At 33.4% G+C, this 144,179-nt stretch overlaps 3 protein-coding genes across 3 annotated transcripts; all 3 read right to left on the bottom strand.

The window, feature by feature from the left end:
• Positions 1-48,264: 48,264 nt before the first annotated feature.
• On the bottom strand, positions 48,265-111,429 carry LOC115441970 (trace amine-associated receptor 1). Its single transcript, XM_030166907.2, is given in 10 exon segments — positions 48,265-48,759; positions 49,117-49,242; positions 49,538-49,666; positions 51,371-51,542; positions 52,344-52,483; positions 53,611-53,727; positions 59,120-59,245; positions 59,476-59,537; positions 59,540-59,867; positions 111,221-111,429. Coding segments are annotated over 9 exon segments (1,503 nt in total). The 5' UTR covers positions 59,694-59,867; positions 111,221-111,429; the 3' UTR covers positions 48,265-48,282.
• Positions 111,430-125,961: 14,532 nt separating this feature from the next.
• Positions 125,962-130,505, bottom strand: LOC115441959 (circadian clock-controlled protein daywake). The gene is made up of 5 exons (XM_030166895.2): positions 130,346-130,505; positions 128,390-128,609; positions 127,518-127,648; positions 126,924-127,079; positions 125,962-126,179 (listed from the first exon to the last, which is right to left on the bottom strand). The coding sequence occupies exons 1-5, from the start codon at positions 130,404-130,406 to the stop codon at positions 126,028-126,030; spliced, it is 720 nt and encodes a 239-aa protein (XP_030022755.2). The 5' UTR covers positions 130,407-130,505; the 3' UTR covers positions 125,962-126,027.
• A 5,614-nt stretch (positions 130,506-136,119) lies between these two features.
• LOC115441966 (circadian clock-controlled protein daywake) lies at positions 136,120-142,865 on the bottom strand. Its single transcript, XM_030166901.2, has 5 exons — positions 142,728-142,865; positions 138,797-139,016; positions 138,417-138,547; positions 137,725-137,880; positions 136,120-137,086 (listed from the first exon to the last, which is right to left on the bottom strand). The coding sequence occupies exons 1-5, from the start codon at positions 142,786-142,788 to the stop codon at positions 136,935-136,937; spliced, it is 720 nt and encodes a 239-aa protein (XP_030022761.2). The 5' UTR covers positions 142,789-142,865; the 3' UTR covers positions 136,120-136,934.
• Positions 142,866-144,179: the final 1,314 nt, after the last annotated feature.

The raw sequence follows: 144,179 nt of genomic DNA, 5'->3' as shown, positions 1-144,179 counted from the left end.
TGCCAACTAAATTCATGCCAAATCATAATCTACCACGATGTTAATGATCCTTAATCACATACAGTGGGAGCAACCTCATTCTTTCATTGGAAACGTCCACTGCTGGACATAGGCCTCCCCCATTGAGCGCCATAGGGACCGGGTCTGGGCCGCCCTCATCTATCGGACTCTGGCGACCCACACCAGGTTGTCGGTCCATCTCGTGGGGGCCTGCCTACGCAGCGTCTCCCGGTTCGTGGTCGCCACTCCAGAAATTTTCCGCCCCAACGGCCATCAGTTCTACGAGCTATGTGTCCTGCCCACTGCCACTTGAGTTTCGCAACTCAAAGGGCTATGTCGGTTACTTTATTGCAATATATTTCAAAATATTAAGAATCATCATACCAGACATAAAGGAAAGGCCACAAAATAAGTTCCTTCAATAAAATCAATTCGATAAACCTCTTCAGCCAAACGTCAAACAATACAACATATTTCCGCGTTACGTAACTACACGACGGAAAGTTAAAAGATAAACTAGTAACAGAACTGTCGCAAAGTACTGACAGTTTTAAAGGAAGCATCTAAGTAGGGAGGCACGTACGTGGAAACTGAGTTGAAAACAAAATGTGCTCGATCACTGAGATTAGGCAAGGCTTTATAACGCGGGTGGCGTAAAACACGGTAAAAAGAAATTTCGTGTCCCAAGTCACGTCAGGCGACATTTAAAGCGTCGCCTCTAAACCAATTGTTGGTTTATGTTGATCTGTAAAATACGCACTTTGCTTTCTAAATAGAAGCGGATTTTTGGATTAAGATCATTAATTAATTCGGTCGTGGCACTTAAGTTTTTAATTTACGTTTTACCTACTTTTCAAATGTTATAGTTTTCTGACACTACTTTTTAGTTATTATGTAATATAATTTCTGATAATATTAAGGATGGATTAATTGTATACATAAACTAATAATAACCTAATTTTATAGACGTCTCTGTTTTTTGTAACGTCATCAATCCTGTATAATCCTTTCTAAAAAAATCTAGAAATTTACTTGTTTGGACTATTATTATAAATTCATACGAAAGGCATGTCGAACCTAAACCTTTATAGGCGCCTTTATATGCAGTCGAGCCAAAGGAAACGTTTCTTAATGCTATGAATAAGGAAACAAATTAAGTTTCATAATAAAATATATGACGGGCTATATATGATATTCACATGGGAAACGCGAACCGACGTATGTACAGAGATTGATGAATGCGCAGAAAAATAATACAATATATAAAACAGGGAAAAATGTTACCCTACCGTACATCGTGCAGAAATTTGAAACCAATTGAGCTTAATATGAGTTTACTTTGTTACGATATTCTGCATTTGGTGCTGTAATCCAGTGCAAATATATTTTCGTCTTTATTGGAATTTGGATGGATGGAGGAACATAACACAGAGTTATTTTTTTATTACCATGTTGTTGGTAAAATAATGACATTCGAAGTAAAAACGACAGCATCATCAATTTGAATGAACACCAAGGTCAAAAAAAGTCTTCCTGAATTTAATTGATAGTAACCGTAAATAATTGACAATCTTAGACAAAAAAATTCTAGTTAATAGTGTCGAAAATTCGTTCAGAGTTTAGTTGGTCGTAGTTAACGCCTCTAGGTGCTTGACCTATTCTCTTGTCATCAGGCAATATAGGCAAAGGCGAGTCAGGAACAGTATTTATAGATAGCATCGCTTTGATCATGGAAAGCATCCTTAATATAATTAATCGGGACAATTTTAGTTAACGTAATGCTGTGACATCTCAAGCCAAGTCACATTCCTAAGCAGCATCCATTACTCCGTACGACAAATGACCCCTGCCACATTCGTTCGCTAATGGTTTCCGAGGCGCCATCTTGAATCTCCGTCAAAATGTCTTGATACAAATGAGAATATTATTGCACCAAATTGATATGAATTGGGTACATAGTTATTTTCCTACGTCCCAGAGGTCCCGGCAGCCTTGATGCCATGGTCACGTATAAGGAATATGACGCAAGTTTAATAATAACTTACTTCAATACTGAACCATTCGATTTCCCGCCGTAATTTTAGACGAAGATTTTCAATGATGAAGACTAAGAACGAATTCAAACAAAAAAGTTAAAGATAAGGAAAATATAATTAACGAAAAGAAGAAGTAATCATGCTTTCTGTTGCAAATTATAGTTTAAGGATAAGGTATAAACTATCAGGTGTAGCACGAATAGACGTAGTTAATTTATAAAGCCTCAAATGACTCAACATTATGATAATGCGAAGCATAAAGGTAACCTTACGGGATAATAATTAAAATGCCGTCCCGACATATTTAGAACCCTCGGCCCCATTTGCGAAATGGGCACATAATAATTATAAATTTGTAATATGAGGTAATCTCGTGACTTTCAATGGGTTCAAAATTTAATAAAATATATTATGTTTGAACACGATTTACCTAGAACTGAATCTCCAGGAGAAATCGAAAACAGACCGACGGTGAATTATAAAAACTAAACCAAATAGTTTATGATAAATTAATTTCGTCTCAACCGAACATCGGAGCGCGAAAATCAGAATGCAAGAAGAACAAAATAGAATATTACAAACTCATTAAAGACTGGCCAAAATAAAAAAAAAAAACTTTAATAGTTTCTTTTTAGTCATAACGATCGTAGTGGTTCTGGGGAAGCAGAAACAGTGGGGTTTGGTATATTACAGCATTTTCTACTCATATACCTAATATGCTAAAATATTTGGATTTCTGCTTTTTAAATACATGTAATTTATTTCCTTTCTCACTGTTACATTTGAAATCAAATAAATTAAGTCACGAAAAGCAATAAATATAAAATGTTATCTATGCAAATAATATAATTTTAATACTCTATTATACTTAAATTATTTTAAATAAAATTAGGATAAATAAATTAAGAAGTGTGTCTTCGTATTTAGGCGCTGGATAAATTATTTTTTATAATACAGACAAAAGGAATCCCAACCACGAGGAATGACAGCAAGCTTTATTTTTTTTCGTCCCACACAAACCCCTTCCATGCTCAATATTATATATTGTGTAAATATGTACAACTGTGTAATAAAAGGCGTCTGTATAATAAACATAGGACAATTCTTCGTTACTGATCTAAAAATTAAGAACTTTTTGTATCCTATTCTAGTAAAAATAATTACAGAGTAGTAGTAAAGTAGAAGAATTAAGTGGAAAAAATATTTTTTTTGGCGTTCACATCTTATTTGACACATTGTAATCGATTTCAAGTCGCTCTTGTATCTTGGAAGTAATTCTGCCAATATTGTATACGACTGGACTTATTATAATTTATATTATTTGAAATCTTATCTTATATATAAATACAATTAATATTACTGGACATTTTCTGATTATATAATTCTATTGTTTTTGATATGTAACTATATATTACAATAAATTTATTTTGAATTGTAAGTGAATATTAAAAAAATAAAATGTACGCCATAAAGGCCAAACATGACTGATAATTTTACATATTATATTATATTGAACAAGTTGCAAGTTTTACGTGTATACTCAAGTTTGACAAATAAAGAATCTTGAAACTATAATTAGCAAATTATTACTAAAAGACCCGAAGGCGTAGTTTAGCTACAACTATAACGAAGGATTATATCCTCTTTGGTTTAAAATGACCAGCTCGCGCGGACCATTGCGTCGTCGATATATTTTTTTGTTGCCTGTCATTAATTGTTGGATCGGACGAACGTTCACAATCTTTTCCCTAGCTATTTTTGTGTTCTTGATTATTTGTTAATTTGATTCAAATTATTCTCTTTTGTAAATTAGTACAGTTTTTATTATAAGTAATAATTACTATTTTAGTTTTATGTTAATTTTTCTAATAAATAAATGTAAAAACCCTAAATCTATATATTAGTTTTGATATTGTCTATAATATTCTCGTGTCGATATCGCGGTTGGAACTATCTAGACGAACCCTCGCATACGAACATTCTGCCGAATAACTAACACCCATATACAACAATACTGAGGTCGCACAGTGCGCCCGAACGCGTAGTGTCGGCAGTTTTATGGATTTCTTAGATCGTGTTCGTGTTTATCTATCTCATTAACTGAAAATTTGTATCTCAATATTGATGACAATGACTCTCTCTATTTTTTGCCTGAGATTATAAAGAGATGTGCCGACAGTACTGACGAACAGACTTTTTATCACAGTATTACTTTATCCCAGTTCATGCTGGGAGTATCAGACTTATAAGTCTCCTTAGACTGATAAGTCTCCATGATTTTCTCGTATTTTTAAGTCTCGAGAATATTACTTCGTCTCAATAAAACACGACGTTTCAAGACTCTTGAAACTTAAGTTAAATAATCACAATTATTCAATAATCTACTAAATCACTAGTATTTTTCGATCAATAACTCAGTCCGCCACGTGACCATGAAGGTTGCAGTCTTCAAAACATCGGGAGTAAAAATTCAACAAATTAATCACACAAAATCGCTTAAGGCGATACCTCAAGGTCCATTTTCATACATTTTGTTTCACCTTTAATCTGGGTAACTAAACAAGAATTGGCAAGTAAAGAATTTAAATTCACGTCTAGTTAGTGATTAGTTCTCGCAGTTGAAAGAAAAACGTAAAAATAATTAATAATCATGGATATTTCGGCCTTTAAAATTTAATATGACGAAATTTTTGTCTGTTTTATTCAGTGTGAAACATATTTTTGCAATATTCTTGAAAGTCTTGTTATATCCGGCAATTTCATTTTTTTTTCCAGAACAAAATACAACGATAACGTAATTTCAACCTTACTCACTACTAATCTAAGTAACTTTAGTGAATTAGGGCCCAAGAAATTTCCAAGTTACCCGGTATCTAAATGTTAGATATTTATAACAAAGATCTTCACGTCGGACGCTAAAACATGTTTCAGGAAGCCTGTCCTTGATGAATATTAATTACGAATTTATTATTTCAAACATGTTTTAACGTCTTTCGGATCGCATTAGAGAATTTTTTTGCGTTTACATCATTCCTATGTAAAATTATATTGAGTTTATGATGCGTTTCTAGAATTTGTAAGAATAATTCGTATATTCTATAGACACGAACGTCCATAATATAAACTATTTATTCAAAGTCTGAACTAAAATGGCAACCAAAACGTCACTGTTATAACATATTTACATATTCACTTGAACAACAAATAATTTTACTTATTTGACTAATATTTTTCATTCACATCCAGGTTTGCACTTAGACTCAAGTTCTTATATTATGACCGCCACTCCATACACACGCTGTCAATGTTGCAATCATACAAATATCAGGTGTACGGATTCCAGTACAGTTGAGTCGAACATAATCAGTATACCGATCTAATATGTAGTCCGTATATATCGATGTTCGTAGGGATCTTAGATAATATATAAAGGAGACGATTTTTATGATCTCACGATGCCAAAAATATAAGACCAATAATTAATGATATTATAAATAATTAAACACGTTTATAGAATCTTAATAGTGTGTGCTAAACGGAGGTGTGTTGAAAATTTATTTATGTGTGCGTTCAAATCAACACAATACATACACACAGTTTGGCTATGCGTATTGTACTATTAATTTACTGACGGATTTTTTTTATGTGCATTAAAAGGCACATGGCCGCGTCCATTCTAGATAGTCTAAGATAGGAGTTTATGAAGGCCATTTTATTTGCATCATAACAGATAATCAAGGTTCTATGGCATAAAACATTACAAATAACGTTGACTAAGTAGCTAATTTTGCTCCTTAAATGACCCCAAGTATTTTCTATCTTTAGTATAATGAATTATTCAGATATCGACAAAAATACAGACACCGGTAAAAACTCGCGCTACCAATATTACAATTTGAGTTTGGACGTAATTTAATGCGCTTTTCAATTATTCTATTAGTCTCAATGTCCTAATTATTAAAATAGCGAAAAATAAAATTTTACATTATACTCTCAGGGTGTAATTAAATGTGTTTTGCGAAATATTGTTATGTAAACCATATTAATGTTCTCTTTGTCTTTGATTAGGTTTGTTTAATTACCAGCAGGTGGAATAAGTAAGTTTGATAATTACGCCTAGTGTAGTATTTAAAATGATTAGATTAATAATTATTATTTTTAGTCTTTCATGTTATGCCTTTGAAGTTCCTTTTGCCGATTTTTTTTTTGTATAATATAGTCCTCGTTTCCAAAGTTAGAATATGCCTACATAAAATATTGGTCGTTGGTGTATCTATAGTACAACCTATGAAGATATCCACGCCATCTATCGACCAACGGGTAGTATTAACCAATTAGAATTTCTATAAAAAAATATGACTTATATTTCGATATAAGTGATAATTTTTTATTTATGTCGTTAATCTTGGAGCAGTATCGAGAAAAAATTATAAACTACATTTCAAAACGTATCTAATTATTAAATTTAACTTACTTATCAGCAGCTCTGTGTTATATACTTTCTCACTGTTGGGCATGATCCACTACTAGTGAAAGTCTTGGGGCCTAGTCGAAACTGATCTACTCTGGATTAGCTTTATACAGAGTCATTTTAAGGTTCTAAAATCATCCACCAACAACGAATATTTTCACTAAAAAAATTCAGCTTAGTTTTCTTATTTTTTGAGTGCTTTGTAGCATGCAAATATTATGCTGTGTGCATTCATGTATTTCTCACTGAAAGAGTGATGATGTCACTCTGAATTATTATCTTAGAGTAAGTAGTAGTAGCATTACAGCGTGTAAAATAACTTTTTACTAATATTTATTTTATAATAATAATAATATCAGCCCTGTATTATATACTTGCCCACTGCTGAGCACGGGCCTCCCCTACTACTGAGAGGGATTAGGCCTTAGTCCACCACGCTGGCCTAGTGCGGGTTGGTAGACTTCACACACCTTCGAAATTCCTATAGAGAACATCTCAGATGTGCAGGTTTCCTCACGATGTTTTCCTTCACCGTTAAAGCGAACGATAAATTCACAAAGAACACATGTTTTTTTAGAAAAGTCAGAGGTGTGTGCCCTTGGGATTTGAACCTGCGGACATTCGTCTCGGCAGTCCGTTCCACACCCAACTAGGCTATCGCCGCTAATATTTATTTTATTTAAAAAAAATCTAAACCTCGAATAATTAACTTTTTGTAAAGTAGTCGTTTCGCGAAGACAAGTACGTGGTTTAATTTAGTACCTAACGCAGTATCAAAATTACCCTGTAAGCAAAGGCAAATTCCAAAGCTCACATACTCCGTAGCCCGATTGAAATTGTAGTCGCAAACAAGTAGCCAATTGTTTAGCGTGTTGTTCATCGAATTTTTCACCAGCACATTTTTCAGCAGCAACATGACAGTTGACAAATGATGATGTTCCACAGATGACGCGGTACAGCAAAAGGTTTTGAATGCTCGCGACCTATTTCTATTTCATCTCGCGGGACTTTTTATGTTTCTCACTCGTTTTGCGCAGTTATATTCGGCTTTGAGGTTTAAAAACTGCTTAGCGTTGCATATAGTTATAATTTAGAGGTTTTCTATGGCGGTAAATAAGTGTGAAATCTCGGTTTAAATTAAATGGAATTAAGTGCAGTGGAACAGGAAGTGTTAGTAGTCATTTACATGGATGTAAAATGGTACCTATCAATGGAGGGATTATTAAGTGTTTCTCAAATAAATGTACGTTACGAAATAGTTTTCATGAAATATTATTACGTTTTTTCTGACTAATCTGTTTTTTTGTTTGTCTTAATATATTCATACTGTATTTTATTTGCCAGAACAAATGTATTAAGACAACAAAAAACGACAGATGGGACAGAAAAAACGAGTAAATATTTTATAAAAACTATTTCGTAACGTGCATTTATTTTGAATATATACGCTATTAAGGAAATAGTTTAAGAACAAGACAATGTAATTTTGTGTTTTTTTTTACTTTTAATCTCTTTTTTATATACACAGCTTTGTAATTTCATTAAAATATTATGTAAATAACTAAATTACGTGAACTCATGTCCATAAAAAATGCCGAATAGCAATTAATTTCTACTTAATAGCACCCTCACTCATATCCTTTTTAAGTTATACTTAGAATAATTTATAGCTCCCCAAGCCCGAATAACCGAAAACGTTTTACTAAACCGCCTTTTTACCTCCATTCATTCAGTCCTTAGGCATTATTCGCTTTAACTCAACTTTGATTCACAGTTTATCCAGATATTTTTTAAAGATACTTTTATTACAGAAGTGAAATAGGCTGAGTCTTTAATATTTTTGTATGGCTGATGCGAAATACGAAATGAGAATGAAATAAGAAGAATCTTATTAAGTAAAAGCATGTCGTCATCAAGTCTACGCGATTATAATAATTTTCATAAAAACTACCAAAACTAAGAAAAAAGTTTAGAGGTCTATTTTTTTTAAATTGGCAATCGTTTTTAACTAAAACAATTTTATGCTACCATTCCTCTTATTTACATGTGAGATAACTTAAATTAAGTTGCATAGAGGTTGATATTAATATAGTGAAAAATATTTTTCTTAATCTTCGAAATCCCGATTTTATTACTATTCTAGACTAGAAAAATTGGTGTCAGGTATAGTAGAATTTGTAAACTAAAAATCTTTCTACAAATACAAACAGACATATTACCTGTCTTAGTGGAATCGTTTCCACCTTTCAGGTCCACTTTATAATCTAAACGCCTTTAAATCGGTACCAGTTGTCATGTCGTGACCCGTAGTAACTTAGTGCTCTACAACTTATAACAAGCAAACACTTAACTTTTAGCAAGTAGTCAAGTGGCATTTGCACTTAAAACAAAAGTTTTAATTAAATACAAGTGCTTTACGGGTTGTCTGTTTTGGCAATGATGGAGTATTTAAAAATATAAATATTTGTTTTTGTTTTTGATGATTTTTTATGTCTTTGTTAGAAATCGAAATAAAACTAGTTTACGAATTTTATTGTATAAGTACTATAATTTTCTCCTGACATTTCGAAGACTTTGCGGCCGTCGTGGTTACTGAGTATACTGAGGTGTTGGTTGTCTGAAGGTCAAAGTTACAATCTTCCTATATTTTATAATTGTAGAAATAAAAAATAAATAATTGTAATAATTGTAGGTAGATTTTGTAACTTTGTTTATTCGCATACTTCAGTCCGCCTCATTACCACTAATAGGAAGCTACATTAATCCTGAGTGTTATAGGCTACTTATTATCCAGAGAAAATATTTATTGCGAAAAATAATCACGCGGGCGGTGCCGCGAGCTAAACCTAGTCAGTAAATATAAATATAACTTTACCTGGTTACACTGACTTCTTATAATACTAATAATATTGAATTATGTAGGACGACTTCTTTGTACGTAATACGTCCATGGGTGTTATGAAAATCCTTCCGTTAAATCCGATACCGGATGCTTTTTATTCCGTCCGTTTTTGGCTCACGTGTATCCATAAGTCCTTAATATATACATTTTTAATGATCATGTTAAAAGGATTCTTAATACAAGATTTTCCTATAAATAAAACGAAATGATGTTGTAAATGGTTATGATTTTTTCACAGCTAAAAGAGAACTGATAAGCTCTAGGAGTTCCTGAGAAAAAAGTATCGAGATAGACGGGTAAACAGACAACCTCAAAGTAATTCTATAACGGCTCCTTTCGAGATACTAAAATCTAACCCCTTTATTCATAGACGTTATTTATCTAAGGACGAAGCATTGCTGTGATAACAAGTCTAAAAGTGTACATCCACAAATATGTAGTGTAAATGAAAACGTCAAAATAAAAATGTACGTAATTAAAATATTTTTTACGATTTATTGTTGTGATTTTTCCCTCATCTATATTTTTTTATTTGTCGTAATACATTCGTACAATTAAGTAAAACGTTAAATTCATGTATTAGGATAAAAAAAAAGTAGATAAGACGGAAAAAATCTTAATGACATTCTTAAAAACTATTTCATTACATACTTTTATTTTGAGTAATTCTCATAAAGCCACTCTTACTTTATTTTTGTAAAAAATAAATATAATTTCCACGTACGCAAAGCTATTTACCCATAACTTCTGGCGAAATTGTTTACTAACACAACTTATTTAGGAAGCATGATAGCAAACTTGTTAAAGTAACTTTTTTATGAAAAAACCAGTGAAGGAAACGCAATAACATGTTACTCGCAAGTACTGTGGCGGAATGAATTAGGAGGGAACAAAAACTTATTTGTCTCAGCCTCTGGATCTCAATATAAGGTGATGTGTTACATTACAAGGATACAGGGAATGAAGTTATTTCATTATTCATTAACCAGAATTCGCACCTATAGAATAAAATGCCGATTTTAAATAAGGATAATTTATATCCCTTTTTTTAGTAATAAAATGTATCGTTAGTTGTGGAACAATAATAATTATAATATCAGCCCCGTATTGTATACCGCCCCACTGTCGCGCACAGGCCTCTTCTACTACTGAGAGGGCTTAGAACTCAGTTCACCACGCTGGCCTAGTGCGGGTTGGTAGACTTCAAATACCTTTGAAATTATTATGGCGAATTTCTCAGGTATGCAGGTTTCCTCGAGATGTTTTCCTTCACCGTTAAAACAAGCGATAATTCATAAATAATAAACATATAAAAAGTTTTAAAAAAAGTCAGTGCAGCCTTAGGGTTTTGAACCTGCGGCCATTTGTTGAGGAACAAAACTTATCACTTTACTACACAATTTTCAAATAATATACGCTTTATTCTTAATCGCTTTATTGGGAAACTAAACATAATCCAATTGAAACACAGTGTGTAAAGTACGTGCCGCCAATTTTCTATTCCAAATATCGCACGGAGTTTCATAGTAACCCGTTTAAGTTTCCATTCGAGAATCGTTAGAAGTGGGTACCTTCGCGTCGGAAGTAAGTGACCTAATTGGGTTGGCGACCCACACTTTCAAATCCTTAAAACGGATCGATAAACAGAAATCGACTTTATCAAGGTTATATTAAAGTTGAATTTGTTACATAGATGGCAAAGCAGGAAATTGAAGATTTCATCTTCTCTAACCAATATATCGTAACTCTAAGTAACAAATGAAGTAACGCTGATGTCTTGGATGTTAATCTAATAAAGGAAGGCAATTCCATTCCCCCTATCCTCCAGCGCAGATGTCATTATGGTCCTCTTTTAGGAACTGCTTTTATTAAAATTGAAAGTATAATTTTTACTCTAAAATTCGCATGCTATATTTAATATATATAATTCTGTCACGTTTGCCTTAGGAGGCCAATGCTAGAATAAAACATGAGTTTATAATGTTTTTTCAATGATTTACTTATTTATTGTCATTAGTTTGTCATTATTAACAACACATATATTTATATATATATACATATATCAACATAACTGTAACTGCACTAATGCGCCTATATAATAATATTGATAAAGTAAGTAGGTACATGTTTCAGGTAGCCAAATAAAAATATAGAATGAAAGAAAATTCAACTCTGTCATAATTTTAAATAGACTCAAACAAAATTAGTATATTATTAATTATTATAGTATAGTACTTACTCTAAATAAAAATTACGTAAAATTCAGCAAAGGTAAATAGGTAAATATAACTGTTATATTAAAATTATCGAATAATTGGAGGTAGGTCTCTCGCAGGCGCTGAGACGTCTGGGTTTTACCACCGCAATGTCTATTTCTATTGCGGCAGTGTACATGCACTATATCATGTTCCGATTTGAGGGGCATTATAGTCAACGTAATTACTGAGCATTATAAGATTTATGATACGACGAGCGCAGTAGTGCCATCTAGTTTTTTCTTATTCAAATTATATAGTCAATTTAAAACAAACACCGTCGTCAGAAAAAAGTACTTTCAATTGAGATCAAAATATATTATTTTAGCCTTTCCCTACTTCCCCAATAGACTATGTGTTTTATTCACTTGAATTCAATTGTAAGCCAGCCCGGGCACCGCATGTGAATAACTATTCACTTGGGTTAATAATGACTTGAATGGTCGACAAAAGTCGAATACCCAGCGAATGTTAATCGTCCCGGCGAGTGCTGATCGCGAATATTTTCCGCTTTGGTGCAGTTTCCACTGCAGACCGTACATTTTTAGTGGCTTTTTAATATTACTAATGTAATTGTGTTTGAATGTTTGTCTGTCGAATTTACTGATAACGATGCTATTAATATGAGTTTTTGTTTGTAATTATAATTTTAGCTTGTTTTACAGTATTCATAATAATACGACTTTTTTAATACCTTTAATAGCAGACGAAACTGAATGAGCGTTAATGTGAATTGAAAGGTCTAATAAAGTGCTAAAGTAACTGTACGATTCGACCACGAATTCGACTATTATCGACTTGGGTCTCTGCTAAAATATTTGATTACCTTTACACTCTAGAAAATGTTATAACATTTAAAATATATTTCCTTCTAATTGCAGCAGCCCGATGTTTATCCTGAATAACCTTATTTGATTTTATTCGTGTTAAGCGTACTCCATAAATATGTACCGCTTAATGTTATAGAGGATAAATGTTTTCTTGGCAATGTTGTAGACGTTAATTTGTTTTAAGTTGAGTATAAAATTATCTAAGAAATTCTGCAGCATAAAGATGTTATCTTTATATTTTATTTGTTACTTTGGATTACTTTAGTCGTTATAATAAACGAGAGTCTACCATGTTCCATGTACTAGTTAATTGGACTAGTATATAGGAAAATCCTTTAGCCCCCGAAGAAGAAGCTTTATTTTTTGTTTTTATACGTGCACTGCAGCTGATTATAAGTTGAATATGGTCTAAGAGAATGTTGACGCACGAGAGATGATCACCCCTCGGCAGTTGACACAATTATGCCGGCCTGTTGGAATCGGACATATACAGGCTGATCCCGAAACGCGACACACTTACGTGGGCCACTGTGGCGGGTATTAAAACCTTGTGTACGGTGGTCGCTGTCCGGGCGAATATAAGATATATCCTACCACCAGCTAAAGCAGCGTAAGGGCTATGCTGAAGTTTCTGACAAACTAACCCTTAAAGTTCTTAAGGACGACCATCAGATTGTTATTCTGGGTTGGATCTAGCTCAAAACCTATCTAATTTTTAGGAAAATGGTTTTTATAGTAAACTTCTTAATCAGTAAATCTTGGATTTCAAATATATGTGTGGAAAAGAATACCCTTCGTGTGCGCCGTTGCCCTTCACATTCAATGACAAGACGAAGTCATTAAAAGATTCCAGTTACATTAACAAGATAAATTTGGAATAGTCCATGATAGCTCACCATTATTCCATATTTTGTGAGAAATATTCTTTCGACTATCATTTTTACGCTCGAACAGAAAGCCGACGTCGGAGATTTCAATTTTCTAAGTCGCGTTACTGCACAATTTTAACTCTATTCATAAAAATGTTCACAGACATTTTTGTCTGCGAGGGTCGTGTACTTATTGAATTTCATAATTCGTTAGAATTTCGAAGCATTTACAACGTATCTTTGCGATATTTCGTACAATTATCTTGAAAGGAATTACGTAGTTATATTATTTAGTCCGTCGTTTCTTTCTACACGTACATCTTTATTCTAAAAAAGTCTAATTATGTCATTTCTAAGTTTTTTTTATTTATGTTACTTTTACTGTTTATCTCATAAACAATAATGGGGATGACATTATAACTTTGACTATAAATAAAAAGAAAAAAGAATTATTATTAATAATAATAATAATAATATCAGCCCTGTATAATAAACTTGCCCACTGCTGAGCACGGGCCTCCTCTACTACTGAGAGGGATTAGGCTTTAGTCCACCACGCTGGCCTAGTGCGGATTGGTAGACTTCACACACCTTCGAAATTCCTACAGAGGAACTTCTCAGATGTGCAGGTTTCCTCACGATGTTTTCTTTCACCGTTAAAGCGAACGATAAATTCACAAAGAATACACATTTTAGAAAAGTCAGAGGTGTGTGCCCTTGGGATTTGAACCTGCGGACATTCGTCTCGGCAGACCGTTCCATACCCAACTAGGCTATCGTCGCTTATTATAAATACGAAAATTTGAGTTGGATGTTTGGAGGTTTGGATGTTTGCTAGAAGTGAACGCTGAACGAATTTGAATGAAATTTGACCCACAAATAGACCATATTCAGGATTAACGTGAGAAATTATGGATTTTGTTAATCAGATCAATAAAAAGTGCCCTGGCGTCTTAGAAATAGCGCTATGGGTCACTTTAGTGTTTGAGAAACATTTGTGTCGGGAAAGGCTTTTCACGCGCGCGAAGTCGGGAGCATCACCTAGTTTTCATTATACAAAACACAAAAAAAAAGTTACTTTGGTTCCGATATTACATGGTTCGTCAAAAAATTGAAGGTGTTCCTTTTCTATGGGTTTTTCTGATGTTTGAATTATGGCAACAATCATAATCAATTGAGGAAATCAAGCTTACTTTATTTCAAAATGATCAACCAGTGCGTCTCTGAGTTGAATGGTTAATAGGAGCTACAATATGACAAAAAATATATCGAAATTCTATCTATATCTAAAATTATAATCAATAGGTATTTTATCTAATTACTAACTAAAAGGAAGCCGGATCGTCTTATATGAGTCATTCACCACTGGTATGTAATGTTCGGTTCAAATCTTAGAAATTAATTTTCAAAGCAGTTATCCTTAACCGCTTGAGCTGAAATTTTGCTTACATATTTAATTTGATGACAATGCATGATTAACTAAGAGATGACATTCCGGACGGACCTTAAATCATGGACTTGTTTTTTTATTTTTTTATATTATTACATTTACTAATTCATATTGGTGAGATCATATTAAAATTTATTAGATTATTAAAGATATGCCGATATACGAACTTGTATGCGAGCTGTTACATGAACATAGACGATAATTAATTTCAAAGAAATCTCCACTTTAAGTGATTATTCTAATTCCCTATAGCGTGAATATAATTGTAAAATTGTGCCAAGCTCATTTTTTAATTAATTAAAATGGATGGCTAATCAATCTTGTTGACACAGATTCCGGACCGACCCTGTAACGGCTGTTATAAAGCCATTATTAGATTCATTGCCCAGTAAAGTTAAGGCATTGATAACTAACGATGACATGTTAAAAATAAAACCGTTTTTAAAACTTAAATAATAAAGCACTCTTTGGAATTTTTATAGCATATTTCTTTATTGTGTGAAATCGCTATTAATGTTACGTTTTTTTTTTGTGATGAGCAAAAAAGCAAGCACTTTAATAAGAGATTAGAGCCGTATTAATAAACCAATCTCACTTTTGAGTAAGATAGTAAGCATATAATATTTAAGGTATTAAATTATTCAATAAACAATACAAGAGCTGTTAATTGAGTGCCTGTAATTCTGAGGCCTGTAAGGTGGGTTAGCGTTATATAATAAACAAAACTTAACTGTCAAAATCGGTCATTATCTGTGACTTAAGATAACATTTAAGATGTCGCTAGCTATTTAACAAATAGTAACGACTTAAGATACTGACCAACATAACAGAATTCCAGTTGACATGGCATTTCAGAGGACAATTTTGTTGCATCTATTTGTACAAGCCTCAGATGCGAATTGTCTTATTGTTTATACCGATTTCGTATTGAAACATTTGCGCTTGTATCTTGCTACATATACCTAGCCAAAAGTACACTCGCGTACGCGGGACCTATGACCCTTGCTGGTAGGATATATTTTATATCCGCTCAGATAGCGACCACCAACCACAAGGTGTTAAAACCCGCCGTAGTGGCCTACGTAAGTTTGCCGTTCCAGGATCAGCCTGTGTATATCCGGTTCCAACAGGCCGGCATAATAGTGCCGACTGCCGAGGGGTAATCATCTCTCGTCAGTCGACATTCTATTGGAGCCAACTTCACTTACCATTAGATGTAGTGGGGCCACTTTGCCGCGCACGTTAAGAAAGCCCTACCATTATATACCATGTATATTGTATCTATAAGGTACTAGATCTATTTGCCTTCTTAGATACTCTATGTCTTATATAATAAATGGCATAAGATTTTCACCACACAATATCGTTAAGCTGATTTCACGCGACATAATCGGCTTTGAAATAGACGCTGGCAATTAAAATTGGCTTATACTCGTTTTTCCGTTAAAATTGGAAGCGCTATTAAAAGTTGGCCCAACAATTTTCGTGCACTCAACCAAGAGAGTTGTTAACTATCTCATCAAAATTATTCTTCCGCTATTACATCAAGCTATTAACTATCTATTACCGTGATACTTAAAGTTCAAAGTCATAGATTAGGTTTCAAGAAGTTTTGGTAGAAAACTGTCTAGATGCAGTTTTCACACTTTTATTAACCGACTTAAAAAAAAGGAGGAGGTTATCAATTCGACGTGAATTTTTTTTTATATCTTTGTTATCTCAGAACTCGCTCATTTATGAACCGATTTGGATAATTCTTTTTTTATTCGAAAGAATAGTCGTACTGTGTGTGAAACATATCAGTTGTGTCTTTGCGTTGGGTTTAGTTGACTCTACTTCTTACATACATATATACATCATCACATTTTTTCCCCTTTTCAGTGGTACTCAGAGGTGTATCTCCTCAGCGCGATAGTCGTATCTTGAGCGAAACACAACTATGCCATTGAGACGGTCTATTTTTTCCTAACACAAAAAAGCAAAAAATTAAAATAATTTTAACAAAAAAAAATTTTTTATGGGAATCTATTGATCATAATTATTGTAAAGACGAAAATGTTTTATTATCATACAATAAACAATATTTATACATCCATCATCACGCCTTTAAACCTGAAGGGGTTGGCAGAGGCAGAGGTGCAACGAAGACACCCACGTATGTTCTATCCCATTATGTGATAGGGGTGAGCCTATCATCATATCGGGCACAAATTCTGACTCATGACAAATTTAGAGGACAAACCCAATATCACTACCCAGCTGGGATCGAAAATATTTATAGTTAGTGTAAAGTAATATAATTTGTTTGTTCATCACAATTATTTTTAGTCGTCAATATTTTTCATCTAACTGGCACATCAGATAGTCGAAAAATATTTTTAACTGCTTACTTTTGTTAGAATCACTATAGCTTTATCGAAATATTCATTTAAAGGTCCGGAATCCTTTATTTAATTTACTTAGTACAAAATAGTCAAAGAATCTTGTAATATTTTGATGCTATTGATATCAAACAATATTGAATATAGAGATTTTCTCGCCCTCATACTCACCACTTCAACTTCTGTAAGCCAAGATCCGCAGGAGCACACACTCTTTGACACCGAGCGGTGATGCTTATCTAGTTTCAGGAAACACTAATTTACCTTAAAACAATAAAATATAAATAAACAGTAATGTATATAGATACTAACACATCTAAAACACTATGGTTTATTACATTTAGTGTCAAAAGTTATTCAATTATGAACCTATTATTCCCTAACGACCCAACTGTAATTAGCCGAAATATAAGCAGATATATTATAATACAGTAGAACAACGGAGTGTTTCATAAGTGGTACAAAAAGCCGCGTTTGAGGCGACGTTGACCGATCGTGTGGACATTACCAAGCACTGCCATTAGAAATTATTCGCACTACGACGGGAAAGACGCGAGCGGTTAAAGAAATGTAAAAATATATATATATCAACTGCCTTAGTGGCGTAGTTGTACTGCATGCGCGGTACGATAGCGCTCTGAGGTCCTAGGTTCGAATCCAGGGTTGGGCAAAGTGATATTTGGGTTTTTCTGCTCAGTATCAGCCCGGAGTCTGAAATTTGTGCCCGATATGGCGAAGGGTCGCCCCGATCACATCATGGGACGGAACATACTTGGCGAAAAGTGGATGCCCTGGTTGCGCCTCTGCATACCCTTCGGAGATAAATGCGTGATGTTGTATGTGTGTATATCAACTGCAAGATATTGGCTGCAATAAATGCGTAAAGAAAATTTTTCATCGTAAGTAGAATATAAATTTTTTATAATAAATAGTTTACATATTATTTAACCCACATAATGATTTTGGAGAATAGTATTAAGTATTTTTAACTAGACGAAAAGGATTCTTGTAATTGTACAAAAATAATATAATAATAAATTACTACTATAGAGGAAAGGTAATTAATGGTTATGTGGTTTATTAAATATTTAATAAACCTTGCGCGTTTTAATAACGCTAGTGCGACGTTGTATCGCAATGCTTTGGTTGCTCTATAAGAACATTAATATTAATGGTCTTAACCAAATCATTAATTTCCTTGCATTACGAATTCGAAACATAGAAGAATACTACATTTAATTTTCTGCTAATCTGTCGAGAGTTTATGAATATTACTCATTAGTGTACTAAACTGAATATCATGATGACAATAAGTTTTCTTCTCTATGAATTTGTACCCTTGCACATAATGTAAAGGATTTTTGGGTGTTGTCCGCAACGCTCTAAATTACTGTAGAGTGCGGGTCGCTTTTTTGTAGAGCGAATGTTTTTGTCACTACTTCCCAGCCTTGAATGTCTGATTGTTTTAGGCTCACCAGTTTGAAAACCAAACTTTAAGCCGAAGTAAAATCTGAAGAGATGGAATATCCTAATTGAAGGAATTGTACGTAGTTAAATAAGAAAACAGTTATATATAAACGTATATTGGAAAATTACACGCTAACAGTCACACATCACAGTGAGTAGAGGAGGGAAGAGTGAGCGGCGCTCCCTGTTGCAAAAATAAACATTATATTAGGCTGCATTCAATTAACACTAACACTAATCCATAAGTGGTATAAGCACGTAATACAAAATACAGTCATGTCAAACATAACCGCGGTGAAATTCTTCTAGGCATTAAGGACAGCTCCGAAATCTCTGGTGTTGTGTTTCCTTTCTTCTATAACGACTTTGCACGGTGAAGGGTAATGGATCGTCTTTATGTGTAGCCTTAAGTCCCGTCTGAATCAAATGTCTTCCTAGGTATTTATTGCAATACGACACCAGCAACCTATAACACTGATAATTGAAATAAAACTACTATGCGATTTTTTTCGCGATTTTATGTTAAAAAAAACCGCAAAATATTTTTATTTCAATATCTAACATTCGTGTAGACATAAGAAATCATTATACTGATGCCATATTAATTGTTAGTCACAATACACCTGATGGTATATTGTTTAAAATTTATAATTACACCTATTGCGGAGTTTATTGCCTTGTGAAATAGGGGTTTGAAAAAAAGGGTGGGGATTTGTTGGAGTTTTGGCTATGTCGTAGATCACAACATACATATCCGCGAACCTGCTACGACTGTCGAGCCGTCCACGTTTTTATGACTATCAAACAACCAACGTACTATTGCGATGCTAAGAACTTAAAACTGAGGTATAGATATACGATAATAATTACTAGTTAAAAACTAATAATTGGCAATCCACACACAATTAATTGAATAACAATTTCAGTTTATTACAACGGTGCGACGCGAAACCACTCCACAAATTTTGTGTTATTGTGTAACCAAACACGATCAGTCAAAGCCTCTCAGATTCACTTTGACAGTGTAAACACGCTCTTACGGCCTATTTACGAACCGACGAAGCATCCGATAGCAAGCACTAACGATGTGGGTGTGAGCCATTGACAATACTGCTATAATTGATTGCTGTTTGATGTCTGAAAATTATAGTTGATATGAAATGGATTCAGTGGAACTTCATAATTTCCTGTTAACGGTTGATTGTTGCACCCATTTACCTACGTGTGTATATGCTGTATCATGATATTGTGATAGCGGGTGAGCTTATTGCCATATCGGGCACAAACTCCAGACTCCAGGCTAATACTGAGTAAAAATTTCCAAATATCACTGCCCGACTCGGTGATCGAACCCAAAAACTCAGCGCTGCAGTCGTACTGTAATAGAACTACGCCGCCGAGGCAGTAGGTGACAAAAAATATTTGATTGTAAAATAATGTTTTCTTTTACTTGAATTTTCAAACCTCGTTTCATACTAGTTTAGGTAAAAGATATACATGTCTAAGATATGACCTAGTATATTGTAACGTATATTGTTTGGATTCGGTCCAAGACATGCTCAAATAATAGCTAGTCTTAAGATGTGTGGTGCAGCCGGTACAGTTTATAGCCTTTGCTGGTTATTACACTGAATTATTAAAAAGCATAGATCAGTTGCTAGAGCATGAATACTAATTCGATATTTATATTGCAAACAAGCATGACCTATTTACCGTGAAATGAAATGTATTTTCGCTCTAACATGCTGTAATTCTGCTAGAACTCGAAATTTTGTAATTTTGCTATAATTTTACAATGCAGGCGTATTCTAGATGTATGGTTTATTCTAAATTAATGTATTAATAACACACAATAGCCGTTTGCGATTACCCCAGTTTCTATTATTTTAATATATTAGTATTATACATAGAAGAGTGCAGAAAAATAATATTGATATATAATATATTAAGGTCGATGACTTTCGCCCACTTGATTACCATTAGTTCTAATGAAATGTTATAAACCGTTTTTCAAATAAATAATATTATGTAATATACCAAAACTTGTTTATTTTTATGTATACCTAAAACTTTTAGCTTCTATGCTTTCGAAAAATATTATATAAAAATAATCAAAGAATTGGTATATTTAATTCTTTATTGTTTTACGAGCCATGTTATTATAAAAAAAGTTTGCATTGAAAATCAATCAGGCGAAACGTCATTTTTTATTATAATGTTCTATAATGCCCTAAATGTAGTATACTTTTATAGATTAGGCCAAGAAGCGAGTAGCTAGTTTAAATTTGTTTAAAAAGACATTTTGTATACCTCTTCGGAGATAAAGAGCGGAAGTTTGTGTGTACTTAAAAAATCGAAGGGCGATATCAGGATAAAGCATCAACTTTTGTTCCATTCTTATATTAAGGAATGTTTCGCACAAAAAAAATAATTAAATTGGTTGTTCTTAATCATTTAAGAACAACCAATTTAATTATTTTTTTGTCCCTATGTTCATCATAGGGAAGCGAAGAAAGCACTAAATAATACTGGCAGCGCATAAACGTTATTTAGGACTTACTACAATTTATAGATCTAAAAATGTTTCCGATAATACTTAGTAACAATTTGTCTTGTTTTGATCGTTATGTACATAATAATAGAACAAAAGACATTGTTTATAATGTCAGTAATATAGTTATTTGTAGTTATTAGTGTTTTATAAACAGCCCTGCATAAACCTTTCAGTGAATTACCACTATACTTTGACCCTAGTTAGCAAAGTTTTACCATATTTCCTTCCATACAAACTCGCACCCGTTCCTACAAGAGTGGGCCATATTAACCTTTTAATTAGTGTAATTTTATTCAAAGTTCCCGCGTGTCCGTAATGTAAGGAACCCCACTTTTCATCTTAGTTTTTATGAATTAAATTATTCATTTTCAACCGACTTCTAAAAGAAGGAAATAACTCAATTCTTTTTGTGTTTGTTCAGCTTTAATTTTTAATCATGTTGCATTATTTAAATGACTATCTTATCCCATTTAACGAGCGGTTTGATGTGACATGACGAAATAAAATATAATAAACGAATATTTGAAATAATTAAAATTATAGTATTTTTTGAATCTATACTAACTTTACTAATATATAAAGCTGAGGAATTTGTTTGCTTCAACTTGCTAATATCAGGAACTACTGGTTTGAAGAAAAAAACTCTTTTAGAGTTGAATAGCATTTTCCTAGAGGACGGCTATAAGCTACATAATGTCACGCTATAACCAATAGCAACATCAATAAAAAATGTTGCAAAAACTAAGAAAATGTATGCCTATCAAGAGCTTCCGTTGCCTGCTGTGTACTGTGTAAACGGTTAAAGTTATGTAACAATAATGAGTGATGAAATTTTTCTTTTAAAAAGTTCTAAAAAATATGTTATAAAACATACAACTATGTTTCATACCTGTCTGAATGCGATATACTCAAAAACCGCTATAAAGATTTCGATGAAATTTGGTAGGGGGATAGTTTAAGACCCTGGAAAGGATATAAACTACTTTTTATCACGGGAAAATATAGCAGGACTTTTATCCCGGAAAACTTAATCACGCGGGCGAAGCCGCGAGCAAAGGCTAGTATTAGTATAAAATTTGTACTTTGCCACCATTTTGGAAATATACCTGCAAAAATGGCGCAAACGACTAATGAATAAATATTACAGTTAACAGTTAAAAAAATGTATGTTAGTAAAATATTGAAATAATTTATGGTCACTCCTTTATTCATCTTTCGGGATTATTGGAAATTCTCAATGTAACTTAGAATCATATGATATATAATTCAATTCTCACACCAAATGTAACATAGAACCTTATAATAAGTGTCCCACGATATCTCTTAATATTTATTATTAGAAATAAAACACTACGATTCACGTATAATTTTTACAGCAAATGTAAAATAGAACATTGCAATAGTATCGTGCGATATCCCTATATGTTTATTATTACATATAAAACACTACGATTCACGTATAATAAAAATGTCCCGCATATTGTTTCTATTACGAAACATCCCGTGTAGTGACGTCACTGTTCGTGACAATGACGTGACCGCAATGCCCTTATCCTCTGCGAAATGTGGAAATAGTGTAATTTTCACTCAAACACTCGCGTTTTGTGGCTCTTGTATTATGAAACTTTGAAGTTTATTACACTACAAGTGTCAAATAGAAGCTAGAAAATACTCAAGATGCTTTCTAATGTATCTTTTATGACAACGCCTTTGTATTACATTATACTTATTCTTATTTATGAATATATGTAAAAACACAATATTTTGACTCTTATAAACCATTTAAGATACATAAATACATAAATCAATACAGTTTATAATCATAGAAATGTTGTATTCCATAAATATTACTTCGAAAATTAAATATGTAAGTCATTTGTGTTAAGTACCTAAAAGAATAAAGTTTTAAAAAAGGACATATTTTCTGTGCCGCTTTGTTTTATTCAAACGTTCGCTTGACAGAATTAAAAACATTGCTTTTTGCCAGTACATTAAGTCACTTGAAAGCGATTACTTCAAGTCTTTTAGAAGGCTGCACAGTAGTCTGCAATTTATGAAAAACTTATTATTTACAGACTTCTTTGTTAGAAACAGTAAGTTAAAATATTGTTTAATGTTTTTGACAGCTGCTAGTTATTATAATAAGAAAATAACTCATAATAAATACTTTAATATATTATCCATAATGACATTAAAATTAAACTATTTTTCAAATTTTATCGCGGATTTAATGTTTTAGTTTCTTCCGACGATTCGAAAACTTTGCAGCCTTCGTGGTCACGGGGTGGACTGAGTCGTTGTTCATCCGCAAAGTCAAAGTTACAATATCTACACACAATACCACTTTTTAAATTTTAGCTGTTGATGGTCCGATCTACGCAGAATGAGCTCAGAGTGTCTTGAAGTCTGGCAGCGTCGCCGTCGGGACAAAACTGATACATTAAAACCGCGATAAAATCCGAAAAAAAGGTTAATTTTAATGTCTTAATTCGCGTAAACATAAGATATCATTGTCCACAATGACTTCAAAAATATTGTCATGAACGATAAACTATGCCATTTCACGTTAAGTGCTAACAAGTAATATTTTGCAAGCTTATGCCAGATTAGTACTATACTGATTATGTTTAAGAAATTGAACTAATTATAGAATATTGAGTTTAGAACTAATAACTTTGTAATTAGGATTATTATTAATATGGTCTCTTTGTAACATTCTGTATAAAAATATACACTTTGTCCCAGAAAGTAGTATTAAGCGGAGGTCCAGAGATAGAGCACCCCTTGAGGTATCCGAATCACCCCCATGTTCCGCGATTTTTCGTAGCTTTCGAGTTATGAATATTTTTGTGATTTTTTTGAGATTTTTCGATTTGAACGATTAAATGTTTTCTTTTTAAAAAGTAGAAAGTTATTCGAGATTTTTTTGTTGCAGCTACATTTCCATTAGTTTTACTTATTTGATAAAAACCAGCTTCGTAAGTTAAATGCAAGTTATGAAAATAGTGGTGTAAAGTTAAAAACTTACGTTTTATGATTTATGACTTGACTATAATTTTCTTCTTTAAATTAAAAATCTAAATAGGTGATTGCGTAGTTCTAAGATAAATTAAAAACTTCTCCAGACTCTCAACTTACATATTCCTTAAAAAACATAGTCCTGCATAGGGGCTATTTTGGCTAAAATCAGCCTTAAAACACAGTAAGGTGGCAAATTCTTAAAATTTGCCATCAGATTATAATAATTGTTAGTGACGTCTCATCGTTCCTAAGGTTAATTAGTTTGTTAACTAACCAAAAATGACTGCAAGAAAGCTATGAGTTAAGCATTTGGCATATTCTTATGTTTAGGTTCAATTGTGATACGTTCTCGTGGTTTAATGGTTGTAAAAGTGGGTGCAACTCTTTTACCTGTAAATACAATGGGCCGAGGGGATAAGAGACTGGATTATTGCTATCTCTCTCACTTTAAATAAAAGTATGAAAACTGAAAAATCGCGGAACATACATGGGGGTGATTCGAATATCCTAAGGGTGTTCTGTCTCTGGACCTCCGCTGGACACTACTTTCTGGGACACCCTGTATAAATTATATGAATTTACATATTATGGTCTTAATTAAGTGTCCACACCAACTGTTGTGTGGTTACCGAATTGAAGTGACTAGCGATCCGTAAAATTAACCAGCGATTATGCTGCATTAACTCAACTGTATTTCTAATTTCAATACAGATTTAGCATTCGACTTTGTTTCGAATTAATCATAGTAATATTAATGTAGTATCAGAATTTTCATTTTTATGAAAGGCTTGATGTTTTTAGATGATGGATGGACTGTGACCTTTTAGTACTGTACGTGAGAATTCTGAAGCCAAGTTTGTTTTTTATTGCTTTGAATGAGGAGACGAGCTTACCGTTCACCTGATGGTCAGCGATACAACAGCCCATAAACAGTAGAAATACTATCCAACACCTTGAATTACTACAAAGCGGTTGAACTTTATATATTATAGTTAACAATTGTTCAAGTTAATAATTTAAACAGTTCTTGCTAGAGACTTCTTCCGCTTGAAAATATTTTCATGGAATAGTTTGTGTAAAATATTTTAGAAATAGCTCCAAAATTATTTCCTAAAACAAATAAACAAACTTTACATCTTTAAACTTTCGAAACCCTTTGATTATTACGTATGCAAAATGCAAACAAACAATTAAATGGTTGTAATATAACATCTATAAAACAATGAACTAGAAAAAATTTAAACTGATGTTTGTTTGCAAACTGCGTCGTTATTGTGTGAAGATTTACGCGGATTTTGTATTCACAAACGTTTTTGGTCTATTTTGTTGTAGGTTTTTCTATAGTATCAACATTTAATCTTCAATTGATCCATGAATATGAGTCTAACTTAAACCACATGATATAAAATAGTATAGTATGCACCCAGGGAGAAAAGTAAGACATTCTCACCCGTGGATTATTGTCAACCGAGCGGAAGACGAGGACTGAGGTGTTGGTCATCCTAAAATCCGAAAGTTACAATATCTTCATTTTGTCATTATTTTATTATTTTTCTTATTTTTTAACGTGCACGCCGTGACCACGAAGGCTGCAAAATCTTTGAAACGTCGTGAGAAAATTATTATATAAAAACCGCGATACAAACCGCAAAATAGTTTCATTTTAATGCCTAAAATTCGCGTAAACATAAGAAATTATGCTTTTGAATAACTTCCCAAAAACTATTTAGCTAACATTGTTGTCGCCTTTAACTGTTTAATCTACGGCGCGCATCAAGAAATTAACGAAAAGTAGTATTGGAAAACTTGTTTTTTTTTTTTAACTTTAACTTATACAGAAAACAGTTTACAAGGCGCATCATGTATATAAGTTAGACAAAATCTGAGAGAATAAGTTTAAGCCCGTATATTCTGTAGCTTATATAAAAATTAGTAAACAATAGAATGGCGTAATCTGTTATTTTACTGGTTTCAGTGCCGCTATTAAATAATGGAATAAAGTATAAAGAGATTAACTAGAGGCTACGAGATCAAAGAGCGATAAATACCATTTCTCCCACTACCACGCCCTAAGCAAAAAAAACCGCTAATACTGGCATTATTTTCAATAAAAAAACATAGATGAAACAACTTATTCAAACCCGTCAAATCATCTCAAGCGCTGTTCAGTCACAATACAGTGCATCGGATCAAGCAGCTTCAAATTCAATCGATGGTAACGTTATGGCTCACTTTCTACAGTTGCTGGAGTGCTTCTCCAATTAATTAGCCATCGGGCGGGAGTGGCGTTAAGTACTCTCTGTGGTAGGAGACAATTGCAATAGTCGGTGTGTATGTCCAATACGGGTGAGAAAAGATGTCTATGCTAGATAATAGCCTGACTTTGAGTATAATGGTGCTCTAAAATAAAAAGAGTTCCTTTATGTTCAAAAATCTTTTGATAAAATTCAAGAACTGCAACTGTAAGGTCTGGTTTAATAAATAAAATGTATTATAATTGTCAAATTGACATAATATATTAGATGTATAATAATGGAGTGTTTATTTTGATATTTGATAATTAAGTATATCGATAAACAATTTACAAAAGTGAGCCGTTTAAAAAGAAGTAAAAATTTTATTCAATGAACGCAAACAAATACGAAACAAAGTACTTTCGATGCGAAGTCAAATCTTCTCGCTTCACAACTCGTAAAAGAAACAAAATAAAAACACTTTAACAAACAATTCGCATCGAAATCAGTGTGATGGGATACGATATCTGAATATAAAGCAAACAAATGAAACAAGCAAAATTTATTTCACCGCGAATCAACGTGGGCTTAAATTAATATCGGATCCTGCACCACAACTTTGAACACGTGAATATTCTTGTTTATATTTAAATTTCAGAGCTTACGGGCTTACTCACTAATAAGAAAATATCGGGTCAGTTCATAATCCAATACTAGTGGATTATGAAATGGATTTCTATTATAGTATACTTTTTGTGCTTACATTTGTCAAAAATATCAGACTTACTTGTTTACTAGTTTACTTATGCAAATTCATTCATTTTTTTATTATGTGTTGTAATTTGAGAAAACTACTATAGAAGATATTTTTTAAGTAAACACTTCTGTAGCAACTATTGTAAAACTTGAAAGTATCTATTTTAATTTTACATTCAACTATAAAACCACATTATCGCTTGCTTTAGGAAAGCGCGCAAACCTTGGTATGCACTCAGCGGTCCTTCGACCCCTTTTAGTCACCTTTTTCAAAGAGGGGACACATTCGACGAGTAAAGATATACAGACAAGAAATTTACACTACCTATGCAACGAAAATCGTTGAAGTGCTTTATCCTTTGATAATAATAAAGGTGAAAACCAAAATTCCCAGAATAACCTACTACACTTTTAAGTTAATTTCAATTCTTATCTTTCACATGCGTTCATAAAAATAACAATTATACACAAAAGTGTGTAGGCGATAATTGCCCATAAGTGTCATGATGTTATTTCGTTTTAATTTGGCACAGGGTGTATCTAAACTGAGCCAAAAGTCACGAATTGGAAAAATAAGATGTTTCGTGTCAATAAACACCGACTTGGCAATGTCTATTTGAGATTCGGTGTAGTCATAGCTCAGCCCAAAGATTTTTCGAGATTTTTTAAGAGACTCCCGTTTACGGTCGCAATAAATACTAAATTCGTTTAGCAAATTACCGCCTTAACAGTCGTGATGGGTTATTGCTATGAGCATTAATAATTGCTTATATTCTTTTAACCCAACGTTACTCAATATCCATAATTATCATCCAATGTGACTATATTTCCATCTTGTATTTACAGAACATACCACATTAGCGACTACTGTGTACATTCTTTCAATTTATCAGGACAATGCTTTGTAAGTTAATGTATTGATAATTTCCTGAAGTTTAACAGCAACTACATGTAATTTATAATAACAATAGTTGCGTCGTCCGAGTGTATTGACCGAATGTGTCAAGCTGTTTGGATTGTTTATTATTTGAGTAATCCAAAAAACTTATGGAAGTTGTTTCGAATAAAAACTAAAAGAGGAAATGATCATTCATCATTAGATGCTCAATTAAGTGTGTTGCGTTCTAGGATCAGCCTGTGTATATCCGGTTCCCACAGACCGGCACAATTGTGTCGACTGCCGAGAGGAAATCATCTCTCGTCATGACATTCTATTGGACCCCACTAAACTTACCATCAGGAGCAGTGACGTCAGTTCCCGAGCCCGTATGAAAACAAAAAACAGAATATTATTTTAAACAGACCAATCCCGATACGCTAATTAATTAGGCAACCGACTTACTAAATTGCTTTTGTAATGGGCCAACATTGAATGAATTATTATAAACAGAACTTATCCAACCAGATTTAGATAAAATCGGTGTATACTTAGCAACTAAGTCTACTAATAATCCAACTTTACTAATTACTGATACTATCATCACGCTAGGCGCAATGTCAACTAGCACCCGAGACGAACAAACAAAGGAACAATGGGTAACTTTGTTCATTTCAATTAGTGAACAAGTCCCGGACGCGGCGTCCGTTGTCACGTTTAACTATAGTCCAATTAAGTTGATGATATTTGACAGTAATTTCAAAAGAGGTTTTGCGTATTTCGATATATAATATTAACTTATACCTTAAGAATGGATGTATTCTATTAAGGAATTGACTGGTTTCAAGTTTTGACCACCATTTATGACGTGCTGTTTGAGAATATAACACTTTATTACTTGAAACAGTTTGTGATTTATATAGGTATTACTTCATATTATTTGGTACTTAAATTTTTTTTTCAATTAATTGTCGATAATTATCTTGAGCAGTTTTCACGAAGATTCCTTTATTTATATTTTCGACAATTTAATTTTAAGTGAATAAAAAGTTTTTACTTTAAGCACACAGTGTCATATCAGAAAAAATAACAAGTTAGGTACTTGTTTATTGAACTTTAACGAAAGAATATATTTGCAGCAAAAAATGTCAGCCCGTCCGATATCATAGCAATTTATTTCGAAAACCAAGATTTGGATTTGACATTTAAATCTTAAGATCGAAATTACAAATATTTGCATTTACACACATTCAATTTCGTTGAAATTTTAAACTATATTATTAAAGTTTTTTATGGTACATTTTTTTTGCGTCTGATATAACAAATATTTATTATTATGATATGTCAACAGCTAATTACGTAACAATGTGATATAGAATAAACTTTTCCAGCATCTAAAAACATATTAAAATTTAGGGGGTATACGTAGTACATAAGTGTTTATACTATGGCGTACCATGGGAGAGCCTTATGTCCAGCAGTGGACTGCAACGGGCTGATGATAATGATGATGACAATGAAGTACATATGAAGGAATGTTCCTATAAAATAATTTTTAGCACCAAAAGTACTCAAATTACTAGCTTTCGAGAAAATAGCAAAAAACAGTTTGACACTGTAACAACGTAAACTAACAAGTTAATTCGTTGACTATTAAATGTCATACCTATCTCTTCGCTCTCAATTCTCAAACCTACAGCGTCACACAAATCAATTTAAAGTTGTTCCTTCGTTCGAGTTCGCATATTAGCATGCCGTTTAGACTTCAGGGTTGTCCTATTTAAAAATTTTATGATTTATCACTTGATCCTAATTTCACATCTGTTGATGACAGCTAGAGTACGCACGCTTTAGCTATCGAAAATCGAGAAATTTATAGAATGTTAGCAAATCACGATTTAGGTTGAGTCGAATAAGTTTTTAATAAAACTGTCACCTTCTTTTAAATTAATATATGTCATCCGTAACCCCAATATAAATATAAAATCTTTAATAAAACGATAAAGAATTTAAAAAACTAAGTATTCATAATAATACACTATTTGCACTTCATATAAAAGGTGGAGTAATAAAGTTCATAATTGTTTCCATCTGAAATCACACTCGGAATTTGTGGAGTCTTTTATATAACCAAGTTAAGTATTGAAAACTATCCTTTTCGAAACTTCAAACTAGTATTTTTATCGTTCGCGTGCCTGCAATGCTTTTATCTTGAGATCTTGATAGCCTCGACTGTCGGCACACGTTTCGTCGGCTTAGAACGTGACCATCTGATTTATTGCTTAATGAATAATTTTGAATATTGCTAAGTTCTTTTTTCGGAGTAATTTATCTATTTATCTATTTACATTAATATATCATCTTTATTGTGTCTTAGATATATTATTTTATAACGTACTAACTGAACGTAGACTCACTGCATTTAAAAAGTAAATTGACAAACACTGAGATGTGAATTATATTGGTTGGGAGTTCTATATTAGCATACCAATATATGAAACCTAAGTGTTGACTTAAATTATACTAAGAACTAACATAAGTAATCACTATGACTTGCACTATGTATAGAAGATATTAATAAGTAATGATTTTTATAACTAACGCTTCTAGAGTCTATGTTTATAGATTAACCATATCTACACCACTGCTCTTCACGGTGTCGTATGTAAATCGTTCAATGTGCTAAAAGTTTTAACTCCGAGCAACTGCAAATTCACTGAAAACTTATCCCACACAGTTATAAACTACATATAATTTAAGGAGCACTTACATCACCAATGTATAAAAGCAGCAGGTAAATAGGAAGTTTCAAAGTTATTTTTAAAAGGAATTTTTACATTGTCTCTTACTTGTTAAGAATTACAAGAGGTCACAAAAATACTGAGCTTTAAAAATTCATTCATTTCAAATTATTCAATAAACGTACGGGAATGACATATCTAATCGATCAGCTGATCACTAAGATATGCAACCCCCCCCCCCCTCCCTCCCCCCTGGAGGCAATTCTTGTGCGCTCAGTCTCCACACCGTATACATGTCCATGCACAGGAGGACATTTGTCACGGCACTAGGCATCCAGTTTTCAGTATGCATACCTTATTATTTTCGATTCACATTGAGACCTATGAGAGCTTGCGAACATTCCTGTTCTTCTCCCCTCCTCCAATCCTAAGAGAGTTCCCTCTCCTACCTCCACACTTCGTTTCCCAAAAGTTGAAAAAGGATTTTCAACTTTCCTGCAGTGGAGGAAAGTTGAAAATCCTTTTTCAACTTTCCTCCACTGCAGTCGCTAAGCCGGAGATTTCCAGATTCCCATTCGCAAGTTCTTCCTAGAGTAGATTTCGGGGTCTGATAAAAAAAAAAACAATTAGCGATTGTAGAAAAGCATCTTAGTTAGTAGGCCCAGGTTTATCATACCGCGACAAATTAATGGAATGAATTAATGAACGAATACATTTGCAGCTAATCGATTCTCCCTAGCTACTAATTTTCTTTTATGGTGTAATAAAATGTTATTATAACTTTATTCGTGTTTACTAGCCCAAAACATTTTGGATAGTGTAATCATACAATAGTTGCGATATTCCCAATGTAAAACACATTGAAAATACATACAAATACAAACTTCATCGCATGATTGCGAAATTCTCACAATTTGAAATAGGGAAAATACTCTGCGGCCAAATACAGAGTATCTATTTGTTTACTACCATTACAATATGCAAACGTTAATTTAGATATAAGTAATGAATATCAATAAATAAACAAACATTAGTAATTAATTAAAAATACTAATTGTCGTTCTTTTTTATTTTTACTCGCTTCATTAATAGAGGAAGACACCGAATGTAAAATTTCATATTGTCTTTGTAATAAAAAAAATAAATTCAGCAAAGAGATTAAATTAATAATTAAAATTAGAAAATTTATAAACGCATTAGATGCTAAAGCGTGCTGCTTAACAAGGAAATATTATCCCTATGTTTCGTTTACCTTGGTAGCGATATTATCTATCTATGGCCATCTAGCCAAACATAAAATGAATCGTATATTCCCACAAAAGCAAGAAATTCTCAATTTCATACGTCATTTTTTTAATGGTTCGATGGTACGGAACAACAAAATTGCACCTAAACAGTTCTATTTCAGGATCCAAACCTCATAACCATATTTCTTTCCGTCTGGCATTAACCTGCCAAGTACTATTTAGATACTTCCAATTAAGATGTTGAACCAAGTATTTCGTGCCCACAAGTATTCTTCGTCCATTTTAATCCAGCTAATTGTAACCTACGTAAACCTCCGGTTTCTTCACTGTCCCTAATATTTCTTGGTATTCACGCGTTGCAAGTTGCAACCAACCTGCATACATAAAAACCATCGTCTAAATTATAAAAATGTATGCACGTGTGATTATCACGATATGATTTTTTCCAAGTTGATATCCAGGTCATTTGAATCAACGGAGTTATCTGGCAAAAAAATAAATTTTCATTTTCAAACGTTGGAACAAGTGATATTTTTTTCGTACGGCGTAACGAGTGGGTAGGTTTTATCGTTTCTGTAGTCGATACAGGGCCGTATTTACGTGTTTATAATATTTAAATAATGATAAATGAATAATATAATCGGTCGAATAATATAAATAATAATATCAGCCCTGTATTATAATACTTGCCCACTGCTGAGGACGGGCCTCCTCTACTACTGAGAGGGATTAGGCCTTAGTCCACCACGCTGGCCTAGTGCGGATTGGTAGACTTCACACACCTTCGAAATTCCTATAGAGAACTTCTCGGATGTGCAGGTTTCCTCACGATGTTTTCCTTCACCGTTAAAACGAACGATAAATTCACAAAGAATACACACGTGATTTTTTAGAAGTCAGAAGTGTGTGCCCTTGGTATTTGAACCTGCGGACATTCGTCTTGGCAGACCGTTCCACACCCAACTAGGCTATCGCCTAATCGGTCTACCTGATCACAAATGGAAACATTCATATTCAGTAAATCGGAACTTAGATGGATTATAAAGTCTACATTTGCAATCCGGTTTAGATCCGTTTACTTCAACCAAATTAATATTTCATTCTTACGATTATGTCCTCAATAATATTATGACGTGGAAGTACATAGTTGCTTATATGATTTCATTCGATTTCGAACACTATTAAGTTATAACCAAAATACAGACCTCGAAATGTAAACTTACTTGTATAAATGCAAGGGGGTCCCCGCCCCCTTCGGATGCCTTGTCACCGTATCTGAAAGTTACTAATGGTGACGTACGGTGTCGCTGACACTTGACACTCATTAGGCGTCGGTTAGGGTAGGCAGTATGCGTAAACAATGATGTTTTATCCAGTATTCACTAAAAATAAAATGTTTATTTCACTAAGAGCATAGCGCCTTTTCGCTAGAATATTTTACTAACATAAACTAGTACAACGTAAAGTCGGTAAGTGGAGTTTGTCGTTTGTTTCTGTAGCCTTTAAGTTTTCTGAGATAAGTGTCAATTTCGTGTATTTTCTAAAGTACAAAATTTTATTACGAATCTGAGACATTTAGGATGTATAATTAGATGTGAACTTTAAAACTATCAGCATATTCATATTCTATAGGTTCATAGGAGTGAAAATTAAATGCTTAAATAAATTATAACAAAACATAGACTTTGGTTTTAGTTCCAACTATCACAATAGCTGCTCATAAGAGCATGTTTAAGCCACACTGGCTGCGGAATACTAAATTAGAAATGATGATTCCTGCATTCAAAAGCACAGCATTTAGAACGGACAATATTAAAACGATAATTCAATGTCCAGTCCATGGCGAAAACGTAAGAATTAAATGGAAATTTTGATGCCATCGAAAAGATAATATTTATTATTATGAACATTTTGTGGTGTTTATAAGATACTTGTAGTATTTAGATCTATTTAAAATCGTATTTATAGTTGATAAATCATGGATTCCAACCCAAAATTACAATCATAACTTATTATTTACTTTCTTGCTAGTGTTATCTTACTTCTTACTACTATTATAAATGCAAAAAAAAAAATAGAAAATATATAGTCGTTTTAATATTTGTATGTTCTTTAGAAGTAAATTCAGAAACGTCTAAAAGGATTTCGATGAAATTTGCCACACGGATAGACCATATCCTAGATTAAATCATACGCTATTTAACCCGATAATTTACTCCCAGCGGAAATAATGGAATGTGAACTGATGGTAAGCCGAATGGGATTCTAATAGAGCGTCGACTGACGAGAAGTGATTCGCCAATCGACACAGTCATGCCGGCCTGTGTAAACCGGATAGACACAGGCTAATCCCAGAACGCGACACATGTCAGCCACTATGACAGGTTTTAACACCTTGCGTACGATGGTCACTATCGGAGCGGTACAAAATACATCCTACCACCAATAAAACATAAATCACAATATAGCTATAGCATTCCATACCCTTATCGTTATTACCGTTAGTTATTCATTCAACCATTCTATCAGTTAAACAGAGCCTATTGTTGCCAAGTGTCGTTATGCTGCCCAAAACGTTATTGCGTTGGCAGCTAGCCATATGACTCGGTGACTCCAGACGGCTAATGGCGTCTTGGTGACTTGTAGGACGTTGTTAACGCCTGCATAAGGCTGTAAATGTTTATAGGTGACACGCGTTGCTTTCCTGTGTAGTAATCTTATTAATAATTTCAGAATGTGTATGTTTGGTAGTTTGTTTTGGGTTATAATTATGTCATGATTGTAACCTGTTTTGTATTTAATAGGATATAAATAAATAAAAAAAGCATAAGCAGCTGGATAAAGATACACAAGATGTTTTATTCTGGAAATTGAATACGTTAAACACAAAGACAGAACTGCGAATTAAATCTATACTATTATATAAAGCTGAAGAGTTTGTTTGTTTGTTTGTTTGTTTGTTTGAACGCGCTAATCTCAGGAACTACAAGTCCAAACCGAAAAATTCTTTTTACGTTGGATAGCCCTTTGTTCGTGGAGTGCTATAGGCTATATATCATCACGCTATACCCAATAGGAGCGGGGCAGCAATGGCTAATCTCAAGAACTACCGGTCCAAACTGAAAAATTCTTTTTGCGTTGGATAGCCCTTTGTTCGTGGAGTGCTATAGGCTATATATCATCACGCTATATTCAGTAGGAGCGGAGCAGTAATGGCTAATCTCAGGAACTACCGATTCGAACTGAAAAAATATTTTTGTGTTGAATAGTCCTTTGTTTGTGGAGTGCTCAAAGTTATATATCATCACGCTATGACCAATAGGAGCGGAGCAGTAATGGCTAATCTCAGGAACTACCAGTTTGAACTAAAAAATCGTTTTGTGTTGGATAGCCCTTTATTTGTGGGGTGCTATAGACTGTATATCATCACGCTATATACCAATAGGAGCGGAGCAGTAATGAAACATGTTGCAAATACGGGGACAATTTATTAGTTTTGAGAGATTCCGTTGCGTGCGCTGCGTAAACGGTTAAAGTTATGCAACAATGATGTATGACGGGATTGTTCCTCTTAAAAAGTTATACAAAAATTTATTATAAAACAAAAGTCCCCTGCTACATCTGTCTGCCTGAACGTCTTAAACTCAAAAACTACCCAACGTATTAAGATGAACTTTGGTATGGAGACAGTTTGAAACCCTGGGAAGAACATAGGCTCCCGGGAAACTACTACTTTTATAATGGAAAACTTTAGCCTGAAAAACTTTATAACGCGGGCGGAGCCGCGGGCAAAAGCTAGTGTATTATAAACTGTCATGATTATATTTACTGGTAATAATAACTGCAAATATAAGTAGTCACTTTAGTGCCAGTATAATTGTGAACCTTTTACGTGCAAAATAAACATAGTTCACCTTGAAATGGTGTTCATAATGAGTCCGTTTTATTCATAACTTTTAATTGCTTAAGTTTGAAAGTCAATTTCATCCAAAACTGGCGGGTAATTTTCGTTCTATTTTTACGTTACACTGAAATCATCACTCTGAATTTAAAAGACCAATTCATTAACTTTATACATTATAATATTGGTATATATATTTTTAAATATATTATAATATGATAATTGCTTAATTTGTTACAGAAATTCAATGCAAAAAATTTTATGTCCAATTAAATAAAATAATTTTTAGGAGGAAGTCCTCCTTTCGCAGCTCATTAAAAGAGGACTCTTAAAGAAATAATGTTCAACAATTCCTGATGATCTTCCACTAACCGGGAAACCAAATTAAGAAAAATAAATCTATATATCTTAATTCGAATGTAATAGGACTAAAAAACGAAAAAAAAATATGTCGACCGACTACGAAAGTTGATGAAAAACAAACCTTATTTATGAAATATAGACAAATAGTATCTGTTAATGATCCAATCACACCTCAGCACATTATAAAAAAATATTAATATTGATAGCAATATTTCTTGCGACTCTATAGACCATAATGCTGGTAGTGCAATTAAAATATGGTAGGCGCTCTATAATGGACAAAAATTTCATCTCAGAGTGAACATGAAGATATTTAACATCAACATAATTTCCCTTAGGATATCCAATGTTAAATATATGTAGCTTCCCAAAAGATTTTTAAATCGAAGTTTTAGAAGCAGCCTTCAATCAGTGCCATCTTGAAACTCATTAGATCGTCTATCCACTTTGTACATTGTAATGCTGCACTTACAGTGCGTAACCTCTATTCAAGATCCTTTTAACAATCACAATCATTGAATTTTCATAGGTATCAGTCACTTTCGTTGTGTTTATACATATATATCTTTATATCGAAATACACGCTGTAAGCCACTCTGATAGTTAAACGCGATGATATCGGATAACATCGTAATGATATGCCAATTTACGTCAATCACTTTATATACTAAAGAAGGTTTTGATTTCAAGTCGCACAAATATTCTATTTTTGGTCTCTAAAATTGTATTGTACCCACGATGGCAAGTAAGACTAAATCTGCTATGGACAATTTTTTTTGTTGCATGAAGGGAGCTTTCGTACAGATTACACAAAAAATGGTCCAAAAGTTACAAGTTTTGATGCGTTTGGTACGTTCAATAACATTGCCATTAACCGAAAAGATTCTTATTTCATCCTCAATGACTAGTTTTCTCTTAAAGATCGGCAACATATTATCCACAATTCCCCTAATAATTTGGGAATTCATAGAAGGCCGCCACTTAACATCAAGCTACTGATTAATTTATCAAGTTAGTGTCATAAAATGTTCTCAGTAGCGTATGCTGCTAGTTAACCAAGGACCTAGGTGCAAAGGCCACTCTACCAGAATGTCAGTTTACACAGGATGATGACCTAAAAAAAAGCGTTGGTTAGGAAAGTCACAAGTCACCGGTCTCTACAGTCACCTGGCTCTATGTCACAGATTATTCTTAAAAGACGGTTATGGAATATCGCAACTACTCCTCGTTAATCCTAAAACCTTCGCTAATTGCCTTGATTGAGTTAATGAACGTCTCATCTGGGATATATTTAGATGAAATTATTACTAATATATTAATTCATGTTTCCTATGACAGTTAACCTAATTTGAAGTAATTATGGCCGCGGGATCTGTGATCATTTACTTAATTACTAGAGCTTACGAGCATACTGTGTACACATTATGTGATAATGAGGCTATAGTCAAATACATTATAGATCACTTAGACTAAATCTGTGATTAGTAAGATTACGAGGGCTTTGAAATCAGTTAGATCCGGCATTTTCTATAGTGGAGGTCACGCGTCGCTAAACGAAGTATATGCTTCACGTGGACTGATGACTTAAAAAAACTAGCAAGCAGGGGTGTAGCTATAGTAGATCAAAAGTGTGCAGTGTACTGGCGCCTCCAGCCCCAGAACGCAATCGGACCAGCAGGACCTTCCCACTGGTCGTATTAAACACACCGAGCTGAAGTAGCCTTGGCTCTCGATCTACGCTACTGCTAGCGAGTGGTGTGGCTTGCCAAGTACAGGATGATCAGCGCTTATTTGCATAGGCTCATGATGAGGAGTGGACGTTGACTAGCTGTGTTGCACCTGATGAAAATTCATGACTTAAATTTTTCCTGATCCGTATGCGTGATTTGCTGGCTATGTACGATATACATGTTAATGTTAGACAATATGGTATAAATAAAAAAATGTCGCTTTAATTATCTTCATGTGCAGTGACACACTAAAGCAATTGAATAAGTTAAAATTTTCAAATCGCCGTTTAAAATTTGGTTTCCCCATGAACTTATATTTTCTCTTTAGTATAAAAAATTTCAAAGGGTAAACTTTATTTAAAATTTTAGTGCAGCGTTTTGAAGTTTCGAAAATGTCAAAATTAATTTGTGGCTGGTTCTTCGCTTTCTATAACTTTTTATGTAGTTGGTTAATTTATCGGCATTCTCAAATATAACAAGGATTTTCACACAGCAACTCGCATTCTTTACTTACAAACTATTTCTACTGCAATCTACTTCTAATATTGACATATTAGACTACTCACAGTGACATTCATTATGAGATCTGCAGATAGCACTGTCTGTTTGCCGTACACACGTTTCCTTGTTCCACACAGAGACAAGTAGAAACCTACTTTCTGTAATGTTGGAAGCCTGTTTCCTTCCTTGCCAATATCCGTGAGAGTTAGGTGGGGCCGCTTCCTTCATTGTGTACTGTGGCCTACTTTTGTTACTGGATTAAAGTCAATGGTATAGTAAATAAAAAACTGTATTTTAATTGGGTTATAGCGTGTTTGATCTAAATACAATTCACAGAAGGATATAAAATAAATTTAGAGTTTGATGACATAAAAGTTAAAATTTAATTTAAATACATAAATGGTACCTGAATAATAAATACTTATAAAAAATTTAATATCGTTGTAATTTTATTTCCAAATCGTTTGTAGTACTTAAGAGTCAAGTTCCAAGTATCATGAAAGCATAAAAGTTTAAAATTTTGACAGCCATTACACATGACAGTCTCTTTTCAAATAATTATCTGTGGACGCTTAAATAATTTTAGCACATACCTTGAATTTTTTTTTACATTTAACGTGAGTTATTCCATGTATTGAAAATCGTAAATGCAACGTATCCATTTAAACTAAAAAAATATCATCAAGTCGTGGTCTTATGAGACTTTCGAGGGGTATGCGACTATAAAAAAGCCTATATTTGCGAAACATCTCTCTCAAACTGATTCGTATGCAGAAGACGTCTTAGGAAGTAGTCTAAATTTTATACCGGAAAAGGTTTTACGCGAGAGAAGCCGCTAGCAAAAGTAGTTGTTCCATAAAATAAGGTTTATTATACCATTAAGCGAGAATCACAACGATTTTCTCAAGGGATACCAGACTGAAGGAAACAAACAATATTTATAAGAGACAACATCGACAGTAACTCCTGTTCACAAGGGACCATCTCAAAGAATCATTGTTTATCGCAGATACTTATTCTAAATTACAAATAATATATTACAGTTCCTTAGCATTCATAATTTATAATTAGCTTAACGATACTTTTGGTAACAGTAATTAATATATATTAGTGAATAATAATTTATGTCATCTAATATCATTAACGTGAAGAAGATATATGATGCATCTCTCGTTTGCTAGAATCAGTCTACTTATTTAGCAACTTCTGTCATGAAAAATTAATGTTGGAAAATTTTTGGATTGCAATTTGAAGGTCTTAAAGTAAGTTTTCAATTCAAAATGGTATCCGAGCTGATTTGATTTCCAACCTAGGACTGCATTTCGGCTTCAACACCCGGCTAATAACCCATAATATTAAATTATACTGTCCCTAAACTAAAGCTATGATGATCATTTACAATATACCTATGGTTTCAACAACATTCATGTGTTATGCTCTAATTTTACTCGTAAACATTCGTTATCATAGCATGTACTTAGGTACTATATTACATTAATTATTAATTAAAATATCCATTCACGTAGTGTCTATATTTGGCAACTTTCCAAATTGGAAGCGTTTTTTATTATCCCATTTCAATGCGTAAACCCAATTACTGACTTATACTATTAAAAATATGAATTTTAAATAAGGCCAAAAAAATACACGTCGAATTAATAACCTCTTCCTTTTTTAAAATCGGTTAAAAATAAAACGACGTGTAGATTGAACATACAGAAGATTTTGGAGATTAACCTCGATAAGATATCATTATCTGGCGAAATCTTTCAAAGCAAAAGATCCAAAAAATGGGGACCGTGGGATCAAATTCTGACGTTTGTTGACTGGTCATTGATAAATGGTCTTCGTCATGCACATTCGCACGCTTCACTAGTGGTAGGTCTCTCATATGTGAGAGTCCGCCTGGGTAGGTATCACCGCAATGTCTATTTCTGCCGCCAAGCAGTAGTGTGTAGTCACTGTTGTGTGTCCGTTTTAAAGGACATTGTAGCCAGTGCAACTACTAGAAAATAAGACTTCACGCCGCATATCTTGGGATGGCTAGCGCAGTGGAATCCCAAACGATAATTTGTGATTCAAGTTGTTGGATGGTGTTTCTACTGTTTATGCGCGGTCGTATCGCTTACCATCAGGCGATCGGTAAGCTTGTCTCATCATTCAAAGCAATAAAAAAAACGTTTGCTCCACTTTTATCGACTATATATTAAGGAGCCCTTGATTAATACCAACACTAATGTCAACCTCGGTGACGCGAACGAGCTGACTATCAAAGGTGAGGCCGGTTTCATCCTCGCACCCAGAAATGTTTGTATTAGCCGGAAGTATTTACTTCGGACCTGGTTGTTTAGGAAACCGGAATTAAAAAGCATACAAACAAAACGAAATATTAGGTCATCATTTGAACTATGTCTATTCTTGTTATGGTGTACAGAGTCAGCCGTAAAAGTAGCTGAACAAATATAATATTTCAAATCGCCTTTAAACTTTTGAGTTCGTTTGAACAATTGTTTTTTCTTCATTAAAATTAACTTTAATGTGTTTACTTTATTTTACATAAAGAGAAAATAATATTTCCGTTGAAGATAATATGTAGAAGTGTTTTGAATTTGTTCAGCTTCCTTTATGACTGACTGTACATACTTACATGATCAGATTATTAGAAGTGATATTTTGTTAAAGTAAATTGACTTCATCACGAACAAAGTCTAGATATAATAGAAACCACATAATACGAATAATTCTGTTATGGATACCAAATTTTCTACGTCTTTTCCATCTAAAGTCACAATTGACATTGAAATGTACCTTCATTTTGTATTCTTCTTTTAACTTATAACAATTCCCACAATTTCAATCATGTTTACCTGACATAAGTATTTCAACTTTCCAAAATGTTTCTTTTCTGTTCTGTTAATTTATTGATGCGTAAAAGATCGCGTAAAACCATTGTTAATGTTATAAATTAGGTAATTTAATTGTTACTTGCCAGTGTGTTTTGGTTAGATGACAGTTAAAAGTTCAAGAGTCGATTAGTACTGGCAGAGAATCGATGGCGTAAACTACGACTGTCTGACAAAGTTATTCCCAGTAACTAAAGGATAGTAAAGCAGGCATATTCTCAACCTTAATGACACTCGAGCTTGAATAGACCGGTTATAAAGGTTTTTGAATCCTATCTGAGACTAGAATTCGGTACTTTTGATCATTTTCTTTGTGGGCTTGAAAATGTATTATATTTTTGCTCGTGGCTTCCTTCGCGCTAATGTCGTTACTTCTGCGAAAGTTTTAGCCAATTGCATGTAGGTAATGGAGCTTCCTATTAGTAAATTAAAACATTGAATAGTTTTATTTTTTTCAAATATGTATTTTTTGTTTTATCTAAATGCACCCTTCACATTCTTTAATAAAATGTACTCTTATTTAAATCTCTCTATATGCAACCTAAATTACCAAACGTTTCGGTTACACCCACTTAATACCCATATATCTTGCTTTTATGTTGAATACAAAATATATTTTGGGTCGAGAAGTCATGCATTTATTGATGAGTTCTCACTGAAGAATAGCAATCCTGAAGTATGTAATTTACAGCGAAAAAGTAGTGAAATATTATCAGTCTTTCAGTAAAGCTTTCAAGTTGGGTTTCAGTGAAAAAAGTGTATAAAAAGCTCAGCCTTTCCAACACTGAAACTTTTCCCTCGAGAGCGTGCTGAGAAATATAAAATAAATAAATATATTTAAATAGTAGTACGTACGTACGTACGTCTTTTACGTACGTATGTATTTTATTTTGTTTTGCAATTATGGCAATAAAGTTAATTTTGAAACCGAAAATCTGACTTCTAACTCTATAAATGCGAATAATTAATAAAATGTTTAGTTTGTAAGAAGTATTCGAATCAACCGCTGAACGGATTTGGATGGAATTTGCGACATGGATAGAATATATTTCGGCTTAATGTATAGCCTCATTTTGATCCCGGTATTTTCTTACGAAGACTTTACCGCATTTCGCTTAATGATCTTTGAATACACATGGAAATTTCAACATAATATATGAAAATTGTAAGTATTTTAAGTAGAAAGCGCTGACGTCGTACAGGTGGCATCATGAATCACTACAGTCGTTTAGGGAATTTTGGAATAGTTAGACTTTACACGTGGGCAAAACCGCAAGTAACACTTAGTTAATGAATAAATTGTACTTATATAAGTTTTGTTGGTGGATAATGGTGCTGGTTATATTAGTTATTATAGGTACCTATACTATTTTTAACAGTTAAAGTCATAAACATAATTATTTAATAACCCAAATAAATTGAAATAAAAATATTAACAATTATCAAGTAGGACATAAATTGTGAGTCGCAAAAAATAAGGTCGATTATTATCCTAACCTGCTTACAAAATTGTGAAAGCGGGTAATTTTTTATATTTTTATTTCAATTTATTTGGGTTAATAAATAATTATCCTATACCTGTCACCAATAGTAAAGGTAGCTTAATGATATTTCGTAAGTAGCTTAAGTAAGTAACGTAACGTCAAGGAGCCTTTTTTCGTTCAGGATATCCGTCTTTTTGCAATTACAGGCGTTCTAATCGAAAGACAGTTTTGGTAGCCGTATAAGTAAAAGAGTAAAAGAAATAATTTAAATTAATCAGGATTAGTCTCTTTATACTTATATCAGGTTGTCTAGAAGAGATAGCATTTAACCAATAAGATAACCTATTGGTGCCTTTTTTTATGATGTAATAATTGAATTCATTTTTCGTATTTGGTGTAAACAATAAAGTGTTTCATAAATTCATTTATTCATTCAGGATTAAAGAAAAGTTGACATTCCTCGTCTTTAATATTATCAAAGACTATTCTCAAAATATCATACTTAGCTTATAATAACATTTATCCCTCTCGTTACATGCCACAATGGAAGTTTAATATTACATATCAGAATGGAAAAACAATGTTACATATTGTAAGATTGGTTCGAGAACGTCTTTGATGTTTTCAAATGCTAATAATAATACTTCAATATACATACTCCTTTGCTTTCTAAGCTGGAGGTAACATAATATTTCACGCGCGTATACGCTTCCATGATTATTATTTTCTCTTCTCTAGAGAATGATGTTAAATTTATGTGAATTTGACCTATTGAAATAAAAAAAGTAATTTATCCGATGAAAAATCAATCCGCCTCATGACTGTAAAGGCTAAAAGTTATCGGAAATTGGTATTAAAAAATAAACAGACAAGAGTAAATATAATAATCAGTAGACACGACATGCATAAATTCCATTTTGTGATAAGTATTAAGCCTTTCGTATTTCGAACACTATTCTCAGGGGTATTAAGTATCGATTTCTAAGAAAAAAATATATGTTCCAGGATTTTACAGACTAGAGGAATACTACACAAAAGTTTTCACGGGAAAAATTAAGTACGTTATCGAATGAATTAATGGGAAGCACATTGTTGATGCAATAATTGTTTATGTTATGTAGGATTTTATGTTAATAATTTTTTTCTTTGTTCCAACAAGAAACTTCTGATCTGATCTGATCTTAATTCTGATCTTGAATGTACACCTAGCCTCCCCCCCCCCCTTCCTGAAGTTATTTTATTACGGTCTCTTAAATCATACAGATTGTTTACACGCGGAGTTCAAAATATCTTGTTACTATTTCAACCCAGCGACCCCTGCTTTAATTACGATAAAAGAAATTCTATCTTAATTACAGTTTGCAGACTTAAGGGTGTGTTTGTTTATTTTAATTGGATAGGATAAACATTACTTCGGATAAAATTACACTGGGTTCGATCACAAAAGTTTTATTATGTACATTAAATTTATATGTATATTTAAATTTAAACTTCATGCTGTCATTTATGTGGCGAAAATGGACGTACTATTTGCGCCTCTGACTACCCCCTCGGGAAAAAAGCGTGTGACGAACAGTGAACGTACTCATTTCGCACCTGCCTATCTCTTAGGGGATAAAAAGCTTGTGTGTGTTACTAAATACGCTCACATGATTTTTAAGTGAATATTACATAAAAAATTAAAACTTAAGTAACAAAAAGAAAACAGTTTAAACACATACATAAATGTCTACAAGAAATACTACTTGCGAACAATAATTCATAAAGATACCAAGCACGTACGAAACATTCACCATGCGACCGAAACGTACATTATATTAAACGACAGTAAACCCGTCAAAATATTCTAAGCGACAGATTTCTTCCGCGAACTAACCATTTATAATAATTTTCCAACTAAATACGCACCGGTGGTATAAAAACGTTGGTAAATTGTGACAAATTATAATGTCTGTTGGACGGAAGAGCGGTAATGTTATGCTGAATTTCTTGAATTTATAGGTAGGGGAATGGTTTATTATAATAGTTTTGTGATTTTATTATTTCTTTAAAAAACTTTGTTAAAATAATTTCGAAGGTATGTGAAGTCAGCCAGCTCGCAGAAGGTCAGTGTGGAGAACTAAAGAATAAAGCTCCTCAGTAATTGTCTAATCCTGTAGCTAGCATTTTCATAATGTATAATATAGAGCTGATTTCATTATACTTTCTATTTTTAACACAGTAATCACACTAATAACAAAAGTATCTAAATACCATTGGTTTCAAACTAAACTGAAAATTGCTTGTGAATTCAACAGTTTTTGACAGTTTTTTTGCATCCGTATTACACACCACATAGTAATTTGGATTAACAGTTCACTACCTTCCAATAGCGTTAACAAATCAATCGCTAATTCCAACTACCAATAGTGTTTTTTAGTTGTAGTTTTTTTTCATGTTAACGATAAAATATAAATATCATTTCAAAAAATAACTGCAGTCTTTGGTAACAATAAAGTTGCGTAACATTCATTTTACATTATTCCATATACCTATACAAAACTTTGAATATTTGTATAATGACTACGCATTACTATGTCTGGTAAAACTCCTAGGTTGTGCTCACGGTTCCACCCACGTTAATGTTCGTATGCGGCACAATCATAATAGCACAATAGCGCTCGATTCTCAAAATCAAACTCACGAAAACTTTCCAGGACCGAACTGTATTTCCAAATATTTATTTGATTACAGACAATTTCTTTAAGTTGTATAACATTACAGATTTAACTGTTTTAATTAAATGAATACTATTTAAAAACGGGTAATGTAAGTATATATTTGCATGATTCAAATCGCGTAATTTATGTTTAATATTAAGTGTAGCTGGATTTGAAACTGTACATCGCGGCTTTTCGAAAACATTAACTACAGTATGCCATTGAAATAAAACTATTTTTATGAATATTATCGCGTTTTTGTATTATAATTTTATCTCGACGTTTCGAAGATTTTGCAGCCTTTTGGGTTACGGGGCGGACTGACGTGGTGTTGATCATCCGCAAAGTCTAAGACACAATATCTACTTACCTACATTTTACAATTATGCACTATTTTTTGCTGTTGACGGTCCCGTCTCCGTAGAATATACATATTAATTATCAATATAAAACATACAAATTTTCTCTGTAAATATCCTACAAAGAGCGAAATTATTTTCATAGTAGACGCGCCCAGTGCACATAAGATGTTATCACGTAGTGACGCACGTACTCTGAATCCAAACGGCTTATTATGCAGCCGTCTTAAAAATAATTCTTTCTTTATTGGAATCTTTGTACTTGTTTAGATCTTATTAAGCATTATCTTACAGTGACAGTAGGTTAATTAAATTCATTTTTTAATCAAGAAATATTAAATTAAGACTAATGCCAACCATAAATCTATTCGTTTCTGTCTGTAAGTACCTAATTTGTAAATTAAAATTCGTATCGAAACTATGTCACTTCTATACGAAAAATCATCACGGGAACAGAGATTTGACAACTGGTTAATCTACGTACTTCTGATTATCGCTGCCGAGCGAAAAACGGTCATGAGAACATGGATTTGACAACAAATTCCTTAATCTACGTAACTCTGATACCAGACTATACTTACCCAAATCCCCTATTCGAAAAATAAATCTCTAACAACCTAAGTAAATTTGATGAGTATCATGTCATATGTCCGTAAACCAGATCTCTCGGGATGTAATCCCGAACATCAACTAGTTTAGTACAGTTTACCCGCGTTCCACGCAATAAAACCCCGCGGACTGACCGTAAAATATCCCATTATCTAGAATATATCATAAACATACTAGTATTACACGAAATGCCATTTACGACGTTTTCTTTTAATTTTAAAGGGTAATGATTTTCATAATGTCGTTTGAAAACAATACGGTATGTCATGTGCCCAACATTAGGTCTATTATGCCACAAACCCCATCCGCAGTGGGTACTATATAATTATACTCGGTTTCGAGTTTGGAGATAGGATTTTATGTTCACAAAGTTAATATGATTTTATGAATAATTGAGCCCCGATTATTTTGGTTAGAAGGCTTTTAAAGAAGAATCTAGATAAAAAATAATGAAACAACTTCATATCCAAACAATTTATTTTCCTATCAACCTGTTTATGACATTATTGTAGACATCAACAATCTTTAAATTATTACTTTATAATGTATAGAAGGAAATTGTATTGTGCGATTCTGATTATCTTCAAGAATTTTTCCATCGTACAGTCTTATTATTTACATGTGGAACAAAGTATTTATAGAAATGTTTTAAAGTTTATACTATTTCAGAAATTAAAATATAGATTACTTTATGCAAATACCTAAAGTCTTGAACTGAAACTACAAAATTCTTTAAACTCTTGTTAATATAATATTTTGATAACTAATTATAAATAGTTAGTGAAGAAATATTCTAACACATCTTTGAGTATAAACACATCAATTACGCACATCTTTGATACAACTATTACAAAAAATACAAAATATTCTATAACTTAAGTTGATACTAAACATTGCTTTATTATGTGTAATAAATATTTTTGTAATGTATTTATACTAGATTTTACGGCAATATTTACATAAACTTTTCATGTTCAAGTAAATTAAAACACAGTTTGGATGATACTAATACTTCTTAATTATAACCTTTTATACAGAGATTAGACCTGAATCTACTGGTCCACGTTACTTACAACTATTGCTTCTCTAAACCATCACACGTCTAAGGATTCCTTTTTACTGACAACATGCACCTTTGATTACACTGGTGTTTTTGTTCTGGAGATAACTCCAAGTGAACGACATTCACTGCTTTATCAAAAGTAACCCTCGGAAGTCATCGAGTCAACGTCACTTCTGTATCACTTGAACTTCTAGAACTCTCTTTGATAACGTCTAATTCTCTGTTAGATAGAGACGAGGTTCTTGAAAACTTGTGTGAAACACTATATTCACTTTTATCTTCACAACTGTCGCGAACACAACCATTATAGTCCTTATTTTCATCAGAATCATCATCAACAACATCGTTCACTTCGACTTCTAACAAATTGTCATTTTCTTTTAATCCGTATCCGTTGAAACTTCTGTCGTGGCTGAGACTTCGTATTCTATCGAGATTATGTTCTAGAGTTTGCATATCATCATCCATGCCTGGTGAGTCGTCAAACTTCCACTTAATGTTTGAGTTAAAATGTTCAACTCCCGGATATATGCCTATACTATTACTTCTATGCCCGAAGACCGGGCAATTTCGGAATTCTCACAATTCCGGGTGCCTGCCGTTGCAGATCTTGTTGAAATTGCCCTCGTCCAAGCTTAAGTTCGAACGCGAGCGACCACATTCAAGCCCTGGGCTAGGTTTGAATAGGCAGAAATCTGAGTTCTTTAATCTGCATTGTCGCGAACACGACTCTATTTGAAATGCAGATCTGTCGAGTTGTCTATAGTCAGTTGGACCATAGCCATCGAAATATCTATGGTCATGTTTACACGAGTTACTTGGATATCCTTTAAATGAACCAGTACATCTAAGAGGATGTTCTCTGTGGCAAGCTTTTTGTATAGCGTGCAATGATGTCGATGACACAGTGCGTTCAAGTATTTCACCCCAATATTTTTCTCCAAGACCTTCGAATTCACCTTTTGAATGTAATCCGTCTGATGTAACTGGTGAACCACAACAACCTGTTGGCTTTTCATAATTGTGTGGAAAGGATTTTGTTCTCCGGCAGCATACCTGTAATAAAACTTCTATTGAAACCTCGTAGTTAGAGTAATTTGCATTTTATACATTTGCATTTTGTAATAATAGCAAAATTTGTACAATGATTTGCTACCCTGAGAATAAAGAAAACTACTTGCTATGTATATAAGTGTTATAATAAATACTCTCTAGGGAAGTAGACGTTAGATAGCCGGCTGGTCGTACACTCGAAACTTAACATCTTGCTATATTGTTAAGATGTGTGTTCCTATAATATCCTATATCTAGTACAGTAAGATACTGGCAGAAAAAATAACAAAGACTATGATTACAAGAAACAATAAACCGAAGGATAAAATATTTTATATACATGATTCGTTCACCACTTACATAGTATTGAAGAAGTTCATGGCTGATTCTTCTAAAATGCCCATTCAGAAGCCAATAAAGGAATGGATTCCAAAAACTGTTGCTTAAAGCCAACCACGTCACTATAAAATCCAAAGATGGTGGAACCTGCAAGGGAATATATGTTTTTAAATATAGATCGCCCGCTGTTAAAAACAAAAACGAGATATTATTTATTAAGTAACAAGATGTTCATGAAAACTTTCAATAAAGTATTAGATTAATAGAATTATCATAAAACAATAGTAAGTATAAATTAAATACCTTATTAAAGAAAAACTAACGATACCTTACCCAATGATTTATCACTAACAAAAATTGCATTTAAGTTAGGTAAAGATACCCAAATGAATAATTTAAAGGATGATATTGCACGACAGATTGTTAAAGCATACAATATTACCTTGCATCCAGTGCAGGCTGCAACAACTTCCTGTATTGTGGCTGGTGTCACCATAACTATGAAACCTAATGACATTGCCGCCATAGTTCTAGACGTGCTGACGCTATGCGGTCTCACAGGAGCTTGTATCTGTTAGAAATATTAAAACAATTACTATTACATCTATGTTATCTTAGCAGCTTTACACCTTATGGTATAAAGCTGCTAATCTGAATACCTTGAAATAGAATTGATCATATTTTCAGATAATCTAGCTGAAAACACAATAGGAATAAGCGTTTTATTATTTTATAATTTACTTTCTCGTAGGCAGAAAGTATCAGTGGGATTTATATCGATAGAACTTGGAATATCTTTGCAAAGTATTTATAGCAAAAGTTACCAAATTATAAATCTGATGCTTTTCGATATTGAAAGCATATTTCATGTGTATTTTTTATCAATAATTAAAATCCCTTTTTTAGTTAACTACTAGACATAAACCTCTATTTTGATATAATATTTTAAATCTATTCTAGAACATTGTTATTTAAGTAGAGTGATATGAAGAAACAGAAATAAAATATTCTTTTATAGCGAGAACTCATTTTATTGACGAAATTATTCTGCAAATGAAATCTTATTTATGGCGCTCATGAAAAAATGTTATCTGTGAAAAAATTAACGTCCTTTAGAAATTTCTTTCTTTGCAGACGTGTGCTTAAACAATGAAATAAGTTTTGTTTTCGGGTTGGGTACTTAAAAAGAAACATTTATAGGATCACTTTGTTTCGTTTGTCTGTCTCTCACGACCCTTTTTCTCAGACACGCGTAAAGGTATTAAGCTGAAATTTATATGAAATACTCGGATCTACTGTCATTTCAGCTGGGAAAAATCAAACTTGTAAGTCAACGCGATCAAAACGTATGACTGGTTATGTCGCATATTTTGCGATTTCACGAGGGAATCTAAATATATATGGTACTTCCTATTGACCTAGAACCATGCAAATTTTGCAAAAAGCGATATACATATAAAGAATGGCACTCATAAACAAAAAAATAAATAAACGTCGTTAATATAGTAAGTACCTACTATAATAAAAAAATAAAAACGACTTTATTATTACAAACTCATTATTTGTGCAATAACTGTGTTTAGAGGTACACGACAAAGTTAAGTTTGTCAAGTATGAACTTATAAACTTAAATACTTTATCTACAAGTTTGTACGGAACTCTCGGTCCGCGAGTCCAACTCGCACTTGTCGGGTTTTTTTACGTTTATATTTAAAACTTTTTCCGTATAAAAACCGTTGGGAACTATACAAAATGACTTATATAGGATTTGGCTTCATTATATTTTCTTTTTTCCCTATTCTATCTAATGTTTTGATCATCTTGTTTTTAGAATACAATTTATAATCAATAACTGTTTTCGATATTAAAATCGATATTTATTTCTAATTCACGACGCGAGTAAACAAAATGTACGATGAAAGGACTACACATTATTTGATACCTCGGGTTATTAATCAACTACCCTCTTCATTAAAAAACAAATTAACCCATTAAAACATTAAATCTAAACTAAAATCGTATTTTCTTCAAAATTAATACCATTCATTTTTTAATATATTATTTTTATGCTTACCTATGGACAATTAAATTGTTATTAGATATTATGTGTGTTCTGCGTCGACTCATAATCGATGACTGACACAAATCATAGCATTGTAGACAAATCTTTGCTTTTTTTTCCATGTATGAATGAATTATTATTTGATACTTAAAGGTGATCTTTTTGTAAACATGATAAATCAATAAAAAAATATATATAATTTATTATACCCACCACAATTTCATGTTCACCATGAGATGTTTTGGTACAAGGTACGGGAACTCCATTTAATCTCGTAGGTTCTGGTTCACATTTAGTCCTGGTTTTACTGACATGGAAACCTGATCCATAGCAATACATCAGCGCCATTGTAGTTGGAAAATAGTAGGCACAGCACGACAGGATCCTAACAGAAAAGGCCAGGTTAAATTCTTTTAACTACCAACGTAAATATTTGTTATATAATAATATAAGCCCCACATTATATAAGTACTATCCCACTGCTGGGCACGGGCCTTCTCTACTACTAAGAGAGTTTAGGCCCTAGTCTGCCTCGTTGGCATAGTGCGGATTGGTAGACTTCAGACACCCTCAAAATTCCTATAGAGAACTTCTTAGGTTTCCTCACGATGTTTTCCTTCACCATTAAAGCAAACGATAAATCACAAAGATTAAACACATAATTTCAGAAAAGTCAGACGAGTGTGCCCTTGGGATTTGAACCTGCGGACATTCGTCTCGGCAGTAGGTTCCACACCCAACTGGACTGTCACCGCTCTAAATCTAAATATTTGTTGAGAGGCATTATTGACTCGTTTTTAAACATGCCGAAGTAAATGTCTATTACCACAAAACTGAAGTTTTTCTTAGGAACGTGCTAACCTCAGAAACAACTTCAGATATTTATTTCACTAATAGAAAGCTACGTCTGGCTGAGTACAACAAGTTACTTTTATCCCGAGAACGGTATTACAAGGAACCAACGCTGCAAGTAGAATGTAGTAAACTTATTTTCAGATACTATTGAAGCAATTTTATTATTTGAAATTACTATTTTAATAATATCATTATTAGTTTGGACATACAAAATATTTACTAAGTGCAATATTTCTTCATATGAAATTCACAGTGTTGAAGTAAATTATTTTTACAGAATTAGAAAAAATATCAATATAATATAATAAATTTCTGTAGTTTTCAAATTTACCTGAAAGCAACCCTGCTGTGAAACACATCACAAGCCATCAATCCTGTCGAATTAAAGTAATATCCAGATTTAGGAAGTACCATAATCGCAAACAATGATACCGATAATATCCAAGTTATACTTATAAATAAGACGCAACCCTGAAATAAAAAAGGCTATCAGCTTTTATCGAACCAAAGTTATAAATTATATTATAGAGTCAAATAATTATGCCCGGTATTCTATACTGCTGAACACTGGCTTCCTGTATTATTAATAGTCTATGAGGGATAAGCTTTAGTTTACTACCCTGATCTAGTTAGATTGGTAGATAGTAGACACGAAATTATTTTTGGAGAATTCTTAGATATGTAGGTTTTTTCACGATAATTTTCTTCACCGTTTAAGCGAACGTTTGTTGATCAAAAATACACACAACTTGGTAAAGTCAGAGGTGTGTACTTTGGATTTGAATTTATGGACAATCGTCATGGCTGACCGTTGTATTTCTAACTAGGCTATCGTTATCGAGTACTTGTATTATTTTGATGATTTTTATTTCCTTATATTTATAATCGTTGTAAATACATAATATGGCAGAATTCATTACTCTGCGATTTTAAAATTTATGTACGCTTTTACTTTTTTTTTGTTTTTAATACCCTGGTTGATCGGCCTTTATTCACTCTGCGAGTACATAATATAATAATTGTTCAAAGAGGAACAAAGTAAATCCATAAAATATTATCCTCAATCTATTTATTTTAATTAATATCCATAATTTATTAGCTTTAACTCTCAAAGTAACCTTTCAAAAAGGTCATGATATACTTAACAACGTTCTAACAAAGCAAACAATTTTAAACATGCACAAACTTGCCGCTGTTTGAGTGAGATTACTCGGTACTACCAACTTCTTAAGCTACTCAAAAAAGAGATTTTCACAGAGAAAGGTGTGGGTAAGCCAGCTTTAACGCAACCCCGGATTTGCTGGATTGGAAATATTTGAACGTGTGAATAAAATTAAATACGTGAGTGGTTTTCATTTTTACGAGCACATGAACAGAAATCTTTAATTTTATTAGGGTATACACTAAAGCCTCTATAAAAAGTTTTCGAAATGAATGGAGTAAAATTGTAAATGGACATGATTTTTTTTCACTTTTAAAATGCCTCCATTATGTATATAAAATATTTAATTACCTATGTAACTGAAGTAGAATAAAATTGAAATACCCACATTGTATTTTTTTAATTGAACAAAAAATCTCAATATCAAATTTCTTACCTTCTTACTAGAATGTTTATGATATTTATTAGGGTGTAACAGATACAAATATCTATCGATCGCCATACAAACTAATATAACGGCACTTTGTTGACTAACTGCTCCCCTCAGCAATGCCTGTAACAAAAGTCCTCGTTAAAACAATAAATAAACAAGTTGCGCAGGAAACTGTTGGGGACTTAGAGCTTGATATAAGGGACATTTAGGAAAGGAATTACGAGTCAGCAACCAGATACAATGCTGTTAAGCATTTGTGCTTCGTCACTGTAAACCATTAGCCAATACGGTATTATGTTCGAAGTTACAGCGATTTTATTGTTCATGGATCGCGGTCACGTCAACAATTGATCCATTCAGCTTTTCGCAGCCGATGTACTTATGCGGTGGTTCTTGTATTTACTTTGCGAAATATTGTGTTCGTACTCTAATTATCCTTTAAAATATAAGTGAGTAAAAAATGTTTAACGAGTTATGCAAATTAAATGTTCAACGGTAATAAAATACTTTACATGAAAAAGGACCTCAATTCATAAATTTTATTATCTGCACTCCTCTATGTAAACATTAATTATGTTAAATCTCACGCCTCCATACTCGCATTGTGCTTAAAAAGGTGTTCAAAGTGTTGTCTTCACGTATTAATATATAATTATTTTATTAATTTATTTATAAATTTATTAACTACGTTAATTAAATGGAGTCCTATGCACACAATCAATTTACCACGTCACATATTCACGCTGAAAACTACGTAAAATAAAGCCAAAGAACTTTTCTAAATTGAAAGAATGCCATTAATGTGTGCCACCTCTCTAATTTTTCATTCCATACTTTGTGCCACAGCGCACTTTGGTTAGTACAAAAGTAGTTCTAGCTTTTACCGCTAGGTGTCACGCTAATGAGTTTAGAGTGTGCTAAAAGGCTTTTATAACTACCTACTCCTGATTTTTCAAGGAAAAAAGAGCTGGAAAATATTTATTTCCTTCTATTTGCCTATTTTTTCCAGGAATATACACCTGACACTTTTTCTGCAACACAGTGGAATACAAATGAAGGGAAAACTTTGTTAGACAATTTTTTTTGTTATAGTTAGATTCAAGTGCTAAATAGAACTTTAAAGCTATTGAGGCGCACTGTGGGGTCACTTTGCTTTGTACGTATAAAAAATAAAAAAATAGGCATTGAAATAAAACTATTTTACGGATTTTATCGCGGTTTTTTATATCATCGGTTATTTATCCCCCCCGTGACCATGAAGGCTGCAAAGTCTTCGAAACGTCGGGAGAAAATAATAATATAAAAACCGCGAAAAAACCGGTAAATAGTTTTATTTCAATGTCTAACATTCGCGTAAACATAAGAAATCATTAAAAAAATAGGCTTTCTCTTCGGCGGCTAAAGGATTTTCATAATCTATACTATTATATAAAGCTGAAGAGTTTGTTTGTTTGTTTGTTTGTTTGTTTGTTTGTTTGTTTGTTTGTGTGTTTGTTTGTTTGTTTGTTTGTTTGTTTGTTTGTTTGTTTGTTTGAACGCGCTAATCTCAGGAACTACCGGTCCAAACTGAAAAATTCTTTTTGCGTTGGATAGCCCTTTGTTCGTGGAGTGCTATAGGCTATATATCATCACGCTATACCCAATAGGAGCGGAGCAGTAATAGCTAATCTCAGGAACTACAGGTCCAAACTGAAAAATTATTTTTGCGTTGGATAGCCCTTTGTTCGTGGAGTACTATAGGCTATATATCATCACGCTATACCCAATAGGAGCGGAGCAGTAATGGCTAATCGCAGGAACTACCGGTCCAAACTGAAAAATTCTTTTTGTGTTGGATAGCCCTTTATTTGTGGAGCGCTATAGGCTATATATCATCACGCTATGGCCAATAGGAGTGGAGCAGTAATGGCTAATCTCAGGAACTACCGGTTTGAACTGAAAAAATATTATTGTGTTGGATAGCCCTTTGATCCCGGAGTGCTATAGACTATATATCATCACGCTATGACCAATAGGAGCGGAGCAGTAATGAAACATGTTGCAAAAACGGGGAAAAATTATTAGTTTTGAGAGCTTCCGTTGCGTGCGCTGCGTAAACGGTTAAAGTTATGCAACAATGATGTATGACGGGATTGTTCCTCTTAAAAAGTTCTAAAAATATATAAGTATATTATAAAACAAAGTCACCCGCTACATCTGTCTGCCTGAACGTGTTAAATTCAAAAACTACCCAACGTATTAAGATGAAATTTGGTATGGAAACAGTTTGAGACCCTGGGAAGAACAAAGGCTCCCGGGAAACTACTACTTTTATAACGGAAAACTTTAGCCTGAAAAACTTTATAACGCGGGCGGAGCCGCGGGCAAAAGCTAGTAAAATAATAATAACTCCGGAACAATACACACTTTTTTTTCAGACAAAAGAGTTCCATTAGCTAATACCACGAGAAATAACAATAATACTATTAAACAACTCGATACACAATACTGTTAAATAAGTTATAACTAACAACGATAATTTACGTTATATCTCTGAAACTATCGCCTTCGCGAGCAAGTTCTAAAAATATATTTTAAACTCAAAATAAGTGGTACCGCTGTGTATTAATACTTCATCGTATTCATATCCGATTACTTTTAAACTTTACCTCTCCAATTGAGAACTTTTTCTGTAAGGTAACTTTACTCATTTTCTCCTCGTCTCTTGTTTAAACAAAGTTTTGCAAGGACTTCGCAGCTTCCTCTAATACTAAATGGATTAAATAACTCCGTTTAAATTTTGATGGAAAGTGTTTTATTTTTTACTTTATTCTACCAAACATTTTGAACTATCTAAATTTGTGTTAATCTATAAATATTATACAACAATTAACAAAATCCCCCTTTATGTCTGTTTTCGATTTTCTCAAAAACTACTGAACGGATTTTAATGAAATTTGGTATGGAGATAGTTTAACATCCTGAAAAGATTATAGGCTACTTTCTATCCCGGTATAATATATAGCGGGACTTTTATCCCGGAAAACTCCTTCACGTGGGCGAAGCCGCGAGCAAAAGATTATGAATAAGAGCTGTTTCGTTAACCTAAACAATAAACATATACAAAACAAGACTATTCTATCACGTCTCTTGATTTATGATATCGTCATGCAAATTACATCAGCGTACAAATTGACAAATTAATGATTGTTTAAACGCGAGTTGCGGCCCTCTTCAAAGTTTAAGCACGGTCTTCGGTAGAGTTTAAAAAAATATATCTTGACTTTGTTTTTGTCTGTGTTCTTTTTTTTCCTTTTTTGTTTGATTTGTGTTAATTAGTTTGTTTTAGTTAATTAATTATTTAAACTTCCAGTTTGTATACCGAATGGACTTCCGTGCGTCACTTGAGCTTCGTATTGAAAAGCAGCGCTGCAGCTGTATTGCAGCAGTATTAAGCTGAATAAATAGCCCATTGCTAACACATTTATTTAATTTAATGTAAAAAAATACTAAAGTATTTATGAAACAATAAATGTTTAACCGAATTTTGTGCCAATAATAAAACTCATCTTCTTCTAGTTGTTTTTTGTATACAAGACGTTTAACAAAAGAGCAAATGGTATATCTAATGGCAAACAAGTTCCACTGCTAATACATCCTCAACGCCATTACATTTTCGAGCTTCAACGGAAGAAATGAGGATTATGATTCAGAAGGATTTTTCGCTTCTGGCAAATCTTCCTGGTTGCACGTGATGCAATAGAAAAGCTGCTATCTCGCATTGGATCACTGTGATATGGTATAAACTCGAGTAAAACAATTCAATCATCTTTAGATAAAAAACTACGTAATTCTGTAAACAGAGAACTCTAAACGCTTCGAAATCGAACTAGTATTTGACAATCGATATTAAAGTTAGACTTTGTAACTGAATTACCCGCTTTAGGTAGATCTAAAACTTGAATAGATGTCTCTACCATCTATTGGACTGTATACAACTCGATGCTTGGCATGAATAAATTACATGGGAGATAATATTGTCTTTTCCTGTGGTCTCCTAGATTTTGTCCACCACTGATGACCAACGGGTCAAAAACAAGGTATAACCCCCATTAGAGAATAAAGGAACGTTTATTTTTTTCCTATTGTCGCCCCTATATGATATCTTTCCCACTGCCCACAAGTGGCGGACCAAATGTGGAGGGCAACGGGAACAGACGGATAATCTATACTTATAATAAATCTGTAGAGAGGTCAATTCTGTACATGAGATATATTTCCAAAATAACTATCAGGGGGTGATTAGGGATCGATACTGATGCCAAAAATGCAATTAGTAAATTTTTTGTCTGTCTGTCTGTCTGTATAACCGTTATAGAAACAAAAACTACTCGATTTTAACGAAACTTGGTACAATTATTTTTCATACTCCTGAGCTGGTTATAGTATACTTTTCATCACGCTACATTTAATAGGAGCAGAGCAGTGAAGATAAATGTTGGGAAAACGGAAGAAGTTACTCCATTTCTTAAGCTTCCGTCGCGTGTGCAACCTTAATGGTTAAAGCTACACAGAAATCATGTATGACGGAAATGTTCTCCTTAAAATTATATAAAAATATCCTACGACAGCATATGTCTATCTTTTATGGTTGACTCACAATAACACGTGTAACTCCCGATAGCGTAGCAGTTCGAAGCTTTCGCATTATATTTGTTTACTCTTACGTTTATAACACTCTCAGTCATCCCTAATTAAAAAATTTAACATTATCAAATATTCCATAAAAAAGAATCATAGAAATCGGTATAGAAACACCAAAGTTATACATGAAATACGCTAATAATAAGCCATCACGCGTGAATACTGAATCATGCTATATGCTTCCTTCGATTTCACCAGGATCCCATCATCAGACCCTGACGGGACAATCGGACCACCTGCATACCACCATACATTAAAAAAAACATCCCGACAAATTGAGCACCTCCTCCATTTTTGAAGTCCGAAATCCACGCGGGCGAAGCTGCGGGCGGAAGCTAGTATTACATAAATGATTAATTATTAACATAAAGTATTTAAATACACTAAAGTGACTAATAGAGTGTGATGCGGTACTATACATTTTAACGACAATTTTAATTTGATACGTTTAGCTGTATGGTTTTTAGAACAATTTTGCCAATGTCAAGTTTGAAAGCAGAACACACACGAACTATATTATATAACTATAAGGAAAAATCTTTGGAAAACCTAATGTTTGATGTTTAGTCAGTGACTTGATTTTCTGGCTAATCAGTAACACGAAATGAGTTTTAATGACACTGAAATACATGACTATTTTTTATTATTATAACAGAAACATATTGTTTTTAATTCGCCGCTAAACTATCACCTGGTTGCGCTATTCTAAAAAATGAAATATAACGAATCTATAACTTATGAATACATGAACAAAATACTATACTATATTAAACTTGAAATGCAAATAATATTCGCAACTGCTTTTTTAATAAATATCGAGAGCACATACCTGTATCTGACAGAATATCTCGCCGTAGGGCCAACACTTGTAGAGAGCGGGCAGGAGAGCCACCGGCGCAATCAAGATACCGGTGAATAAGTCGTTTAGAGCCAGTGAGGTCAGCAGGTATCTGGGCTGGATTTACACAAAGCTTAGACAATTTATGTGGGTATTGGTACTGCTATATTGAAAAATACTAAAAGACATATTCTAAATTGTTTTGTGTGTAAAAATATCCTTGGTTCAAAAATCATTAAGGAATTTTGATTAACCATATTTAGTATTGCTTAAACATACTTCAATTTTATTTCGAAGCTAGCTGCTAGCAATTTTTAGTAGATATAATAAAGATGATTAATGATTACCTGATTATCAATATACTTGATGTATCTTCGATTATTGAGCACGCAGATCAAGATCAAATTTCAAGGACAATAGCCATAGATATGGCAAAAATAAAAAAGGCTTTCACGATATCGCCAGCTGCTGGTAGAGTAGAAGGCCAGCCTTTGCCGTTCATCCAACAAGAGCTGTTAGAAAGAGATGGCGCTACAAGCAATGCGCCTTTTGTCGAGTCGAACATAGTCGGCGCATGCGTGTTGCAGCGCAGCCCCCTTTTAAATAAGACATTTAGATCATGTATAATGTACTATCTTTTGATTTTCTTTTGTTCTTTATTTGTGGTGTTTGATAGTAATTGTGGTCCATTGGTGATTTAGATACATATTATAGACTTGGTGAAGCTTGAATGTAGAACCTGTAAAAAAAAAATGTAGTTGAGATTTAAATTTCCAAAAATGATTAACGATAAACAATTATTACAAATAAACTAAAAAAACATGAATTATAATTAAAATAATATTTATAAGTTTTTTAAAATCAGTATTATGATGATAATTAGTACAAACTGTTATCTTCTTCTTCTTCTATCTATATCTTCTATACTTATAATAAATCTGTAGAGAGGTCAATTCTGTACATGAAATATATTTCCAAAATAACTATCAGGGGGTGATTAGGGATCGATACTGATGCCAAAAATGCAATTAGTAAAATTTTTGTCTGTCTGTCTGTCTGTCTGTATAACCGTTATAGAAACAAAAACTACTCGACGGATTTTTACGAAACTTGGTACAATTATTTGTCATACTCCTGTGCTGGTTATAGTATACTTTTCATCACGCTACAATTAACAGGAGCAGAGCAGTGAAGGGAAATGTTGGGAAAACGGGAGAAGTTACTCCATTTTTTAAGCTTCCGTCGCGTGTGCAACCTTAATGGTTAAAGCTACACAGAAATCATGTATGACGGAAATGTTCTCCTTAAAATTATGTAATAAATATCCCACGACAGCATATGTCTATCTTTTATGGTTGACTCACAATAACACGTGTAACTCCCGATAGCTTAGCAGTTCGAAGCTTTCTCATTATAATTGTCTACTCTTACGTTTATAACACTCTCAGTCATCCCTAATTAAAAAAGTTAACATTATTAAATATTCCATAAAAAAGAATCATAGAAATCGGTATAGAAACACCAACGTTATACATGAGATACGCTAATAATAAGCCATCATGCTATATGCATCCTTCGATTTCACCAGGATCCCATCATCAGACCCTGACCGGACAATTGGACCACCTGCATACCACCATACATTAAAAAAAACATCCCGACAAATTGAGCACCTCCTCCATTTTTGAAGTCCGAAATCCACGCGGGCGAAGCTGCGGGCGGAAGCTAGTAAAGAATATATAATTAAGTTTTGAAATGGATTGTTATTGTATTCAATAGCAAAAGATAACTTCTTAGAAATGAAAGAGAGAAACATGTTGAGTCATGCATTCCAGAAATATTTCTCTACTAAAAAATATTTAAATAAATGGCTACATGAATCGTGTCGCCTTTTATGCAATTCTATCCGTATCTATTGCCTAAGCATCAAATTAATAATTCTATGAAACTATAAGTTGAGAAGCTGTCCGAAACTAACTTAGCCTTCATCGTACTGTAGTTTCAGAATTGGTCAGTCAGTCACGAACGACTAGTTCTCTAAAGTATCTATGCTTTTATAACTGCACAGGGGCCTTATTCTCTATGCCACACGTTATTTAAACAGTACGTAACAAGCACGCAACGCACCGCGTCACGATTAAAACAGAAATTGGCATACAGAATACCATTCCTCGCAAATTTCACAAAGATAACATGACATAGCCGCGTTACGCGTTTACACTGTCATACAGAATAAGGCTCCAGATTCGCTTTATAAAACTCTATTATATGACATGGCATCTTCGCAGCGAGGATTTTTGCTCCATCTCAATGAAAATAAAAAATAAAGTGTCGCACATGATTCTAGCCGTGCGTGACTAGACACGTTTGAAAATCTTTTCTAGATATTTCTCGATCGCTACTTTTTATGTTAGTTACGAAGACGTCAATTTCCTACAGGAAATTATGATTTGCGTCAAGTCCTTGGATTTAAAGAAATTGTTGAAAGGTATATTAAGCGTAACATTTATGACATTTATGTATTGAAAGTTCTGGATGTTTTAATGAAGTGCAAATAAGGTATTTTTTCGTTACTAATTTATTTAATATTTATTTGATGGTTGGCGCTCATTTGGGGACGCCTACATTGGGCATTGGATGGCGACAGACTGATTAAATTGAATTGAAATGTATTTATAGAAAATATAACTAATTATTTATGTTAAACATATAATTAAAATAAATGCAAGAAGAATTAGTACTTCATCTTTCTGTATTAGTCTCATGAATTTTAATCTACATTCTTTTTATAACGAAATACCTACCTTTTACAATGACATATTTTTCAGGTACTAACATTAACTACACTGCAGATATATTAAGCGTAACGGTATATTTCATTAACAATGAAGCTAAGGTATTACAATTGTAGCCAGAAAGTTTATATAAACTATCAAATAGTGCTATAAAATTACATCCATCTAATTCGTATATTTTATCGTAAATTACTTCGTCAAACTTTGTTATATTGGTTAAATATTATTAGCCTTTTGAGATCCTTTATTACAGCTTAATTGTTTGATACAATTTTCATTTGGTTGAGTAGGTATTTAATATCGTACCTAGTTCCTACTACCTACTTGTCTATGTTTAATTTTGTAGAATATTCTTAACGATGAATTCAATAGTGTGAAAAATAAATATTTATTTGACTGCGGGATTTGGTAGAAATATATATATCTTGTCAACCTGTGATACTTTATTCAGACATTGAATTCTGATTATTGTCCCTCTTAAAAATTACTCAAGAATAAATGAATCCTTCCTAACCGAATTTTAGCTACTGCAGCCAATCTCAGCAGAGATCAGCCACGCTGGAAATATTAAATCGCACAAGTGTGTGCGCAATACACAAATGCACCTTTGTTACTTCACTCTCATAGTCCGGTGAGACGGCAATTCGACATGACCGGAGAAATATTAGGCGCAGGAGCAATGGCATGAAAATATTGACCTTGATTAAACGTTAAGGCTATAGACTGCAGTCCGGTGTATCATCAGTTCGTTGGACAATATCATTCCAACCTGTATCTATTGTTTTTATTTTACATCACTTATATACTATGCAATAACATAAGCCTAATTTGCTATTCTAGACATAACATTATTATCTTTGAAGACATAAAGCACCTAGCAAATCTCCAGTATTGTAACTGACATGAAAATCTATGCTCAAGTCTTAACGTGTTCCATTAGCATAATGTTCCCGCATCTTACAAACATTTCTATAAATTAATTTCACAGAATTAAAATTTTAAAGTTTATTATATTTTTTTAAGAATTTTCAAAGTTGTCATAATGGCATTATTGATTGAGACGCGGTCAAACGTCACAATTAAATAGATAATATTTAATTAACGATCGTTTAAGACAACACCGCAAATTATAATTTCGATAACATTTGGCGTGTTAAATATTTCTGAAAATACTGCGGGCGATTAATTTTAACAATAGTACATTCAGTATGTGTTAATGATATCTCACGATATTTTATCGCACTTGAAATATTTAATACACGTAAGTGTTTTACAATTGTACACTTTATTTTGACATTCTACATACATAGCATCACACCTTTTTTCTAATTCAGGTGTTAGCAGAGAGTGATGTATATATCACACATACATACATGTTTTTGTAAGCGTTGTCAATCATGTATTAGGCAGCTATTTACCGGGATTTATTCCATGGGACATTTTGTATACAGTTTAAACTCGCCGGTCAAACCATCTTACTGACTAAAACTCCGGCATCCTACACTCTCTCCCTTATATCGAACGAGGCAGAGACATTTACATGCAACCGCAATCCTTGCAGGAGATGGCTCTTGGACAAAACCTCTCGCTATCCAGGGAACATGACTGCAATTGGATCACAGGTGACCATTGAAACAACAGGACGATTGCTACTGAATAGAAAAACCGAATAACACTTTCATGATCACGTGATCTCAGTACAACAGTCGTATGCAATTCTATACGCTACTAAAACCATATTATAGTTTATTTTATTTACTCATTTAGTACTTAAGGCCAGTTTAGTTTCTTAGTCAATTTAGTTAAATCTGTGGGATTTAAACTTGGTGGCCCATGGTTTAATTAGTGTCATTAAGATCAAGTGAGAACCCGAAATATACGATATACTTCCTCTTAAGTGTTGCCGCTCAATCCAGTCATAAACTACAATTCTACGTTACGCGCACAGTGTACACCTACGAGTGAACTTAACGGACACTTTATAATCTTTATCCTCAATTACTTTTTTCCGTAACTAAATTTCCTGTCCCGCTTTATATTTTCTCGGGTTGAAATGTAAGTTAAGTAAAATAAATTTCAAAATCGGTTTAGTAGTTTGAAAGATTAGCGCGTTAAAACAAACAAACTCTTCAATACATTAGTATTGTAGTATAAATTATTGTTAAAGCGTAGAGTAACACCTAACTGTCTAGTATTTCAATAATAATTCTAACCTGTTATTAGAAAGCACGTTATTCTTACTAAGTTCCTGGTAGGTAACGGCTTGGCTGTGCCTCTGGGATTGCTTTAGTCTATGTTCGGTGGATGCTTATCATCAGGCGGTTCGCTTGCTCTTCTGCCTACTAAGCTAATAAAAAAAGTCAAGGAAAATTTTACAAAGTCAAAACAAAGTATACACGTTAAAAATTTTGGGCCAAGTTAGAAATAATACGAATATAATTTTACCGGAACAACTTAAGAAGTTTATAGCTTAACGGTCGTGGAAAAAATTATGCATAGCATTATCATAATTTCTTATTTTGATATTGTTACCCTCTCAAAGGCTTTCTCGGCCCGCTTAATTTTTCTTACCTTAATTCATGCAAAATGAACTGAAAAAACATTTCTTAAACCCGTAGAATATGTATATTGAGTAATTTAAAAAAATCCGTGTTATATCTTTGTTTAAGTCCAGTGGCGCATTCTTATGGACGATTTATAATCTAGTGGTTGACTTAACTTTCATTATAAAACCCAGCCTAATTTAGAATTTTATGTTTAGAACTGACCAATCATAAGATAATTAGTAAACAAAATTAAGAATTGTATTTAAAATGTATTCAAAACTTCTTTATTTAGTCATGTTATATTTATGATATTTATATGACGAATAAAAAAAATCTTATTTTAAAAGATGCATAATGGTGTTTCAGATATATCTATGTTTATTGCTTACAATTAGTGGTTATATTCTCTTTGATTGCTTACAAGAATCATTTCAATATATTGCGATGTTTTATACCTTGTAAAAAAACAAATATTTTAACAAGTACTAATTATAATTAATCGAGATTGTTGGTTACCGGGTACAAAGTATTCCCAAGTTTCAGTTACTCGCTTGCAAAATAAAGATAGAAAAATTAATGAGTTTTTAATTATTTTGTCGGCTTAAATTAGATGTTTAGCGTAGACCTAGCTTCTTCGATACTAAAAAACGTTTCTGAGTCTTATTTAATAGCGTGTAATAACGGCAAAGACTTAAATGTTTAATACGGATTTTAACTTCTAAATAAAATTATGACTGAAAAATAAGTACTTAATCCGGGAGCGGTTCTTATATTTTTTAAACCATAATTCTTAAAGTCGATAGTATTATACTTAAAAATGTATAGTATTAACAATTTAATTTAAACAAGGAGAAATTATTGTGACTAACCTTGAGAAAATTATAATAGTTTGATGAGTAATGATTTGTTAAGGTCCAAATATGTTGCAAGATGAAAATGCTACTGCACGGATTTATGCCAACTAAATTGTTATTTTATTCGTTCGGAATACACTCCGTTTACCCTTTACTCTAATGTGGGGTCGACGCAATTTACTTTTCCATTCCACGCGTGTTGCAAAAACGATTTTTCTTAGATTTTACGACATGGCGCCTTCCCTTTTAGAAATACCCAGATAATGTATTTTCCGGCCTGGTATTCGGACTTAAGACAACCAGATACCAATACACTAGTACCCATTAAACCAAGTACAAAATTATTCGCTACTATAACCGAAAAATATTGATATAAAATAAAATACTTAGTCGAAATAATTCACACTTCTTATTCAATAAAAACGAAGCCAAACTCTGTGCCAAAGAACTGCACAAGAACGCCCAAAATTACATCATTCATAATCTTTGACCTGTGCAAATGTCTTGCTTTTAATGTCGCGTTTGGCGTCGACGCGTCTACAGTTTCTTTCTTTCATCTTTGTTTTGGATTTGATGTTTTTATTAAGCTAACAAATAACAAGTCCACTTCAAGATTTAGATATTTTGATGTACTGAATTGTCGAAGATTACAGCGATCCCTAAAGTGGAATTCGCGAAACCCAAAGGTTCCGTGGTAAAGCCGAGTTGACTCGTCCCGTTCCATGAAATTACATATTTTCGACATTATCGGTTTTGTTTTTATTTTAAATAGTAGTCTTTTGTTTTTAATTTTTTGTATATGGATTTTCATATAACATAGGTTTGTTGGGACTTCGTGTTTAGTATCGATCCAATTGTATATGTACTGCCGAACTAAGTATTGCATACTAAAAATGTTTCGTTACAATCAATTATCGACTCAAAAAGTGCACACGATATGCTTGTTATACCTATATCTACAAACAGTACTATGAGAACACAGTGCGTCCGAACGCATAGCGTTGGCAATATCACAGTTTTCTTTGACCTTATTAAGCTTTGTTTATCTGACAACCGACTGAAGTAAAGTTGTATCTCAATACAAGCCAATCACAGCGCTCCGGTCTATCCTATGCCTACGCAGCGCGAAGGTACCGCGTCGGAAGCATCGAGAAACTGACTTAGTATAATAGCATTGCTCTGTACTTAGCTATGTAACGTTTGTGAATACGAGTATAAGTCTTAGGAACATAGTACTAGAGGTGTAGGGGAGATAAGCCCAAAACGGGTAAGCTAAGGATAGACGAAAAGAAAAGCAGGTTCTAAATGTATTTCGAACTTTTATTTTAACTGTCACAGTTCCATACTTAAATAACTTTAAAAAAACAGCCTCAAATTAAAAAATATCTTCATTTTTAACAAAAAATATCATAAAACTAAAACATTAACAAAACCCGTTTTGCCCTGGAGGGTGCCTAAAACGGGTAAGGCTTTATGGGCAAAACGGGTAATAGGAACAAAAATGAGATAAAATCTACTTAACCTTCTAATCTATACTTATAATAAATCTGTAGAGAGGTCAATTCTGTACATGAAATATATTTCCAAAATAACTATCAGAGGGTGATTAGGGATCGATACTGATGCCAAAAATGCAATTAGTAAAATTTTTGTCTGTCTGTCTGTCTGTCTGTCTGTCTGTCTGTCTGTATAACCGTTATAGAAACAAAAACTACTCGACGGATTTTAACGAAACTTGGTACAATTATTTGTCATACTCCTGTGCTGGTTATAGTATACTTTTCATCACGCTACAATTAATAGGGGCAGAGCAGTGAAGGGAAATGTTGGGAAAACGGGAGAAGTAACTGCATTTTTAAGCTTCCGTCGCGTGTGCAACCTTAATGGTTAAAGCTACACAGAAATCATGTATGACGGAAATGTTCTCCTTAAAATTATGTAAAAATATCCCACGACAGCATATGTCTATCTTTTATGGTTGACTCACAATAACACGTGTAACTCCCGATAACTTAGCAGTTCGAAGCTTTCTCATTATATTTGTCTACTCTTACGTTTATAACACTCTCAGTCATCCCTAATTAAAAAGTTAACATTATTAAATATTTCATAAAAAAGAATCATAGAAATCGGTATAGAAACACCAAAGTTATACATGAAATACGCTAATAATAAGCCATCACGCGTGAATACTGAATCATGCTATAAGCTTCCTTCGATTTCACCAGGATCCCATCATCAGACCCTGACCGGACAATCGGACCACCTGCATACCACCATACATTAAAAACATCCCGACAAATTGAGCACCTCCTCCATTTTTGAAGTCCGAAATCCACGCGGGCGAAGCTGCGAGCGGAAGTTAGTTTACAAAATAAGGAAAAGTAATATTATTCAAAAGTTATATTTCAAAAATCTATCAGGGCAAATCGGGTATGGGCAAATCGGGTACCCGTTTTACCCATACCCGATTTGCCCAAAGGCACAACTTCATTTCATACATTCATAACCACAAAACCAAAGCAACGGGTTAGAAATTACTTCACTGATATAAAGCTTCAAATACAACAAAATAATATCACCAATCTAGTAATCACGTCCAGCAAACCAAAATCGACTAATCAGAAATCAAAATTCATTAATATTTTTATTAAAAACAGTAAAAATCTTTGATTATAAATTACCTTGCAGCCGCGTAGTCCATGCGTACAAAGACACTGCCTGTGATTGGACGATACCTGCACCATCCTTCGGCATGCACAATTTGAAACTAATGCGAAAGACGCGAAATTTAGAACACTTACCCGTTTTGGGCGGGCTACCCGTTTTGGGCTTACCTCCCCTATTTTAATTTTTACTTGTAGAATGTAGTAAACTCTTAGAATTAGGAGTCTAATTACAATTATTTTAGTCAGTAATGAATAAGATAAACACCGATTTATTTTTCGACGTAAAGAAACAAAGCGGCAAAGAATTAGTTTGTTAATTGATTCATTAACTTTTATAGATAAGTATATAGTAAAGTGGTCTTATTCGCCTACGGGTGCGTATAGGTTTTTTTGAAATTACAGGCGTTCTAATCGAAGTACATCTTTGAGAGTGATATAGGTAAAAGAGTCAAAAATCCCCTAATTACCTATACGGCTATCAAAGCCTTCCTTCCATTACAACGTCCGTAATTGGAAAAAGACTGATATGCCCCCGTAGTCGGTATAAGCCTTGACTATAGTTCATTACACTTTATTCATTTCGTATTAGCGTAACGTAGCGACAGTATATCAACACCTAAAGAAATCTAATACCACTAAAATAAATATTAGAAAAGTCTCATAGAAGCTATTGGGCCTTTTCCGCTAGAGGCCGATAAATCTTTAGATTTTTTATAAGTCCCGACGAGAGTAATCTTGAGTTATAAGTTTTATTGCGTTGAAATATCTCTACGATATCTATTTATGGAGCTCCTAACTGTGTCGCTAACACTAAATTCATTGACGTATATCCTACAAGTAAATCGATGGCTAAATAAAATTACACAGCGAGTCGATTGAAAATGACTGTGTCTGCGTTTAATAATGCGAATTGAATAATAATCGACTTACTTGTAAAGTTTATAACCATTGTTAAACTAATGCGTGCCGTGGTGGCGTAGTTGTATTACGGTAGGAGTGCTTAGGTCTGGGGTTCAATTCCCGCCTCGGACAGTGATATTCGGTTTTTCTATTCAGTATCAGCCCGGAATCTGGAATTCGTGTCCAATATGGAAAGTGGGAAGTGGGGAAGGGATGACCTCCCATCGTGGGTCGGAATACACACGACGGAAAGTGCATGCACCAGTTGCGCTCTCTGTCTTCCCCCTTCGGGTATAAAAAGGCGTGAGTGTGTGCGTTTGAATATCTGGTTTTCTCAGTATATAAGGACACCTTATGTATACTGAGAAAACCGGACAAAACAGTAAGACACAAAAATACGTTAATACCTACAGAAAGTAATCATTTTAGTTCGTGACATTCTGTGTCTTATTAAAAATATTGCTTTACAAAAATGTAATCAATAAAAAATCCTTCGATGTAAAAACAACCCAAGTAACACCGAATTCATTGTCATTTCTCCTAATTCTAAGACCAAATATTTCTGCTAACTAAGATATCCATCTATCTTTCCCCGAACCAGAATTCACCTTGGAGAGTAATGGTTTGCCAGAAAAGGATTTCGTATCTAAATAGACGTCTGACAATGTGACGAAATTAATTTGGTATTGTAGAAGAACACAGAATATTCTGCGAATAGTAGAAACTTATTATTCAATGCAATATAATCCGTGTTTGTATTTGTGATTTTTGTTCTAAGATCTTATATGTTTAGACGATATATTCCTAACTTTTTACATCAATATCATTCCTAACTCTTAAACAAATTTTGACGAAAGTCTTGATTCTCAGTTAGAAAATGTTTGAATGTTTTCTCTTTGTAAAATATGATTAAAGAACGCATTGTTTCATGCCGCTTAGATTATTTTTCAACTGTTGTCTCGTTAAGATATATTATTCTAAAGTCACTATTAAAAACTACGTTAAAGGTTTAAAATCATAGAAAATACCTAGGCTGACGGCCGCAGATGCCAATGCTAACAGACGTTAAGCCGAATAAAAACAGCAAGTGTGAAAAAACAGTATTTCCAGCTGAATCGGGTGGCTAAATAGGGTTGCCAATAGGCTCATAAATAAAAAAGTTATAATTTCTGTGTAAACTTGCTTAGAAAATTATATTTTAAAGCCCAATATGAATAGTTACATGTTTAATAATATAGTATTTACTAGTATAATATTTAGGATCAGATAATATTTATAATAATAGCGAAATAGGCAATTGACTACCGTCATAATATTAAATAGGCAGCACTTTGACCACTATCTGAGTTCCGGTACCCAACAGCATGAACTCCCGAGATAATGTAGTAATTAATCAACTGCGTGCAATCATAATTTTAACGGCACTCATCTATTTCATCTGATAGATACATTTAATTAGTAGGCCGGCATAATTTTATCGGCTACCGAGGGGTAATCATCTCTCGACAGTCGTCATTGTATTGGACCCCACTCCATTTACAATCAGCTGCAGTAAGGTAACTTTGTCGTGGCTATAAAAAAGATAGTTTGGCGTAAATTGATTGTAAACAGATGTTAAAACACAAAATTTTATTGTCATTCGAAGATTGGCGCGTATTTTATTTATCCTCCAAGAAGTTTTAGTTCCGGACATAAATATTATGTAAATCAGTGTGTATGACTACCTGGGTGACGTAGTTGTAATTGTACACAGTACGAGTTCGACTACTCCGCTGAGGTACTGAGTTCGAATCCCGGGTCGAGCTAAAATAATTGTGACTGGGTTTTGGCATCTTAAAACAATTACTTAATCGCAGCTCGGAGTCAGAAAGTTGGCGGGGTGATACCTCCGTGCCTCGGAAAGCACGTAAAGCCGTTGGACCTGCGCCTGATCTCTCCCCGGTCGTATCGGATTGCCATCTTACCGGAGCATGACAGTGAAGGAACAGAGAGTGCACCTGTGTATTGCGCACACACTTGTGCACTATAATATATCCTTTGTACTTGGCTGATCTCCGTTAAGATTGGCCGCCGTGGCCGAAAATTCGGCTAGAAAGATTCATCTTAATCATTATAAGTCTAGCCGCAGCGTACTTGTTTAAATCGTAAGGTTTGTATTCAACTTGATATTTCAATAAGCTATGGAAATTGTAGATTAGTAATAGATCTGCCACTTATCACATCATAGGACAGAAATAATCCGGCGAAACTCCTCTGTGTGTGCCTCTACCCTTTTGGCGGTAAATCGTAATCTTACATAACAATATACTTATGTATAACACCAGCCATCGATACTCTTCTCGAATATGCAAGCTATATCGATTACCATCAGTTTCCGTCATACCAAACAGACCAACTTTAGTATTAACTTTAAATACTAAACTATGAAATCACTACCATCTCGGCTTAAATTAAAAAGTTCGCTCGTTTCGTACCTTTACGGCACTATTATGTTGTGAAACGTTGTTCATGGTATTATTAAGATGTCTTTATATTAAAAGGGGACATTTCTTCATAAACTACTTACTTTTTAAATTAACTAAGCACGTCGACATAATTAAGGTAATTATCATCGAGTTTCTTGGCTCCTTACTATAACACGAATTTTTGCGTTATATATACGTTATGGAAGTTTGTGTATGAAAATTTTAACAACGCCCCGGTATTTGAATCTAAAATACGGCAGAATTAGAGCCCCCGTAAACTTCAAATACTAAATCGTATTACTAATGTACGGGAACTAAAAGTACGAATAGTTTTTGATGGATAATATTGTCAAATGACTATAAAGAAATACTTAAACGTAAACTTACTCGATACGAATACTGGGCGCTTATTTATTTATTTATTTATTTATTTATTTATTAACACTTTGTACACATGGTATACAGGCGGACTTAATGCCATGGGCATTCTCTCCCAGTCAACCTTGGGGTGGTGTAGAGAGGACGGAGGTAGGTGTATAATAAAAGAAGTGAAAAACAAATAAGAAGAGAAATAGTAAACAAATGTAATTAAAACATACTCGCATATATAAATATATAGATATATATAAAAAATACATATATATACATATATAAAAATAAATAAATATATAAATACACTAATAAGTCAATTAGAGGAATCTGCTACTTCTGCCAGCAACAATCGACGAACTCTCATTTTAAAAGCCAGCCGTGTTGAGGACGACCTGATTTCGAGCGGGAGTGCGTTCCAAAGAAGGATAGATTGGATAGCGAAGGAAGAGTGAACAAAATCAGAACTGTGCGAAGGACACTTCAGGAGAAGATTGGTAGACGAACGCAAATTCCTATCATGCCCATCGCAAAGGTAACTAAAATTGGAAGATAGATAAGTAGGAGGTATAGGAGACCTAAGGAGAGAATAGAGAGTAGTAAGCGCGCGTAACGAGCGGCGCTGGCGGATGGGGAGCCAATTTAACTGCGAACGGAAAGAAGAAATGTGATCGTACTTGCGGAGATTAAAACGAATCGAATGCAGTTATTAAGAAGGCGGTCGAGTTTATTGAGCAGGTCTGCATTCAGATCAAGATAGCATACATCGCCATAGTCGATTATTGGGAGGATTAAGGTTTGCACAAGCATAGTCTTGGTCTTGGATGGCAAGAGATTCTTCAGACGATAAAGAGAACGAAGTGTGCCGATAACTCTCTGACTAACAGAGGTAACGTGGGACCGCCAGCTCAGGGTGGCATCAATGTGTAGTCCGAGGTCCTTCACACTGGAGCACCAAGGAATGATGGTACCATCAAATTGAATAGCAGGAATATGCGAGAAGTCTAATCTCCCGATCATTCTAGGGCTGCCTATTATTATAGCCTGACATTTCGTGGGATTCACAGAAAGACCGAAACTATCTGACCAACTTTTGATAAATGCCAGGTCCTCGTTCACCCTCATTATAGCAGCAGACACACAATCAACGCCAGCCTGCGAATATAACTGCAAGTCATCAGCATACAGATGATACGAACAATGAAGGTTTTGAGTTAAGAGATTAATGAATATAGAAAATAGCAATGGGGAAAGTATACCGCCTTGAGGGACTCCAGCGTCGATGTTGCACCAATTTGACGAGGAGTCATTTAAACGCACCGACTGCTGGCGTCCCTGAAGATAGGATGAGATCCAACCCAGTGCACCGGGAGAGAACAGAAGATGGGAGAGAATTGCTAGGAGGATGTCGTAACTAACGGTATTGAAGGCATTAGAAAAATCAACCAAAGCCAGTACAGTGACTTTGCCGTTCTCCATGCCCGCTCTAATATCGCCAGTCACTTTGAGGAGCGCGGTAACGGTGCTGTGGCCAGGCCTAAAGCCAGATTGAAGTGGGCACAGCAAGTTATTTAAGTGCACAAATCTAGTTAATTGCTTGTGCGCACAAGCCTCTAGCACCTTGGAGAGGAAAGGGAGAATTGATATAGGACGGAAGTGATTCACGAGGGAGGGATTAGGGATTTTTGGGAAGAGGAATAACAATTGCTTTCCGCCATAGGGACGGGAAGACACCAGTACTAAGGGAAAAGTTGATAATATGTGAGATGGGATGGAGAAGATGATCGAGGATCGCGATCTTATCTTTATTATTCGGGCTTGGTGAACCGAATGCTTATATATATACTTATTATTATGACATATTCAGAAAAGCAAAAAACATAATATATCGTATCACTCGGTTTTCCCTTTTCAGATGGAGGCAAAGATATGTCACACCCACATTTCGCCAGTTATAAAATAGGGGTCATGCTACTTAGGATTAAAGGCCGAGACCTTAAGGCAGTCACTTCGCAATACAACTTCGCCACCGAAGCAATCAGAGAAGCAAAAAACAAAATAAATTTATTTTCATTTACACTTTTCTAAAATAATATTCTTACAAGTTGTCAAAAGGGTTCATCGTAATTAGTTTTCTTTACTTAAAATGTGACAAGGATATTTGCAAGATGAAACAGAAATGTTATAATACAGAGTCTTAAAGTGTCAACTTCTCTTGAAACATTATCCTGTTTGATAAATGTATTTTTTAGATGCGCCATTACGGATCGTCCGAAAAACATTAAACATAATTCGGCCTGATCAAATGGGAGATAATTACAATAATGAAATGAACAAGAATAATTTGAAAGCCTTATTACATAGTCCAGTACTGAGAATACACTGTTTTCTAGATGCTTAAGACTGAGATTTTTATTCTGGAAAAACACATTCACGCGGTCGAAGCCTTGAGCAAAGTCTAGTATAGTAGTAGTAAAATTAAATAAATAATTAACAAAAACAGGAAAACGTAATCAGTAAAGAAATATCAAATATTAAACAAATATATGTTACCATTAAGTCTGTGACGTCTAATGTAACACAAATAAATTATGTTATTAAAGTGTCTACACGCAAACAATTTCACAAACAGAAGAAAAAAGCTTTGTTTGTATAGCCGTAAACCGAGCAAAAAATCCTTAACAGTGGCACGCAAGTTCCCCGCCATGACGTCACAGTTGGCACGGTGCCAACTCGTACAAAATGTGATCCGTGTGTGCTACCCTTAATTCTTACACGGCGTGAAATTCAAACGATACTTCGCACAGAAACACGTAATTTGTATTAGCTCTAGCGAAATAAGTCTTCCCAAATTACATGCTAGGAAATGTTAAATCTCTTTTGGTCATGTTTGGATATACGTTGAGGGTGTTGCACTATAATTTAGTGTTTCTTAAATTTATGTTTTGAATTTTGTGCACATTAACACAAAATTTGGCAAAAAATCTTATAATTTCTTGAATGATATGAACAATCAACATCGTTTTGATTATGTAAATTAAACGCATGTTATCTAACAATTATATCATATTAAAGGTCATAACGCAATACATATTATGTCACTTTTTATTTCATTTGTGTAGGAGACATATACCTTGCTTGATGATAAAGGTTATCCAGCAAGAATTCCTATAAATAAAAACTTTACATAAGACATTAAGTCGAATAATTCTTACGAATTACACTGGTGATACACATATTTCGAACTAAAACACGACAGTCTTATACCGTGTACCTGCACTTTAGCAGCGGAACACACTTATCCACACTCACACACGACCAATCACCTAAAAAAGTATTTTAAACCACTAAAACTGACAGTTGACAATTTAATTAGAATCCGTGAGCGTCATTCGCTCGGGTCGCCGAGAACGGAAGCCGTATACCGAAACTCAGAATATTTTGGCTTCAGTCATCGCCCGCTGAGAACGTTACGCCCTTCGGTTACGAGTTATTGAAGCGTTCCCTTCCATTCCTTGGTTATATTTTTCACTACCTACGCCATAATGCCATACACCTGCGTAGCGTAGGACGACCTCCGACCCGCTGGTCTGACGATATTCGTAGGATCGCCGGTCGATGCTGGATGAGGAGAGCGGAGGACCGAGCAGCGTGGCGCGCTTTGGGGGGCCTATGTTTAGCAGAAGACAGTCGTAGGCTATGATGATGATGATGATACGCCATAAAAATATGGTTTTGTAAAAAATATATTATTTGAGGTTTCTTAAGTAATTGATAAATATTAATTCAAAAAGGATTTAAAGATTAATCAGCTTTAAGTTTATTCGTTAGCGTTGGAGTGAGAGAGGGTGATAAGACGTACTTCATAATAGATTTTTAAGTCGATACTTGTAATTATTTGAAAACACTTTTCATGTAGAATTTGATTAAGGAACTGAATTTATCATGAATAATACTATTTAATCATTTAATTTCATTAATTCTCAAAATAAAATTCTTCAATCGAACAAACGTAAATAAAGTACAAATATAAATACTTTTATTCCCACAACACTATGACACATTCAATTTATAAGCAAAACAAAGAGATTAAAATAAAAATGTTATAAAATTAAATAAATAAATAAAAAAAAAAACACACACACACACAAACAAATAGACGAAATATAACAAGGAATATAAATGCAAACAAACTAGTGCATCATCTCATAAAAGTGAATATTATAAAATTATATTAGACTATATTTAGCATAATCAATTATTTAATTACCATAATAATAACCAAGATTTAATCATACATATAATTTTTTTAAAAAGTAAGTAGATATCATCACACATATATTATAAATGAAACTCCATATCCTTCATAATATAAAATATATTTCTCCGCATAATTTTACCGTACATACACTGACAGGAAGAAGAATGATACATAGGACGGAGATGCAATGGACACAAAACATCCTAAAAATATATAAAATAGGTCAGGGATGTATTCCATTTGGCTAAGGCATGAACTTGGCTGGTAAGCCAAGACCTCGGGCAAAAACCATGTTGCGAAGTGCATCATTCCCTCCTTTGTTAGACTCTGTATTAATATGCTGCACGTAGGAGCGGATTAAAATCTTTATTTAAATGCGTAATGAAAAAAGAAAAGATGTGGTTATGCTTTGGTCGAGGATTTTTAAATTGGTCTATTTTGTGAAACGATCATTGAACATTGTAAAATGTAGGTAAATGTTGTAACTTTGACTTCGGCGACCAACAGCCCAGTACCACCCCCCTCCCCTGACCATGAAGACCGCAGTCTTCACAACGTCGGGAGAAAATTTAATATAAAAAACTGCGATGAAATCCGAAAAATAGTTTTATTTCAGAGACATTTGACACTCGTATTATATCAAAAACGATATCAAAAATATTTTATAGCTATAACGATGCTACATGGGTTCAGACTAATAAAAGTCTTATTAAGTCTTCCTACAAAACTAAATACTTAAATATCCATTTTATGCTCTAAACACAACGTTACAAAACATGTCAATGATTTATGTCGGCTCATTGTATTGCTCGAACCGTTTTATTGGTCATTGTAACAAATACAATCATATTAAACCGTACCAAATATCGCCACAGTCCACAAATATTATCTTAATGGGCAATATCTACTGCAACGCCCGGCACTATTCTCTGCCGAAGAGTGTTTATCTCTATTACACAGCCATAAAGGGAAAAGTTCAGAAACTACGCGGTCAGCTTTTCGAATCGTGATACAAGATTAGTAGGTTCGTTTCCAAATTGCAAACAGAAACATTTGACACGCTCTGGTTACCGTGTAGAGGAAACACCACAGTTTTACGATCGAAATAGGTTTTTATGTACAGAATATTGTTCCAGATAAAAAATATTACATTGTATTGGAGCTGAGCCTTTTATCACAGTATATCTCGATTACATTTATTACGAGTGTATTGTTAGATTTCAATAAATATTCTGGTCTTGCTAGGCGTTCGCTAGGCTCCCTGTACCCTACATGATAGTGGGTTGATTACGTCACGCTTGTGATACGTGTAGCTAGGTCACAATAAATTATAGTTTTTTTATTGTAATAGAGTATATAATTGAATGCGATTATAGTGATGAATACAATCAAATACATAATTAAAATAAATGTTGCGAGGATAGCATTTATCCATTCATACAATTATAATACTTTGCCTCGTTAGCATAGTTGTATTGCGTACGCGGTACGGTATCCGATGCCGACAGGCCAGCATAATTATGTCGGCTGCCGAGGGGTAATCATGTCTCGTCGGTCGACATGATTACCCTGACTGATAAAATTGTATCCCGTATGTATTTGTTTTTCTCATTAGAATCGTTATTATAATATATTCATTGTGAATGAGCCAAAAAATAACTAGAACAATAAAATATACGTAAAATTATCAAAACGCGGCGATAGCCTAGTTGGATGTGGAACGGAATGCCATGAAGAATGTCCGCAGGTTCAAACCCCAAGGACACACACCTCTGACTTTTCTAAAAAATCATGTGTGTATTCTTTGTGAATTTATCGTTCACTTTAACGGTGAAGGAAAACATCGTGAGGAAACCTGCACATCTGAGAAGTTCTCTATAGGAATTTCGAAGGTGTGTGAAGTCTACCAATCCGCACTAGGCCAGCGAGGTGGACTAAGGCCTAATCCCTCTCAGTAGCAGAGGAGGCCCGTGCTCAGCAGAGGGCAAGTATATAATACAGGGCTGATATTATTATTGTAATTATTAAAATAAATATGTACACTTACTGTACATAATATAGACAGTCTCGACATCATACGGGAGATGTAAAATATCGGTCATGTGATGTCTGATCTCAGAATTATGGCATCAGTCATAGAATAAGAACAGAAATCGAAGAACAAGTGCAATGGTCACTTTGCTGAGGTCGTACAAAAAAATCCACGGTGTACACTACAGAAGTAGGTCATCTTACTGTACCTATATAAGAAGACACGACAGGACTTGAAGCATTATATAGACATAATAACGTTTTAATGACGTTAAACCTACTTTTCTATCTACATTACCATATCATATACTAGACTGTAGATATTTTAATATATTTCCTAAAATATACAAAATTTTTAAGGTTGCTTGAGCTTCAAAAATGTTGTTTCGCATTCGCAACTCGTAAAACACCAAAATCAAAGAAACAAACATCCTTCCAGGAAATGGGACAAGTTTGGAAACATTCAAAATCAACGATCGTGTATTCGCGGTTTGGAGATCGATTCAGAATAGAAAATGCTAAAGTATGTAAACACAACGAGGACTAACGAGCTGATTCATTGGAAACTAAGCAGTAAGGCAAAGAGTATTTTTTACGATCCACTATGAGATCATAAAACCAGAATGTGCTGCGTAAGTGTCTTCATACGACGAAGATGGAGCTAAGTGTGATTGCATGTCATTTATTAAACTTTACCACTTTTCCATTTTACTACAAGTAGACTAGACTATGCGGAACGGCAATTCCATTTTAGAAGTCACAGTAGAGATGTTTTTAAACATAAGTATAAGTAATATAAAAGGAACTATGCAAATAATGGGTGAATTTGAAAACACAGAAGAAATGCTAAACAAAACCAGCAAGGGTCCTTATTACGTATGACATTGTGAAGTCGAAGCACAGTCGTGTTACCTTCATGAAATTAGCGTGAAATAATATTCTGTATTCCAATTTCTATTGTCTTAAACGCGACGTGGTGCGTTACGTGCTTGTTACGAACTGTTAAAATCTTGTGATATTGGGAATCAGAGCCAAGAACACTTCCTTCAAAACACGCTAACAATATTCCGAACAAATTTAGATATATAAAATTAATGTGTTTTCAGTATAGTGGTGGTAGATTTAGGTTTCGCTTGAATGAATACAAGAAACAAATCTTGTAACAAAATTTCTAGACAGCTAATAGAATATCTGACATGCTTCAAATAATGTAACTAATCGACCATGGCTTGGACCAGTACTACGAAAAGCTTCTTATATTTTTGTTAAAATATCAATTTACCTATGTATTCTTTTGTTTGGCTTTAATACTCAGAGCCGGAAAATACTTTCGCCTGTAGAAAAGTACATTATCTCACAGTACTATAAAATCTTTTTTATCTGAAAAAAGGACTCATTCGTGGACGGAATCATGAATACAACTAGAGAATATTTCAGTTGAATCTCCACAGCATTTAGTAATAATTTCTAAGTCTAATTTAAACACCGATATTTTTTTGCACTGAAGCTTCATTATCATATTCTGTCAAAACTACATTACATTCTAAACGAATTACTTCAATGACGTACGTATGCAAAATTCCTTGAGTTAAGATGATATTAGTTCATAAAGTTTTAGCATATTCGACATAGGGCAGGCGTTACCATGCTTTCTCATTTCTAATGTGCTCAAACGACATTCTTAGGGTGCGATCACCAGTCACAAAACAGCCGACACCTGATGGAAAATCAATAACAGCATTTGCATATCTCAATATCTTATTGGTATATGCTTGTTCCCATAATAAATACGCCTGGAAATATATTTTTAACGCCTGTAAACGGAGTCTTTGGTCTTCAAATATTGCTTTAACTTCTTTTTACTTATGTATCATTCTGCTGTGTTATGCCATTCTAATTACTGGTATCTCAATAATGTCTGCACCACTAGTGCGTCTTATCTATATTTTATTAACTTGGTTCACCACTTAGGCGCTACGACTATAGAAACATTTTCCATACGCAAAACACTACAGATAAGGAAGCCCGAATTTTATGCCCCAAGCTATATCAGTGAAGTGGTGTCCATTTCCGTTTCTTAATCTCGTCGTTTGTCTCTCAACGACACAAAGGGAGTATTGGAGAGTGAAAGCAGACAGGCGGCTAATGGCCTGTGCTCATGTGAACCACATTCGCTTTTACGTCGTGATAATGTATCGTGGTAGCCACTTCACGTCAACACGTATTCAGAGCGAAATGCGTTCCTACAAATAGAGCAACTATATTCAATTTGGTGTTAAATTTATTCGCACCGAAAACAAATCTGTATTCAAATAGCGAATGATTCGGCGTCGGGATGAGATAAATTCTTGTCGAAATTATTCATGACTGTAATTTCGCTATGGAATAATGTTTTTCGACTGAAACGTTGGCTATCGTGGATTTGAATTTCATATTTTGATTGTCTGTCAATAGGCTTTATGTAATCCATACGGGTACTCCATTTGGTAGTCTATTTTTTGGAAATATTTCCTAGTTTATCAATAAATTTTAGCACTAAGTTTAGGTGTATAGATAGAGTACTAAATTAATGTAGTCGGGTCGACGTCTCTTTGAAGTCCTAAAGAGTTCTTGGCTCTACTCAGTTCGTGTGAATAAAGCGCTTAATTAACATTGCTCTGAATCACTCATAAACCACCTTTTTGTGTTTATTATAATGGCAAAGGGTAATTAAATTTAAGCTAAATCTTTCAGTTCCATCTTTTCATACTCGTAATGTCTACTTATCTGATATTAATAAAACTATTTACAACCAATCACAATAAATTGGAATAGAACTATTCATAGCTCGAAACGGTATTTCTTTTTTACATCTCTTCCTAAACGGAAGTAATATATTTTTCGTAGATGATGTGTGTGAAATGCCCAAATTTCTCATTTTGTCGATAAAACTAGAATTATTAGATTATCTTGTTTATAACATTTTTTATATTAATATGACAGCGTGTATTATCATACCATTAACCAATAAAAGAACTCCCATGACTTTCAACCATTTCCCATCCGAACACGACAAACTTTTTCTTTATAGCAACATTTCGAAGTAACTACAAATAAATACAGCGCCGACGAAGTTCCAATCGTATTGGCTTGTTTTTTCATGGTTTTTATGTTTAGTTGTAAGCACATACGGAACCAACAGTACACTGTATATATTTATATTTTTTGCCACAAAAGAGAATTTCCGAACATTCGTGTCCATATAAAGATGACGCGTGACTTGCGTGAAGTATTTTGTGGCGAACATTGTAATGTGGCAAGAGAAAATCAAATCACAGGTGTTCTTACAGCGTAAAAGGAACTGATGTCGCGTATAGACAGTAATGTACTTATCTCAGTTTAATTTAATATTGGTGCCGTTGAATGTTAACATTCCTATTCTGTATAGAACATCGATATATCGATGGGTCCTATGTATATGGGCCAAACTAACAATTTGGCCATTTTGACTTTTTTATGGTAAACGCATTTTATCGATATAATGAATCGAGTGAGCTATTAAAAAAAATAGATTTTTGCATAGAAACACGATTTTTATTACAGTATAACGGCATATGTAACATAAATTTAAACGTACAAGGTCCTAAGAGTAGTTAGAGACTTATACGCGGGGAGTTCCCGCGCGTTTGTTTACGGTTGGGACCAATCAGCTGGTTTGACACTTATACGTTGAACGGAACGGCCGCACTGTGATGAATACAAATCTAATTGTTGTGTTTTTGCGTTACAATTTAGTTTAATAAGTAAAGCTGGCATCCAATTATCGTGTTAAGTTGAGTAGAAGTCGGAATTTTGTGAATTTGGCATTGATGCCGAAATGATCAAAAAGTGTGCTGGACTACATCAAGATCTATGAACCGGTTGATTCACATTATTGTCGCAAAGACAGTAATAAACTTTATTTAGATGGCTCTTTAAGTTTTATCCGAATGTTCATGTTATACAAATAATGGTATGATTCAACTAAATATGGTAGTAAATGTGAGTCGTTGCGGCAATACAGGGATATAGTAAATAAAAATATTAATTTATCATTTCACCAGCCAAAAAATGACCAATGCCAAATTTGTCATTCTTTTAAAAACCGTCCTGTGACTCCTGAGAATAAAATATTTTATGATAATCATATAATTAGCAAAAATCAGGTTAGATCTTTAAAGGAAAAGGATAAACGTGATTCACAAAATGATACGAAAATATTCTGCGCTACTTTTGATTTGCAAAAAGTGTTGTTGTCCCCAAGTGGTGAAGTTAGTCTATTTTATTACAGCAAAAGGTTTAAAGTACATAACTTATCAGTTTTCGATATTAGTAAGTTAATTGGTACCTGTTACTTATGGAATGAACAAATTGCAATGAAGGGATCGAACGAAATAGCGAGCTGTATTTTTATATTATTACATTGAATAGTCAAGAAGGTTGTCGATTTCAGATTTTGGTCAGACAATTGCACTGACCAAAACCGAAATAGGATTATGTTTTTATGTATCTATACGCTGCTAAACAGTTTAATTTGAATGTAAAGCACACTTTTCTTGAAGTAGGCCACACGCAGAATGAAGGCGACTCCATACACGCCACCATTGAAAGAGCTTCAAAATATAAGAATATTTATACACCCTCTGAGTGGGGCTCATTGATTCGATGGGCGAAATCAAAGGAAGTCCTTATAACGTCATAGACGTAGTTCAAAATATGATTTATGTCTTCAAAAGATGCAGACAAATACTCAGTTTAACTGGACTAAAAACTCAGAAGGACAAAAAAATCTTTGGTCTAAAATAAAACAAATTCGTGTAAGCCGAGACGAACCGTACGTTTTATACTATAAATATAATTTGGGTAGTGAAGATGCTATTGAAAATCATATTAATATCTTAGATCACCCAGTACGAACAAGAAGACAAATTGCCGATAGACCAACTGATATTCCTCTGCAACTGTTACAATCAACTATTATTACCAATACAACCTTCCAAGAAGAAAGACTTGCTTGATTTATGTCGAAAAAATATTATCCCACCGGTATACCATAGTTATTATGAAAATTTAATAGCATCTAATGACATTGTGACTATTAATGAAAGCGATAATGAAGACATTTTAATCATCATCATCATTATCTCAGCCACAGGAAGTCCACTGCTGAACATAGGCCTCCCCCAAGGATCTCCACGTCGACCTGTTGGAAGCGGCCTGCATCCAGCGACTTCCTGCGACCTTAGCCAGGTCGTCCTTCCACCTTGTAGGCGGGCGTCCGACATTCCTCTTGCCTGTACGTGGCCTCCACTCTAGAACCTTTCGACCCCAACGGCCATCGGTTCTTCGAGCTATATGCCCGGCCCACTGCCACTTCAACTTGCTAATCCTATGGGCTATGTCGGTAACCCTTGTTCTCCTACACATCTCCTCATTTCTGATTCGATCTCGTAGGGAAATACCAAGCATAGCCCTCTCCATAGCTCGTTGAGTGACCTTGAGCCTCCTAATGAGGCCCACAGTGAGAGGCCACGTCTCGATACCGTATGATAATGCCGGTGACATTTTAATAAGCACTTATTAAGAATTACTAGTAAATTTTACCATAAACGTTGATTTTGATAATTTTATTACTTGATTATACTACTTACAGAGATATTTCTTTTGTTTACATCAGAAAGGTTTTATTTTTGTTATTTTTTTTTTTGTAATTTTATTAAGAAAATAATAACGTGAAGTACATAGTTTTGTTAATCAAACTAAGATCTTCAATAACAGTTTCCTTCTTATGTTTTTTTTGTTGGTAATTTTTATCATTAAAATACCGCAAAGACTGAATACGTGTCCATATGTGTTCTTATAAGGCTAATTCAATTTTTATTTAAATAAATGAATAAAATTAATGTGTGTTTTTTATGATCTATCTGAAAACTCAGTCAATAGGTTAGCAGATTTTACAACGTATAAGTGTCAATGTGACATAAATAACTAAATATCCTAATATCTTTTATTTTTATGAATAAATTATTAACTTCTTCAATTGTTAGTTGATTTTATGTGTGGAAAATAAAAAAAATATGTAATTTATGCTGATTACCGTAATACGCGTATAATGGCCAATATGGCACATTGGCCCTTTTAGGGTGTTTTTGAAAAAAAAAATATTTTAGCAAAAACTATCGTAGAAGGGCCAATGTGACGTACAAAAAAAACCGGTAAATGTATATATAAAATATTATAATATAAATGAGGAGGATAATTGTCATAGCTAACAAGCAAGATTTCATAAACTTCGGATTTATAAATCTAAAGTTATAGTAAATTTTAACTTTGGAAGCCTCTCCTGTAAAGTTGTAATTTTGCATTTTGGCCCATATACATAGGACCCATCGATATATGCACTACGTACTAAATTAGGCTTTTCGAACATTCACTGTGTTCAACCGAATTGAACTGAAATCCATTCAAACTGACTTTAGTATGGTCAATATTGACAACTTGTGGTTGTGCACGGAATGGCGCTCATGATATGAGAACTCGAGTCTAAGTGTAAACCTGGATTTTAATAAAAAATATTAATCAATAAAGTAAAATTATTATTTGTTGTTCAAGTAAATAAAAAGGTTATAACAGTAACGTTTTGGTTGCCATTTTAGTTAAGATTTTGAACAAATAGTTTACATGGAAGTTTGTGTCTATAGAATATACATCAATGGTACAGAACTACAAATTATGAAATGTAGGATGTTAAAAGGATGCTTGATTACCTCGGTGGCGTAGTTATGTTACGGTATGACTGCAATGCTGAAATCTCTGGTTGGATCCCCAGGTCAGGACAATAATATAGGGATTTTCTACTCAATATCAGCTCAGAGTCTAGAATTTGTGCCCGATATGGCGATATGATCGCCCCCTATCACATCATAGGACGGAATACATACACGGGAATGGGTATATCAGTAGCGCCTATGCCTACCCCTTCGAGGATAAAAAGCGTGAGTGTGTGTGCTTATTAAAAAATATATGTTGAGACTAGGTGTTACTCGCGGCATTACCCGCGTATAAAGCCTTTCATATTACACAAGTCGCCAAAACACTGTCACATTAGTGCCATATAGTTAAGAATCAAATTAAAATATTCCATTACTTCCCATATGATAAAATTAGCAGGATAAAAATTAGCCTTTGTATTAATCAAGGACAGGACCTAGCCCTGCGCCAGATTTCATCCAAATCCTTCTAAATGTTACTGTGTTTAATTCTAACAAGCTTTCACACATTTACACAGACTTTCGCATGTATAATATTAGTAAGATAAGATGCAGAGTTACATTCTTGATTTACGACTGATACCGGAAACCAAATGTAAGCAAAATGACTTGCAATAGGGGACCGGCCTATGCTTGATTTTGTACATTATTCTATATGTAATGGTTAATAATACGAAAAAGAAGCACTCCTGCGAAAACTGCATAACAATTGGTTAAAAAAATGAGCGAGTAATTCATATTTAAAATATTGTAATGTACAGAAGTGGGCGCGATGTGGGGATATCGCTTCATCTCTTTTTTCGAACGCGTCGTAATTCCCGATGACGTCACATGTTGATATTTCATCTCTTTTCTGTTTCTTGTTAGTTACCCCTTCCACCGAAATTCAAAGACTTATAACTTGTTGATTTTTACCGGATTTTAATAATTCCTTCCGTGTTATAATTTATATTATGTAAATATTTGATAATAGTAAAGAACAAAAATGAGTCCGGTACTCTATTATTAGCAAACAATATCTTTATGATATCTGCAAAAAATATTAACAAACACAAAGTAACAAAAACAAAGCCTATAAAAACCACACCGTTAACAATGGAAATTAGAAAACAAAACACCAATAGCGGAGTGTAAACTATTTTGACACACATTAGCCCGCTGTCAGTGTCATTGTCGGATACAAATCAACACTCGATACAGTGGCTGTTGCATGTCGCTGCACACTAATAGTACCCATTTATCCTGCTGACGGAGACTGTGTGATGAGGTATCTTGTATTGACAGTATTGACGTAGTACATGTACTATGTATAAATTTGTGTATATCATATTCTCTGATTTCGGAATGCTTTGTTTTCATTATAATTCTGATGTTTTGTGTATTCTAGAACTGACTTTTCTTCACGCCTGTGGAGTTTTAGCTTCAAATATATATATGCTTTCTTTTTATTTTCATTTTTGAAGAATAAAGGTATGTGTAGGTGTATGAGAATGCAATACAGAAGTAATATTTTATTTCTAAATCGTTTTATTGTTAACGAAACTAGTTGGTAATAAATTGTATTGTGAGATGGAATGCATAAAGTAATAAATTACTTCAAAAATTTTATCAAATTTCATAAGCTAAAGGCGCCGAAAACTTAACCAATCTAACTTAGATTCTTGTTCTGTGAATCTGTAAATCATGCAAATTTCTCGATTTTTTGTACTTCTACGATTATAATCAAAACTTGAAATCAGCTTCATAAATTAGAAAGCAAAAAGGTCTTTATGTGCAAATAATAAGTCGCATTTTTAAATATACTATACATATATATAAATTTAACATCTGATTTTTAGATGTAAAACGAATTTAAATAAATGTAACCATTTTTTATGGCCTCGGGAGTGAAGTTGTACTGCATGTGCAGCACGGCAGCGCTCTGAGGTACTAGGTTCGAATCTCGGGTCGAGCAAAGTGACATTTGGGTTTTTCTGCTTAGTATCAGCCCGGAGTCTGGAATTTGTGCCCGATATGGCGATAGGCTCGCAACCTATCACATGTTGGGAAGGAACACACTTGACGAAAATTGGGTGCCCTGGTTGCGTCTCTGCTTACCCCTTCGGGGATAAATGCGTGATGTGTGCATTTTTAAATATTTGAATAAAATGTTACTAGGTTCGCTATCAATGAGATTTTTATTAGGTATAATATATTCAAGACGTAAAATTCATACTAAGTGTTATTTAAAGAAACACATTGTTAGCATTTATATAATAAAATAAAGTTACCTGGGTGTAAATTATCTTCATTATTAGTTTGACGGCTTCTGCTTCAAATTCAACTGAGTTTGTTAGAAATAAGAGAACTATACTATTCTATAAGAGTAGTAGTAGTTAGTAGAAAAACAATCATAAAAAAGCAACGAGAAAATATCCCACACAAAATTGAAGAGAGACAAAATCTTTATAGTTCTTTAATATTATTTTTTAATTCCTACTACTGCACTCGCTCTAAATATTCGTTCTTAAAAAATAATATCGCCTTCACCTGCGGGCAGCACGAACCTCTAACAAATTATGTGCGGTCATCAAATTCTAAAACTTTGTTGGAAAACTTCGCGCCAACTTTGATTATATCCTAAAGCCGAATATCACATTACGGTGAAGTCATCGCTTGAATGGTCAAAGAAACCATTCGAAACAGGAATATATTTGTTTTTCCTATCTCTGTGTTAGGCAACTAAATTCCAGTACGAAATTATTCTGCAGATGGTGAATGTGTCACTTATAATGCACCCATAGTAGACGGCACAAAACACACATGACTTTAGAGTTCCGTTTCTCAAAAAGAAACCCTCATAGGTTCCCTTTTTCTCCATCTGTCAATACCCTTTAACTCAGAAACGAATAGAGCTATGTTGATATTTATATCAACTACTCGAGTATGGGTCTCTTTCAGCTGTAAAAAAAAATACTTGTAATACAACGCGATCCAACGATATGACCGTGTATGTCGCATATTTTGCGATTTCACAAGGATCAAAATCTATAGAGTATTTCCCGATGACCTAGAATCATGAAATTAGGCAAGAAGCAATGTCGTAGGTATATTGTAAAACCGTCTAATAACCAAACTACGTATAAGTATTGACTACGTCGGTGGCGTAGTTGTAATTGTACACGGCACGAGAACGACTACCGCGCGGAGGTCCGAATCCCGGAACGGGCCAAAAAATAATTATGACTGGGTTTTTCCATTTTAAAAATTACTCAGTCCCGGCTCGGCGTCAGGAAGTTGGAGAAGTGATGCGCCCGCGCCTCGGAAAGCACGTACAGCCGTTGGTCCTGCGCCTGATCTGTTTCTGGTGACGTCTGATTGCCATCGCACCGGACTTCGAGAGCGAAAACACAGAGAGTGCACCTGTGATTGTGCACTATAATATCTCGCGCGTACCTGTCTGATCTTCGTTAAGATTGGCCGTCGTGGTCTAAATTCGCCTAGCAACGTATCAAGTATTAATATTCTTAGATATCATTATTGCCATTTTATGATAATTAAGACTCTTGACTCGTTCTTAATGTTAAACAAAAGACGAAATTAATTAAGAAACAAAATATTAATCCCGTTTTTCGTTTCTGTGTCGTCCCATTTATAATGAGGCCAATATCCACTCAATTGTTCGGTAGAGTTGTTTTAGCCAACTTTAACCACGCTAAGTGTAATATCAGTGTCCTTTTCACAAGGTCAATTGTTTTTTAGTCGCCAACCCGACTACGTTGCCATGTTACGAAGGTTTTGGCAATAGTTCGTACTGCAGTTTCTGTGCACCCATACATGATTAAAGTATTTATCCAATTTTAGTACTACTTTCCTTCTTAATAATTTTCTTTACGCATTTTTGGAACAACTATTACTTAATAGAAGTTCATGTTGATACGTTAAGTGTCAAACAAGTAAAAAATTTCAATATCATTTATTGAACCCGTATGACAAAATAGTTGGCATGTTGTGAACCTCCTTTGAAATATTAGATTTTTTATTGCCGATCAACTATTTACGATTGCCAGTAACTCTTTTAAGATAATGTTTACTGCTTTATATGCTCTAAATGTTACCGCATTAACGCTATCCGGGTATGTAACGTTTATGAATTTCTATTCCGTCGTATTTGGTATTCATGAGCGGTGATCTAAAACCATGAATGTATATAATGTAGGTCATCTTATACATTCCCATCACACGCGAAGATTCAAACCCTTATCATTAAAAGATAACTCTTAGAGACATTTTGTCCCGCTTCCTGAATACTATCTTCAGTAATTATTTGGAGGGATATCAACTTTACTTTCGGGGACTATAAAATAAACTACTAAGTGTTATTTATAGAGTTTTATTTATATATCATTGTGATTTTTAATTTCTTTACTTTCGAGTGTGAAATTTTTCCTTGTCAATATTCTTAACATCGTTTCTAAGCTTTCTCTATCCATAGATATTTACGTTCTTATTTCTTAAAAGGCAGCATGTACAAATATATTTTTTTACGTTATTAACAAGGCATAACGTCTGATGAATATTTAAATTGAAAAAAAATATGTATTAATGTGTATCTCACACTTTTAAGCTCTAATATAGTATCTATGTTGTTGTTTATCAATTGTCATAATATTATTTACAATCAGTCATGTCTTATATCCGGATTTGTGATCACTTGCAATTATTCCTTCTAGTTTATTAGAAACTTCGCCTATACTAGACTTTATCCTCGTAGTTTCGAAGTCAGCTTAACGAATGCATCTGACAACAGCCAGCAGCGACAGCTGAACTTGGCCTCTTCATGAAAATCATTATTGTTATTATAAGGTTTAAAGTTTTTAGCAAAAGAACGTATACTGGGTAGGCATCTCTTTTCCTATTGTGAATGAGCAATGTGCAATATAGATTGCGTTCTCGTTTAAAATAGACAAGTTACCAGAATTGATGATAATAGGCGCAGTAATATATTAAAGGACAAACATTTCAGGTCCTGAAGGTGAAGAATTAAGTGCCATTATTATTCCAATTTCTGAATCATAAGACAACAATTCAAAATGTTTATAAACAAAAGTAGACGAGGACGAAAAGGTTTCATTATTCTGAATAATAATTACGGATACTTTAAGAGATTAAATATATAGAATATATATTTTTCACAGCACTTTATTTTGTTATAAAAACCTTTACTATTTTAGATAATATACTTTAAGGATATGGAAATACGTTTTATTTTTCAGCAAAAATGTTTACCTCCTTAAAATTCTACGTTCCCAAAAATATAGTGCAAAGATATGCAGATTACGCTACACACAGAATAGTAAAGGTGGGTTTAACTTCCAAAAAGGAAAGGCGCCGAAAGCTCCTGGAAACTCGGGTTTGCATGATTTAGAAGAGTTTACGTTTCTTGAAAAGAAGTGAATGCTGCGACAAATGCAGCAATGTTAGATCAGTTTTTTTTGGTTGTTACTCTGTTAAAATATGTTTTATGTTTATTCGTCGTAAAAGGTTGCTACTATATTAATGCGTATAATTAAATCATGTATTGTATGAAAATCTAATAATACTCAATAACTCAATAAATCCGATCGCATTAAAAGAATTCAGATTTCATCATCGATTCTGTAAAATGTTCTGCCTTTTGTTCTTAGCAAGAATTAAATCAGAAATAAAACCTATATAATCTAATGTGCACTTATAAAAAATATCTTTCACATATTTAAGAACTATAATCGCGTTTAATAAGATCCTAACAAAACTTTTTAAATAAGCAAATTCCTTACAACCGCTATCTTTATTTATCTGAATATTTTATTAGCATAATATTTTTAAAACGTAATTCCGGTGGTTTAATTGTATTTTCAAATTGTGCAATAATATTTTGATCGTATCTTCTTTGTCTTCTCAAAGTTGAAATTAATTCTACGGCTTCGAAACAAATGAACAACGGCGGTTCAATATGATTAAAGGCCTTCGAAGAAAACCGTTATAATTAATTTCTGACTTTTGATATAAAACCCTGCAAGAAGTTTGGTTAAAATATTTATAAGAATCTACTTGAAATGTATGAAAATATTCCAATAGTCGGTCGTCAATATTAGCTTAGGAACCAGTGTGGACTTATTAGAAAAAAAAAAGAATATTGTGCTTATTTTAAAAGGTTATGTTACATTATGCATATGATTTATAATAAAGTTTAACTGATTTTTTTTAATCTTTATTATATAATAAAGAGAGTTGAATCAAATATAATAATGCTTTAAAAGTCTAACTCCATTTTATGGCCGCCTGGGCCAGTAATGTACATTTCTACAAAATTATAATATTCTCAGAATTGAAACATCATCAAGTACTTCAAAATAATACAAAATTTGATCACATTTTCTTGGGACTGTGTCGATACTTTATGTAAAGACAGGTAAGCTTCATATTAAAGTGACAGGTTGAAGTTTAATTATAAAATAAGCCCTGTCACCTACACTATACGTGTGACAGAGACGTTATCAAAGAGGCTTACTAGAGAAATTCAGTTTAAACTTTACTGTAAACCCCTTATTCATAGAGGTTTTTTAACTAAGGACGTAGTATTACTGTGATAACAAGTCTGTTTCTCAGTGCTGACGGCATGGCAGCCTTCGCAGTGCGTAGACATAGGGCCGTTGTGATTGGCTAATATTGAGAAACAACTTGAATCTAGTTGGCTGTCAGATAAATAAAGCTGAACAAACAGCAAGCCGTCACATACATGAAGCTGAGAAACAGACTTGTTATCACAGCAATGCTCCGTCTTTAGATAGAAAACGTCTATGGATAAGGGGGTAACTCTAGTCTACGTCAATCAAATGTTTGCAAGTATGATATTTAGTTCAAGACACTACAAAAACAATAAAAAAGATAATTTGGACCCAAGTCTTCCAGTCGAATTCCGGTCAAGCCGTCTAATGACACGAGATATTATAGTGCTCAAGTGTGTGCGCAATACACAGGTAAACTATTTGTCCCTCCACTTTCATATTATAAAAAAATGAAAGGTAGACTTTAAATAAAAAATACATGAATGCATATTATATATTAAATTCAAGATGAAAGAACAATCTTAACAGCCCATTTTATCATTTATCTCCGGTAAAAATGCATAAATTAACAGTATAAAAAGAGCCGCTTAACACATTATTTAATAAACAAGTAGGCAATCAAATTAAATAATTTACTTCGTGTCGCTCGTGAATAGGTATTCATTACGGGTAAAAGCTCCAGGCTTACCCCAATTACTATTCCGTGAGATATACGATAAAAATGTTAACACTTATTTATTTATCTACACTAACACTAAGTGTTCAGTTGAAAAAGACCCGCAATTAATATATTATAGAGGAACGTTAACGGCTCTCAGTAAATTGGATAAATTTTATTCAGCAGAAAATATTTCTGATCAATTGTCAACAGGTAGTTTTACAAATGTAGTGAAACTAAACTGTGTGCTAATAAAGGCCGAATAAACCTAGTGACTCGTTGTTTATTTACTCATTTAATTTAAAATGAACATTATTCGCACCAGAATAATGTTGGTTTTAATTCCTAGCTAGCTGAGATACGTTATATGGACCGGGTTTATATTTTTGTGAAGCCCAGAATAACATTCACATTCAAAGCTTTTATTTTTGTATTTACTTTTGCCTGCGACTCCGCCTGCGTAAAAAAGTTTTTCCGGAATAATTATTATATTTTTCCGGGATAAAATGTAGGCTCGTTAATACTATATATTATTAAGGAGTGATGTAGCTTCCTATTAGTGGAAAAAAATCGGTTTAAGAGTTTCTGAGATTAGCGCAGTTCAACAAACAAACAAACTCATCATCTCTATAATATTAGTCGTACTAATATTATTAAAGTGAAAGTTTGTGAGGATGGATGTATGTATGTATGTGTGTTTGTTCCTCTTGCATGAAAAAACTACTGAACGGATTTCGATGACACTTTACAGTCATCAGAATAACACATAATGCTACAATTTATAATGATTTAGTGTAATTTGGTCAAAATATAACGATACATACCAAATAAGTCAGAAAAAAAAATATCCCGGAAAAATAGAACGTTGAGAATTAAATTGCTTGCCTGTTGCTATGGGACATGGCTGCACTAAAACAGTGCAGTCCTATAAATCTTGAATTTGTAAGCACTGCGTAACATTACTCTGGCCTTGAGACATTGCATGTTACATCCCACGCTAAATCAAAATTACTAAAAACAGCCAACAGATTTAGTAATAAAATCAATAAAAAATAATCGTCATCATCATCTTCATTTCAGTCGGGAAACGTCCACTGCTGGACATAAGCCTCTCCCATTGAGCGCCATAGGGACCGTTTCGGGACTGCCCTCATCTGGATGAGAGCGGCCATGAATAAATATAATAATAATAATCAATGGAATCAATAAAAAAACAACACTAACCTCAAACAATTAAAGAAACTTAATTAGACAAATATCTGACAAGTTCCTTTATAAAGCATTCTATTCATCGGCGAAACACATTCAGCCCTCTGTAATGAGGTCCTTTAAAATGGGCTTTGAATATCTCAATCGGCATGAAGGATGCCTAAGGACGTGCCGGGGTTTCTACGTGCTACATTCAACGTAGCCATCAATTTCGTCCGATAAGGAAATAATTTCACCCTACTTCGACCTATTTATAGTTCCCGGCTGAATAGAAGGTATAAAGTTGCCGGGTAAGGTTTACCTGTAACTTATCGAATGTGTCCTATTATATTTTGAATCAACCTACGCAGAATTGAGTATGGAAATGTATGGTTAGGTAATGCTGCAAATATATTATTATGATTACCTTAATAAGGCGTAATAATTGAATATTATTAACATCTTATTTATATAAATGGAGCAACCATTTAAGAGATTGAATACAATTATTTAGAGCATAAAAAGTATTCGTAAAATAATATAATGGAAACAAAATATGTTAATTTATAAAGCTTCTCATATTCTCTCTATATTTTTTCATGTTAAATGAATATTAATAATGTAAATTGTATAACTTGTCAATGTTTTCTTAAGACGACCGGCATTCATTAGGGCTTACTTACGCAGATTGAACGAACAATCCGCTAGAGATAAGAGACCTAACGGCTTTGTTATTCGTGTCTAAGTAAATTTGTGGACTCAATGGTCTAGCAATAGTATACTATAGCATCCTGGATTCAATGTGAAGGCACGCTCATATTATGAAACACGTGATTAGTCGATTAATATTTTTATGTAATAAATACTCCAATATAGTAATTACACGACATAATAAAAGAAACTTTTGTTGACCATACTGTATGTTATATTTGATACATTAAATTACACTTTAGTTGTACACATTTTAAGAATATCTAGACAATGCTTTATGTTCAAAAAAATCTTGAAAGTTTTGTTACACTTCTTGCGTTCATAGTATGTGGCTGTTTTATACACTTTATAATGATAAGTGATTTGTATGAACGTTCTGATTTAAGTAGCTATGCCTGTAAGTGGCATGCATTACAATGTTTTCTAGACTTAAGAATATGTGTGTTGTTAGTGTTCTTTATTAAAGAAATAAAGGAAAATATTGAGGTCAAATCTCTTTGCAACACGCTTGTAAGATTTTAACGATGACTGAATACTTAATCATCCCAAATTTGTATTATAAGTCACAGCATGTATCATGACATCATATTGTTCGACATTCTTGCCTCAGGCAGGGCAATATTACTTTTACTTCTTAGTACTATTTTTGTTTTGAGATTTTTTTAGTTACCGACCTATTAATTATATTTACTATCCCATCTAAGAAAATTCACTTATACATTGCGTTATTCATACTTAATTAAACCAGGCAGTTGTAATCCATAACAAAGTTACACTCCAAATTAAGTTAGCGATAAAAGAAATGTCCTGTCACAAAGAGACTTTAAGTAACGCCGAACTACAAAAAACAAATATTCGCCGAGTATATTCTCTAAAGGTTTCTGGCAATTTCTCGAGGATAAAAATAAATCTCATTACATTACGATACTCCGAATTACTTCGATTCTAATTATAATTATGATTTATTTTTATGTTTCTATATATACGTTCTTAACAGCGTCATATCGATCAGAGCAAATAGGTCTTCAATTTCCATTGATAACGCCCCATAAGCGACATGTTAGTTCGACCGGTCTTATCCCTAAATGACCGCACATAATGCCTTGAATACTGTCCCATTAAGAAAGGACAAACTAATGGTCAACGATCAACGTTAAATGTTTGAAATCAGGAGCAGGTCCAAGCGCAATAGCACTTTACTTTATAAATATTTAAGAAGATTAAATCCCTCTATAATTAGTTGGTCGGTACATAATTGTTCAATTTAGAAGTTTTCCCATTATATCTGTCGGTTTACTCAGTATGTTTTGGGGTAAAGTTTTATTTATTGGTTGAAGTAGTTTAGCACGTAAATTAAAAGTTGGACAACTAATAGATGTCTAAATGAACGCGAGATTGTGCAGACACTTTTGAGTTCAAGTTCAATTTATATTCAATATTTTCTAATTTCGTGAGGTTTTAATTTAAATTGCAAAACTAAAATATTTATTAGTAATCTGCAATCATTATTTGTAATATTTAGCGGAATTAATTTTAAAAAATCACATACCAATAATAAAATGAAAATACTACTAACTCAAATTCCTTCTTGTTTCTTTAATTTGCTACTATGAAGCAATTAATCTACACCAACCAATGTTGAACCATATTTCAATGCTTATTACGAGGTATATTCGAATAAAGAAACCTAATTCCCAAACAGGAATCGGAATGCTAAAGAAAGTTAAATTAAAACCGCAAAAGCTTAGATATTACGTTGGACATGAACAAATATAATCTTATTTCAGCCACAGAAACCAATATAGATATCGAGACGGTATCTTTTTAAAAATCTTTTCAAGTGAAAACAAAATATGTAACAAGGTTTGTTAATTTATTAGTACATTTAAAAATGCATCGTTATCTTTCTATTAAACACCGATAAATTATATTAATAATATCAGCCCTGTTTTTTTTAATTATATACTGTCCCACTGTTGGACACGGGCCTCCTCTACTTCTGAAAGGCATTAGGCCTTAGTCCACCACATTGGCCTAGTGTATATTGGTACACTTCACACATCTTCAGAAATTCCTATGAACTTCTCAGGTGTGAGGAAAACCTCACGATATTTTCTTTCACCGTTAAAGCAAGCGTTATTTCACAAAGAATACACACATAGTTTTAGAAAAGTCGGAGATGTGTGCCCTTGGGTTTTGAACCTGCGGACATTCGTCTCAGCAGTCCGTTCCACAACTAACTAGGTTATCGCCGCTTATATTAAGCAACAAGATAGAGAAAGAAAGAAAGATTCGTTTCAGTTGAATCAAATAACAATCCACGAATTTGTCCAGTACTGCAGGTAAGCGCGGACTCGGAAACAATAGATATTTCAAAGGAATACTTGACTTCAAAAAAAGGAAGAGGTTCTCTATTCGACTGCATGTTTTTTTTAGTTAATATGGTTACATTTAACTATATTTCGTATATACGTGACTTAACGTCTAAAATCAGATATAAAGTTTTTATTCGATTTCTTTCTTGTTTAAATAATTAATTAGGTCAACCGCATTAACGAGATTATAGTCTTATCCTGAGTTTCTCACGAACAAAATGTATTTTATTGTGCTTTAAAGTATTTAATAATTATGTGGAATTAACATTACATTTATTCTTTATTTTACTTTTCAACTTTGAACATAATAACTTATTCCGGGCATAAAAAGATTTCCTCTTTAAAATGTATATAATAAAAATTTTGATACAGGTTAATTTTCACAGTATTTTATCTTAAAAGCATCAGATTCCCTGAGGCACGTCGATAGAATTTTAAATTCAACGCTATTTCGTTCGCAGATATTAAAATTTTAATAACATTCTTTTAAGGTATATAGATTAAAAACTACATAAAAAATACCTTTATGTACTGTAACTAAAAATATTTCTAATTATTATGTATACGTTAAACCAATAGAATTAAACCGGCCAGTAGAAAAATGAACTTTATTTACTATCCCACGACTAAAGCATATTAATATAAAGGGATTTTCTGTCGATAATTTTAGTTGTAATCATCTAATCGATTCAAAGTACAAAAACGTTATAAATTAGTATATACTATATAGCAAACAAACCCGATCTTTCTCCTCACTCTAATAAGGTATTTTGTAGATCAATTCTGCCAAGAGAATATCTGTACAATGGGTGTTAATGTAGAACGTTTATCTTCCGAATCTAACGAAGTCAAAGGTAAAACAGATTTAATAGGGGATTACTTCATTATTAGTATTATATATCACGATTAAGCAAATCAGGAAGCTTAATTACAAACCGTTTAATACAACAACTTAAGTGTTTAGGCGTTCTTGAATAATTATCCGTGAAACATGTGAATTCGGTGCCTTCTACGAAGCTGTAAGTTACATAATCTTTGCTTCACATAACTATTAATAGTAATACAAACTAATCCTCGTACACAATCATTTATAGAAACTGTTGAATGATTGTTTGATAACGTAGACTGAATAATATTATAGGATTAAAGAGAAAAAGTAATAAAAACACTCAAGGAAACATAAGTATATTTATGAATTTATAACGCCTTTTAACTTTTACTCGTTTAGTCCATAACATTAATGCATAATTGCAAAAGTACCTAAGATCGTCGGAGCAGCTAGAAATATATAAAGTCAAAACAGTGTTGACATTAGATGCAGAAACCACCACCGAATATAAAAAGAAACGCAATTAATTGAGTTTAATTAAGCGACTCGGTTCAGCCGAGAGCGACAGTTTTGAACGAGTGGTCATTCAAAATATTTTCAAGAAAAGTGAAGATGCAGCGGAGGGACTAAGGCGAGGAGCTGTCACAGGCGTCGCTAAGAATAGAAAGAAGTGTCAGTCTCGCGAAGCAGCCCGGTTTAAACTGGCTCTAAATTGTGAGTTCGCAGGTGTGAGGTGACATAGTTCATTGGGGCTTACACGCTTAAACAAAGATTAGTTTTGATAAATCTAATTATGGATTAAATCTAAAGGCTTCGTACGTAAACGAGTAATGTATTAGCTGGTGTAGGTTACGTATACTTTAGACAGGTTTCTGGTAATTTCCTAAATAATTTATCATTTGATTGTATAAGAACCATACCAAGTGCGTATTATGAATAATTTGAAACATTATTTTTTACAACAAATATGATAACTTATGAAACTTTTACATGAAATATTAGATAAGTATATGTTTCCGAAATTATTGGAAATATTAGAATATAAAAAAACTAGTTCAAGAGTCTTAAAACGACGAAGTAGGAAATTCGTTTGTTAAAAATAATAATATTTCACTATAAGGACCTACATATATTCTCAGGTTAGGAAAATATCAGAATGAGAGTTTGTGATGTAAGTATGAAAAGACTTTCGTTAGCCAGGGGAATATCTGCCAAACAAAATGAATTACTATCAATAGTCTGTCAACATAACACCTTTAGATAGAATTGCTATCCCACTTATAACTTACAAACATTGGAGATGCAGGCGTAAGCATATTATACACATATTATGTACACAAGCACATATTTAGGATTAAGGTAAATTTAACGCACACATGATAATGTCCAGAAAAATATAACACGTTGGTAAATTTAAATTATTACAGTCTCTTAATATATAGAGTGCTCAGGGAATTACTTTCCAGACTTAGATTATTTACTAAAGGAGCTAATTAATGATAATTGCCTCACCTGACTACTGAAAAACCAATTAATTCTAACAATTTGCTCAACAAACAATGTTACATACTCAGGCTAATTATGTTCAACATAGCACACAATTATCTTCATCATACATATTTGTTGAATTGGCGCTAGTGGGGAAATACTAAATTATTATACAATTATGCCAAAAATTTAGTTGCTCAATGCTGTATTTCTTGAATTTTGGCATCAAAGTTTGGAATATCTTCAACTGCTCTTGGCCTGTATACTCATAATAATTTTAAATTATTTTATAGTAAGGTACACTTTACAAGTTCAACATAAGAAATATATAGCCTACATAACAGCTGCGTAAGATCAAAAAATAAGTATTTGACTAACTTATTTGTCACAGTAAGTATTTACTATTCTGCTATCTTAGAGCAACCAGATAAGTACCCCGGGGCCGTCACATATGCACCGAAAAAAGCCACCTCAAGTTTTGTTTGGTATGCCGGTGTAGGGTATCCAGGGGTTAGGGACTCGGTCCAATGATTGCTTGGATGATTCTATGCTCCGGAGTGTCAACATTGGGCCGTAAGACCGGTGAAATCAACATAACCGTTTCACTTACCGTCCAAGTGGTTGTAGAGACTGCGAGGTTTTCCCCGCGAAAAGAAATGCATTTAATATTCTGCAATATGTAAATTGTACATATATTAAAATAGTAAAATCAATAAAATGGAATGCATTTAATATACCAAATTCAATGTTAAAAGTTTTTAAGAGAATATATAATGTGACATTAGATATGTGGGGCATACAAAGCTAAGATTTACAGGAAAAAAATGCAGCATTGTTATAGTGTCGCAACGTAAAGAGAAATGCGGTCAGTATACAACACAGGAAGCAAGAATTGCATGTGTATGAATTAAGTACCCAGTACGAATTTAGCAAATTGAACTTCAACCCAAATAAAATGAAGCAGTATATTATATTTTTGTCATAGAGAAATAACTTAGTAAAAGTATAAGTCCATTGAGAATGTTTTCTGTTAGGTTAGGTTTGATCAATTTGTCATGTGTAATAATTTGTTTTAAATAACCTAAACTGAAACTAAAATGATAATTTCATACCTTTGCTGGTGGTGGGATATACTTTATATCCGCCTTGATAGCGACCACCGTCCAAAAGGTTTAAAAAACCCGCCACAGCCGCCCACGTAAGTGTGTCGCGTTCTGGAATCAGCCTGTGTATATCCGGTTCCAACAGGCCGGCATAAGTGTCGACTGCCGAGGGATTATCGTCTCTCGACAGTCAACATTCTATTGGATCCCACTCCACTTACTATCAGGTACAGTGGGGTCACTTTACCATACATGTATTAAAAAAGCCTTATAGTCGCATCGTACTTAATCGCGGCATAGATACCTTGTTGCTAATCATTCTAAAAAAGGTACGTTCATAAAATATCTGCAACCCTTGAAGCATCTCAATGTTTGCCGGCAAACATGACAGCTACATGACATTACGCGTGTCACGGAAAAATAACCTTATTGTGTAGTATATAAGGTTATATTCCCGTGACACACGTAAATGTCAATGTAGCTGTCATGTTTGCCGGCAAACATTGAGATGCTTCAAGGGTTCACCGAGTTAGCTAAGTACGATTAACATATTAATGAAGGCGCCCTCGAAAATGAAATCGTATAAATTGTCGCGGAATAATTGAAAAAGTTGGATAGATATTCGAGACATCTTCAGTAATCTAATTAGTTTTATAAGAGTATTGTTTCGTTGTTTTAGTCTGTCGATTACATTTTTTCCTGTAATACGACTATGTGACTATAAATTAAATGCAACAGAAAAATCATATCAGTATTGTTAGAATGAACATTACTACAATCATTATCATTGTTTAAAATAAATAAATATAAGTAAGTACATTGAGATACGTTATGTTTCTATAGAATTAAAAATGCAAAATATCAAAATGATTTTGGTATACATTCAGAACTCTAGCAAGAGAACGTTAATAAATATTTGGTTCAGTAAACATGGAGTTTATTTGAAGGAAATCGCTTAAGAGAGGTGTTACATCTTGATTAACGTTTGTATGAGAACAAAGGCCAACCACTGCCATATTTTGCCAAATTCTAGACGCGGGTAAACATAACGTTTAATTCATTTGTTTGTTTTATGGATCGTGCATGAATTGTCGATCTTTACGGTTGACTGTTCGTTTTTGTAGACATTGCGTTTATAAAACGATTCGTGTTTGTTTTTGGAGATATATGAACAGCTATGTAGGTATGTAGTTAAGAAAATAAATGAAGGCTAGGATATATATTTTTAGTCATGTTAAGGATTCTCCGATGGTATAGTTGTATTACAGTACGACTGCAGTATTGAGTTGCCGGGTTTGATTCCCAGGTAGGGCAAAGTGATATTGTGGTTTTATTGTTATCAGCGCGAGTCTGGAATAAATGTCCGATATGAGGAAAGGCTTGCCTCTATCATATCATGGGACGGAATACACACGGCGGAAAGTCGATGCACCAGTTGCGCCTCTGCCTACCCCTAGGAGGATAAAAGGTGTAAATGTGTATGTGATGTAAAAGTGTTATAAGTATTATAGTTGTACGGTAAAATTAAAATTATATAATATTTTTAGTCTCACTCATAAAGATGTTTGGAATCTTACCAATATTTTTTGTGTATTACGTCTTTCATATAATACTTCGTCTTGCTTTTATTTCACTCAATGTAGTTTAGACAAAACGCCATTTCGAGTATTACTCACGTAGGTATATAACTTTTATAAAGAACGCAGAAAATATAAATTCTTACATAACTTAAAAAAAAAAACAAATTATGTACTACAAAGTAATACTTCATTATACATACAATATCTACTTCGAACACAAGCAGTGTTACTATCTACTCCCTAATGAAACCCACACATAAACCGATTACGAACAAGCCTTAACAAACACCCTTTAAATATTCAGTAAAACTAACCAGCCAAAACAATACCATTACTTTATATTTACATACAAACTTCCGCGTCCCTTTAATTATTAATAACAAACAGCTTTCTATATAAATTGTTATTTATAACCATTTTTTTAATATTATCGATGCGTTGTATGGTATCGTTCGATATAGTATACATGGCTCGTGGTTTAGACAGTGTGAAAATCCTTTCCCCCTACAAAAATCCTTAAATCAGTATAAAGATCCATATTGCTTTATGAACGTTGCCAGCATCGCGTCGTCTTAATAAATCAGATGTTCCCCACGGGAACAAAGGACTGAGATAATAAGTAACCTATATTTTAGTTCGGGATATGGTATATCCGAGTGCTAAAATTCATCCAAATCGGTTTAGTGACTAATATCTTTACTTCTATGCTTCACCGTTAAAAAAAGAAGAGTCCGATATTCTAAAATTACCTGTGCCTAAGTAATAATTTTTTACTAGTTCAAAGCGTAAACATTCTTAAACGAACAATAAGGCATAAAAACCGGCGAATTAATAAACAACGATCTTGTTAGTAAAACGGTTATTTATCTTGCTATACCAAATTCAAAAACTTATAAGTTAAAAACGTGTTATAGCAAGATTCCTAATTTCCCAAAAGCAATGTTGTAAAATATTTAATAGCCCAACTTGTAAGATTTGGAAAATTGTTGGTAAACTTTGATAATTACTTGATATAGTTTCAAAGTAATTTATCCAGATGGTGATATTCACTTGCATGTGCACCGTAAATCCTAACTTTGCCATCAAACTTGGGCTTAGAGTTGCGAATTCATAATAAACATTCAAGATAAGGAGCTTATGTAGTTGCCTTCGATATTTTGTAAGTTATAGTACAATTTTTTGGGAAACTTTTATCATTAATAGTAATAAGGATTCTACACCAATATAGATTATTAGATATAGGTATTTAAATTGAATGTATTTAAAAATCTTCCCGGGCTTTGGGATTTGTTTTATAAATATATGTGTACGGTTTTCGATAAAACCAATTATGTTGACGGGGCTATCGCGGCTTACCTGATTAATTAAAAATAAATTAGCTTCAGATACCTCGTTATTCCAAAAAATATAATTTAAATATTGGTAGATCGTTCTAAGTTAGATTGCTCTTTGATATAATGATATTTACAAATATACTTTACCTGACCAACATGATTGTTTGAGCATCCTTTGAAAAATGAACACAGCTATCGTCATAATACAAATATTTTTATTTAGCAAACGAACAGAATAAATTACATTAATATTTTTACAACACGCCTTACAAATACAAAGGCACAATGTAATCTTACAAATCAAAGGCATGATACTTAGAAACAATATTATTACAATGTAATTGCTACATTTAAAGGAGCGCTCCATGGGGGAGGCCATGTCCAGCAGTGGACGATTCCCGGCTGAAATCGATGATGATGATGATTTACACGAGGGTCAGATACAGCATAAATATTATCAATCAGCTAAAAGCATATATTGTATGTATCTAATACATCTTTATATGTCAAATGACCAAATAACAGAAGAATATTTTTGTCGTTACAAACGAAATTGGCCAGGTAAAGTTTCAGAGGTACTAACTTTCCATATAGACCTATGAAAAAAGTTGTCAACTAAGCACTAACAACTACTAACAAGGTACTGTATTGCAAATAGAATGGAAATCTCCTTTACTTTGAGAGGCTCAACGTTGAAAGTTAAGTAAATCAACAACGAAAAAAGTAGAAATAGAAATTTATTCTAGGATTTAAATCTTAATGTGATGCTATATCTCATTATAATCAAGGAAAGGAAAGGAAGGAGTTTTCCGGGATAAAAGTCCACTGTATGATAAAAGTCTTGCTACATATTTTCCCAGTACTGATAGGTTCAAACTTATTTTATCCCCATGGGGGTAGAATTAATCAAAATCCTTTCTTAGCGGATGCCTACGTCATAACATCTACCTGCATGCCAAATTTCAGCCCGATCCGTACAGTGGTTTGGGCTGTGCGTTGATAGATCACTATGTCAGTCAGTCACCTTTGAGTTATATAATATATTTAGATAGAGCTGAACTATGCTTGTGAATTTATTTGTAAAGGATAAGCTTTGAAGTTACCTAACCGATTCGATTTTGTTAGTTGGTCGGTAATCATCTAAGCGACATTTTATATTTTGGAAAAATACTTCAACACGGACGCCTAATAGAAATTAGTTTGTTAAGTGTAATAGATTACAAAGTATTAATTGTTGTTTTATATTGATGACCCATAATACTTTATTACAACACTCCTTGCGTAATTATTAAGCGATAGCAATTAATCTATAAAGTATAAGTTTTAAGCCAGAACTTACGACCAAACATTAAAGAAATAATTATAAGCTAGCGGCCAATGTCTCTTTCATTCTACAATTTCCTACCCTTTCTAACACAAACTACGTGAAATTAACTCAAATATTGTTTAAATTCATGAATACGATACAAAAAAATGTAATTGACCAGGTACAACATTGTGACATAAAATTTTTCAAACCCTATTCTATTTCTTATGTTTACGCGAATGTTAGACATTGAAATTAAATTAATTTTCCGGATTCTATCGCGGTTTTTTGTATTTTATTTTTCTCCCGACGTTTTGAAGACTTTGCAGCCTTCATGACCCCCCCGTGACCATATCTTTAATGATTTTGGTGTGACACCCTTATTTTTGTCACAATATTTTTTTTAATGAATAATTTTAAATTGTTAATAAAACGAGCAGCCCTTATATTACTAGCCGGAACCCATTCTATATTTATGTTTCATTATGTATATATTATATTATATATATAATATCAATTTCAAATCAATCTGTGCGTTGTTTTATTCTATTACATATCGGGTTATCCGATATCATAAAAAAATATTTTGAATTTGAATATACATGCAATAACATCTATGAAAACCTTTATGGGCAAAACAAATGATTACGTTTAGTAAAAATACATGTATCAATAGGCTTTTGTTATATATCATTCCATTTCAATACCAAAGTCTGATATGCAAAATATGTTTTATGATTTATAGTAAAAACTATTTCCAACGAATAATAAAAATGCGATGTATGGACCTTTGTTTCAAATAAATTCTGACACTGCTAAATGTATAATTTAGACACTTTTTATGTAAATAAATACAACTGTACAACTTCCTCCTAGCCGAATTTCGCCCACGGCGGCCAATCAAAACGGAAATCAGCCATGTACGCAGGATATATTATAGTGCACAAGAGTGTGCGCAATACACAACGCACTCTCTGTTCCTTCACTCTCATCGTTCGGTGAGACAGCAAGCTGACATTACCGGAGAGAGATCAGGCGCAGGACCAACAGCTTTACGTGCTTTCCGAGGCACGGCAATAGTACAACTGCAGTGCTGAGGTCTCTGGTTCAATCCCCGTGTCGGCCAAAGTCATATTAGGTTTTTTACTCAGTATCAGTTCGGAGCCTGGAATTTTTGCCCGATATGGCGATAGGCTCGCCCTACAACTTCATAGGACGGAATACACACGGCGGAAGGTGCACCAGTTGCACTTCTGCCTACCTCGTCGGGGATAAAAGGTATGAATGTATGTGTGTGTATCGACAAGTTTTAAATGTGACACACTGATATGTATTTAAATAAATTGCAATAAAACTTTTCCATTCATAAACAAATAAAATATGTACACAGTATTTTATGTCTTCAGTACACAGCGTAACGTACTTTTAACAAAAATGACTGGTCACAGCCTACGATTGCTTCTTTGGTCTATTAGCTATATATTATTATTTATATTATCAGTTTGGTAGATCGGGAGGTTAAGCGTTTGATTCCCAGAGCGGACAAATCTCATTAATGTGGATTTTACCTTTCTGCATTAGATCCTTCAATTTGTCTCTTCAAGGTTTCAGAAAAGTAGAAGCACAAACAGCCTCTTACACAAAATTAACTTCACCTATGCACCAATTATCAAATTATGTATTCACTTGCACGATGTAAGCTCCCAACATCACAGGAGAAAGTTTTGCTTGTAGCACGGTTTGCTCGAATTAATACGACGCCTCAATATGGACGCCTTATTAAACAAGTAACCAATATAGTATAATACAATATATAATACTCTTCAACTAAGAGACTTTAGTATTTTTTTTTATTTTACAAGAATTAAGGTAACACACAAACCATAGTGTACATAAAAGAAAAGCATTGATGAAAAATCTCAGTTTATGTTTCGGTAGTAAATTTGACTTCTTTATTAAGTGACGCATGGTCACAATGACCCTGTATATAACACCAATATAATATCAATAAGTTGTTTCGGAAGCTTTAGATAGATTTTTTTATGCCTTTCAATGAGGAGACGAGCTTGCCGTTCGCCTGATGATAAGCGAAGCGACCGCCCATAAACAGCAGTAACACCTTAAATTACAAAATATTGTTTGGTATTTCACTGCATTCGCCATCTTGAGACATGAGTTGTTAAGTCTTATTATGTTCAGTAATTTCACAGGCCACAATGTCCTTCAAACCGAAATATCACAGTGACTAAACACTGGTGCTTGACGGTAGAAATAGACATTGCGATGGTACCTACCGAGGCGGACTCTCACATATGAGAGACCTAAGATCAATGAAATATTACCTATTAACATACAAACTGGATATAAGCTGGACTAACAATTAAAGATGTACTAACCGAATGTGTACAAGCAAAACATTTTAATATTAAATTTTACTCTATAAGTTTTTTCGGTGTACGACAAAACGCCCAGATTTCATAATCCATTTATTAATATATTCCATTATCAGCATAGTACAAGATACGTATTAAAAGAGCTGTTCTTGAACTAGTATTTATATAAAATATAACTAAAAATCTAACTAATATTATAAATTCAAATGTTAATTGTCAAAATGTTTGGATATCTGTTAGAAGTAAACGCTGTCACAGCTAAACAGATTTGGACGAAATTTGACACACGGGTAGATCATGTCTGGGATTAACTCATAGGCATATGATTAAGACTCTTATCCGGATAATTGGCTATCGGGGAAAATTAATGGGATTTATTAATCAGATTCCTTAAATAGATGGCGCTAGCGATCGCTACAATATTTTTGGGACTTTTTTAGATGGAATGGTTTACACAGGCGATGCCGCGAGCAATAGCCCGTAAGATTATAAATCGAGAATAATTAATTAAATGAAGAACGTAATTTACGTCCAACAATATAGGCGACTAAACACTCCAAGTAACGGCGGTACTAGAAATAGCTCTCACGTAATTATAACTTACTTAAGCCCAATGTATGCGTACCTAAACCTTTGAACATTTATGTTATACGTCGCTCCACCGCCTACACTGCCGAGTTACATCGTACTGATATAAATTTGCAAAAGTTCCTGAATATGAACACATAAAAAACTGAACGGATTTGGATGAAATTTGACAGAAAGATAGACTAAAGCCTGGATTAATATACATTTTTATCCTGGAAAAAATACGTAGCGCTACTTTTATCTCGGAAAAGGTTCACACGGGCGAATCTCTGTGCAGCAGCTAATAAGTCATAGAGGCATAATTTATGTTTACACTCACACATCATAACTTCATTCCCTACAGGGTAGGCAGAGATGTAACCAGGGCACTCGGTTTTCGTCTGCCTGTTCCGTCCAATGATGTGATAGGGGGCGAGCCTATATCGGTCACAAATTCGAGATTCCGGACTAATATTGACCCTGCCTTGAGATTCGAATGCAGGACCTTAGAGCGGTTTCGTACCGCGAACACAATCCAACTATGCCACTGAGGCACCTAATTTATGTGAACTACTTGTAAAACCATGAATATAAAAATAAATTCGAGTGGGTACAGTCACTCTCAGTCAGACTGTACAACATAAACACATTTACCGTCACAGTGATAATCTAGCTCGTTAATTCCAGTACAATTGAGACTTGAGAGTAACAGTTTTCCACGATCCTTCACAACTGTGGATGTTTACGCATTCTCCAGTCATGATTCCCACAGACTTTATTTTATTGCTTCTAGGGTTCCGTGTTGCAAAAACATTTTTATGATGTCAAATGTGTTTTCGAGCATAGCGATAAAGTTTATGATACTAGATTATGTACACCATTTATATGTCCTAAAGTGATTAGGCGTATTTTTGCTGTAGTTTGTCGCATAACTTGACTATGTCTGTAGTCTCGTTTGCTAAATACAAAAAAATGATGTATACATTGAATCCTTTTGTGGAATTTTAATTCTTAATACACGTAGGCCATTAATTTTGCTTCATCAACCTTTTTTTTATACAAGCACAAAGTGACCCCCTGCACCTGATGGTAAGTGGAGTGGGTTTCAATAAAATGTCGACGGACGAAAAATGATTACCCTTCAGCACTCGCCACAATTATGCTAGCATGTTGGAGCCGGATATACACAAGCTGATCCCGGATCGCGATACACTTACGTGAGCCACTATGACGGGTTTTAACACCTTGTGTACGGTGGTCGCTTTCCCGGCGCATATAAATATATCCTACCACTAACATTTGGTATTGTTTAGATAATAAATTATGATGTTAATTAAGTCATTGTTGCAATATTTATAGTTATTTAGTACGAAATTTACACGTTATGTAACAATAATCATTAAGTCCAAATACCGAGTAAAATCAATAGTTGAGCAAAAATAAATATACATTTATAAAAGGCCTAAACTCAAAATATGCCTCCTCTAATTTTTCGTAAAGGAAGACAATCGTCAGCAACTACATGTTTAATTTTTTTTTATAAAATTTTCAAAGTAAGCCAATCCGCGCTAAACTAGAGTAAACCAAGCCCGTGTCTAGCTATAGGTCAGAATACAAAACAGGTCTAATATAATATAATTTAACATAATAATGAACCCACGAAAATAAATTCATCTTACTTGCCAAGTATATAATATTTTTCACTCTCGCACGCTGTGCAGTGTACCTTAAATTGCGTTGCTCCCAAACAAAAATTCCAGCGGGCGCGAGTTTTAATTGAGAAATGTATTTATTGTTCCAGTCTTGTCGGTCATCGTATTATGTTTTTATTTCAATATTATTTCAATGAAATTAATATTAATGAACCAATTTTTGGGAAGCAGTAGAATTTTAAATTGGATTTTGTATGGGTTATTTATTGATGGGAAATGTTCAATGTTTATCCCATTGTTTCAGGTTGTGTGTTCCATTTTATGAACACATTTAAAGTTTTCATTCGCTTCGGTTTACGTTGTTAAAGATCTATGCTGTTCCAATAATGCTGCTATAAATTTTAGTTTTCTAAGGGCCCACTTCACAAATTCTGGGTAAATTACTAGATAGCATCATGGTTTTACTCACGTATTATTAGTGGGAATCGTCGACCAGTTTCAATCTATTAAGTATTCTGAGTAAATGCTACAAGTAAATGCTACTCGGCACATAAATGCATAAGCCGACTAAATACAAATACCACGCTGTAATCCTTGCTCCCCGAATGGTAATAAAATGGGTACTATCTAGTATCTACATTACTTGTTCAATACGACAATTACTGTCAAACAATGTTTATTTGATGCTTATGAAACAGGCCTTCAAAAAGTAAGTATCCTATTAATAAGTAGTTATTTGGCACAGTATCAGATCTAATTTACATTAATGAAAATATTTTTCAGAAAGGATTACGTTCAGATTTTACGACCGGCCACCTAAATAACATCTAGTTAAAAAACCGGGCAAATAATATTTGATAAATCCGAATAAATTACCCGATCAAACATCTCTTAGACTACAAACTTTATACATGTTCATTAAGACATATCAATGAAAAAAAAATTGATATATGTACTTTTCTAATTACATATTAACTTCAGATGATACGCGCCGCGGTAATTTATAATATCGATAATGCTGATACATGAACACCACATCTAATTTTTAAATTTGGAATCAACCGTATGTTGTAAAACGACTGTACTAATAAGCAAAAACAATAAGTAGCAATAAATCTCTTTCAATATTCTGCTTCCATAAAGGGGTTGGATTAAAATGGAATCTATTATCAACTTAATGAATAGTCTTTAATATTTAATACCGAATATAAAATTGTCATTTTGCACTACTACGACAATAAAATAAGCTTTTACAGACATTGTCTACGAAGAATTTATCTCGCCTGGTATTTCGGGGTAAATCAGTTTAAGAGGAACCTTTCATCGAGAGTACCAAGTGGAAAGCAAAACTTAATTATACCGGTGTAAGAGAAATATAGACTATTCGTAATGGAGATATCTATTATATATTTACATTTTAAAATGTAGATGACGACTTTACTACAATTTTGAGTCCGTTCTACTTCTAAGTAATTTTGACTTTCAACATTGTTAAGCTTGCATTCGCCAAACGATTTTATTAATAGATCAATAAATTTGTAAAGAATGGAATAAAACTTCGTGAATACCTTTAAGTTAAATGTCACGTTCAAAACTGTTGGCGTTATCCTTAGTTCAAAATATACAGTATTTTGAAATAATTTCTTATTCAGAAAAAGAATTTTAATGTTTTATAACCATAGTCCCATTTATTTTATGTAAATTTATTTATTTTACTAAGTGACCAATGGGTGTCTTGTATGATGGTAAACCCCATGGCTGCTAATAGCCTGAATCGACATCGTACCAAAGTTTCAACTACATAACTATGTGGAACTGCATATGCTGAGATAGACTTTAGTATTCAATTAATCGTTGTAATTGTTTATTACTTTAAATAACGAGACGAGCTTGCCATTCGCATCGTAAGCGATACCGCTTATAAACAATAGAAACACCATCCAACAATTGAATTACAAAGTATTGTTTTGTATTTTACTGCGCTCGCCATCCTGACATGAGATGTTAAGTCTTATGTCCAGTAGTTATACTGGCTACAATTAAATATTCTATTTCGAAACATAGTTCGTATTGCTTGCTGCTCAAATAGACCCTTCTCAAAAGACGTACCACTTTATAGCATTATTTAATTAAGTAAACTTCTTAAAATTTTCGTATGCGTAAACATATTCACGCTTGCGGAATTTATTCACCCCACGTAAAACCTAAACAAACTAACTGAAAACCTTAATTGTGTTAACTTGAGGTCGTAATGAAAAAATTAAATCACAACTGTATACATCGCCGAAAAACATTTTTGTTCGCAATGAAAAATGACTCGGAAAATCCCTTTTGTCAATCTCGGATTCTACTTTGTTAACTTGCGTTAACGAATCACTCGGTAAGGGATGAACCCTTGTGAAAATACTCGAAATGGAACTTGGCACGAAAGTTTTATTTCGTTATCTCCCCTTCTGAAATGAGAATTGTCCAATTTTAGCGTTTCAATTTTGCTTTTGTTGCTTAATGCCTTTTTCATTTTCACATTGGCCATCGCCCATTTTCCGCACTGGATTTAGATTTTTATTAATTAATGGAAGTTGATTTTAAAAATATGAGAAAACATTTCATAGCATTTTGATCCCATCTCGTTCCACTTACCATGATCATGTGTCAATCACGTCAACACTGGACACAACACTTCAAAATCACGTGAATCCTTCATTAATTCAACTGGTCATTTTCACAAACCATAATAAAGTTTATCGAAGCGTTCGAAATTCAAAACTGTTAGTTCGGAATTAAGTGATTTTCTATTAAGTTTCGTATCTGCGCGATGGGTACTGACGCACGCGTCCTATCTCCGCGGAGTTTCAGTGAAGACTGCACGTACTGAAGCTGAAAATCTGAAATATTCGATGATCCCTGCGGACGGCCAGCCGTCACCGTGAAGATAACTCCAATAATGCTTGCGCTAAGCTGATTACGGCTCTAGTTTTAGATATATCTTTACGTGCTATGTACCACCGCTTTTATTAGACATTATCCTGGTTTACATTACCTATAATTTTGTATTTGTTTTTATACATTTCATTAATGTTATTACAATGAAGAATTACTAAGGGATGATAATTTAAATTAATTAAGAACAATTATTATAACATTATACTTGGATATTAAAATCAAAATAATTATATGTTTTTGTCAGTTAATGCTCTTAAATCGAGGAAGAATTTTCGTTAAAATGTCACAAAATCTCGCCCTCTCTAAGCCTCGGTTGTCAGGTTGTATAGGCCCTTCTGAAAAACAATACCGCCATTGAAATTGGTTCTTTAAAATTCAAAGATCAAGGTCACGTATCGAGTGTATTTTAAAAGCATACCTTTGTAGGTAAAGTGTTTCGGAATGTTAACCTGAAATGGATACTCACGGACACGGTCTTTGTTGGTTCAATATTTTTGATAAACTCTTTTAATAATTAAAATTAAACTATTTTTCGGATTTTATCACGGTTTTTATACTTAAATTTTCTCTTTCGAAGACTTTTCAGCCTTCGTGGTCACGGGGGGAATTGAAATATCAAACCCACAATAAAATCTGAAAAATAGTTGAATTTTAATGTCTAACATTCGCGTAAACATAAGAAATCATTATTCTTTTAATAATCATATTATAGTAGTTATCTTTGTATTTATTAATATTTTTTATTTAATTCTCAATGGCCAACGAGTATGGCCTATAAATTTCAAATAAATTTTATGTAATGAAACTTTTGTATTTGATACAATTTTGCGATGGTTTTGATAAGTGTTAAAAATATAAATATATACACTGCGTAGAATAAGTTTTAAAAATAAAAACATAAAAAATACTGCGTAGAATTGATTCTTTATTATATAGAAGGCTATAGCCATACTTCGGTATAAAGCTACCAGGCTTCCAGGTGTGGAAGATAAATAAATCCAGCGATTAAAATACGCCGGATTTACGATTTTTTGTGTTATATACTTTTTACATAGAGCTTTCCTGATTATGTTACGAAATATTTAGATATTGGCTGTATAGTTAGCCTTATCACTCAGCCAGTAAGTTTAGTAACATAAGTACTGTGAATTATAATGCAATATAACAATGAATATAAAATATTATATCGTATGTTACTTTTCAATATAATCATCTATTTTGCGGTAATCTGAAGCCAGGGCTGTAAATGGACTAGAAGTATTGTAGTTATACTTTAGAATTAATGGTAATCTGGTGTGGGTAGGAATAAATCAGTTGTCTGGTACTCGAGTCGTATCATTCAATAACAGTATGCATCAACTAAAATTAAATTACCTTCAAAAAATAAAATACTATTTCTTGGAATATAATTGGTTGTTTCGTAACGAAACCACTAATAGGTTTATGAGAATTAACACGATGTACTAAGTCGGCAATCCCCTGTGACCGAGAACTCATCGAGGTGGGCCGTCAGAATAAATTATTTAATTCAAGCTACTGTTAGCCTTAATTTCGTAATATTAAGAACCGAATACCTCCGATATTTCAAATGCTAATGGACTTGAACTTAAAGCCAGCTCAGAATACTTATTAGGGTTGCCAATATTGATTATATTTTTTGCTTAAGACCGACTCGGACAATGACTACGTCACTCTTGAAATCAAGTATTTTTATTCGGATTTTAATACAAGTATGAGTCATATTTTATACAAATATAAGGGTAAATAAAATTGCATTTGCATTTGATTTTTTTTGTTTTTGATTTGAAAATGTCCTAAATAATTACATGTAAAATCTGTGTATACAAATAGATCTTATTCCAAATATGTATACAGATATGTGCTTAAATATTACTGAGGCTAGCTAGCGCCTTTGTACATCTTTCATAGTAACATAACAGACAGGATTTATGTTTACATTCATATTTAAGTAAATGATCAGTCTTAGTGAGACTCACATTAATTAAACAATGCTTTGTACTTTACGTACAATTTTACATTAAAACGTAGAAACAGAAAAAGTAAAACCTTGGTAATCGGAACATGAGTAATAATGATAAACTATAAAAATAAAAAACGGGTATATTTGAAAACAAGCGGCCACAATCCACAGAGTCAGACAGTATTTAATTGCATTGCTTTCTGCTTACTCAGTAACAACTCACTGGGCCGTGAACTATAAGTTTTAAGTTCAATATCAGTTCAGACAACTAATATTTGAATACACAAATACAAAATCAATCTAAAATGTAAGCAACACTTGTAACAGCAGTTTTCTGTTTAATGCTTATTTACTGTCTATCATTGTATTCGTTCTTGATACAAAATTAAACGGAGAGAGTATTAACAGCACGTATTATCATCGGTAGTTATTTTCTCAACGCTAATGAATTAATATTTTTAATAACAGTATCATGTATGTCTCGATGGTGACAACCCTAATACGCATCATTAGAGCTGACCAGGCATACGTATGACCGAAATATTTCAATACTCGGTCCTCAGAAACCATATAACACTCAAGGCTTAAAAGTTTGTGGGACTTTAGCCTCAATTGATATTTGTGAGCCATATTTTAGTAGACTTTATGGCTAGAATTTAAAATTATTCTAGTTTACTGGTAGGGCATATTTTTGTGTTAGAAATACATCTTTAACCTGCACAAAGTGTTGCAGCTAAAAATCGAACTTAAGTCCTCCCAGTCCACAGTTCTCATACGCCACTGAGCCACGAGGTCAATCAAGGAATATGCTACAATAATTAAAAGATTATAATTACATAACAAAAAATCTGAACTCTCCCTTTTTCGGTCAACCTTTCCGTAGATACCAATGCACACAATAAATATAATATTATGTACTTAGAATAATTTATTTTAGATTTTATATGGAATATTGTTGAATAGTATTGTGTAATAATAAAGTGAAGGAAAATAGTTAATATTAAAATACAAAGGAATTCTATCCCATAGCCTGCGTGATGGAATACCAAACAGATAGAATTACAATAAATCGACTAAGAAGTTATTCAAAGGACTAGTGTATTGTTGACTAGTGTTTCTTATTTTTTGGGTCCCGTATTCAATACGCATCTACAAAAAGGAAACCTTTATTTTCTGCTGTCTATGTCTATGTTTGATTGATTTTTAAAGTTCTCATATTAAAAACTGTTATAAATAGGGGAGAAATGTTCACGGCTGTATTCCAACCACTAGGTTACCATAATAATATATATATATATATATATATATATATATATATATATATATATATATATATATATATATATATATATATATATATATTATGTATAGTATGTATTATGACGGGTAATATAGGCTATTGTCTCGGTGGCGTAGGTATATTACAACTACAGTGCTGAGGTCGCGGATTCGATACTCGGGTCGGGCAGTGATATTGGGCTCTCCTACTTTATGTTCTACTCAGTATTAGCCCAGAGCCTGGAGTCTGTTCCTGATACAGCAATAGACTCGCCCTCTATCACATCATAGGATACATTACGATATGTGTACGCACAGTGAAAAGTGGCTGCAACAGTTACGCCACTGTCTACCCCTTTGAGAATACAAGTACGAGTGTGTTTACTGTGTATAATGTAACTCTTATTTATTTTTTAGGAAGGCTTACAGAAAGAGAAACAAAGAACAAAAAAATATACGTCTTTGGGGCCCAAAGATTTCGTAAATAAAATTTTTACTCATTAACATTTAACGGTAAAGTGCTGACTAATATCGCCATATTGAGTTATGTACTACTCCAATGTTTTTCGATTTAGTAATTGGTTTTATCAAGCCAGTTTCGAAGTCTGGAAACTATATAATTGACTTACATTAGCTGACCCAGTCCTAAGTTAAATTCCAAAGTATTTCGTGCTTCAAAGAGGTTATCGGAATGCTGTTACAGTTATTAAAATAATTACAATTTCCAGCGATAGTTAAACAAGACACTGTCAATCTACCAGGTTTTGTCTATTTTTAATGCCAAGCAATAAGCTGTGTGTAGTGGTGCAATCCACCAGTATGTTTTCATAGTATATATCTTTAGTTTTTGGTGAATAGACGTCACCGAATGATTATGCATATTATCATGATTATATTTTGTGTTCCTACGTATTTAGAGCCGGATCAATCCATTAATTTCACCTTTGAGTGGGATCTTAAGTAAACATTTGATGTATGGAATTAATTAATGAACAAAGCTTAAGTTGTCATTCAAGAGATCTCGGCTGATTGCTCGTTGTTATTAAATAAAACTCATTTATAACTGCGTCATTTATTTATTTATTTATTAACACTTTGTACTCATGGTATACAGGCGGACTTAATGCCATGGGCATTCTCTCCCAGTCAACCTTGGGGTGGTGTAGAGAGGACGGAGGTAGGTGTATAATAAAAGAAGTGAAAAACAAATAAGAAGAGTAATAGTAAACAAATGTAATTAAAACATACTCGCATATATAAATATATAGATATATAAAAAAATACATATATATATACATATATAAAAATAAATAAATATATAAATACACTAATAAGTCAATTAGAGGCATCTGCTAGTTCTGCCAGCAACAATCGACGAACTCTCATTTCTTGTGACTTAAGATATATTTTGAGATGTCGATAAGCTTATTAAATAGTGACGATCTTAAGATGCTGACTTTGGCAGCGTCTCAGCTGATATCGCACTTGAGAGCGAAAATGAGTTGCATCTATTAATACGACCCTATATCTAATGTATATACAATAGTCTTTACTCAAGATTTCCACCATCTGAATGTCTTTTACCGAAATAAAAATAATGAAATAAATTATAAATAATGTAGTTCTCTCTGTAAAAATAATGAAATAAATTATAAATAATGTATGATAAAATAGATTTTAGCAACGGGTCGATAGTTATAAAGTTTAAGTAATCTTACTGCTGCAAACACACTTAAATACTTTACAGTTGTTTGGAGCAGGTATTAATATGTATAAAGTAGTTATAGCCTAGTTGGATGTGGAACGGACTGCCGAGACGAATGTCCGCAGGTTCAAATCCCAAGGGCACACACCTCTGACTTTTCTAAAATTATGTGTGTATACTTTGTGAATTATCGCTTGCCTTAACGGTAAAGGAAACCATCGTGAAGAAATCTTCATTACTGAGAAGTTCTCTATAGGAATTTTGACGGTGTGTGAAGTTTACCAATCCGCACTAAGCCAGCGTGGTGAACTAAAGCCTAATCCCTCTCCGTAGAGGACGCCCATGCCCAACAGTGGGATAGTACAGAATACAGGGGTGATATTATTATTATTAATTTGTTATTGGTATCCAAAATAATCATGACATTTACGAAGATAATCATTTATCGAAAACAGATTTATAATGACACGATTGTAAACATTAATGGTGATTAACCACATCGAAACGTGATCTATTTGTTTTACCACCGCAGAGAGCATCAAAATAAGCAATATATTCCGCATTTCATCGCTCATTTAACGTTCCCTCTGTTATTACATGCGTATTTCCCGATAAACTTTTTGTATGGCCACTGACAAGCGCAGTTGAAGCATAGCAATATGAATAATGGCCAAAGTTGAAAAGTGTTTGAAATTGAACTGTCCGAAATTCGCTTGGATATTAATTCCATGGATTCTAGTTGCCATCCGTAATGAAAATTAATTTTATTAATTTCCGGAGGCTAATATATTACGCAGTGACGGCGGGTGGCAAAGTCTTTGGAACGATTGATGGGGATTTCATTTGGTCATTAAGGAAGTTAATTAATGTTTTTTTAGATATAATGATGGAGGGAGCAAATCGCTCGCCAGAGATAAGACGGTACCACTATTAGTGCAGTTAATATTAAAACAAATTTTAATTAACATTATAATGTGCTTTCTATGTAGACCTTTGCACTCGATAGTAGTCAAAGTAGTTTTCTGCATATTCCTGTATATTCCGTTTATCACGTAAGTGTAGAGGCATTTTCACGTTTATGGTTTAGTATTATTTTACATTTCGCAATTATGATGTGTGGATTTATCCATTCGTTTATTTTACAAAACGCAGGTGCAAATATAATATTCGCTTCACAATTTTAGAATAAACTTAATCAAATCCATTTACAAACTTGAACCAGACTATAACACAATTATTATGCATATATAATGAACAATATTATACATACGTATTGAAACGTAATGGTTTAGTCCCATGGGATCTAATTAATAATTATTTTATGCAAATCAATCTACACATTTGATAAGACCGTGTAAACCGGTGAAGTGAGTTGAGATTTCAAATGAATTAATGTACAAATTGTTTACATAAATAAGAAAGTACTGTCTACATCTTGAAATAATTATACTGTGATGCTACATATATATGCATGTAAGTGGCTCAACCAAACCCAACGCAATACACAACTGAAAATGTCATAAGAAACAAAATTCGCAATTTCGCTAATTATTCCAATGATTTTAGTTTAAAACCAAACCAACCGATTTTTGAAAAAATCTATGGGATTAATGTGGAAGTATATTCTTTCAAATAAAAAAATCCAAATCGATTAATAAATGACTCGCCTATGACATTGCCTATTACATGTAACTAATTACGAAATACATAAGAAAATATTCAAATGAAATTTCAAATTGTATGAAGTCAAAGCAATTTAAAGACAGCTTGTTGAATAATACAATTGATTTCCGACACTTCGCGAAACAAATCAAAAGGTCCAATCAAGATTATTGGTGTTTCATTTATCAGCGGTTTTCTTTATCTTCATAACGAACGTCTTAAACTTTCGCCTCAGTTGTAATTACAATTCAATACAAAGTTTATGTGCGAATATTTTATTTTATGTCGAGAATTTGTTCTTAGTACATTAATATTTTGAGTGTAGAATTGATTTTGAAAATATAACATAGATTGCTGATGTTTTATGTTTAAAAATTATGGTTTCATATTCAGCCCCGGATCTAAGGGGGGCTAGCCGGGGCCCATGCCCCGGGCGGCAAATTCAAACTTGGCAGACGAATACATAACTCATCATTAACTTTGACTACTGACACATCCAGTACATTCAATACTAAAATTGTTTCCCACTGGGCGCGAAATGATGATGATGATAAAAGTAAAAATACAAGTGGGTGGGGCAGGGCCGTAGCTAGATTTGAATTTAAGGTAGGGCAGCTGTTATTACAAGCAGGGCGGAAATTAAAATATTACTAGATCTGATCTGCTCAATCGATTTTTGGTTTTGTTAGTATCGACTTGTGAACGTGACCAAAAAAAAAAGGTTATTTCACCCATCAATAAAAATAACTCTTACTATGGGACCAACTTCCAAATAGTAAAATAAAACAACCCACTGTTCCATATATTTTCATTGAGTAGTAATGTACAATTTAGTTCATTATTAAGGTAGGGCATTAGTATTTTAAGGTAGGGCATTGCCCCACAATGCCCCCCCTAGCTACGGCCCTGGGGTGGGGGCGGCATATTCCAAATTTTGCCCCGCCTCGAAAAAATTCAAGATCCGGGGCTGTTCATATTATTTACGAACTACAATGAAGTGCAGGTGGCACTTAACAAAACACTGAAAACAAAACACAGGACATCTGAAATGCACAATCTTACTTAACTTCATATCTTATCTTATTTCTCGTTTTACTAGTATTATAAATATGAAGGTTTTTATAAATGTTTGGATGGATTGAAACAACTGCTCGGATTTTTATGAAATTTCGTATACCAGTAGACCATTTCCTAGATTACCACATAGACTACTTATTATCCCGATAATTTGCTCTTATATGATATAATGGGATTTTTCTGTTTTTTTTTTTTTTTAAATAGATGGCGCTGGCATTCAAGCACGCTATGAATCGCTACAACGCTTTAGGAACTTTTGCAGCGGGAAAGGTTTAATTTCACGCGGGTGAAGCCGCGAACCTTTCTGTTATGTTATAGATTACTATTTTGTGTAATGTGCTTTCTTATTTATTAGTTTTATTTACTTACTTAGTTATGCTGGTAGGATATATTTTATATCCGCCCGGAGAGCGAACACCATACACGAGGTATTAAAACCGGCTATAGTGGCCCACGTAAGTGTATTGCGTTCTGGGATCAACCTGTGTATATCCAGTTCCAACAGGCCGGCATAATTGTGTCGACCGTCGAGGGGTAATCATCACACCTCAGTCGACATATTGGACCCCACTCCACCTACCATCAGGTGCAGTGAAGTAACAGTCGAGGCTATATAAAAAAAGTTAATTGTTTACTGTTAATATTCGGCTTTGTAAAGAATCACTGACATGAACATTGTTTGAAATAAATTGAAAATTCACAAACAACTCAACACAATTTGCTACCAGGAACCTTGTATATTTTGTAACTACTACAATAAAGCCAACGTGAATGAAAAACGCACTATCGACGATTGCTTCACAAACTCATTTTGAAAGTTTGTCCCATATAACTGCAATAAAAATAACCAATTTTGCATGTTTACATCGTTTCCACAGATTTGATTGTTGTATATCCAATTCATCTATCGTCCTTGTATTGAATGCCTGAAATTACGAGCTAATTTCAAACTGGGGAAATTTAGACGCATTACTCACTGTGTGAATTCGAATGCAACTTGTGAAATTGATTACCTGTTAATATGAATAAAATATTACAATGTTAAGAGATTTCGAAGCCTGTAAATACCTAGTTATTATTAATATTAATTATTATAAAAAATTATATCAATAATAAAAAAAATATGATAATAAGCCTTCCTAGCAGACAAAACAGCCAGAGATTCTTTTACTTCGCACACATTGCATTCACTAAATAGCAAAACATACGCATTCCACTTCATGCATAGGTCTTAAATATCATTACAAGTTCACACATCCAATCTCATTTGCATCATCAATTAAAACGTACTAAAGATCAGCGTACAAATTAAAAGCCAGTGAACTCGATTCAGCGTCATGAATATTGTCACCGCTTGGTTTATGGAAGTTAGTACAGATAAATAAATTTCCAGTTGGACGCATTTTGTTATTCAATAGCAACTTTTGCCGCATCGCTGCAAGCAGTCTGTTCATCGACTGAGTTTTCACATAAATGTTTTGTGGTATCCTGTACCTATCACTTATTTACTGGGTTAGCTTCTATTACATCTATGAGATTTATACGTATTTGATCTCATGTAATGTTTTTTCTAAGTTAGGTGTTGCTCGCGGCTTCGCCCGCGTGATGATGTTAAAAGATTCCGACACTAGCGGCATTTATTTAAAATGTCAGATTCTCATACATTATATGCCATGATAGCAAATTACTGGGATCAATCAATTTATAACTTACTTTTTACTAATGTATTTTAAACTGAATATCGCAGGCTTGAGATTTTCTCATACTTATAGACGTTTGTTGCTTCTTTGTAAAGTTTTCTGTTAAACTGTGAACAGTGTTGTTGGTTACATGTTTATTAATGCAGTACATGTGTAATTTTACCCTTTACCTATTTAATGTGTAACTATTTTATAAGTAAAAAGTAGCCTATGTGTTAATTGAGGATATAATATCCGTGTACCAAATCCGTGTTTTGTTACTGTAATTACTTCTAACAAACATAGAAAACATCCAAATATTTTATCAAACTTTCGCATGTATAATATTAGTGAGATAAGGTGTACCTACTATTTGCAATAAGATGTCACTATGATCTCCCATCATAGGTATTATGTCTACATATAAAGCGCAAAGTTTTAAAGGAAACTACTTTTTATTCTTCCTTATCAACCCTTATCCATTGAAGACCGTTGAAGATTCTAATCTATACTTATAATAAATCTGTAGAGAGGTCAATTCTGTACATGAAATATATTTCCAAAATAACTATCAGGGGGTGATTATGGATCGATACTGATGCCAAAAATGCAATTAGTAAAATTTTTGTCTGTCTGTCTGTATAACCGTTATAGAAACAAAAACTACTCGACGGATTTTAACGAAACTTGGTACAATTATTTGTCATACTCCTGTGCTAGTTATAGTATACTTTTCATCACGCTACAATTAATAGGAGCAGAGCAGTGAAGGGAAATGTTGGGAAAACGGGGAAGTTACTCCATTTTTTAAGCTTCCGTCGCGTGTGCAACCTTAATGGTTAAAGCTACACAGAAATCATGTATGACGGAAATGTTCTCCTTAAAATTATGTAAAAAATATCCCACGACAGCATATGTCTATCTTTTATGGTTAACTCACAATAACACGTGTAACTCCCGATAGCTTAGCAGTTCGAAGCTTTCTCATTATATTTGTCTACTCTTACGTTTATAACACTCTCAGACATCCCTAATTAAAAAAGTTAACATTATTAAATATTCCATAAAAAAGAATCATAGAAATCGGTATAGAAACACCAAAGTTATACATGAAATACGCTATTAATAAGCCATCATGAGTGAATACTGAATCATGCTATAAGGATTATTTTTGTATATATATAAGGTCGCGAACGCACAGGCAGGCGGCTTGCTTGGCACCTAGAGGCAAGCGAATCACCTAGCGAGTAGCTTCGTAAAACGAACATTCTCGAACGTTCGCGACCGGCTCCATTTTTGAAGTCCGAAATCCACGCGGGCGAAGCTGCGAGCGGAAGCTAGTTTAGAATAAACTACCTTTTACTCTTCCTTATCAACCCTTATACAGGAGACCGTTGAAACAAATTATGATCAGTAACTAAACTAACCTTAACCCCCCTTCGAAATTCAATTACGAGTTACCTTCTACTCACATGGTGTTGCCAGACCTGGAACTCAAACTTTACACGCTACAATTAAACTTACGAATACTATCGAACATATTATGTTAATTCATTGATGATACAAGGAAACACGGTAAACCGATGTTCTGAATCCGATAGATCGTTACAGTATGATAATATGTTATCTGTTGGTTAATTACACACAGCATTCAAGGTAGGGTAAGCATATTAATCAACGTCTTTCGTATACGGGCGGTGACGAGGCCTGATTGCTTGATCGGACGACTTTCCAACATCTGGAGAGTTGATCGTGATTAGTTTCCGTGTTTATATTTAAAGTTGAGTTTAGAAGGATTAATCATGTTTAAAATTATATCAATAATATTATAAATATATATCTAGCTTAAAATGCAAATGTAACAATTAGATATTAATATAAAAATAGAGTATTAATATGGCACGGTATAACCTATAGATGCGATTCTAATGACACTAAACACACATCACGCGTTTCTCCACGATGGAGTAGGCAAAGTGCAATGTGTATACCATCCCATTATGTAATAAGGGACGAGCATAAAAACCTAATACCGTTTTGCCCACCCTAGGATTTACACACGGAACCGCAGACCGGGGACGTATACCGCACACAGTCCAACAACGCCATTAAGGCAGTTTACATTCTGATAAAAAACAGAAAAACATTTATAATACTAAATATCCTTTCAAGATCTCGTAATACCTAGCTAAAACTCTAACTTTAGAAATAGTAGGCAGACTTGTGGGTGATACAACCGCTTTGACAGCTTATTCAAACCTTCCAAATCGGACACAAATTTCAGTCCCATTTAGCTTAAGTATATTTTTCGCGTAGAAAAGTGCAAATATTCATTGACCTTTTACGGATCGTGGGGGTTAGTCTTATGAGGTACATATTATAGACCTATAATAGGTAATAGGATGGTAGGTATACTGATTTAAAGTATGGATAGTTGTTTCGATAGTTGATCTGGGTGCTGAGAAGGTGACAAAAAACACGACACAACTCCGTGACGTTTTATTGGGATTGGTTGAGAGACTACCACGTGACTGACGAAAAATAAACGACACCGACTTATGAGAACGTTTTTTTGGGAAATTCTAAGGACGCTGATTTTCATAATATTTAATTGCTAACAATATACAGTCACATACAAAAATTAAAATCTTCAAAACTTACACATTAACTTCAATCGAAATATTGTTTTTTATTTATTTAAAATACAATAAACTGAAGTTTGTTATAGTCAAGGAAAAAGCGATCGTTCATTCGGACACAAAAGTTTAAATGTGATTTGAAATTTCCAATTTGTTCAACTAATTTTGTTGCTGACTGTACGTAATATCTCTAAATCATAACTGATTGCAACTAAACAGCGTAGTAAATTCTCCCTTTGAAATGTAAATTTCGTATTATAATGCAATTTAGAACTATTCAATGAAATTATTGACGTACAAAATTAGGAAGATGAAATAAGTTCCCAACTTTATTCAAGCGATTTTTCCATAACAGATCAAATCACAACGTAATTTATACTAAAAAAAATATCTATGCATTAATTACCATAAAATTTAATTTATAGATTACATATTTTATTGGTTTCAATTTATTATTTCGCAAGTTGACAGGACTCTGAATGATTTACAATAATGAAAAATAGAAAATAATAGTACAAAACTTATAGAAAAAAACTTTATGTTTTTGTCACCAATTCGGAATTTGGATTCAAAATAAATAGATACGTGAAAAGGTGTCAATTAAGCCTTTGGACCATGCTTTGTTATGGACTTTAAATGTCTTAATAAAAAGGTATTTTTAGTCTATACACGTGCGTCAATAAATCATTATTCATCTTTAACATAATCTAATTTAAGCGTTTTATCAAAGGCAAAGAAACAAATACATATTTTTCAGATTGACCTAACCCGTGTTAACAGTCCGCCAGCCGATGCGGCAAAATAAAATATTAATACTGCAGTCATGTCAACTTGTTCCAGGAAGTACACAATAAATTTTGAACGGTTTTGGGGAACCCGCCAATTTACAACTCGGATGCCAAACGAAATGGTTGAAAAGGTTTTTATAATCTCAACTTAAATAGCAGAAGGGACGCAGGTTATTTCGTTCATCCGCTAAAAAACAGTTGTTACTGAAAAATCGGGTTCAACAAAGTAAAATTAAAACGAAAAACGGAGTGCGACTGTTTGTATCTGAAAATCCGTTTTATTTTTGCTGATGTGCGAATTGTGTTTACCGTATATATGCCATCTACAAACAGCTTTAGATTTTTTTTCTTGTCTTTGATTAAGACATTGACTTAACTACATTAAAAGAAAATACTAATCCGCATAACCCTCGACACAACAAACGAATAAAATAATTACATAGTTTAGATGTGATTATTGATAAATGGCATAGATGCGGGAGACAGCTTAGTTACAATACTTCCTAGCTGATAAGTACAGATGATTAAGTTACTATATAATAAAAAAAAACATACATTACTGCGAGCTATGTGCAGATATCGACAACAAAAATATTTTGGCTCTTTTCATTAGGGTTAAAAATGATGCTATATCAAGAAAAAATGACGCGGTCATAAATTTAAGTATAAGGGTTACCGACCCTTTCCTCGCGTCTTTCGACGCAGATGTCAATAACATAGTCAATTTTATAACGTCGTCCCATCGATTACGGATTTAATGGAACCGTGTAACAGGTGATGGAATAATTTGTCGTTTGTTTTTTGGCTCATGATATAAATTATAGGTTTTTGTGCTTCGTCCAATTTATTCATCGTAATATGTCGTTTTAATTTTGTGAAATTGTTTATTTTGTACATCATTTTTGTTATTTTTTTAGCACTAAATTGAATATTGCTTTACGAATCTTTTCAGATCTTACCTGATCGTGATGATATTTTGTAAAATCTTTCACAGAAGCGTTGTACAAAGTTAAGAACGGAAATAATACTTTAATAATTTTTCAAAAGATAGCCATATAGTTATCTATCTTAACATCAAAGCAAGACCCTTCAGTTAATTTGCGACATTCAAATGTGATCCCAAAATTATTAATATATGGACAAATTTAACCCTCTAGAGCTCACAACATACGTTGTGGGGCATCAAAATGATTAGAACATCGGGTTGACCCTTGGCAGGCACACTGGAATGTCGCCCTCAATACACCCTTTGTCAAGACAGGATGACAATTAAATTGAAGAAGAATCGATTTTAGAAAACCCTCAGGGTATTGGTTAATACATTACGCATGTTTAAAACGTGTACACTCAATGACTTGAAGTAACTAACTTTATCTTTTTTTTATATATGGCAAAGTGTCCGCACTGCACCTGATGGTAAGTGGAAATATATAGAGCTTTAAGCATGATTGTATAAATATGTAATGAATTAATTGAACTAAAAAGATCCTAAAATAAACTCAATTTTGATAACAAGAAGCTATAATATAATTGTCTATAATTTCCATTTATTCCAAAAATAGCTATTAACAAAGAAAATACTTTAGATGTCATAAATAATTACAAAGGATCAATAAGTTAACTTTAAAAAATTAGGAAAGTAAACATGTTTAAACCCAGTCAATATTTTTAGCCCTACTCTATTACACATTATTTTCATACTTCTGCAATGTCCTCGATTGCTTCTTTCGCAAAGAATGTAATAACATTCTTAAATATGGACTTTGCTGCGACGTCCATAAGGGGTTTTCCAAATTCTAAAGAGATTTGCTTCCAGTTTTCGTTCAAGAATTTCAACATTGTGTCACCTAAAATTAAATAATTTATGAACACAATTTATGGTAAACAATAACATAATATAATAAACATATTCTCATATACTGTGAATAAGTGTTATACATGGTTAAATATACTGTAAATATAAAATAAATATAAGTATATTATAATAGGTCTTTTATGCTTTTTTGTAGAATGTCATGAAATTATTGAAATGTTTTTCACTATTAAAAAGTACTTAATAGTGAAAAATTTAACTTTAGAGGCCACATTTTATTTCGTATTTATTTTTAGATAAATGATTCACTCAATGTAGCAATAACTAGCTGAACAAATTGAAAACATTAAATCCCCTAAACATTTTACGTTCATACCAATATCTTTTAACTTCAATAAAATAAAAGGTATTGAAATAAAACTATTTCTGGATTTTATGGCGGTTTTTTATATTATGATTTTCTCCCGGCATTTCAGAAGTCACTTTTTCAATGATCAACACCTCAGTCCCTCAAGTTTGCAAAGTTTTCAAAGCGTCAGGAGAATATAATAATATAAAAAATCACGATAAAATCCCGAAATAGTTCTTTTTAATGTCTAACATTCGAGTAAAATTAAGAAATCATTATAAATTAAAAGTTATATATATTTACTTCAGACTAGGAAAAAAATAATAACGTGAACAGGTGTTTTTAAGTTTTGAATTTGTTGATCTACAATTTTGGCTGACTGTACAACGCTAACAAAGGTTAGTTACTAATACACTTTATTATACTCACTAAGTTCCTTGTTTCCATTGAATAAGTTAGTCAAAGAAAACTGCGCGTTGTCTACCACTTCGAAATCGTAATCCAACTTTTTCGGCGCAATATGATCTTTGCCATCGGCTCCTTTTTCTACTTCATAGCTAATGTATAGCTTGATATTTAAATTCTCTGTAATAATAACGTATTAGGTATTAATCTGTGAGACTAACTAAATATGAGTAATAAATTAAAAGGCGGTCCTTTTGATATAAATGTGACAATTTGTAAAGATATTTGGATGTTAGTTAAAATTAACGCATAACCGAATGCATTTAAATAAGGTTTGGCACATCGAAAGACCCAAAGTCCTAGAACATTATTATCTTATCCCGGTTAAAGAATAGAGGGAATTTGTTCCGGATAAAGGGTTTCACGTCAGCGGAACTATGAGCAAAAATTAGTTCTAAGAGAAAGTTTCCCCTTTACTTAATCATTATATCACTTAATTTTCAATAAAACTAATCACTAATTAAAAATTGTTTTCAGTAAACCCTTGCCTGTAAAATACCATCATTTTCTTAAAATCTCCTAAAATAAGATTTAAATAAGGTCTCTGAGAATACTTACTCAATTTTAATTTCATGTCACCGTCTCCAGTAATAGGTAGAACTAGGATCCTTCCAGCCGCAGTATAGTGGCCCTTCACAGTGCAATCTGCATGATAATGGATCTCGAATTTCTTACTTTTTAAGTCCCATCTGCGAAAAGTACACATGAAAAAAGAGTCATTAAGGCAGTTATTTTAAGACTTATATTGGTTATGGGCTCCTTTTTCTGCAGTTAGCCCATAAAGTAGTCGGGCCATTGTAGACTTATATTATGGCCCTTGCTAATGTATGGAGTCTTATTTTAGTAAATAATTATTTATCCATAATAGGTAATATAGATAAATATAACACAAGTAAGCACGTCAGGGCTTTATTCCTGTAAGGGGAAGACAGAATTGCAAACAGGGCACCCATTTTTCGTTTTTATGTGTTCCGTCCCATAATAACAGGAGGCGAGCCAATCACTTTATCTGAATATAAATAAAATTCCTTTCCTTTCCTCTTATTGTGGCAATAATAATTACCTGTATTGTCCCACTGCTGGGTCCTAGGCTCCTCTGTTACGAAGAGAGTATTAAGGCAAAGTCTAATTGCGATCAAATCAGGTTTTTTTTATAAGCCCGACAAAGTGACCTCGTTACACTTGATGGTAAATGGAGTGGAGCCAATAGAATTTCGACTGACGAGAGATGATTACCACTCGGCAGTCGACACAATTATGCCGGCCTGTTGGAACCGGATATCTACAGGCTGATCCGGGAACGCGACACACTTACGTGGGCCACTTACGTTTTCTTTCTCATTGGGAATCTCACTAATATATGTCTTTTAAATCAAACCCGCCACAAATAAAATTACTATAGTAAGCTATCAAGACACCAACAAACTTACTTGACGTCATCGATGATTGAACTCTTCAATCCTTTTAGTTTCCCTTCTGTGAGGCTGAACTGCAGCCCCGATATATCAAACTTGATGTCATCCATTTCCAATACATCCATTACATTGATGCCCAAGTCTGGTAACCCATCCAGGAACACGGGCAGTGCTTTCTGGATCGCAGGAATCATGCACTTGGAATCTTCTAGATGGCATTTTTCTACCGGCAGAACTAAATACAAAAAAGATGGTTTCAATGTTTGGGCTAGCTAAAATAATTATGCATAATATTATATGTTAATTAATATAATATAATATAAAATTATTTATTGATACGTAGACGCGCCTTAAGTGTATCCACACTTCCCCTTGCTTATGTTCCTTTTATAATGTAATAATACAAGTGTCATAAGGATTTTTTAGCTAAACAAACTGTTGACTTTTTTACCCAATTTGCCAGTCGAACCTATAATCTCACAGTTCTCAGTGCAATTGCTAATTAAAAGATTTAAAATTATAAAACTCATGTACCAACATTGTACCTTTTATCGAAAGTATCACAACACCTGAATGAAAGGCTGGCATAACTATATCGATTGGTGATACATGTGATTCGTCTATCGATATTATCTGGACGTCACCCCAGCAACATCAACATCAGGATCTAGCGTTGCCAGACGTCCCGTATTTTAGGCACATTTTAAAATGTCCTGGCGGGACAAACTGTGTCTCGTAAATAAATCGATCTATAATAGACAAGTATTCACGCACGAAACGTTCGCATTTTCGCATACATAATATCAATACGACTCGGTTTTTAATAAATTTTATAAAAGGCGAGTTAATACCTGTTTTTAATTACGATTATAATTGAATTAATTGTTACAAATATGTGAAAATGAATAAACATATGTTATAACTGTCTCGATCCTCGGAAAAATATTAATAAATGTCATAAAATAATTTTGTTTCTTATTTGTCCCGGGTAAAAAAATTAACACCCGTATTTTTGCCCATTAAGACATTTGTCCCTTATAGGCTGAATAAAAATCTGGCAACCTTAATGGGATCCTTTTGCCGTGTCCATAAAAATACATAACATTAATCTCCCAATAATTGCTACACGACCTTCAGTCAAAGAGACATACCCACAATGGGATAAAGCATGAATCCCAACAATAACATGTCAAAGATCCAAGTCACTTTAAACCGGAATGCGTACCACACATTCACGGCTCAAAGGCTTTGTATTGAGCAGCGTAAACCTAGGGAACGACGTTTCAATTATTTGGGAATAAACGCAAAAGTCAATGTAGTTAAAGGGTGTCATCCGAAGATAAATTTGTTTTAGTCTTTGTTTTTGAAAGAAGCATGGATCGTTATTTAATGGATAAAATAATATGTCTAAGACAGATAAATTGAATTTCAATAGATTATTTTTATTAGTGAAGTAATAAAAAAAACTTATTAGTTGCGTCTTTTATGATAAATTACTTGATTATTAGATAAAAATGAAAACATATTATATGTTTTTGAATATTTCATAGCTGAAATATAAATATTCGGTGGAGGTAGCAAGGAATAAAATAATAGTAATAGGTATTAATATTTTAAATTAAGACCTTTATGCGAACTACGAAAATAACCAATTATGCAACAAACAATAATAAGATACAGTAGTACTAGTAATAGTTAAACCATCAAAATAGCAACAACTATTAAAGATTTTTTTTACTATCGACTTACCATTATAATTACAAAAATATGAAATATTTTTAATTTTAAATAACCTATAAACTAATAGATTAATGAATATATAAAGGTAAAATTTTAACATATTTTTACTGAAATCAATACAAATATCCTCGAAAAAATTACTTTTCAAATTTATATGTAACGTAACCAACAATAATAAAAAATTCAAAGGAAAACTCGAGATAATTTTGCAATTATATTACAGGTACTCACCTGCGGTCTTCGCGGATCCTGCGAGGCATATCGCTAAATACAAAGCTATTTTTAAAACCATTTTAGTTCACACGTAGAGTCTTTTGAAAAGTCGTCTTCGAACTGTTACAGGAAATCCAAAGGCGACCTTAATATACAAGCGGTCAGTTACAAAGTCACTACAACCATAGAAAAATTGTATTTTATAATTATGAATTTCCAATTGCTTTAACGAGCGAGTCATCCGGTACATTATAGTTATTAAATAAATGTTTTAAATGATACTTGAAAGGTAAAAAAATAAATGGGACAGCTTAGAGGTAATTGTTGGGTTAGAATACGAACGCTTATTATGTCGCGGAACACAACTAACACGCCACTGTCTGTACTAATGTGCAATATTTTTAAATAGGTTTATTTTTACGTTCGTCCAGGTATTTGGACACAGTAGAAAATATTCGGCTTCTTTTATTATTGCGCAGTAGAAAACACAAGCCTTTCAACGCGTCTATCTGTCTGACAAGATAAACTCAAATACGAACGATTTTTTATGAAATTTAGTATCGCGATAGTTTGAGCCCCTGGATAGGATAGAAGCTACGATTGATCCTCGGAAAATATGTAGTGTGACCTTTGTGCCGATAAACACATTCACGCGGATGAAGCGTCGATCAAAAGCTGTATAAATAAAATATAATAAAATATTTTACTATTGTAATATAATTAAAGTAAAATGTATAGCCATAAGTTAACTGTAGGACTGAACAAAGCATTAGTATCCACCAATGTTACCGAATGGTTTGTGGTACAAGTCGCCGATAATTCAAAGTAGGCTAAAATCCACTGCAGGTAAGCGAGAAGCAAATAAAATTCCCCGACTTTCGATTCAAGGAAAAGTGATCTCTGTACAACGTTTTTTCCTAAAAGCTAAAAATAACTTTAAACAGGGATTATAACGCAAGCATTTTGAGATAGCCTTAATGTCGACTGGTTACCATTTACAATTGTTTCGTCACTCTAAAACCCACCAAAGTACCTTACCTACATGGCGCAAAATCGCCTAACCTGAACACAATGGTTTTCACCTAATTAAAATGAAGCATTCATACATTCCAGGCTAGCTGCGGGTAAATATGTGTGTCTAATGAATGTTTGCATATTTTCATGTAATTTTGTTGACAAAATTTTGTACGGTCTGTTAACTAGGAACTAACGAACTCACTTTCGGCTAACGAACCTTCAGTGAATCATTAGTTGCCATTTGTATTAGAAAGGTCAGAGAAACTTTTATACTAAGTGGATGTATTTAGATTAAAAAAAAAAACGAATAAATAGCGTTTATTATCAAAATATCCGTCCACAAGACTGCCTCGGTGGCGTAGTTGTACTGCATGCGCGGTAAGATAGCGCTCTGAGGTCCTGGGTTCGAATCCCGGGTCGGGCAAAGTGATGTTTGGGTTTTTCTGCTCAGTATCAGCCCGGAGTCTGGAATTTGTGCCCGATATGGCGATAGGCTCGCCCCCTATCACGTCATGGGACGGAACACACTTGGCGAAAAGTGGGTGCCTTGGTTGCGCCTCTGCATACCCCTTCGGGGATAAATGCGTGATATTGTGTGTGTGTGTGTATTCGTCCACATAATTTTGTTAACGTCACATTATTTTTAAACTCTATTCATTTTTGCAATAAAATAGGTTCGCATTAATAAAATATGTAATTGTATATTACAAAGTTTTAAGTTGACTACTACAAGTTATTTATACTAAACGTTGACATTATTTAATGATTAGATAACCATGAAACCAAAAAACTATAATTGTGTAAACAATTATAATCATTACGTATCCAACTTTATATTATAAAGAGAATATTTCGCGGGGCCGCAACTGTGAGTCATAAAGTACATTAAAAAAAGACAAAAAAGTAACCTATCTATAACACAAAGAGGAAACGTTTGTAAGTTTGTTAGTGTAGAGGCTTATTTCTGTAACTACTGATCCAAATTCGAAAATTCTTACACTAATAGAAATCTACATTACTCCTGAATGCTATGGGTTTTCAGCCCGAGAAAATATTGATTAAAAAAAAATTTTCACACTGGCGGATCCGCAAGCGAGTTTGCGAACATGTTTGGATGTTTGAATTTTTTAGTTGTAACTCTGTACTTCTTAAGATATTTACATATGTATATAGCTTAACGCCTTCTTTCCTTGTCAAGGGTAGGCATAAATGGAACACCCAAGTTAGGCCAGCTATGTTAATTACCATGTAGGCAGTAGGCGTATTATCATTTACTGGGCATATTCCCAGACACCGAGCTGATGCTCAGTAGAAAAACCTATAAAGCCCCACCCGGGATATGAATCCAAGACTCCAGCACAATAGACGTACCGTGTACGCAATATAACTATGCCGCCGAGGCAGTCATCCTTCAAGGACTTAGAGATTTGTATTACATTAAACATACATAGACTATATCCTTGATGTATACAGGACCATTTTAACGTTGTTTTCCTAAATTAAATCACATAAAATTCTTCTTAAAATAATACTTCAATATAAATTACTGGAACCGTAGATATAAAATTAAATAAGTATTAGTTTTAAACAAAATATCAATAATAAGTCGTTTTAATTGTATACGTCCTAATATAACTTCTTCTACTCTAAGCGAATTCGTCGCGTGGTAAAGACGTATATGTGGTTTCATTGACAATACAATGTCAAAAGGACCCTATACGCTCTATAACCTGTACTGACAGTTGGTCTATTATCACGAGAAAGATTTTTCACGCAGGCGAAGCCGCATGCAACACCTATTAATTATTAAAACCCAACGCGTTTAAGAGAATATAACCATGTTAAGACGAAAAATTGTTTTGTTCTCGGAATAAGTGTCATTATAAACGTGATTCTAAACATTACTTGGGAAAAAATTTGGTGTTTTATGGCAATTTTACAAACGGGTAAGTGAATCACCTCGGCGCTGATTGCCTACTAAACATATTTTGACAGTTCATAACAAGCATGTAATCAGGGGCGTCATTTCTTGGATGGCGAGAGGCTCTGCCCAAGAGCTGACTTCTGCGAGGATTGCGGTTGCATGCACTTGCGCACCCCGCGACCTTTGATATTAGGGAGAGAGTCGAATGGCGGGGTTTTAGCCGGTAGGACGATTCACGGACGGTCCAGCAGAAACTCATAAATGGATTTCTTCGTGTTAAAAAGGGGCGTATCCTCAGCTGTATTAACTATATCAGTGATGAGCAAGAAGGGCCGTAAAGCCCGAGGGCTCCCCTGGGCTTTTAGGGCCTTTCTTGCTCATGCCTACATTAAACTAAGCGGATACCCAAAAGGTTGCACTGCTCTAAAGAGCTACATGACACGCCACTGCATTGAACCTTATTCATTATATTAAAAATATAATTAATATTGGAAATTTTCTTTATAATCTATATATATAAAAATGAATCTTGTATTTCTCTTGGTCATTACATCATGCGTGAACGGCTGGACCGATTTAACTATTTTTTATTGTTGTGCTTGTTATTGTCAGGAGAAGGATCTTATGAAAGAAAAAATTAAGGAAGTTGAGCGGAACGTTAGAAAATTTAAGAAAAGTTAATTTCAGCAATTGACAGAATGCGTGCTACAAATTCATAGTTAAGACACAAACAACGTCTGTCGGGTCAGCTAGTACTTTATAAACATGGTAAAAAATGAAAAAAAAATGCTTTTTGGATTTTTTATTATTCATCTATTATGCTAATTGCGGATTTTCTATTAAAAATAATGTCAAATATCTAACTAAACTAATATTTATCTGTCATGTCAGCAGCTTTACCAACAAATGCTGTTTTCCCCGAGTCGGATCAAGAATATTAATAGATTTTTCTATTCGAAAAAACCTGGTCACGGGATAGCCAATGTTTGAAGAAGTTGTAGTTACCGAGGCGTCAATATTCTCCTCGAAAAATTATGAATATCCCAAGCCAATCCGGCAATTCATATTCTACTGTCTTTCATCAAGAATCTTACTAGTGTACATATTGGTGGTAGGTCTCTCGTATGTGAGAGTCCGCGTGGGTAGGTACCTACCACCGCAATGTCTATTTCTGTCGCCAAGCAGCAGTGTGTAGTCACTGTTGTGTTCCGGTGTGAAGGACATTGTAGCCAGTGTAACTACTAGACATAATAGACTTAACATGCATGCTGTGATAACCTTAGTGTGGTTGTGCATTTAGCTTGATTTACATTTGTATAATCCTTTTGTAAATGTTTTAATGTAACAATTGTTGGTAATCCAAAATAAAAAAAAAAAAAAAAAAAAAAAAAACATCTCATGTCTCAGAATGGCGAGAGCAGTGGAATACCAAACAATGCTTTGTAATTCAAGGTGTTGGATATTGTTTCTACTGTTTATAGGCGGGCGTATCGCTTATCGTCAGGTGAACGGCAAGCTCGTCTCGTCATACAAAGCAATAATAGGAAATTGTACAACTGCAAACTCGACATAGAATAAATCCACTTACATACACATTACACACTTACATACCTAAGCAAAAATATACCTAAACAAATACTGTCACAAAACATTCTACCAGTCTCCTTAGAATTACTTTTTCAAGGCCTTACCCCCAATAAAGGCCATCATTAACAACTTAACTACTTTTAAACACAGGTCATTTATAAAAGACTATTATATCCATGTTAATACGTCATACGTCACAATAAACATGGTTGTAAACAGTTTATAGTTGACGTTAAATAATAAATTGAGTGTCAAAGAAGTCCATAAAAGGGGTTATTATAAAATAGACATTGATTTAGCGGTAGTGGTAACGGTAGCGTGTACAGTACATTTTTCTGTATTTTGTTGTGATTTATTCCTTCTGTCTTTGGGACTATCCTGCCCTCACACCTGCTAAGTGTGTATGTACTGTAACCCCTAATACTCAAGGTCGAAAATGGCACGTAGTAAAGACATCGAGTAGTGAAGCTAGGACAGTGCTTGGGTAAACATCTATCTTTAATACTTAATGAATAAAAGAATTGGGTTGTAATTTTTTTATTTCATAGGGAAACTATCAACGAGGTTCCTGCCTCGGTGACGTAGTTGTATAACAGTACGATTGCAGTGTTGAGACCCAGGGTTCGATTCCCGAGTCGAGCAGTGATATTGGGTTTTTCTATTCAGTATCAGCCCGGAGTCTGGAATTGTGCCCGATATGGCGATAGGCTCGCCCCCATCACATAGTGGGACGAAATACACACGGCGGAATGAGGGTGCAACACTTACGCTTCTGCCTATCAGGATAAAAGGCGTCGTGTGCCTATGTGTAAGAGCCAATAATAACAAAAAAAAAAGAAACCACATATAAGTAACTCAGAATATAAATTAAATTACGGTCAGTTAAGAAAACGGTCAGTTTTCTTAGTGACTGCACAAATTAAAGTTAAGTTGTTATTTATGCCAGATTCTGTGTTGTCTGCTAATTTTCTATGTCTGTAGTAGAAACTACATACAAACTATCTATATGTAGGCTAATATGTATAGTTACATACTTATAAGTACGTAGAAACTAAAAACATATTAATACCCTACATGTACGTTAAAAATGTACCTATTTTTAATCTTGATGAATTAATTTTATAATTATATAATTCTGTTCAACCGAAGTCATATATTTCACGTCGGTTTGTTGTAAGATCATTCGACAATCACCAGGCGGCTAACTCCACAACTTCGTCAAACTTCGAAACTTGTTAACATAATGTAAGTTAATAAAAATTCATTCACTTCTAATAGCATTTTATTATCATTATTCTTTAAAAAATATTATTTCTAAAAGTAAGTACTACTACTACTATACTATGTTTCACTGTTTTGTCTTTGATTATTCGGTACTGGCCTGTTTCCATTTTCATTTAATTTTTTTTTACGAACACCTGCCTTTCACTACTTCAACTCAACACCAATTAGTCTTTATTCTAGATAAAAAGGTCATAATAATAATCAGAGTTCTAAGATTACATAAAGCAGACATTGGGAAGATTGTCATACAAAAATTTTGCGCTCATGCAATAGTTACTCAATGCGCATATTAGCATATTTTCTGTATTAATTTGTATTAATATTTTAGTAGGCTATGACATCTTTTTACACGGACATTTCAAACAAGACAGCGACTTATTACCATTTTATCGATGCTTATCATTCTTATTACTAATTGGTAATAACTTTTGGAGCAAAAATTTGCTCTTGATGTCCGGTCTATAACTAACTACACTGTTTAATGTCTTTGTAATTTGTCATTGATTGTAAATGATATAGCCAATCACAACAAATTGGAATTGGAGTAATTTATCTGATGAGTAACATTTATGACTGAAATTCCAACAAATAATTAAATTTGTAAACATCAATTAATTGTAATACAACTCTAACATGATCACTTGTGTGTCTTAATTTCTGTCATCACAATAATACATCATAAAACTTTAAAACTATTGTATTCTTTCACAGCTTAAACCAACTTAAAGTATAAATCCTTGGTAAGCACATCTCTATCGAGATCTTTAAGACTAAATCATTTATTAATAAAGTGAATTATACGATAGCTATTTCTTCTAACGGTTGCGCCTTCAAATAATCCCTTATCGCATTAAATATTCTCTGTTGCGGTTGATCTAAAACAGGTGTTCCAAATTCGTCAGTAAGCGTCTTCCAGTTTTGATTCATGAAATTGAGCATTACGTCGCCTGAAATAACAACATGAAATAACAATTTGGTTAATTAACGATGTTTGTAATTTGTTTTAATATAATTGTGTTAATTTGATTATTTCTTAAGGAATTATATAGCTGAAATTACGGCAAGACAATAAATAAATTATGTGGCGAATATGGTAATTGAACAGCGTAAAAGATGAATTGGATCCAGTTATGGCAAAATGTACCTACCAACCTACAAATTATCGAATAACAGGTTATTAATATTTAACAAGAAATTAATATTTTAATGTTCAGCTAAACACTCCAAGATATATAAATACATGTAAATTATATGGTTCTAGGACAGCGTGATGGACTAAGGTTAAACCTTCACAGTGGTAGATGAAGCCTGTACCCAACAGTGGGATATTATAAAATACAGTGATGATATTATTATTTTCGATTTAATAAAATAAAATGAGGTTTAGCAAAAAATGATTTTTAGTTACCTATTGCGTGCATAGTTTTGTAATTAATATAATACACTGCGCTTTTTGGACAAAAAATATGTTCTTACCATACTTGTAGGTTATATTTTTTGTTTAGAAATCTATCTAATTTTGTTACTTAAAAAATCAGAGGCAGCGGCAGTTCAATCAATTAAAAATGATAAAAGTGGTACTAACTCAGTTGTTTGTTCCCATTGAACAGGTTAGTGAGGTGGAAATGAGCGTTATCCTTTACTTTGTAGTTGTATTTGTAACTCTTCAACTCAATTGTGTCTTTACCATCAGCATTCTGTACTATTACGAACGGGTATGTCGCTTGGATTTGGAGATTTTCTGAAAAGCATAAATACAATTAATATTTTGTCTGTTTAAACGTTATAGTACAATAATACACGTTCGAGAATCCAAACAAAATGAATATAGAAATGAAAACATTACGATTTCATACAAATGTTCTAAACATCTCAAAATAGACTATTCATGCCGTTATCACTATAAGCAGGTAATTTAAAATGGAACATCAGGTAACATACATAATTGATTATTTGCATTAACAATTACTAAGACTATTAACAAATAAAATTCATATTACGTTTTTAGATCTACCTAACCTTTATCTGGATCGCATTATACATCGTATGGCATAGCTTCGATTTTAAAATTCTGAGTTAGAAGTTCAACGTGAATTTCGGTTATAATGGCACTACTGACTTTAATTCTTGGCAATCTGTTATTCATTGCAGCTCTTCCTACCTTCTCTACAATGTAGAAATGTAGGTGCTGTAGTACCGAGTGCGAGAGTGGAAATGGTATCATCTACCGTTTCTTCAATACAATTACTAAAGATCTCATTTCTCATATAAACTTACTTAGCTTAATAGTTGCATCTCCATCACCGCTGATTGGTAGAATAAGCAGCCTTCCTGCGGCCTTGTATTTTGATTTTAACGCAATGTCCATGTGGTATACCAACTGCAATTCTTTTTTGGCCATGTCAATGCTGGAAATAGACAAGGGTATATTAATATGATGTTCTAACTTCTATACATAGTATCAATTTATTGTTCGTGTAATTTCGTGTCCTTGGGGCAAAAAATAAGATTTTCTGAATTCAAATTAAGAGCTCCATCTTAGTCTCATTTTGAAATATACCTACCAATCACGAGTAATAAGAATTTTCGCAAAAATCCCTAGCATTTATTCAAACCAAGTGTCGTATCTAGGTAGAAATAAAAACTATAATATTTACCTTATTTTCTCTATCACCGATTTTTTCAATCCTTTTATTTCAGCATCACGCATCGTTAATTTGAGTCCTGCAAGGTTTACTTTGATCAAATCCACGTGCATCACGTCAAGTACTTCTGTCCCAAGTTCCGCGATTCCTTCAACTATTGTCGGCACGAAAGTTTGTGCAGCACTTTTCATACAATTCTCATCAGATAGATTACATTTCTGGATCGGTGGAACTGTAATTTAAAAATCTTTAAATTTATTATCCGCTACAGCAATTGGACAATTTTATTAAGATCCAAAAATATTGTAGGCAAATAATCATGATCATTGATCGAGCGGTAGATGATAGATAATTCAGCTAATTCGGTTATGAACTTTTCGGGTTGTATATTGGTTGAATAATTTTTCTAAAATCGCCAAATTAATTATATGATAGCGTTTTTAAATAATATCGAGTATTCCTTAAGACTGATACCTCTTTAATTATTATCAGATATTTTACTAGACGACTAGCTTTGACATTTTAACAGACATTATGTAGAAAAATATAGCGATGTATGTAAAGTTCTTTAATTTATTTTATATAAATGAACTGATGATTGGTCTTTAGATCTTTTACAGAAAGATTGCCCTTTTTAATGGTATAATGATTAATTAATTGTTAAGATTTTAATATATGTTAATATATTATGGTTAGCGAGATTTGTCTAGTGCTATTAAAAACTCATTTTATGACACTAACCAAGTATGTATTACGTATAATTATTTTAATTACATAATTAATCACATGTAGCTTAAGTTTTAAGGAAGAAATTATATACCATAAGTGTAGTTGTATTACCAACAAATGGAAGTATATCGTATCTTAAAATAATTATTTTTGTATGTATTACGTACCTACTTTTGGCTAACTTTTGACCCATGGCTTATTTTAAGGGTTCTATAGTACAAACAAAAATCTGTGAGTAAAGTCGGCGATTTCTCTATACGTAACCTATCATGGGCCTTTGTTAATTTTTTTTAAACGATAAAAGAACGCATAGTAGCAGGTGACAGGTTGCGATAATTGCAAAACTAAAATCACCTGATTTCATGAGTAAAATACTAGGCCGGCATAAGTTAAGGATGCCTCATTCCTTGGTCAGGGTCGTCCAAAACCTGTTATGGTCAAGTGCGTACGTGCTTGTAATACCAACTTCTAAGTTGGTGATACTGGCAGGCGCATCACGTCTATATGCATTTGATTTAAAAGGTTTATGTGTTGATAGACGTGTAAACAATAGGGCATTCTTATAGTATATGGAGAATTCATTTTCCTAAAGACTCATTTATACCTATGCGACACCGAAATGTTAGCTAATATAGCTTAGCTCGCATAGCTGACATTTTTTATCATACTTGTGTGCAGAGCGTTAATCGTAATCTTCTCAGACATGAAAGATAAGCTAAATTTTAGCTTAGTTTACGGTCTGCACGAAGCGCATTGCCTCGGTAACCTATCACATCATGGGACGGAAGACATTTGGCTAAAATTGGGTGCCCTGGTTGCGCCTCTGCATACCCCTTCGGGGAATAATGCATGATGTGTGTGTATATGTTTACGGTCTCCAACCTGCATTAGAATCAACACGACCTCACTCTAACAGACAGGCATTGACAGAATCCTAGAAACGTCAATTATGTAATCGATTTATGACCTAGGTATTGCCTAACGATTGATGTCGAGTTTTCCTTCCTCGAAATTGACAGCTATGCTTATAAAGATTGTACGATAAGGTCATCGAAATCAAATCCGTAGTCAATTCGTACGGCACCTCGTCATGAATGAGGAAGACGCTATTTCATTTTGTCGATCGTCCAACGACATATCCTTCTACACTTTAAACAGATAATTTTGAAATAAAACTATTTTTCGTATTTTATCGCGGTTTTTATATTATAGTTTTCTCTCGACGTATCAAAGATTTTACAGCAAAGACAAAATTAAAATATCTACCAATATTATAAATAATTAAATTTTTCAACATTTTTAGCTGTTGACGGCCGGATCTAATTAATTTTCCGTAGAATGAGCTAAATGAGCTTACAGTATCTTAAAGTCCGGTAGTCGGTCTTTTGGGTTCCCATTTAAGTATATATAGAACAGGATCCCAGGCTTGACCAAGCTTCTCTTCTATTGAAATTTGGATGTTTAATTTCAATAGCCTCGTGAATCACCCTAGATAGGACTCTGTATTCTTTGGCGTCATATTCTGAACTTAGTAGGTATGTTCGCTCCGAAAATCGATACTGGACCATTCCATAATCCCAGAGCAAAGAAATATTATAAAAAAATTGTTCCTATACCTTATTAAATAAATTTCTATATTTATCTCATAAGTTTAGTAAAGAAAGTTATTGTTTGATATCAGATTGAAATTCCAACAAAATAAACATACTAACTATGCGATGGGATACACTGCAAATAATTATCTTAGCACCCTGAAGGTACCCCATTAAAGTTGGAGCAAACGCAACCACGAACTAAAACTAATCATACTTAAACTAACATATATCCACAATTAACTCGATGAATAACTAATAAGTTTGTTTTAGCAAACACACGTAAATTATTGGGATCGTAAATGTAAGCCGACTTTCGCTTCGAAATTATACTCAAAATATTATAAAGCTCAAAATATAATATCGCATTAAGAAATATTCACTTGATCAGAAAATTCAAATATAAACAATTATTTTTTTTCTTGTTTTTTTTTACAAATGAAATGTTAACCAACAGAATTCAAGGAAATCAGCATTGTAAGCGCAGTTTTATATTTAACACCATTTTTCAATTGAATGATTGCTATAGTTATAACTTAAAAGATATTATCGCTCTCTCAAAATTGTAAGTTTATTGGAATCGTCTAAAACCTAATTTCTGTTGGCGATCTTTATTTTTTCATGCTTTAGTTTTCATTTCTGACCTATCTTTAATAAGTTCACTTTTATAGCAACTTAAAAGAAAAAGTCGCAAACACAAATTCTTTGATTCCCACAAATTAACAATTTTGGAAAAGGTCATTATTTTATTAAGGGAGCGATTATTATATTCCATAAACTAAAACACTAACTAAAACACAACTAAGAGAAATCTTAGTTTATAATTGCCTAAATAGGCCTAATAAACGAGTCGGGCGGTCCGCATGGTGGCAAAAAATGCGTGCACCGCTCACGGATTTATGCTATGCCGGAACACAGTTTAGTATCTACCTACTAAATACTTACTAAGCTACACCAAGTAAAATTAAAGAGTAAACATTTTTTTATGTTTACACATGTTTGTTGAGTTTTGAAGGTTAATTAATGTTGACACTAAAGCGCAAATATCCGCGTTGGTAAAAATCAATAATTGTTTTATAAATTAAGTAGGTATGTTTATAAAAAATATAACTCGGAAATACCGACTAAAACCCTTTTATTATTTCTATAATTAATAAAATAATTTTATAAAAAATCATTAATCCATAAAAGAGATTCTATTTCTGAATATAAATGTTTTTTCTAAAAAAGATATACGACTAAAAATGAGACAATTGTTAAAAACATATCTTGGTACTTAATATAAAATCTTTTTTCAATAAACATTTTCGTTTTTATTATTCACAAATTGTTATTTTCAAATAATAATTCTATGTGGGTAGTTCATAAAATACATTATATGGGCAGCTAATAATGATTCCGAAAACATGTATGTAAGTACAGGAAATGTTTTTGTCTTCTACATCTAATTGCTACCCCAATTAAAATAATTATGTTATGATTTAAAATAATTGAAATAGTTATCACTAATATTGCATACATCTTGTATTACTTTTACTATACCTATTCGTATTTAACAACAGAATAATCTAACACTGCAATCAACACAATCATTACCAAAAAAAACATAAAAAAAAACTTACGCGCACAGTAAATTATCGATAATTGTAATAAAAAACAAAATTCACGAATTAAAATTGTCATTTTTGAACGCGTTCGATGCCCGCACCGATCGTAAGCTCGTCAACTGTTTAATTCGTCAGTAGCCTTGTGGCTACACTATATATAAACTGCTTAGTGGCATTGTGCGATGTCAAGGTATAGTTAGGTAGGTGCAGGTAAAATAGCTATATAATTGTATTTTTTTATTATATTGATTAAAACATTTATTTATCCAAATTATAGCGAAGTACATAATTATCTATAACGGAGATGCCCACTCTAGGCTGTAAGTATATAGCAGGTAACTTTTTTAATTTCAATGCTCATAGCACACATCGCACTCTTAGTAAAATAATGACCCATTCCAAAATTGCCAATTTGTGAGAATTGTCAAAGAAACAATTTCTATTTGCGAACTTTTAGTTTTCCCTTTTTTTTCTCCACGCTATAGGTTTCATTTTTAACCTATCTTTAATAAGCTCAATTTTATAGCAACTTCAAACAAAAGGTAGTAAACAAAAATCAGTTTTCCGACGACTGCCACAAATTATCAATTTTGAAATAGGTCATTATTTTATTAAGAGTGCGACATGTTCACAGGCGGGGCAAAATAAAACGGCGTTTCGGCCTATGTGACAAAAGCTACACAATGATCATGTTTTGCGGTATTTTAGCGTTGAACAATCCTACCCCTATCCAATCTTAAACGAAAGCACCTTTGTGTGTGCGTACGTTTGTATAATGTTAGGAATTTATCAAAATTATAATTAGTACAGTCTCTCTACAGTGTCCTGGCGAATCCTACTTTGGAAATCGCCAGGACACACAAACTCGTCAATTTAGGTATAAAGCGAAGAAATGGTTCCAGTTAGCTGTGTTTCTTTCTTTATGAATTTTTTTTTGCTAATGCTACAATGATAGCAGCATAATCTGTAAAGATTCAATCCTCTATAAATAAATAAAAATAAAAAAGTAAGTATGTCTCTACAACATGTTCATAGTTGAAATTAATTATCAGACTTTTAATTTTGTCCTTTGCCTCATCGTTCATGCACAGATAGTAATAATATGAAGACATAATTTTATTACCAACAATACTTTTTCCATGTACTGCACTCTACGGACCATAATCCTTGAAGCTTAATATGTAGTTTTTCCAAGGTTAATCGTGTAATGTGATGCAAAAAAATATTTTGAGATACCCAAGTGCTAAGTCCAAGCTACGGCTATTAAATTTAAGAAAATTAGGTTAATTTTTTTAAATTTAATTGCCGTAGGTTAATTTTAAAATTACTTCTGCAACACCGGAGGAGTGGAATAGTTTATTTTTATTTTTTATTTACCTGAAATATTTATATAAATATTAAGGAGATAAGGTACCTATATGTCCAGATAAAAAAATAATGCAGCAAGTTTATAATTACTTACCAAAA

This window comes from Manduca sexta, chromosome 19 (assembly GCF_014839805.1).
Source record: "Manduca sexta isolate Smith_Timp_Sample1 chromosome 19, JHU_Msex_v1.0, whole genome shotgun sequence".
Classification (NCBI taxonomy): domain Eukaryota; kingdom Metazoa; phylum Arthropoda; class Insecta; order Lepidoptera; family Sphingidae; genus Manduca; species Manduca sexta.
The sequence above is the reverse complement of the archived record's forward strand: the minus strand, read 5'-3'. Positions and strand labels throughout refer to the sequence as shown.

Bases quoted from the DNA above. Each gene is read 5' to 3' on its own strand.
- LOC115441959 (XM_030166895.2), bottom strand. From the start codon at position 130,406: ATGGTTTTAAAAATAGCTTTGTATTTAGCGATATGCCTCGCAGGATCC. The intron at 127,649-128,389 runs GTAAGTTTGTTG...TACTTTTCGCAG, and splicing joins TCAATCATCGATGACGTCAA to ATGGGACTTAAAAAGTAAGA. The intron at 126,180-126,923 runs GTGAGTATAATA...ATTTAATTTTAG, and splicing joins CAATGGAAACAAGGAACTTA to GTGACACAATGTTGAAATTC.
- LOC115441966 (XM_030166901.2), bottom strand. From the start codon at position 142,788: ATGACAATTTTAATTCGTGAATTTTGTTTTTTATTACAATTATCGATA. The intron at 139,017-142,727 runs GTAAGTTTTTTT...TTTAAATTACAG, and splicing joins ATCGATAATTTACTGTGCGC to TTCCACCGATCCAGAAATGT. The intron at 137,087-137,724 runs GTTAGTACCACT...TTGTTATTTCAG, and splicing joins CAATGGGAACAAACAACTGA to GCGACGTAATGCTCAATTTC.